This window comes from Dendropsophus ebraccatus, chromosome 11, assembly GCF_027789765.1.
Source record: "Dendropsophus ebraccatus isolate aDenEbr1 chromosome 11, aDenEbr1.pat, whole genome shotgun sequence".
Taxonomy (NCBI): Eukaryota; Metazoa; Chordata; class Amphibia; order Anura; family Hylidae; genus Dendropsophus; species Dendropsophus ebraccatus.
In genome coordinates, this window is record NC_091464.1 from 18,403,619 (window position 1) to 18,547,797 (window position 144,179).

Consider the following 144,179-nt stretch of genomic DNA (forward strand, 5'->3'; position numbering starts at 1 on the left):
TCAATCACTGTCGGCTGAACGTTCATGTGGCAGACCCTTATCTCTCCTGTCCTCCACATACATGTGAACATTTGGCATGCCCAAACATTTATGTGTTCTGTATGGGGAGGAGTAAACCACAAACAGACTGCTCTGCCGCTGGCTTATCCCTCCAAGAACAAAAGGGTCAGGCAGTGAAAATCAATCACTACTGACCTCTATTCCCATCGACATCATCTAAACGTGGAGAGTTGGGAGGCCCCACACACCTTAAAGAGGATGAACCATCAGGTACATCCCCTTAATATGACCCATGGATAGAATGGCGGCGTCCCGGGAAGCCGGTGCTGCGGTCCCTTTTTTGAACTGCGGCCCGGTTCCGGGTACAGCGCCATTCTATCTATTCTAATGGAGCCGCATTATAGAGGGGAGGGAATTCCCTCCCACTGGGGGCAGACCGGCCCACCTCCTGTGCTTCTGCCCCGTACCCGTGGATCCGGTACCCATGGATAGAACAGCGCCGTACACGGTAACCGGCCTGCGGCACCGGCTTCTCTGTGACGGTGCCAGTCTATCCATGGGTCATATTAAAGAGGATGTACATGATGCTTTTCTTTTTTATAGGACATGTAAGAGGCCAGAAGAAATGTCCAATGTTTCATAACGCTTGTAAAAACATTATAAAAATCGCTTAAAACTCACAGAAAACGTTAGTAATGGTAAAACCCTTCCAAAGAAGACAGAGTTAAACTTCAAAACAATCACGTAATTACCGACTTCAATAAACATCGGTAGAGACTCACTTAAAGCAATAAATGTGTACGTTGTCAGACATATACTGGATCAAACAGCAGAAACATAAAAGTGGAGCTCGCGTCTCTGACGTTCAGCTATAGCGTGTTGGCTCTCCTGACCTGTCACACAGATAAGGGCTTGCTATAATTAAGTCATCTATTTTTGCATGAACAGAAGCCTGCTGTTAGGAAGCATTTAAAGGGATTTAAAGGAACCTGTCATACTAGTGAAAATGCCCTCCCATCTGCAATCAGCATGGAATAGTGCAGGAGGAGCTGTGCAGATTCATTATGCGGATCCGTCATTTTTACAGAAGAAACGTCCATAATGTTCACAACGTATACGGAGGACCTCAAGGCTATGTTCATACACAGTATTTTTGCTCAGTATTTTGCAACCAAAACCAGTAGTGGATTGAAAACACAGAAAGGCTATGTTTACACACTGTTGAAATTGAGTAAATTACGGCCAGCCACTAAATGTGAAAGCATAGCCTTTCTGTGTTTTTGGTTGCAAAATACTGAGCAAAAATACTGCGTGTGAACATAGCCTAATTTAACTAACGTTTCAAAAGATTTTATTTAAGGGTTTTTCAGGTAACTAATTTAACTAACACCTTCCCATTTTTGCGACTCTGCATAAAATACAGATTACGGTTGCAATATAGACATATTTTTTGCGGATTGCAGATTGACAATTGTGGACATAATATACGGCCGTGAATGTGAATGAGGCCTAATGAGGTTAATGTACACAAACGCCGATCTGCTAGATTTATTTATTTATTGGGCCTATTACATAGCTTGATGAATGTTTAGCAAGGGCTGCACGGACATTGTTAGTGATGTCTGTGCAGCCCTTGCCCTAAACTGTTAATACATTACCTCTCTACAAGCCTGGCCGGGTCACAGAACGGCCGGTCTCTGGCCGGATCATCTCGGCCGGTACTTAAGTACCGGCCGGATGATCCTTTCGGCCGCAGAGCTCTGATGCGGCGCATTAGCACGCGCCCGCATCAGAGCTTCCCAAAGCGCACAGTGAAGCAAGCGGTCGGAGCCACTCGCTTCACTGTGTGAACTGACAGGTCAGTTGTTTGCGGCGGCGTACGGGATCCCGGCCGGAGCGTGTACGATGTGTGTACGCTCCGGCCGGGATCCCATAGAACAACAGGCATTGTTCCACCGCAGTAAAAGTACGGCTGTTGTTGCCATCGGCAACAACGGTGGTACTTTTACGTAGTGTGAACATAGCCTCAAAGCGGTATCAGAGCTGCTAGGCTGCTCAGCCAATTGATGTCCAGGGCACCAGGAAACAAGCAGCAGGCAGAAGAAGACCGGGAGTGTAGAGAGGTAATGTATTAACCGCTTATTCAATCATTAGCCATCGTCCGTGCATCACTATTACATGCAGCATTGTGTGGTGGGCGGCTGATGATTTTGGTGTCAGACCATTTGACACAATCAGCCGATGATCGCTGTCATCGGCTGATCATCGTCTCTATAACACGGACTGATAATCGGCCGATTCGGAGAGGAGGTGTGTGAGCCCTCCCATAGACCGCCTGTATGACACAGAGGCTGGCGGGATTCCACGCCGGAATTCCGCCAGTTTACGTGAACTTGCCCTTAGGGGGAGATTTATCAAACATGGTGTAAAGTAGAATTAGCTCAGTTGCCCCTAGCAACCAATCAGATTCCACCTTTCATTTTCCAAAGAGTCTGTGAGGAATGGAAGGTGGAATCTGATTGGTTGCTAGGGGCAACTGAGCCAGTTCTACTTTACACCATGTTTGATAAATCTCCCCCTTTAAATGTGTGAAATACTCTGTGAAATATATGAAGAGTTCCCACCCCTTGAAGTACCAGAACCCTAACAACACGGCATAATGGTACAGTTTGTTTTACTTCTAGATTATTTTCTGTGCTAAACTTCCCTTTACTGCATTGTGACCCACACCCATCCCCTTGGTCAGCGTTACCAGCCATTGCTCAATCTCCTGCAGACTTCTATATTCCTGTCAGCACATCCTACGATTTGGGTAGTACAGTATTCTAAAAATAAAAAGGAGGGTGTCAGGAGGCTTTTCTATAACTTACGCCTTAGATTTGCAAATCTAAGAACTCTAATGGCCAATGATGCAATGAAAAGTTTCTCTACAAAACACAGCAGTGCGGGTCTAATGTCACACTGGGTGGAGTAAAGAGCATGGGGCACTTAAGACTGGCTTACAAGTACTCAGGTCTTCATAAATGTCTATGAAGACCTGAGTAGTTGTATGCCAGTCTAAAAGGGGTGCTCCAGCGTGGTGGCACTTTTTTGGGGGGACCGAGAGGAGGTGGCTGAAATAAAAGACGTCCACTTACCTCCCCGGTTCCAGCGGCGGGTCCCGCATCGCGGCGCTCCGGTGCTTCCTGGTCCGGCCGCTTCCTGGTTTTTGACACCGCCCGAGACGCTAAGTCTCAGGGTAGCTCAGCCACTCAGTGATGGAGGCGGGATCCGTTTGAAGTCCGCTCGGATCACGCCTCCTTCACTGAGTGGCTGAGCGGCCCTGAGATGTAGCGTCTTGGGCGGCGTCAGACACCAGGAAGCGGCTGGGAACCGGGCACCGGAGCGCCGTGATGCGGGACCCGCCGCTGGAACCGGGGAGGTAAGTGGACGTCTTTTATTTCAGCCACCTCCTCTCGGTCCCCCCAAAAAAGTGTCCCCACGCTGGAGCACCCCTTTAAATCAGGCCCCGCCCCTGTTGCCCCGCCAAATTCACAAAGAGGTGCACTCCTGACCTGGGCCTGACAATCATGGTAAATCAGATGTGGGAGGAGTCCCTAACACCCCCCTCCCCCAAATCACCCCCTCTTTTGGAGACTAACAATTCATGCCATTACCTTTTCTGTCCCCGCCCCCCAGTTCTGAGCTGCTGCCTTCTGCTGAAGACAAAAAAAAAAACTGTGTATGAGCTGTTCACTCTGTCTCCCCTCCTCCCACCTCCCTTCCGAAAACTGCGTCTCTGGCCGGCTATCTCTGCACTGTGTTATGCCAGGAGGTCAAGTTACCTGTGACCTTACTGTGATTAATCTTCCTAATATCACAGACTGCAAAGATAGCTGGCCAGGGATGCTGTTTACATGAGCTGTCTCAGAAGTAAGGGGTGAGGAGGGGGAGATGGTGGTGTCACATAGCAGAAAGCAGCAGCTCAGAACTGGGGGATAAAAGACAGAATAGATAATAACAAGTACAGAAAGAATTGTTAATCTCCAGGACGGGGGAGGATTCAACATGTATTTTCAACATGTGTTTTACACCACTTCCTGCAGGACATAAAGCAGCTGATGAGTACTGGAAGACTTGAGACTTAAATAGAAGTAAATTACAAATCTATATAACTTTCAGAAACCAGTTGATTTGAAAGAAAAAGAATTTTGCTGGACAACCCCTTTAACTTTTCTACTAGATATTCAGAAACTTTCGGCTTTGGTCTGTCGTCCCATATCTAAGCAGGAAAAGTGTAACCGCCCTCTAAATAGAAAAAGGCCGCACTGTTATGTTGAGTTATAACTATCGTACTGATACATTGAGTCCTTGAGAAACCGAAATACTTGAGATATTTTAGGCAGCGCAAAACAATGGCTTTACTTCAGTGTGAAAGTAGAGATCATCAGCTTCCTGCTTCAGTAAAGGCCCCATAAGCTCCTTAAAGAATCGCTGAATTTCACTACAAGAACGGAAGCCTCACATGACACACACACACACACACGCTCCCCATCTGCTAACAGAATCGCTGCACGGACATCAGGCTTGGCAGCGTCTCGCTAAAACTACACAAACCCACCCAGATAGTTTGTTAAAAAAAGCAATTCTAGGTGGAGGCAGGGAAGGATTTTTCCATTGTCACCTCTACTTAGGCTATTGTTATCCAGTGTATCCAGAATAACTATAGCCTGCTCAAAGTTCTCAGTCTATTGTTGTTTGCCTTTATGGCACCCGGCACATATCTGGCACAGCCGCACCTTTTCTAGAAGTACATTGTGACAGCAGCTCCCTGTGTACCTTATAGAGCTAATATCAGACTCCCCTCTTCCCGGCTGTGCTGTCCTGCTCTGTGGTGAGTCTGTCCATAAGATGGCTGACATGAAGGAGCATGTGACCATGCCCCGACCCCCAGTGTCCACCATAGGCATATACAGACTCAGTGGTGACACTTGGGGGCGGGGCATGGTCACATGCTTCTCCATGTCGGCCATCTTATGGACAGAAACACCACAGAGCAGGACAGCACAGGCCATGTTCACATGCTCTAAGAGATCAGCCGTCTTGTGACCCGGCTGGTCTCTAAAAAGATCATCCCGGCTGGTACTGCAGTACCGGCCGGATGATCTTTTTGGCCCGCAGTGTTCTAAAGCGGGCACATGCCTGCGCGCCCGCATCAGAACTCTCCACTGCACGCTAGTGTGCACTGACATGGTTTTTATAGTGTGCACATGACGTGTCAGTTGTTTGCTGCGCCATGAGAGATCCCGGAACATATACTATGTGTATACACTCCGGCCGGGATTCCTAGGCAGCAATGGACGTATATTTCAATTGGTTTTGCAAAAATATACGGTGTGTGAACATAGCCTAATACTGTACACTGAGCAATTATACTATAAAGTGGCGAACCCCTTTCAGACATATAAACATTACATATGTTCCCAGAAGAAGACCCCCTACATTGGCTAGAATGGAGAGTAACAGCCATGCACGACGCGCTTCCCGTTCCGTGTGTTGTTCTTCTGCAGTGGCCGTACAAGGATCTGATCGTGTGTGTGTGTGTGTGCGATTCCGTCATACACAGAAACCAGGAAGCCGTGCTGGATCTGTCACACAATGGACAGCGAGATCCTTTGGTTTTCGCAATGGTGGCCGTTACTCTGACAGGCCCACGGCTGCATTGTGTTTTCAGTTCATGATAAAGCAATGTGAACCATTAAAGGGGTTATCCAGCGCTACAAAAACATGGCTACTTTACCCCCTCTCTTGTCTCCAGTTTGGGTGGGGTTTTGAAACTCAGTTCCATTGAAGTAAATGGAGCTTAATTGCAAACCGCACCTGAACTGGAGACAAGAGAGGGGGAAAAGTGGCCATGTTTTTGTAACGCTGGATAACCCCTTTAACTCCTGATAATCAATAGAGCTGCACTTCCTCTTGTTAATAAAGCAGAAATGACTAACATTTCTGTAAGGGACTAAAAGGGGGGTTCCCAACCAAATGACAAATTGCAAAACCCGTAAGTTTTCTGTGGGTTTATAGAGCTGGTGAGGATTCTGGTGCAGACTACTTTTCCAACCAGTGGAAATATAACTCCCAGCATCTTGTTATAGGTGTACAAGCCCTCCAGCTGTTACAAAACTACAATTCCCATCATGCCTGGGCAGCCAAAGCTAAAGCTTTGGCTGCCCAGGCATGATGGGAATTGTAGTATTATGCCAGCTGGGAAGCTAAGGGCTGGAGACCACTGTGCCGACAACCAGGGCCAAGCAGCCAATCACATTCCAGATTACTCATTGGGAAATTGAAGCAGCATCTTTATTGGTTGCTATGGACATAAGAAACGCATTCTTCCCGCCCTTAGCGACCAATCAGGTTCCCGCTTTCATTACTTAAAGTGACACTGTCACCCCCTTAGTGCATTCTGACATCTCTACACAGGTGTAAAGGGTAAATTTAGTGTTTTTCATATCTTATTTCATATCATACGTCATGGTGCTTGTTCAAGTAAAAAGTGTCCTTTTATCAACTGCAGATTGTATTAAGTGGGCGTGGCCTCGCGGCACTAGCGCCACATAACCCCGCCCACAACGGCACTGTTGGCCCCGCCCCCTTGACGCCCATTGGATGTCCAACGTAAAGGGGGTGGAGTCTAGACCTTTCGGCCAGCCTGTTCCAATGGCCGGCGAGGGGGCGGGGCCAATTGTGCCGTTGTGGGCGGGGTTATGTGGCGCTAGTGCCGCGAGGCCACGCCCACTTAATACAATCTGCAGATGATAAAAGGACACTTTTTACTTGAACAAGCACCATGACGTATGATATGAAATAAGGTATGAAAAACACTAAATTTACCCTTTACACCTGTGTAGAGATGTCAAAATGAACAAAGGGGGTGACAGTGTCACTTTAAGTAATGAAAGCGGGAATCTGATTGGTTTAAACTTCACCAAAAGTGAAAGCTGAAGGCTCCCTATAATGTTCTCCTTGGAGACTGGTATATACATTGGCCAGGTCACAGCTCAGAGCAGCAGGACAGGAGGGGCGTGGCTACAAGGGGCGGGCGTCTAGTACGTCATGTTGCCTATAGCGTGAGGCCGGGCTTGCTATTGGCCGCCTATATACACGTTGTAATCACAGGCCACCTCTATTGGCACGTCCAGCTGGCCGTGTGTGACAGGAAGCCGGGCTCCTTACATCACATAACGGTCCAGGCTGCTCCGCGCCTCCTATTGGCTGCCTCGATAGATGCTGGGAGTTGCGCGCTCCCGCAGGCTCCTCCCCCTCCCAGCCAGTAGGAGGCGGTGACGCGCACAGGCGAGGCGGGTTCCCGGCGTGAGGCGCCTGTAGCGGCTGTTGTGTGCCTGTGTGTCCGGTGACGAGTTGGCTCCGTGCTCGCACAAGGGGAGGAGGCCTTGCCGGGGGATCCGGCTGGAGGTGACGGCAGCAGCGACGTTGTGGAAGTAGCGGATCTGTCGGTAAGCGGCGGCCGGGTGTGTGGTGACGAGGGGGCCGGGCAGGGAGCGCAGGAGACGCCGGGGATGCGGCCCGCCCTCAGCGTTAGGCCCCGGCTGGGAATCTCCCTGTCCGGGCTGGGTGTGGAGGGCGGAAGGAGCGCGGCCTGTCACCGGGACTCCCTCCCCGAGCGGTGTGCGGCTCTCCCGGCCGCGTCCTCTTACCGCATCAGTGTGTATTGTGCCTGACGCGGTACCGGCTGCTGTCACCCCCCGGGAGCCGGTGCTGGGGCTCAGGAGTGTCCGTGTGCCGCCTGTGCTGTCCTCCCGGCCGGCTGTGCGGGGGGTGAGGCCGGTGAGGCGGTGGGTGTGGTGAGGAGGCCGGTGTCAACACAGCGGACGGTGACATTGTGCCATCTATATACTGTGTGTGCCCCATCTATATACTGTGTGTGCCCCATCTATATACTGTGTGTGCCCCGTCTATATACTGTGTGTGCCCCGTCTATATACTGTGTGTGCCCCGTCTATATACTGTGTGTGCCCCGTCTATGTACTGTGTGTGCCCCGTCTATGTACTGTGTGTGCCCCATCTATGTACTGTGTGTGCCCCATATCTATGTACTGTGTGTGCCCCATATCTATGTACTGTGTGTGCCCCATATCTATGTACTGTGTGTGCCCCATATCTATATACTGTGTGTGCCCCATCTATATACTGTGTGTGCCCCATATCTATGTACTGTGTGTGCCCCATATCTATGTACTGTGTGTGCCCCATATCTATGTACTGTGTGTGCCCCATATCTATGTACTGTGTGTGCCCCAGCTATGTACTGTGTGTGCCCCATATCTATATACTGTGTGTGCCCCATATCTATGTACTGTGTGTGCCCCGTCTATATACTGTGTGTGCCCCATCTATGTACTGTGTGTGCCCCATATCTATGTACTGTGTGTGCCCCATATCTATGTACTGTGTGTGCCCCATATCTATGTACTGTGTGTGCCCCATCTATGTACTGTGTGTGCCCCATATCTATGTACTGTGTGTGCCCCATATCTATGTACTGTGTGTGCCCCATATCTATGTACTGTGTGTGCCCCATATCTATGTACTGTGTGTGCCCCATATCTATGTACTGTGTGTGCCCCATATCTATGTACTGTGTGTGCCCCATATCTATGTACTGTGTGTGCCCCATATCTATGTACTGTGTGTGCCCCATATCTATGTACTGTGTGTGCCCCATATCTATGTACTGTGTGTGCCCCATATCTATGTACTGTGTGTGCCCCATATCTATGTACTGTGTGTGCCCCATCTATGTACTGTGTGTGCCCCATATCTATGTACTGTGTGTGCCCCATATCTATATACAGCTATATACTGTGTCCACCTCATCTGTATACTGCCTGTCCAATCTATATACTGTGACATTGTGGCTGCTGTGGGTGACCTGTAATTATATACAGGGTGTCTGAGCTATATACTGCGTGTCCACTTCATCTGTATACTGTGACACTGTGGCTGCTGTGGGTGACCTGTAACTATATACTGTGTGTCCACCTCATCTATATACCTGGTGTCCCATCTATATACCGTGTCCAGAGATCACTCTGCCCCATCTATATACTGTGTCCAGAGATCACACTGCCCCATCTATATACTGTGTGTGACCTGTAAATATATACTGTGTCTGAGCATCGCCCCATCTATATACTTTGTATCCACCTCATCTATATGCTGTGTCTGGGGATTGCCCTGCCATATCTATATACTGTGTGTCTAGGGATCGGCTTACCCGAGGAACCAGATGGAAGGCAACAGGTAGACGGTATATTGCTATATATGGTATATAGGGTGTATATGGTATACAGGTATATGGTATACTGCTATATACGGTATATAGGTATATGGTATACTGCTGTGTATGACAAGTAATCTGTGTGTTGTGGAGTACTCACCCTGATTGACCTCTTATACAGGGTAAGGAGAGTATTCACCCTGCTTATCTCCTATATACAGGGTAAGGAGAGTATTTACCCTGCCTATCTCCTATATACAGGGTAAGGAGAGTATTCACCCGGCCCATCTCCTATATACAGGGTAAGGAGAGTATTCACCCGGCCCATCTCCTATATACAGGGTAAGGAGAGTATTCACCCGGCCCATCTCCTATATACAGGGTAAGGAGAGTATTCACCCGGCCCATCTCCTATATACAGGGTAAGGAGAGTATTCACCCGGCCCATCTCCTATATACAGGGTAAGGAGAGTATTCACCCGGCCCATCTCCTATATACAGGGTAAGGAGAGTATTCACCCGGCCCATCTCCTATATACAGGGTAAGGAGAGTATTCACCCGGCCCATCTCCTATATACAGGGTAAGGAGAGTATTCACCCGGCCCATCTCCTATATACAGGGTAAGGAGAGTATTCACCCGGCCCATCTCCTATATACAGGGTAAGGAGGGCATTCACCCTGCCCATCTCCTATATACAGGGTAAGGAGAGTATTCACCCTGCCCATCTCCTATATACAGGGTAAGGAGGGCATTCACCCTGCCCATCTCCTATATACAGGGTAAGGAGAGCATTCACCCTGCCCATCTCCTATATACAGGGTAAGGAGGGCATTCACCCTGCCCATCTCCTATATACAGGGTAAGGAGGGCATTCACCCGGCCCGTCTCCTATATACAGGGCATGGTATGGACTGTCGGTGTGGCCTGGGGCCTATGGGGAGGACCAGTGTGATCTCTGAGCAGTTACACGGAGAATCTTACCATTTGATGATCCTAGCAGCTTTTTACCCAGTTTGGTTACGTTGTCGGTGGGTGATACACCTGATGGTGACCCTGCCTCCCAGCTCACAGCCGCCCAACATGGGGAATGGAAAGAGTTAGCGGTATATGCTAATAATGGTGTATGGTGATACCGCTGGGTGGCTGCTCCAGGCACAGGACGCGCTTCTCTGCAGATTAAAAACAGGAAGAGGGTGTTTTTTCTCATGGGTTACACAGGCAGCTATGTGTCTTCTGACTGGTTCATAGTCTGTCGCAGTGTTCACAACCTGTGGCTCTACAACTTTTGCAGAACTACAACTCCCAGCATACATTGACTCCATAGGCTATGAGGGCTTGTTAGGAGTTCTGTATGGCATAGTAAACCAGTCCTGTTGACTGACCTTTTTAGCAGTGCTGGTGTGCAGCCTATAAGTAAATTGATGTGGATTTGTCTGCTCAAAAGAAACTGCATCATGACCGCAGTCCCTCGTCGCCCCATACAAAGTTGCATGCAGTTGATAATGCGTTGCGTTTGGGTAGACTGGATTGTGGCAGAGGAATGACTCCCCCCTCAATGAACGCTTGATGGAAGTCCTAGTCACGGCTCCAGCTCCTACATCTGATGTAGGCCTCTTGCTAACACTCTCTGTAAATTCCCGATCCCTGGACCTTGGACTTTTCCAGCGCACACGAGAGCCGAGAGGGTTTTGTCGTATTTACTGGTATACCGCTCTGTGATCAATCCTCTATAAATGTAAAAAGTGCTGGAAGCTTTCCCCTGTTGGACAATGGCTTTTTCTGTAGCTTTGGATATTGGGGTTCAGCCTCAGTTTGCTTCTAACATAGAAAGCACAAATCCGTTATTGTACTTCGTCCGTATCCAACAAGGAGCCTGTGTGTTTTGGGACGTTGGAGACAATAGCGACTGTTTTGCTGTCCTGTCCCTTGGCATAATATACAGGGGAAAGGAATGACCTTTTGGGCCTAGTTTCTTAACCTGTTGCCCGTAGCTTAAACGTGACCGGTCAGTCCAGTTAAAGGGTATTCTATTTTAATTAAAGGGACAGTTTACATCCTGGTATGGGTGTAAAATATGACACCATATTTGTTTCGTTTGGTTGAGCACCGACTCTTTGTTTACTTCAATTTGGTGTCTCGCTCTTCTCATGACATTAATTTGTTTGTAGCACCGACCTATTCACAGCGCTGTAAAGGGGGTTACCTTTCCAGCAGCGTCTCCATAGAGAATAAATAGAACCGCTGGTCACATGCTGACTCACGGCTGTATTTAAAACAAAGGAATTGGGGGGGGGGGGCAAGGAGGTCTGACCCCCATGAGCTTACTTGTCCCCTATCCTGTGGAGAACCCCTTTAAGGAAACCATAGTACCCAGAGGAAACTTACTAAGGGTATGTGCACACTACGGAATACTGATGGAAGACACATTGCGGATTCCGCAGTTCGCACCTGCTTGCAGACTCTGGTGGCTGTGCGCTTCTCCGCTGCTACCATAGGCTTCATACTATGGTTTGCCAGATTCCACCGTCCGCCCAAAGAACGAGCAGGTTCAATTGTACAATATAGCTATCTGGCTTTTATTGTGGTTTCTGTAAAGTCCCTTTTACATAGGCCGACTATGAGGTAAATGAACGTTCCTATGAAGGCTAATTCCCAAAAATCATCCCATGTAAAAAGGATTGCTGATCAGCCAGTCGTGCAGCAAGCACAGCTTTTTCGGCAGCTTGGATCTCTTGTGCGGCCATTGGAAATAGTTATCTGCCGAATATCGCCCTGCCTCAACTGGTGATGTGAAGCTAATGATATTGATCACGATTGTTTGTGCGTCCTGGGCGCACACAGAACCCTTGTGGTGGCACAACACCTGGGAAAGAGCCCATTGTGAAAATTAGGAAAAAACAAAAATGGCTTCCCTGAAAGGGAATGTATCATCAGAAAATGACTTATTGTTTAAATGTATTATGTTAAAAAAAAAATTTGGTGACTTTTTTTCTAGTTTTCCATTTTTCTACCTTTCTACCTATGTTATAAAATTCTGAAACTTGCAGTTTTCACTCTCGCCACTGGGGCTGAAACTACAAGGACTGGGGCAGTGATATTCCATCATGCCTGACCCCTATCACCACCTTTTGGAGTCTCCGTCGAGCCTCATACACTTTATACTGACTGCTAAAATCGCTCTATTACAATTCTTATAACACTTATCCTTTGGTCTATGGGGCCGTGTGAGGTGTCGTTTTTTTGCGCCATGTTCTGTACTTTGTCAGTAGCTTGCTTGTGCATATGCGACTTTTTGATTACTTTTTATTACAATCTTTCTAGATTTGATGTGACCAAGAATCAGCAATTTTGCGCTTTATGCCAGATGAGGTCGGTAGTGATAGGGGGTCAGGCGGGATGGAAAATCACCACCCAACTCCTTTAATTGGGGAGAGCTCTCTGGCTGAGGCCTAACCCTCTTCTCCACATAGAGAACAAGAAAAGGCAATTGCTGTCTGCGTGCTGCGCCAGATATGAGGAAAATGTCTGTTTTTTAATATTAGTCTTCGCTTTTCCATTTTTCTATCTATACTATAAAACCCCCAAATCTTACAGTATTCATTCTGGCTTATTGGCCCAATAATAAGCTGAAACTTCCTGCTCTGCGGGGATCACTTTTCAGCAGTCTCCCTTTTATAGATAGGATTAAAGTGAAAGTTAACACCAGTATAGATAAGATTTGACCATTCAGTATAAGGGCTCTTGTACACAGCAAGCTAGTGCTGATCAGTGAGATTGGTGATCGTTTTCAGAACCTTTACAAGACTAAATCCATAATGCAGCGGGGTCACACGAATGATGGCTTTTAATTTCATCATAGCCAGCGACCTATTCTCATTTACATGGAAAGATGTGCAGCCTACTGGCCATGATTCTATGGGCTGCACAAAAGATACGATCAACGAACTGCGGCTCAGGTGCAAATCATCTTCTGAAATAGTTATAAGGCCGTGTTCATGCACAGTATGAGACCGACTGTTCTGTGACCCAGCCGCAGAGTTCTGATGCGGCCGCATCCGTGCACGCCCGCATCAGAGCCACACTGCGGCTACGGCTGCTCGCTCCCCAGTGTGCACTGACAGGGTTTTCTGCGGCCGCTATTCATGTCAGTTGTTTGCGGCGCCACTAGGGATCCCAGCCGGAATGTATATCGTGTTTACACTCCATAGATTCCATAGGCGGCAACGGCACGTATATTTTCGTATTAATCACGGCTGTTGCAGTCGGCAGCAACCGCCTTAGTTAAACGAAAATAGGTAATTATATACAGGGTGTCTGAGCTATATACTGCGTGTCCACTTCATCTGTATACTGTGACACTGTGGCTGCTGTGGGTGACCTGTAACTATATACTGTGTGTCCACCTCATCTATATACCTGGTGTCCCATCTATATACCGTGTCCAGAGATCACTCTGCCCCATCTATATACTGTGTCCAGAGATCACACTGCCCCATCTATATACTGTGTGTGACCTGTAAATATATACTGTGTCTGAGCATCGCCCCATCTATATACTTTGTATCCACCTCATCTATATGCTGTGTCTGGGGATTGCCCTGCCATATCTATATACTGTGTGTCTAGGGATCGGCTTACCCGAGGAACCAGATGGAAGGCAACAGGTAGACGGTATATTGCTATATATGGTATATAGGGTGTATATGGTATACTGCTATATACGGTATATAGGTATATGGTATACTGCTGTGTATGACAAGTAATCTGTGTGTTGTGGAGTATTCACCCTGATTGACCTCTTATACAGGGTAAGGAGAGTATTCACCCTGCTTATCTCCTATATACAGGGTAAGGAGAGTATTCACCCTGCCCATCTCCTATATACAGGGTAAGGAGAGTATTCACCCTGCTTATCTCCTATATACAGGGTAAGGAGAGTATTCACCCTGCCCATCTCCTATATACAGGGTAAGGATTCTATGATTCTATGGGCTGCACAAAAGATACGATCAACGAACTGCGGCTCAGGTGCAAATCATCTTCTGAAATAGTTATAAGGCCGTGTTCATGCACAGTATGAGACCGACTGTTCTGTGACCCAGCCGCAGAGTTCTGATGCGGCCGCATCCGTGCACGCCCGCATCAGAGCCACACTGCTGCTACGGCTGCTCGCTCCCCAGTGTGCACTGACAGGGTTTTCTGCGGCCGCTATTCATGTCAGTTGTTTGCGGCGCCACTAGGGATCCCAGCCGGAATGTATATCATGTGTATACACTCCGGCCGAGATTCCATAGGCGGCAATGGCACGTATATTTTCGTATTAATCACGGCTGTTGCAGTCGGCAGCAACCGCCTTAGTTAAACGAAAATATATCTTGTGTGAACATAGCTGTAAGGCCTTATGCACATGTTCAGTGTTTTTTTTTTTTTTGTTTTTTTTTTCTTGCCTGTTTGTTCTTTCCGCCATCAAAATCCGCAATCCGTCAAAAAAAAAAAAAATGCAGATTGTATGCACAATCCAAATTTTTCGAGGATCTGTTAAATTTGTACTGTATTAGTTTAAATAAGGTAGATCAGGTTCAAAAACTGTAACCAGTTTGTCCGTTGCACATCCACATTTTTTTGCAGATGTTGTGAATGCCAAAAGGTTACTGTCTGTAACCTCTGGATCTGCGCTAGGACATTTTTTTTTTTTCAGAATGTAGGCTCATAATGTACTGATGGTGTGAATGGTCCTATAGAAATCAATGGGTGATAACTCAACTACGTAATTGCAGACACAATTATGGAACATGTGAATAAGGCCTTAGGTGAAGGCTACACATAGTACCTTTTATGTATCCATCTTTGCTTCCAGAACATAGGAAATTGCTGTGAGCACTTGGGAACTCAAATTTGTCTCGCTGACTAAAAGATTTATCAGACAGATTTTTGAAGCCAAAGACAGGAATGGATTTGAAAAGAGGAGAAATCTCAATCTTTCCTTTGACCTGTTTCTAGTCTGTTCCTGGCTTTGGCTTCAAAAATCTGTCAGATAAATCTGTGTTAAAGGCACCCTTTGTCTGTTGGAGAAGTAGACCAAACATTGTCACTTAAGTTCAGTCTATTAACGTCAGTGAGCCTCATCCTGGTTATGCCATGGTATATGCCCAGTCACGTACCCATACGTACATGGCGTATTTTCTGTAATGTCATGAATTCTCCCTCTCTGGAGCTTCACAGAGAGATCATATGCCATTTAGGCAATAATCTAGATGTACTATGGAAGTGAGTACTCCAGGAAAATAAGCCAGGACTGGGAGAACTTCCTAAGCATCAGTGCTGGAATGGTGGGGATGTTTCCTTAAAGGGTCTGGTACATTTGTAGTACATTATTATAGGGACTACCATCTTGGCAAATCTGAACAGCATTTAGTGACATGCTTTACTGCAAGCCTCATGGACATGGACAATATCGAGACTCAAGGTCACTCCACAGGGAGGGGGAATCAGAAAGACTTTTGTCATCTGTCTACTGGTGTCCCCTTTTACTGTAAAGGCTGTGTTCACACTACGTAAGTACTGTAGTAATCACGGCCGTTGTAACAATGGCTGTGATTTCTATGGTACTTACGTAATGCTGCACCTGAGGAAATCCCGTCTGGAGTGTATACACATAGTATACACTCCGGCCGAGATCCATAGCAGCGCTGCAAGAGACTGACATGTCAGGTTTTTGCGGCCGCTATTCAATGAATAGCGGACGCAGAAAACCCTGTCAGTTCACACAATGGAGCGTGCAACTGCAGTACTGGCCAGGATGATCTTCTCGGACACTGGCCGTTCCGTGACCCGTCTAGGTCACGAAACGGCCGGTATCTTACTACGTGTGAACATAGCCTAACAGTGTACAGATCGCTTTCCAGCAGAAGAAGTAGTCTCAGCTTAATTTTAAGCCTAGTGGCCAAAAAGAAAACTGCTAGATGTCTAGATAATTTTTTTTTTTTTAATGCAAATAATTAAATGGATAGTTAGAGGATAAGAAGAAAAGTTAGTGAATATGTTTAGCGTAAAAACTTGATTCTAAGGATACCTGTCACAAAGTCTGGACCTGGTCAAGCGCGCAATCCATTTGTAGCAGGAAGTTTAGGTTTCATGGAGACAACCACACCAGGTCAGTTATGCGCACAACCTCAGTTGGATCAGGATGTGGGTGGCGTGCAGTTATAGACCCGGCGTGGTCGTCTGCATAGATACCCGAAGCTCAGCTAATGTGTTGCTTGCTGCTTTAAACAATAGGACATTTTCTGCTGACACATTACCTTTTGAGACTATGTTCACAGACCGTATTTTTGATGAAAAGGGAAGTTTTCAGGTAAAACTATGACCGTTCTTTTCATAATGCAATGATTTGTATTAAAGTCAATGCAAACAGTGGCCGTTGTTTCACACAATGTATTGCACAACATCCGTTGTTTGGCTGCGGCCGGCGAAATAATGTTCATTTATTTCCAACAGTTGTCCATAGACGTCAATACAATTTTTTTTATTTATTTAAAACAACGGCCTTTGTTTTGAGTGCCAAATAAAGCCTGTTGTTTATATGTAGTGGGGACATGGCCTGAATGTGACTTCACTCCTCAATGACTGTTCTGATCCATGTTGTAGCTGTCAGTTCAGTTTCCAGTTTCAATCATTTTCTTCGGAGAATTTTATTTTAAAATAAAAACGATGTTGGATGTTTAGAGCAGAGCTTCTTTAATTGTGAGTTGCCCCCTAGTGGCTGGTAAGGCACAGGGGAAACTAAGCTGCAGGCTCCTATATGCTCAAGCTTTTTAGACTGTTCTGTACAAGCTCTTCACAGTTGGAGAGATAGAAACCTTTAACACAGGCCTCATTCACACACAAGTTGTTTTTCTTTTGTTTTTTTTCTTTCCATAAGGGTACAAACACACACACCGTATACGCAGCAAATCTGCAGCAGATTTGATGCTGTGTTCAGTTATTTAAATCTAATCTGTTGCGTATTTGCTGCGTATCGCAGCAGTAAATACGCTGCGTATACGGTGTGTGTGTTTATACCCTAAATCAGGATCCTGGAAGCTTAAAGGAGAAGTCCGGCGAACATTTTTATTAAAGTGTTGTATTGGCCTCCAAAAGTTATACATATCCCGAATATACACTTATTAGGGAAATGCTTATAAAGTGCTTTTTTTTCCCTGCATTTACTACTGCATCAAGGCTTCACTCCCTGGATAACATGGTGATGTCACTTCCTGGATGACATGGTGATGTCACTTCCTGGATAACATGGGGATGTCACTTCCTGGATAACATGGTGATGTCACGCCCCGACTCCCAGAGCTGTGCGGGCTGTGGCTGCTGGAGAGGATGATGGCAGAGGGATGCTCAGTGTCCCTCCAGTGCCCTTTGTCCCTCAGTGTCCCCCTGCCATCATCCTCTCCCGCAGCCACAGCCCGCACAGCTCTTGGGTAGTGATATCACCATGTTATCCAGGAAGTGACATCACCATGTTATCCAGGAAGTGGCATCACCATGTTATCCAGGAAGTGGCATCACCATGTTATCCAGGTAGTGGCATCACCATGTTATCCAGGTAGTGGCATCACCATGTTATCCAGGTAGTGGCATCACCATGTTATCCAGGAAGTGGCATCACCATGTTATCCAGGAAGTGGCATCACCATGTTATCCAGGAAGTGGCATCACCATGTTATCCAGGAAGTGGCATCACCATGTTATCCAGGAAGTGGCATCACCATGTTATCCAGGAAGTGGCATCACCATGTTATCCAGGAAGTGGCATCACCATGTTATCCAGGAAGTGGCATCACCATGTTATCCAGGAAGTGGCATCACCATGTTATCCAGGAAGTGGCATCACCATGTTATCCAGGAAGTGGCATCACCATGTTATCCAGGAAGTGGCATCACCATGTTATCCAGGAAGGGAAGCCTTGATGCAGTAGTAAGTGCAGGGAAAAAGCTTTTTTTGGTAATAAGTGAAGAAACAGAAAGCTATACATATGAAGCCCACTTCTTTGGGAGCATCTGAGCCAAGGGCAGGATTCGTTCTGCACATTGGAAGGGCCGTCCCTGAGCCCTGACTCTTGAGATGCGGGATTACAGCCAACTCGAACACACCATTTGGATGTTTGGAAGTGCAGGGGTCTAGATCGTATGTTTAGCTTCCTGGGCATTTTTGGGGTGACTGGTACCAATCACAGTGAAGCCTTTTAAACTTCTGTGTATATTTCAGCTGACCTCAGAATTAGGGCAGAACTCTGCCGACACCTGAAGCAATTCCACAGCATCCAAAACTTCCAACAACTGCACTCGGAAGTTTAAAAGGCCTCACAGTGACCCCTCATGTAAAGTATACCTGTCATTTATGGAAAAGTTCTGACATGATTGGTTAAATGAACCCCGCACTGATCAGGAAAACAACGTCAATCGTTTGTGTGTGACCTGTAGACTAAGGGTACTATTGCACAGGCCCGATCATTATTATAAACAAGCAGTGATCTGCTAGATTCGGCGCTTGTTTACTGGGCCTATTACACAGACTGATCATTTAGCAAGGGCTGCACATTTATCTTTATCGATGTCCATGCAGCCCTTACCCAAACAGTTAATACATTACCTGTCCACGTTCCTGGGGTTCTCCCACACTCTGCGCCCCGGCACCGCGCTCTCTGGAGCTTCAGAGCGGCCTGTCAGCCAGGCCAGGAACATAGACAGGTAATGTATTAACTGTTTGGGCTTCTCCTTGTCTATTCCTCTGATTGGTATTAATTGATTGACGTGTGAAATGTTTTTGTAAATAGAATTTTAAGGCCCAATGTACTAGGTAATTTATCTCAGAGTTCTGTATTTAAATCCATCATTCCTTGACATTGTAAGGGTGTATCCCTTAGCAAAGCAAGTATGAATCATAGCTTCCTTTAGGTGTGTGTTGTGTAAGTACTGGCTGTGCTACCCTACATAACTCATTTCACTTCTGATGGACCTACAAATGTTTACAGAGGTTGTTTAATGAAGACCACCCCTGTGTACATGGCTTAGAAGGGGCACCCAGCTCACAACATGTAGTACCAGCACTATAAAAGCAGCTCTCCTTTTTATTATGTGAATGCGTATACATTTCAGCGGCAGCCGTGTAATACTAAATTGTTTTGCAGGCGATGGCTTCCCTCAGGACAATCAGCTGATCATTTCATTCATAGCTATACAACTTTGTAATATCACTTTTTATTAGAATTTTATTTATCTTTATTAAAGTTTGTATTGATTGGAGTGCTGCTGCCAGAGGCTGTGTCCGGAACTGCAAGGCTACAGAAGCCCTGACATAGATCTTGGCAACATTGATACTGCGCCTCCCCCGTGTCTATTCTAATACTTATTAGCATTAGAGGAAGCTGTGTGTGGCAGGGGCTCTGCAGCAAAGTTAGCCGGGGATGACCATTTCTGCACAAATCTACACAAGCTCTGAACGGTCTTTCTTTAGGTTTGCCCAGATCTACCATACCATGTGAGGGTACGTTCACACTGAGTAAATCAGGTGGAAGTTCCACTGCTGAATCCCGCCTGTGTGACACTGCTACTCTATGGGAGAGTGTGCACTCCTCTGCTGCCGCCGCTCTCCGCTTAAAGTGACACTGTCCTCCTTTTAGCATTATGACTTCTCTACACAGGTGTAATGGGTAAATTAAGCAGTTTTCTTACCTTATTTTATATCATATGTCATGGTGCTTGTTCCAGTAAAAAGTAATCAACTGCAGATTGTGCTAAGTGGGCGGGGCTTCACAGCAATATAGTTACATAGTTAATACGGTTGAAAAAAGACACAAAGTTCAACCAAGGAGGGGATGGATACAGGGAAGGGGGATATACAAGGAGGGGATGGATACAGGGAAGGGGGATATACAAGGAGGGGATGGATACAGGGAAGGGGGAGGGGTGATAGGTTCTATACATATGCATTTATATTATTTTGCTCTAAGAACTTGTCTAGCCCTGTTTTGAAGCCCTCTACTGTTTTTGCTGTGACCAGATCCTGTGGTAGACTGTTCCACAGATTCACTGTTCTCATGGTAAAGAAGACTTGTCGCCTCCGGAGATTGAACCTTTTTTTCTCCAGGTGGAGGCAGTGCCCTCTTGTCTCTCCAGGCGGAGGCAGCGCCCTCTTGTCTCTCCAGGCGGAGGCAGCGCCCTCTTGTCTCTCCAGGCGGAGGCAGTGCCCTCTTGTCCTTTGAGGGGGTTTTACCTGGAACATCTTTTCCCCATATTTCTTGTAGGGGCCATTTATATATTTAAATAAGTTAATCATATCTCCCCTTAAACGTCTCTTGTCCAGACTAAACAAATGTAATTCTTTTAATCTCTCCTCATAACTAAGATGCTCCATTCCCCTTATTAGTTTAGTTGCCCGTCTTTGTACCCTCTCCAGCTCTAGAACGTCCTTTTTATGAATCGGGTTCCAAAACTGGACGGCATACTCCAGATGGGGCCGCACCAAAGCTTTATAAAGCGGTAATATTATATCCCTGTCCCGTGAGTCCAGGCTTGTTATATACATGACAATATCCTGCTGGCCTTAGAAGCAGCTGACTGACCTTGTGTGCTGTTCTGTAGTCTATTATCTACAAGTACACCCAGATCCTTCTCCATCAGTGACTCTCCCAGAGTAACCCCCCCCAGGACATATGATGCATGCGGGTTATTAGTACCCAGGTGCATAACTTTACATTTATCTACATTGAACCTCATTTGCCAAGTGGCAATAGCACCACTTGGTCCTACCCACAGCCCCACCATTGGCCCGCCCCTCCATGATGTCATTGGCACATAGGTCCCGCCCCTTTGAAATGGTATGGGCCGGTCTAGAGGGGGGTGGGGCTCGACCTTTAGGCCAGCCCGTTCCAATGTTTGACAGGGGCGGGGCCTATGTGCTGTTGTCATTGAGGGGCCCACTTAGCACTATCTGCAGTTGATAAAAGATCACTTTTTTTTATTTGAACAAGCACCATAATGTATGATATAAAATAAGGTATGAAAACTGGTAAATTTACCCATTACACCGGTGTAGAGAAGTCAGAAAGCAAAAAGGGGGGGGGGGAAGAGTGTCACTTTAAAGAAGTGACATGTCACTACTTTGAGTGGAGAGCCGCAGCAGAGGAGGAACGCGCGCTCTTCCATAGACTGGGTATGGAACACTTAGGCGGGATTCCGTGGCGGATCTTTCCACCTGATTTACTCATTGTAAACATACTCTGACTTTGTAAATTATGCACATGCTATACAAAAGCTTTCATAGATCAGGCTGACAGTACATACACTGCAAATAATAAATCCTCTTTATTGTATTTAAATGGTACTGTAATGAGCTGCAGTACCATTCACAGCCACTAGAGTGTACATAGCAATTTCTGGTAAAAGGCAGGGCCTCTTGTCTGAACTCTGCCACTCCTATCAGCTGATCTGTGAGTGCCGTCAGATCTGGTACTGATGGCCTATCCTAAGGACTGTCATAGAAAAGCGCTTTAAAGAGATCTAGAGAAATAATCACCGGCATACTGGGGGTGTGGGAAAACAATAAAGAATATATACTTACTCATCCCTGTGCCCCGCATCTTGGCATTACTGCTGCTGACCCTTGCCAGCCTCCTCCAGCTCTCCCTGACACGTTAAAACTTGGTGATACTTCCAGCTATGCGGCTGAATGTCCTTTTCTATCGGCTTTCTGGTACGTCACAGCCCCAGAGATGGATTGCTGGCTCAGCCAGTCACTGACTGCAGTGTTGTCCCACCCCAGTCACTGACTGGCTGAGCTGGCAATCCATTAGCAGGGCTGGGGACACTGCAGCCCGCCCACTGCTTCCTACGGTCATGCTTACCTACAGTATGTATTATCAGGTATGCATAAGCCGCCGGTCTCTAATGGAGACTGGCTGCTGTAAGGGTCCCATTACATGGGCTGACTACAGCCTGATCATATTAGTAAACGAGTGTTGATCTGCTAGATAATCGGTCAGAAAGGGCTGCATGGACATCGGGACCGGGGAAGAGGTAAGGTATCAGGTGTTTGGAGAATCGTCGGCTGTTGGCCGTGCATTGTTATTACATGTAGCGATGCGTGGTCGGCGCCCGACAATTTTAGGTCCCAACATAAAACAACAATCAGCCGATGATCCTTGTCTCTATTGCATGGAATTGTCCTGTGTAGTAGGGCCCTTACTGCGAATAGGTGAAAGAGACCGCTCGCTGGAAAAAAGAGGTAGGGGGCTGCAGGGACATATTAGCAGGCTTGTGCAAGTTTATCTTTAAGAAAGTAGACGACTGCTTTTAGGGTAGTGCAGTGTTTAGTAGGGCTGGGCGGTATACCGCAAAAATACCGATAGTCACTGGCGTCGGTTAACCGACCTCAACTTAGCCAGGACGGTATCTGCAGTATTTTTTCTGCTGCTCCTCCACCTCTGACATGCCGGCGTCACTGCACACAGGGACGCTGGTATCAGAGCGGGAGGTGGAGGAGCAGCAGGGCTCAGGTGACAATGCCGCCCGTCCGAGCGCCCTCACTCGTCCAGTCCCAGGCCCCATCCTGCCGCACCTGTCCATCCATGCGCCCACCCGTCAAGTCTGGTCCCGTCCGGCGTCCCTGCACACACAGCACATTGACATTGCCCTCCCTGGCACCAGTCCTGTCCGAGCGCACCCCCCTTCCTCCGGCCGGCGAGCGCTGCACATGTCAATGTGCTGTGTGTGCAGGGACGCCGGACTTGACGGGTGGGCGCATGGATGGACGTGTGGGGAGGGGGTGAGGGCGCTCGGATGGGCGGGGGGCGCTTGGCTGCGGGGGGTGGGTGGGGCGGCATTGTCAACTTGGCCCTGCTGCTCCTCCACCTCCCGCTCTGATACCGGAGTCCCTGCACATGTTTTTGTGCTGTGTGCTGTGGGACTACAGGTACCAGCATGCACCTCCCTGTATAATACACTCCTATCCGCCTGCCATTCCTATGTGCCCCCTGTAAAGTTACACACCCCCTATTCACCCCTCCGTATAGTTATACACCCCTGTCCGCCTTCCCTGTATAGTCATACCCTCCTATCCGCGCCCCCCCCCCGTACAGTCATACAACCCTGTCCGCCCCCCCGTATAGTCATACGCCCCTATCTGCCCCCCACCCCCCCGTATAGTCATACACCCCTATATTCCCCCCCCCCCTCCTGTATAGTCATTCACCCCTATCTGCCCCCCCCCGTATAGTCATACACCCCTGTGCGCCCTCCCTGTATAGTCATACACCCCTATTCGCCCTCCCTGTATAGTCATACACCCCTATCCGCCCTCCCTGTATAGTCATACACCCCTATCCGCCCTCCCTGTATAGTCATACACCCCTATCCGCTCTCCCTGTATAGTCATACACCCCTATCCGCCCTCCCTGTATAGTCATACACCCCTATCCGCCCTCCCTGTATAGTCATACACCCCTATCCGCCCTCCCTGTATAGTCATACACCCCTATCCGCCCTCCCTGTATAGTCATACACCCCTATCCGCCCTCCCTGTATAGTCATACACCCCTATCCGCCCTCCCGTATATAGTCATACACCCCTATCCGCCCTCCCGTATATAGTCATACACCCCTATCCGCCCTCCCGTATATAGTCATACACCCCTATCCGCCCTCCCGTATATAGTCAATCACCCCTATCCGCCCTCCCGTATATAGTCATACACCCCTATCCGCCCCTATCCCTATGTGCTGCCTGTATAGTCCTGTAACCCGATCCCAACCTCCTGTGTAGTAATGCACCCCAATCCATCCCCCCCATATAGTCATACACACCTATCCCTCTGTGACCTGTGTATACCCTGTAGAGGCTGTATACCTGTATATACACATGTCCAGGTCTCTGCTGAGACCCCCTAATAATAACAAATAATAATAATGATAATAGACTAACCATGGGTTACTGCTCAGTGCTGACTTTTTTAAATCAAAATATCGCCAGTTTGGCAGGGCAAGTGGGTGTGGTTTGCAAAAAGGGGCGTGTCATAATTATAGTTCAATTATCGTTACCACGGCTACAAGTGCGATAAACCGCGATATTGATTTAGGCCAATATCGCCCAGCCCTAGTGTTTAGTAACCTAGACTATAAGCTGTCAGCAATGACAGGAAAACAGCAGAAAAAAGTAGTACACAGCCCTACAAATATAACTGCTAGACGAAATGGAAATAACCCTTATAAAAGCCATTCATTTGAATAGGGCTGAGCTTCAGTGCCATAATGTGCTATGGGCCCCTCTCTTTTTGCAGCAACATCTGCTAGGAATCCAGTGTTTAACCCCTTCAGGACTGCGGACGCAACTGTACGTCCATTGTGGTGCATTCTCGCTCATGGATGTACAGTTATGTTTGTGGATGAAAAGGGCACTGAAGCCATGCCGTGCCATCCGAGGCGGACCCCCGCTGTCAGTGATAGCCGGGCACCCACCACTACTGCCACACTCTGATAATTTAAAGCATTATAGTCCTATAACCACATAAAGTGAGAGACCCTGAAGTGTTATATCAGTTTTTCTGGTTTTAACTCCTTACGGTTTCAGGTGTACAGGTACGCCTTGATGATTGGGTGGGCTCTGCTTCTGAGACCACTTACTGGGTTGATGGGGAGGGGGCACTCTCTGTAGCCCATTAGCAATCTTGCAGTGTTGAAGCCTGTGAAGCTCGGCCACTGGTCTCTTAAGAAGTTCCCTTAATGTTTTCTTTGGAGGTGTTCCCAAGTAACTTTGCAAACCCAATATGGTACCCCCCAAAAAACAACCTAATAAATAGCAGACACCAAATCCCTAAGGTGGTTCTTTATTTCTGTAGCTTGTGAAGCAAAGAGCACACTAGGTGCCACATGTGAAATATCTATAAACTGTGTAGAGTTGTGGCCCTACATATAGAGATGAATGTTTGTGTTGGGTAGCCTGCTGTAAGGGTATGTGCACACTTCCACCATCCGCTCTAAGAATGAGCTGGTTCATTTTTTGGGCGGACGGCAGAATCTGGTAAACCATAGAATGAAGCCTATTGGACCACTGGTGGTGGTGCGAGCTGCGGGTGTTCCGTCGGGATTCCGTAGTGTGCACATGCCCAGATTACAATTGAAAACATGCAAAAAAAAAAACTTAAAAAAAAATGTTGCCTTCTCTTTAATTTTCAGAATCTATCGATGTAAGTATGGTACATCAAACCATCTATTGCAACAACCACCTTCACAACAATTAGAAAAAACTTTTTAAGGAGAAGCACTTAAAACATAACTTTTAATTAGTATACATCTAAAATAGTCACACCGTGTCGTGTATATACAAAATCATTCGAAAAAATATAAATCCAGTCTTAATGCTTACTAGAGTACGTTAAGATGTCAGTGGTGATTAGTACAGCGGTGTCAAAGTTACAAGTCCACCCTGAATCTACCAGTAGACAACACATGTACCACAATTCTTATAAGCAGGCAAAAAGACTATAGCACCTGAAATGACCAACTTCCCCGGATGCAACCCACTGTTAAGCAAATGTCGCCAATCGCACAGAATTGGGAGGCCAGGTAAGTGTAACGTCAGTCAAAATCACCAGATATTGTACCAAGTAACCACGCCCAAAGCGTTTCAAAGACCTATGTCAGTCTTCTCATCAGGGGCCAAACGGTCGCAAAAGTCTGGTACAGTAGAATTAGGAACAATCAGAGTGAACATATGTAGATAATAACATCAAAGAACATATGGCACTAGGGATGGTGCTTCCAGTGGGGACCAGGGGCAGCTTTTATATTCACTATCCCAGAAGACCGCAAAGACTTGCAGGTGATGTGTCCAGATACTTGCAGTGGCTGGTACTGGACACTGAGTGGGAAAATGAGGAGGGTAATAAGTACCACGAATAATCGGTTTGTGAACAAAGCCATGTATATGTAGTAGCATTAAATAGTCCAACAGTGTAAGTACAATTTGTGATACTTACTATACCCGCTATGTCAGTTCACTGTAGCGTGAGTTTAACCGACCGTGTCAAAGCTTACCTATAAGTAAAGTTATAGTGTATTAGCCCAGTCATAATGCTCAGTTCAGGGGAGATGACCCAGACATAAAAACTACTTAGTAGTCCTCCACCACGGGGAAAGCATCCCTGCATCCTGCAGTGGCAGAATGTCAGGAGCGCTAGTTGCGGCCCTGCTAAATAGCATGTGCGGGCCCGCGTTCGGGCGTGTGTGTGACGTCACCAGCAAGCTCCGGAGTGCGCCGAACAGATTTCCCCTCCCACGTTCCGCCCACTGTGGGAGTGGCCCACCCTGCATAGTAAACAGTGATTTGACAGCGTGATGTGCGCTACGGAGATGGTGATGGCAGGAAGACACTCGATACATTGTCACCATCGGCGCTGCAAATAAAAGTCAGGCTTCAGGAGAAGTTTTAGATACTGGTTTAGCGATGTGTCAAGATACTGTGGGATTAATATAGGGTATGTTTTAGCTTTATGAATTAACCCTATACTCTTCTATCAGGGCGCTTTATGTTGGGGGGCTTCCTAGACACACATAGTAATTTAGTTGTGAACCATAGGGCAGGGATCGATATAGGGAGGACAGTGTAGTCTGGTCATTAGATGAGTAGGGTTACAAGTCTAGGGAGAGGGAGGGTGGCCAAATATGGTAGAGACAGTCTACATTTAGGCCTATTTGACCCTAGAATGCCCAACACTAAGGCCCTAAGCCTAGGTGGGGTGGCCGTCCTAATAAGGACGGTCCCACTCAGGAACCTACCCTAATGTCCCCTGATGTACCCTACACTCAAGGACAAACTGGCTTATCTATCTCGGTTCCAGTCCACTAGGACTGTCCCTAACTACCTTGCCAAGCCAGTTAAGTCTATAAGGTCGAGTAGTTAGATGAAACAGGCAAAATTCATGGTTTCACTTAAACCCTTTGGATATTGTCTGCAGGGTATAAGTCCATCTGCTCTCTTTTTGCAAGAGAGCTCTGTCTAGGTCACCTCCCCTGGCTGAAGGTTTCAGGCAGTCTATAGCTGTAAATACAAGGGATCCCGAACATCCCCCATGTGACTCGTGGATGTGCCTGGCCAAAAGGGTATCTCGTTTATGTCTAATGTCTCCCAAATGTTCGAGTATTCGTCTACGCCACTCTCTGATGGTTTTGCCCACGCATTGTTTTCTACAGTTACATGTTGCCACATAGATAACAGCGTTACTGCTACAGTTAAGGAAGGTATTGATGGTGTATGCCTTACCCGTATTTATGCTCATGATCCGCTTTGTTTTAGCCACGTGATCGCATGCTTTGCAGTGCCCACAAGGATAACAGCCCCTACCCTGTAGGGAGTGGAGCCAAGTGCTAGGTTTAGGGAGGGGATTTAAATGGCTGTTCATAACCAGATCCCCTATACTTCTCCCTCTGCGGTAGGTTATGAGTGGGTACTCCCCAATAATGTCACTACAGTCTGGGTCCATTTTAAGGATATTCCAATGTCGGGAAAGTACGACCCTGACCTCTCGTGATGCCCTATCAAAGGTCCCAATGATCCTCAAGGTGCCCTGTTCTTCTGCTTTGGTTTTTGGTGTTAACAATTCTTCCCTCTGTCTGGATCGGGAAGACTGGTAGGCATTGCGAAGGGTATAGTCAGGGTAACCCCTGGCGAGGAACCGTGTTCTTAGGTCGTTTGCTTGTTTCTTAAAGTCATTGTCCTTCGAACAGTTCCTTCTGAGGCGGAGATATCGACCTTTTGGTATCCCTCTTTTGAGGGGAGTAGGGTGGCAACTCTCCCACCTCAGAAGGCTGTTCGTGGAGGTCTCTTTTCTGTATATTGTGATGTAAAGATAGCCTTGTGGTGTTTTGGAAATCCTGACATCTAAGAAAGTCAGTGAATGGTTATTAATCTCAAAGGTAAAGTGTAAGCCAATAGAATTAGTATTAATAGATGCCATGTATAGGGAAAAGTCATCTACAGTGCCAGACCAGAGGATGAAAATATCATCAATAAAGCACCATAAAGAATCAATAAAGAACCATATCCCCAAAATGCTCTCTTTCATCCGATGGCCTCCCACCAGCCCAGGAGTAGGTTAGCATAGGTAGGCGCACAAGGACTACCCATGGCCGTACCCCTGAGCTGGTGGTAGAAACGCCCATCGAACAGGAAGAAGTTTCTGGTAAGTATGTATTTCAGAAGTTCCAAAACAAAAGTATTATGTGCCGCATATGTGTGCCTCTTGTTGACAAGAAATAATCCACCGCTTTTATACCCCAATCGTGGGGTATGGATGAATATAGTGCCTCCACGTCTATACTCCCCAACTGCACTTCTGGTTCCACAATGAGGAATTCAAGTTTTTGTAGTAGGTCACTAGTGTCCCTTGTGTAGGAAGGTAGGCTTAGGACAAAATCCCTCAGGATCTTGTCTACATAGATCCCTATGTTTTGAGAGAGGCCCCCTATCCCTGCTACAATGGGTCTACCCTTAAGTGGGCTGGTCCCCTTGTGGACTTTGGGTAGGGCGTAGAATGTAGGAGTAACGGGGCATTTTGGGAGCAAAAACTCACTCGTTGTCATCAATTAGATTTGCCTTTTTCGCCCTACGTAGTATCGATCGCTGCCCTATGGTTCACAACTAAATTACTGTGTGTGTCTAGGAAGCCCCCCAACATAAAGCGCCCTGATAGAAGAGTATAGGGTTAATTCATAAAGCTAAAACATACCCTATATTAATCCCACAGTATCTTGACACATCGCTAAACCAGTATCTAAAACTTCTCCTGAAGCCTGACTTTTATTTGCAGCGCCGATGGTGACAATGTATCGGGTGTCTGCCTGCCATCACCATCTCCGTAGCGCACATCACGCTGTCAAATCACTCTGTTTACTATGCAGGGTGGGCCACTCCCACAGTGGGCGGAACGTGGGAGGGGAAATCTGTTTGGCGCGCTCCGGAGCTTGCTGGTGACGTCACACACACGCCCGAACGCGGGCCCGCACATGCTATTTAGCAGGGCCGCAACTAGCGCTCCTGACATTCTGCCACTGCAGGATGCAGGGATGCTTTCCCCGTGGTGGAGGACTACTAAGTAAGTACTGAACTGAGCATTATGACTGGGCTAATACACTATAACTTTACTTATAGGTAAGCTTTGACACGGTCGGTTAAACTCGCGCTACAGTGAACTGACATAGCGGGTATAGTAAGTATCACAAATTGTACTTACACTGTTGGACTATTTATTGCTACTACATATACATGGCTTTGTTCACAAACCGATTATTCGTGGTACTTATATTACCCTCCTCATTTTCCCACTCAGTGTCCAGTACCAGCCACTGCAAGTATCTGGACACATCACCTGCAAGTCTTTGCGGTCTTCTGGGATAGTGAATATAAAAGCTGCCCCTGGTCCCTACTGGAAGCACCATCCCTAGTGCCATATGTTCTTTGATGTTATTATCTACATATGTTCACTCTGATTGTTTCTAATTCTACTGTACCAGACTTTTGCGACCGTTTGGCCCCTGATGAGAAGACTGACATAGGTCTTTGAAACGCTTTGGGCGTGGTTACTTGGTACAATATCTGGTGATTTTGACTGACGTTACACTTACCTGGCCTCCCAATTCTGTGCAATTGGCGACATTTGCTTAACAGTGGGTTGCATCCGGGGAAGTTGGTCATTTCAGGTGCTATAGTCTTTTTGTCTGCTTATAAGAATTGTGGTACATGTGTTGTCTACTGGTAGATTCAGGGTGGACTTGTAACTTTGACACCGCTGTACTAATCACCACTGACATCTTAACGTACTCTAGTAAGCAGACTGACATTAAAAGACTGGATTTATATTTTTTCTAATTTTGTATATACACGACATGGTGTGAATATTTTATTGATGTATACTAATTAAAAGTTATATTTTAAGTGCATCCTTCTCCTTAAAAAGTTTTTTCTCTTTAATTTTGGCTGATTTAAATCCTGTGAAGCATCTAACGGGTAACAAAGCAGCTGCAGTTTTTATATTTTGATTATTTGAGGATTTCTTGAAAATCAGATTCACTTCAGAGATTATTGGTTCCCATTTAAAAGTTTTGGAAATTTTCATGAAAATAAAATAAAAAAATTCGACATGGAGAGAAAGGAACGGCTGCACATCCCATCTATGGCTGATACTAATGCCGCTAGGCCTATTTTAAAATTCAACACCAGGGTGTCTGTATATAATTTGATCAAACCATAATAGCCCCGTGTACCACATGCATGTCCCCTGGTTCGCACGGGTCCCTACGCTAAGGGTGGTATTACATGGGCCGAGCAGGGCCCAATAATACCTGTAAACGAGCGCCTATCTGCGAGATCATCGCTCGTTTACTGGGCCTATTACACGGCCCGATAATCGTTTACCCTTGCTAAACTGGCATACGTTACCCATCTACGTTCCAGGACTGCTCCTGACGTCCGCTTCTCCCCGGATCCCGCGCGCGCTCTAGCTTCACAGCTGACAGGCGGGACCGCCACGGCCTGTGATTGGCTGAGCGGCCTATCAGCTGACAGGCCTCTGTGAAGCTAGAGTGCGCACGGGACCCGGGGAGAAGAGGACGGCAGGAGCAGCCCTGGAACGTGGATGGGTAATGTATATCGTTAGTCGCCGCTCGTGCACTGCTATTACACGCAGCGGTGCCCGACAAAAATAGGTTCTAACCTATATCAACGATCAGCTGATCGTTGTCATCGGCTCATCGTTGCATTTATTACACGGAGCGATAATCGGCTGAATCGGGCCAATTCGGCCGATTATCGTTCCGTGTAATAGTACCCTAACTCCACACAGTGTCAGTCAGTGACCGCCAACCCCGCAAAGCGTTCACATGCAGAATTGCCCTGCAACCCCAATGTTACAGGACCAAACCCAAAATGCTCCACCAGAACCCGGCCAGCACCACCGGCGGGGGAGGCTGCCCCCAAACAACACAAGTATGAATAAGTTATTATGCTCACCACTGCTGCTCACACAGAATGGGGAAGACATAAGGTACTGACATGTGAGCACAGGCATATCCTGCTAATTGTGGTCATGTGGGTCTTATAAAGGAGTGTGAAAAAATTACTGCTAAATCCCCCAACCTCTAAAGTGAAAGGGCGTTTACCAAGTAATGGCACCTGGTAGTACCCTGCTGCTGTGCCTGTGCTGCAGTAACCAATCACAGCTCAGCTTTCATTTTACCGGGACTTACAAGTATTTGAAAGCTGAGCTTTGATTTTTTTTTTTTTCTTTTTAACTACTATACATGTGCTTCCGACTTTATAAATGTCAATGTCTGTCTTGCATGTAAGATATATATATATATATATATATATATATATATATATATATATATATATATCTACCTTTACTTACACGGCCATGCTCCCCAGTGTCGTCCTAGCTTCTCACCGCAGCCACCGTTGCCACATCTGACACGGTCTCTGAAGTGACAGGCAATGCCTGATGTTTAAACTTGATGAAAGACAGCCGATCAGTTCCTCGGCTGACTGAGCAGATAATCGCCCGTCTAATAGGGTTCTTACTATTGTAAGAACAATAGTTAAAAATAAAGTCTTAAGGCCCTATTACACGGAACGATTATCGTCCATATTCAGACAGTATCGCCCATTACAGACGATAATCGTCTTGTGTTAAAGAAGGCAACAATCAGCTGACATGAGCGATGTCGGCTGATCGTTGCAGTTTGTCTTTCAACATATTGGAAAGACAGACTCATATAGCAGCGATCTGCTGCCGTCGCTCCGTAGAATAGGGGCGGCGGCAGCAAACCTGGCTACTATATTCTATAGACTCGCCGTACGATCTAGCGATCACCTGGGCAGCTCCCTCGCTCGCTGCTGCGCAATAGCGGCGGCAGCGAGTGAGGAGCAAACCAGCGCTGACAACACTTGTTTGCTCCTCAAGTCGCTCTGTGTAATGGGGGGCTTTAAACTGAGGGATTTTTTCAGCCAAATGTCTGCCACAATATTAACACTAGAATGAGGTCAAAACAAGCTTTCCACTCTGCAAGTGCAAACAATAGAATCAAATAAGTAAATCTGTCCCACTGTATATAAGTGAGGACAAACTGTTTTAGAGATGTCAGTGCCCTTGAAATCTGAGAAATTGTTGCATCAGTCAGTCCTTTGTTCTGGGGATTGAGGGGGTCTGGGTGTCCATTTTTGAATAATAGAGGACTTTGATGAGTAGAATACTAAAATATTCATCAGCGTACAATTAAAGTAACATTTCAGGTATAAATCCCCCAATTACCAAGACATGAGACGGCTGTGACACCTGCTGATTACGCCAATAAGTGACACTAGGAAACCGCTATTGTTGGCTTGTCCATGATGCAGTTATGCCACAGTTGTCTGAAAAGACCGATGCAGCTGATTTTCTGCAGCAGATTTCATTTAAATAACTGAACACAGCATCAAATCTTCTGCAGATCCTGTAGGTGTGAACGCACCCTAAGGGTGCCTTCACACATACCGTATCGCTGCGTATTTAACGTTGCGTTTTTATCGCTGCGTTTTTTGTGCAAATTTTTAAATGCGAGTTTTGATTTTCACATGATTTTCATGTCAAAATCAAAACTCACATGTAAAAAACGTAGCGTTAAATACGCAGCGATACGGTACGTGTGAAGCTACCCTAAGGGTGCGTTCACACCTACATGATGCGCAGCAGATCCGCAGCAGATTTGATGCTGTGTTGTTATTTAAATAAAATCTGCTGCTGATCTGCAGCAGAAAATCAGCTGTGGATCCGGTAAGTGTGAACGTACAGTTAGGGTGCGTTCACACGTACAGGATCTGCAGCAGATTTGATGGCGCAGATTTAAAGTTGCAGATTCAATGCAAAGTAACTCTGTGCCATCAAATCTGCTGCAGATCCAGTACGTGTGAAGGCACCCTTAGGGTGCCTTCATACGTACCGTATCGCTGCGTATTTAACGCTGCGTATTTGGTGCGATTTTTACATGCAAGTTTTGATTTTACATGATTTCCCCCCCCCCCCCGACTTCTTATCTGTGCATTATCAGGCAAACACGTCTTCATTACAGAGAAGCCAGTGAAGACGGGTTCTGCTCTCTCCATTGTAAGCCTATGGAGGGGGGAGGGGCTGAGGGAGATGAGGGAGCAGGAAGAGGTGGCATGAAGGTCAGCTGTTTGTAGACTCTCTGGGCACCTAAATGCAGGATTCAGGTGTCAGAAAGGTCAGTGTTTATCTATGAACTTACTGAGAGAAGATTGCAGGGTGTTGTGCTTTGCAGAAATCCTCCGTGCTCAGTCACTCCTAACAGCCCCTCCCCTCTCCATAGCCACATAATGGAGACAGAAATCCTGCTTCATCTGATGTGAGGGGGGAGGCTGGGAGATTGCTTTTTCACTACAGAAGGAAACTCTTTTAGTACATAAAACCTATTACAGAGTTTCTTAAAATCGCTTGTACTGTTGATATTTAATGTTTTCAAAAAAATGGCCCTGAAATGACGGGTACGCTTTAAGGTCATGTTAAACACTGCTATAGACACCCTTGGGACCACCCTGAAAATGAATCAAACAATGCTGAATTTTCAAATAAATGGAGTCTTCCTGTGGTCACCAATGGATTTTCTCTTTGTGTTTTGCAGGTCTCTGACAGTATTGTTCCAAAAACACGAAGCAGAAACTGTTTTCATGCTCAGGATAGCAAGTAAGTATCATACACCACCAAGTATAGGTTATACAGTAAAGTCTCATTTATCAACCGAAAATACCATTCCTTTAATTGGGTTTTTAATATAATGAAAAGGTTTTTGTTTTTCTAATTTTCACACTGAGTACAAGAGTTGCCCCAATTGGTAGACATTGCCTGTTCTGTGTATCTTTTTAGGTGTACTGTGTGTGGGTAGATGGTATTTGTGCGGTGATACACCTTGTTGTGCTAATCCATTGGAACAAAAACTTACATGTACCAGGCTGACTGTGCCTTTGAAGGGCTAATCCACCCTTTGAAAAAATTAAAGGTCTAAATATTAAAAATTAACATGAAACCTTTAGTCTCCAATCCTGTGGCCACCCTGTGCAGAAGACCTGTTGGACACTGTCTCTGTTTACTAGTGACCAGCTTGTGATTGCTGTAGCCCATCCCAACTTAGCAATGGTTGCCATGATGCCAGTAGTACCATGGGCTCACACAGCCATTATACCATAGAGGAAGGAGGTGCATGCTGTCTTAGAGGTAATAACGATAAACAACCTTGTGAAAATCTTTGAAGAAAGTATCTATATTAACAATAAAATGTGTCCTACATGGACCTGATCTAAAAGACCGCTCTGCAAGGAAGAAGCTACTGCCATAAAAAGCCAGGTTAGGTTTCGCAATTGCACATGAGGCCTAGATCTTACTTTTTAGAGAAATGTGCTGTGGTCTGATAAAACATATATTAAAAGGGTTATCCAGCACTACAAAAATCGGAGCAGACAAAAAGTCACTCTATTAATGGTCACTGTAGGTGCTTGCTATAAAGCATATCACTAAATGTTACAAATAGCTCAGACAAAATGGCCGCCCCCACAATGTACAAAAAATGTAAAAAAAAGAGTCAGCAAAAAAAAAAAAAAAAAAAGATAAGAGGAACAAATATGTTGCGGTATCTGCTCTGATCAATAAAAAGGAAAAGCTAGCTGATACATTCCCGACTGACTATTTTACCACGCTTTTGGGAATTTGGGAAGACAACCTTTCTGTCCTGGAGTCCTAAAGCTTAGAGCATGTAAGGTAGTATGTGGATAGAGGCAAGTATTGTTTCCCTGAAGACACAGTAATGACTTGTTTTCCACCATTTGTAAGAAAATGTAGTGTAGGAGTGCAAAGGCATGAAAACAATGCTGTAGATGTTAGCAGTGACCGATTGTTCTCACAAACTTATCACAGTGTAACCGTTCTGTAGGGAAGCAGAAGGACCATGCTCAAGTGGAATCATGGTCCCCCCCCCCCCCAAATCAATAGCACACACAGCAGGGATAAGGAACAGATTACAGAGACACACAGAGGCTTCACTACTACGTCCAATGTTTGTCACCCCAGTCTTATTACTTATTACAGTTGCATAATCTCTGCCTAGCTGATTGTTCTAAGGGGGATGCAGGGGTGCTATAGACAAAAAGGGTAGCAGGGTCCCCTCTGCTGTGTAAGCGGTGTATGGGAGCCATCCTGGCAACTAGTACCCACCGACACTGGAGTTAAAGAGATACACTGGAGGGAAAAATGCTTCTATAACTGGTGTTAAAGTTATACAGATTGGTAAATGACTTCTATCTATCATAAATCCTTTAAGTACTAGAAGGCTTTAGATTTTTTTTTTTTTTTTTAAATAAAAGTAGTACTGAACCCTTAAAGGAGAAGTCCGGCCAAAATTAATTTTTGATATGTTGTTACTTATGAAAAGTTATACAAATTTCTAATGTACATTAATTATGGGAAATGCACATATACTGCTATTTCCCTTAATTTAGTAGATCAGGAAGTGTTAGAATTCTCTCTGAAGAAGTGACGTCACGACCCAGGGTGTAATTCCTATGGAGTGTCCAGCAGGGGGCGCTCTCTATATAGAAGTCTATGGGACTTTATTGTTTCAATGGGTTTCTATGTAATGTAATGTAATGTTATGTACAGTGTGCTTTATTGAATGAATACATCTATGGAATACTTTGGGGAGCAAGTGTCCTTGCTCCCCAAAGTATTGCATAAATGTATTAATTCAATACATTCGGATATCACAGTAAGCCCGCCGATCCGCCGCATTTCCGCCTAATTTCCGCCGATCCGCCGCATTTCCGCCACACGCAGATCCGCCGCATTCCTGCCGATCCGGACCATATACATTGAACTACAGCTCCCATCATCTGCTTATAGTATGAACAGGTGATGGGAGCTGTAGTTGGGTAATGGATATGACATGCCGCCGGGCGCAGGGGGGAGCCGCTCAGTACACAGGAGCGCTCCCCCCTCCTCCTCCTCCTTCCGGGATAACTTCCGCCTATACCAATGCTGACTCCCTGCCTGGCCGCCGCTCTCCGCTCACATATACCGGCTCCCGGCATCAGCGCGGACACCAGGATGCATCGGGAGCCGGTATGTATGGGGGGAGAGTGGAGAGCGGCGGCCAGGCAGGGACTCAGCATTGGTATAGGCGGAAGTTATCCCGGAAGGAGGAGGAGGAGGGGGGAGCGCTCCTGTGTACTGAGCGGCTCCCCCCTGCGCCCGGCGGCATGTCATATCCATTACCCAACTACAGCTCCCATCACCTGTTCATACTAGAAGCAGATGATGGGAGCTGTAGTTCAATGTATATGGTCCGGATCGGCGGGAATGCAGCGGATCGGCGTGCGGCGGATCGGCGGATCTGCGGGCTTACTGTGATATCCGAATGTATTGAATTAATACATTTATGCAATACTTTGGGGAGCAGGGACACTTGCTCCCCAAAGTATTCCATAGATGTATTCATTCAATAAAGCACACTGTACATAACATTGCATTACATTAGATAGAAACCCATAGAAACAATAAAGTCCCATAGACTTCTATATAGAGAGCGCCCCCTGCTGGACACTCCATAGGAATTACACCCTGGGTCGTGACGTCACTTCTTCAGAGAGAATTCTAACACTTCCTGATCTACTAAATTAAGGGAAATAGCCCTATATGTGCATTTCCCATAATTAATGTACATTAGAAATTTGTATAACTTTTCATAAGTAACAACATATCAAAAATTAATTTTGGCCGGACTTCTCCTTTAAGGTTTGGAGCCGCACTTTACATTGTCTGCACAGTCAAATCTAGTGCGCACAGGTATATATTATGCGTCAGAATAAACAAACCACCTGCAATCAAAGAGATACCAGAAAAAATGTGCCTAAAACTTAGCTTATTCTGGCTGTTTAAGAAACACCCATAAATAGTGTCCCCACACCAAAACGATTTACATTGGATAAAATCATACACATCCCGAATGTATTGATTCTTGGCAAAATAGTGTAAGAGTAGTGATTACACCCCAATGCCCTAGAATAAGTATCCGTGTAGATATGTATGGAGATTACCGTTACATATCTACACAGACACTTGGTGACAAAGCATTTAAAAAAAAAAGTACATGTTGAAATTACAATTACCCTTATGTTAAGCTGCCGCAATAGATGGTGAGAGGAGTGATGGTCCACACTGTTCTATCTGTAGGATGGTTATGATAACACTATTGGTTGGGGTCCCAGTGGTTGGACTCCCACTGATCTGCTTGTTAGCCCCTATCCTTAGGATAACTGACTTAGCTGGGAATATGCCTTTAGGGTGCCTTTACACACAACGTATCCTCAGCGGATACTTGCCCATGCATTTCATGCATTGTCATCCCACTGTATGTTAAACTCAGCGCCGTTAACCTCCGCGGCCCCGGCGCATACATTACCTGCTCCTGGTTGCTTTGGGGTCTCCCGGCGGCCAGCCAATCAGTGCATTGCCCCGCCACAGGAGCGCAAAGCAGGTAATGTATGCTTCGCGGCCACGGGGGTTAATGATGCTGAGTTTAACGTACAGCAGGATGACAATCCCGCTGCGAATATTTCAGCCTATTGAAATGCATGGGATAGTGTCTGCGAATTCGCAAAAAAACATTGGCTGTGGGAACCCTGTGTGTGAAGGCGACCTTAAGTATAGACACCAATGGAATGGTTAGGCAGTTTCATCACAAGTGAAGCAGGAATCCTCCGGCATGATGGGTAGAAAGAAACAGACAGAATAAACATAGGAGCAAAGATGTTTATTGCCAGCAATGTCATTCTCCTTATTTGTCAGAGAAGAAGGAGGGGGGGCGCCCAAGTATCTCAGAAGTTACAAGGAGACAGATTGCCATAAAAAGGCATAATGCTGCTGAGCAGGGACATGGAGGAATTACTTGGAACAACAGTGCTCCGAACTTGGCAGAGAGGAGCCGTGTCCTCTGAGAAATCCCTAAAAGCCATATATAATATATATATTCAGAGTGGGTTTTCTTTACGTGCCCATTATTTATCTTAGCTCTCGTTGTCTTAATATGATGATAAATCACATTCCCAGTAGCCGGTGCTGCCTTGAAACCGTACACTCCAATATATTTTTATTCATGATATTGTCATCACGTGCTTTGCTATTTAGCTTCCTATCTGTCCCGTTTTTATATCTTCCCAGTTTTCACCTGGGCCAATGAAATCATCAGGCCAGACAGATCACTACCATTCCAGAATAGCAGACAACACTTAGTCCATAAAAATTATAATTTAGTAATATGAACTGTGTCTGGATTTGGACTTGGGTTTAATCCTTCTTTTTTTTTTAACTTTTAATTTTTTTGTTTGTTTAACCTTACAGTTGGCATCAGTATTTGACAAACCAAAAACCATAATGCGCGAGTACAAGCTCGTGGTCCTTGGTTCAGGAGGAGTTGGGAAATCTGCACTGGTAAGTCCAAACTAGATGTAAAGTTATACAGGATACAGGCCCCTACATATGTAAGAAAAGTCAGTGCTTAGGCTTTATGTAGCCTTCCTGGCTGCCCCCTTAGGAAAGATAACTGAGGATAGAAGGATCAGGCAAGTTGGGTTTCACTTACCTGATCTTTTTAGTTCTCAGAGATAAGCTGACTCATGTGTATAGATACGTTAACACTTTTTAATCCTGAAATTTAAAGAAAACATGAATTCTAGGAATTGTTCGGCGAAGACCCTTTTTTTTTTTTTTTTTTTTTTTTTTTTTTTTTTTTTTTTTTTTTGGGAATGCCCACAGAGGGGGGTGAGTGAAAAAAATAAGATTTACTGTGCGGCCGCTTCCGGGTTCTGAGATGCAGCGTCACACGCCAGGGACCGGTGCAGTGCAGGTGGCAGACTGAGAGGTAAACCAATGGGGTTTTTTGGTTTTTGTTTTCCACCCACCCTTTCCCCCGGCAATCCTAAAGAGGGGTCCTAGCAGACAACCCGTTTAAAGGGAATCTGTCAGCACCTGGACTGGACCCAATGTACTTACTGACAGTGTAGTATAAGTGTGTGTCCCTTTGTGTGCATGTTTCCTGCTTAGAAAGGCTCTGTGCAGTAGATTTTTAACAAACACACTAACCAAGTGTCAACGAGGAGTAGTGGCATGGCCTGTGCCTCACTTCTTCCTGCTTCCCATATTTGTGCATATTTACCTATTAAGTCTGCCTGTTGCCGTCATGTAGTTGCACACACGTGCCGTTGCTGACAAGCGCTGCACGCCAACTTGCCAGTTAGTGTCTGCGACTACTATTCCCTTTAGGGGCGTACTTCTGGTTACGCCGTACACTAATGCGGCGTAGAGCGGAGCATGCACATTGAGGGCCTGAAGCCAACGGAACATTCAACGTACGCGCGCTGCTCTTCTGCACTACGGCGCATGCACAAATGGTGTTACCAGGAGCGCGCCTCGAGGGAATCGTCGGCACAGGCAACAGGGTGTGCATGCAACTACATGACGGCAGTGGGGTGGGGGAGGCAGGCTAATAGGTAAATATGCATGGATGCGGTGAGGTGTGCCGAAGTGCGGCACAGGCCATGCCACTACTCCTCTTGGACACTTGGTTAGAGTGTGTTTGTTAAAAATCTACGTAACTGAGGCTTTCTAAGCAGGGACCGTACACACAAGGGGACACACACCTATCCTACACTGTCATCACCTTGGGTCCTGTCTGGGTGCTGGCAGATTCTCTTTAAAGGGGTTATCCAGCGTGGGGGCACTTTTTGGGGGGGACTGGGGAGGAGGTGGCTGAAATAAAAAACGTCCACTTAACTTGCCGGTTCCAGCGGCGGGTCCTGCATCACGGCACTCCGGTGCCCGGTTCCCGGCCGCTTCCTGGTGTCTGACGCCGCCCGAGACACCACGTCTTAGGGCCCCTCAGCCACTCAGTAAAGGAGGCGGGATCCGTTTGAAGTCCGCTCGGATCCCGCCACGTTCACTGAGTGGCTGAGCGGCCCCGAGACGTAGGCATGGCCACTATGTGAGCTCGGCTAGTGACCAATAAAACAGGGTAACAGTTGTCTAGGTAATAAGGAAAGGTCTTCTCCCCTTTTTGTACAGTGAGCTGTGAATACGTAATCTGCCTGAAGTTTCCTAGGTCCACACGGCTGTTTTTACAGTAACAGCCCCATTATTTATTATGCTCTTAGTAAACACTCTGGTAAAGTAAAAGTAGGTACAGCTCAGCTACGTGAGGGGGAACATCAGTTCTGCGCTTTACCACAAGAGTGAACACATGAGGCCTCTGAGAACCATTATCGTCTTTTCTGCTTTTGTTTGGATAAGTTCATCAAACATTATGCGAGATCAAAGGTTATTCCCATAGAGCTTTCAGTTTGGTGCAACCTGTACAGATGGGCGGCTATGCTTCTGCTTGCTGCTCATGTGTAGGTGTGAGTCCTTACAGCTGAGTGTTATACTGCTTATACACTTTGCTGCCCGGCTGATCATTGATTATATGGTTTCTCTATCTACATCACCTGTGTTCCCTGTGCAATTCCCTTTGACTGTAATTTTAATGTCTATAAAATTATCTTGAAGGGAAGACTTTTAGGCCATCTGTGTCAAAGGCAAAACCACTTTTTTTCTGGTTTGCAAATTATATATTAGTATTTGTGTAGCTCAAAACCAGAAAAAATAATAAAAAAAGATTCCAAATGGCAGCAAATACGATTGAAAGGTTAAGACCACGGGCCGTATTACACAGCCCCATGAGCAGGGTAAGCAAGTACCGATCTTCTAGATGGGCACTTGCTGACAGAGCCTATTACATGGCTCAATGATTGAGGCCAGGGCAACACGGACAGTGTTTGTGATGTCTGTGCAGCCCTTGCATTGAAGGGGTACTCAAGGTTATATAGAAAATAAGATTATGCTTGCTTCTCTGGTGTGTATCCACCCTGCCTGTGTCAACATTTCCGAACTTGTCTCTGGCTGAGCGGGCCGTCACTGCAGAGGCTGGTTTGGAAGTGTTGGCCGGAGACCCAGAGACACCACAGGAGGACGTTACACCCCCCACAAGAGGTTTTCCACCTTAAGGGTAGCTTCACATGTACTGGATCCGCAGTGGATTTCACGCTGCAAGTTTGCAGTTGCAATTTTCATTTTGCTGCCAGTATGTGACCCGGCCCCTTTAACCCCCCGCAGCCTGGAGTATATATTACCTGCTTGGCGCCGTGCACTGATTGGCTAATGGGGACCGAGGGGAGCTGGGAGCCTCACACACAGCTCCGGGCCGGGGGCTGCGGGGGGTTAAAGGGGCCAGGTCACATACTGGCAGCGGTATGAAAATTCCGCTGCGGGTATGTAACCCATAGGTCTCCAAACTACCAGGATCCGCCGTGTGAAATCCACTGCGGATCCGGTACATGTGAAGCTACCCTTAAAGTGTCACTGTCGTTTGGGAAATCTTTTGATATGTCAAACTTCTGACCTATAAAGTGACACTTTAAAATAACTCATCAGACAAGTAAGAGATTGTTGGGGTCTCCTGCCCCCAAGCATTCTCCAGATCGGCCCCCAGCTCCTTTGTTTAAAGGGGTTATCCAGCGCTACAAAAACATGGCCACTTTTGCCCCACTCTTGTCTCCAGTTCAGGTGTGGTTTGCAATACAGCTCTATTTACTTCAGTGGAACTGAGTTACAAACTCCACCCAATCTGGAGACAAGAGGGGGGAAAAGTGGCCATGTTTTTGTAGCGCTGGATAACCCCTTAAAATACACCTGTGGGTACGGCAGATCCTGATCCATTGCTCTCTTCATTCTCTATGAAGCCGCTGTGGATAGTGTGTGCACCTAGCCGGAGATTGTTGCTGCTTCCCTGACAGATTGCTTATTTATTAAAAAGAAAACTCTTTAGGTGCAGGTACAAAACCTCCTCTTCCAGAATGTGGCTCTGGGCGATCAGCTGATCACTCTACAGTGAAAGCTGCATCCAGCCAGGCATTTGTAGAGAAGACATAGGGCTTGTGTATTAGACCAGTGATTTTCAACCAGTGTGCCGCGACACATGGTCGGGTGTGCCGCGGGGAAAGTTCCCCAAACTAAGGTGCCCCTGTGTTTTGTTCCCCGGCAATGTGCAGCGATCAGTAGCGGATTATAAAATGGGCGGTTGCGTGGTGCGCTGCGGCGGACCGTGATGCACGCATCCAATCAACGTGTGCGCTACGGCCCGCTGCAGCGCACCTCCGCATCTCCGCTGATTGGAGGAGCACGTCCGGGCCCTACGGGCGGCCAGTAGGTGAGGCGGACAGCAGCGGCGACCATCTCGGAGGAGGTGAGGAGGAAGGGGGGAGAGAAGCGTGGTGGGGAGAAGAACAGGCCCAGGTTTCACACTGAGTATAAATACATTTAGAATTTATATTAAAGGAGAAGTCCGGCCAAAATTAATTTTTGATATGTTGTTACTTATGAAAAGTTATACAATTTTCTAATGTACATTAATTATGGGAAATGCACATATAGGGCTATTTCCCTTAATTTAGTAGATCAGGAAGTGTTAGAATTCTCACAGATCCAGTGACGTCACGAGGAAAGGTGTAATTCCTATGGAGTGTCCAGCAGGGGGCGCTCTCTATATAGAAGTCTATGGGGTGTTATTGTTTCTATGGATTTCTAATGTAATTGTAGTGTGCAGTGCTTTATTGAATGAATACATCTATAGAATACTTTGGGGAGCAAGTGTCCCTGCTCCCCAAAGTATTGCATAAATGTATACATTCAATACATTAGGATATCACAGTAAGCCCGCCGATCCGCCGCACTCCCGCCGATCCGCCGCATATACACTGAACTACAGCTCCCATCATCTGCTTATAGTATGAGCAGGTGATGGGAGCTGTAGCTGGGTAATGGATATCACTTGCCTGCGATGCCACTGTTTATGCCGCCGGGCACAGGGGGGAGCCACTCGGTACACAGGAGCGCTCCCCTCTCCTCCTCCTCTTCCCGGGAACCTTCTCCCTATACCACTGCTGACTCCCCGCCTGGCCGCCGCTCTCCGCTCTCATATACCGGCTCCTGATGCATCAGTGCGGACACCAGGAAGCATCGGGAGCCGGTATATGAGAGCGGCGGCCAGGCGGGAGTCAGCAGTGGTATAGGGGGAAGGTTACCGAAAGGAGGAGGAGGAGGGGGGAGCGCTCCTGTGTACTGAATGGCTCCCCCTGCGCCCGCGGCATAAGCAGTGGCATCGCAGGCAAGTCATATCCATTACCCAGCTACAGCTCCCATCTATGCTCTACTATAAGCAGATGATGGGAGCTGTAGTTCAGTGTATATGCGGCGGATCGTCGGGAATGCGGCAGATCGGCAGGCTTACTGTGATTAATCCTAATGTATTGAATGAATACATTTATGCAATATTTTGGGGAGCAGGGACACTTGCTCCCCAAAGTATTCCATAGATGTATTCATTCAATAAAGCACTGCACACTACACTACATTACATAGAAATCCATAGAAACAATAGTCCCATAGACTTCTATATAGAGAGCGCCCCCTGCTGAACACTCCATAGGAATTACACCTTTCGTCGTGACGTCACTGGATCTGTGAGAATTCTAACACTTTCTGATCTACTAAATTAAGGGAAATAGCCCTATATGTGCATTTCCCATAATTAATGTAGAAAATTAGAAATTTGTATAACTTTTCATAAGTAACAACATATCAAAAATTAATTTTGACCGGACTTCTCCTTTAACTATATGTATAACATGTACTGTTTTAGTGTAGTTTTGTGCCATTTTGGTTGGTGGTGTGCCCCGGGATTTTTTAAGTATAAAAAGTGTGCCGCGGCTCAAAAAAGGTTGAAAATCACTGTATTAGACGACCCCTGTTAACAATCTGTAATGTCCTGTAAATGTCCTTCAGCCTTAATGTGTCCCTGTTATAACTTTCTAAATCAGCAGGGAATGTGATATAAATAAGGTGTGCAATGCTTTATAACAAAACTATACTTATCTGACATCCAGGTCCAGTCTCCTGAAGCTTTTTAGACTTGTGCTGGTTGGAAAAAAGTCTAAACATATCAAGTCCCGGCCAGTACAAAGTCACGTCTCAATGTGTCCGTCAGTCACATGACCGCCTTCTCTCTGAGCGCTCAGATGGCCTGGGATACACACGACTTCCTGTGTTTAACCCTTTGAGGACCAGGCCCAAAATGACCCAGTGGACCGCGAAAATTTTGATCTTAGTGTTTTTCGTTTTTCCCTCCTCCCCTTCTAAGAGCTCTAGCACTCTCAGTTTTCTATCTACAAGCCATGTAATGGGATGTTTGTTACAGGAATAGTTGTACTTTGTAATGGTGTCTTTCATTCTCCCATAACATGTATGACGGAATCCCAAATATATTATTTATGAAGATATAAATAGGTGAAATCGTAGAAAAAGAATGCAATATGGTAACGTTTGGGGGGTTCCTGTGTCTACGTAATGCACTATATGGTAACAGCGACAAGATACTATTATTCTATAGGTCAGCCCGAACACAACCATATGCAGGTTACACAGATTCTCTGTTATATTTGTTTTTTTTATCAAATCCTTTTTTTGGCAATTAATTATAAATAAAATGGGCCTATTGTGACACTTATAACAGTTTTATTTTTTCACCTACGGGGCTGTATGGGGCGTCATTTTTTCCGCCATGATATCTAGTTTTTATTAATACCATATTTGTGAAGATCGGACGTTTTGATCACTTTTTATTGATTTTTTAAAATATATAATGTAACATAAAATCGGTAATCCGCGCACTTTTTCCCCTATTTTCGTGTACACCGTTCGCAATGACGCTTGTTATATTTTAATAGATCGGACAATTACGCACGCTACGGTATATTATATGTTTATCTATTTATTTATTTTTATATGTTTTATTTATATAATAGCATAGGGGGGTTATTTCAACTTTTATTGGGGGAGGGGTTTTGGGGTAGTGTAATAGTGTTTTGAACTTTTTTTTTTACACATTTGAAGTCCCTTTGGGGGACATGTACATTCACTACTTGGATTTCTACACTGATGATTGCTATGCCATAGGCATAGCATTGATCAGTGTTATCGGCGCTCTGCTCATTTAGCCTGCCTGTGCAGGCTCAGTGTAGCAGATCGCCGATCGGACCGCACGGAGGCAGGTGAGAGACCTCCAGCAGTCCGTTTCAACGATCGGGACCCCAGCAGTCACACTGCAGGGGTCCCGATCGGTAAGTGACAGGGGTCTCCCCCTGTCACTTACACTTAATCGCGGTGTTTAAGGGGTTAATGACACACGGCAGCGCGATCGCTGCAGCGTGTCATTACCGGTGAGGTCCCGGCTGCTCACTGCAGCCGGCCCCCACCTCCTATGAAGCGCGCTCCGCTCCGGAGCGCGCTTCATAGCGGGAGAAACACCCAGGACGTAGAGTTACATCATGGGTCGTCTGGGGACAGACTTCCATGACGTAACCCTACGTCCAGGGTCGTCTAGGGGTTAATGGGGGGGGGGGGGGGTCTAAACTGAGGAAGTGTTGCGTTTTCCATGATGACTAAAACAAAATAATGAATGTAAATTGTGAACTTGCTTTATATCACATTTACTGTTGATTTAGGTTTTGAAAGTTATAACAGTGACACTTTAACATAACAATGAGAGGTATAAAGAGGTTTATATTGTAATGCCTGTACCCAGTATGCTGATTTATTGTTTACCCATGGTTTTTTTTTGTTTTTTTTGTCTTTTTGTAGACAGTGCAGTTTGTTCAAGGAATTTTTGTTGAAAAATATGACCCCACTATAGAAGATTCCTATAGAAAGGTAAGTGTCCTTTTGAATATCTTACGGCTTCAATAAGATATTTCTGAACATGCAGGTAATTGTTATGTTCAGGCTTATACTGATGCGTACGGTTACTATACACACTAAACACCCCAAAACTCCTTCACTCACTAGCACAGCTCTTGGGGGGGGTGTTATGTATACACCTTACTGCATAGTAACAAAAAACACATTAATTTTCTTTTTTTTTCCCCCCCTTAGCAAGTGGAAGTAGAAGGACAACAATGTATGCTTGAAATTCTCGATACAGCTGGAACTGTAAGTGACATAACAATTATAGTGCTATGCTATACGATGTGTCTGTTTTCTATGTATGTCAGTTCCGTTTAGTATATGTTCTTTACACGTGAATGGGATTTGGAAAGATATCCAGCAGTTTAGGAATGATAGCGACTGTAACACTTACATAACATAACTCAAATAAGAAATCATACAGGATGGTACAAATGTGCAAAGTAATGTGCTCTAACTTTTTTTTTTTTCTTCCTTTTTTGTAGGAACAGTTCACAGCTATGAGAGATTTGTATATGAAGAATGGTCAGGGATTTGCACTAGTATATTCTATCACAGCACAGTCCACGTTTAATGACTTGCAAGACCTGAGGGAGCAGATCCTGCGAGTTAAAGACACAGAAGATGTAAGTCTGTTTTGTGGACTTAACCCCTTAACGACATCGGGCGTAAACTTTCGCCCTCGCGCCCTGGTACTTGGCGCATCAGGGCGTAAATTTACGCCCGATGTTTCCCCGATCGCTGCGTGTTCGCACACAGCGATCGGGAAAGATGGCCTGCTATAAATCATAGCAGGCCATCTTAGCTTCTCGGCACGGGGGGTGGTTAACACCCCCCGTGCTTACGATCGCTGCTATAGGCTGATCAATTCAGATCAGCCAATAGCGGCGATCGGAACCTTTCCGGGTCATCGGTGACCCGATGACCTGGAAAAAAATGGCGGTCGGTGCTGTCCGAGGACGGCACCGACCGCCATTACTGTAAAAAGTAATGGTGGTCACCGTGCCACCGGCCCGATCGCCGTGAACGGCCGGCCGGCGGCACGGCGATCAGAGTCCCACAAAATAATAAATACCTGCCCTGGACCCCTCAGCTAGGTAGCCGAGGGGTCCAGAGCAGGTATTTGTACATTACTCACCTGTCCCGGGGTCCTGATCGGCGTCTTCCGGGTTCGCGGCGTCCTCCATCTTTCCGGCGCGTCTTCGGATCTTTCCGGCGGTCCCCGTCGTCTTCTCTCGGCTATTTTCGGCTCCAGCCTCGTCATTTTCCGGATTTTGCGCTCTGCTGCCCTCTAGCGGCTGATATGTGTAATACACGTATCAGCCACTATAGGGATGTTCAGAATGTAGAAAAAGTTTGTTTTTTTTTTCAAATTTTTTATTTTTCTATTTTCCGCACCCTATCGCCGCTGAGTGTTGATCAGCATCGCACGAAAGTGCGCTGCTAATCAGCAACTCCTCCTTTTTGGCGTAGGGTGGTTTTTTTCTATATTCTACTGCCACGGTCTGCTGATAAGTGCCGCACATAAGTGCGGCATTTATCAGCAACTCCTTTGTTGGCGTAGGTTTTTTTTTTACACTTACTGTAAAAAAAACACGTAAAAAACACTACATTACACCACACTACATTGAATAAAGTTTGACACTACACCACTACATACCCCATATACTAGTCCCCATATAAAGATGGCCCCCAGGGTGTTTTCGGCGTCAGAGGGATACGTTATTGCCTCCGACACCGAAACAGCCAGTGAGGATGAATGGGGGGGATCCTTCTTTCCTCCATTCATCCTCATCATCCAGTGACGTGTCTGGGGGTAGCGCAGCGTACGCTGCCCCCCAGACACGTCTTTTCCGCCAGTACCGTCCCAATAAGAGATCACGGTATGGAGTGAAATTCTCCAAACTCTGTGAGCGTACCTCAGGGTACACTTACAGATTTAGGGTACGTGCACACTGCGGAGTGGCAAAGGATAACCCTTCGTGCATTCCGCAGCTGGCACCCACCGGCGGACTGATGCGGGCGCATGTCTCTACCCGTGTCATAGACTCCATTCTATGCACGGGCGGATTCCGTCGTCCATCCAAAGAATGAATACTTTGGACGGAGAGCGGAATCCGCCCGTGCATAGAATGGAATGTAGGAAGGGACACCCGAATCCAGCCCCCAGATGCCCCCTCCCCCCCCATCCTCGGAACAAGTGGGAAGATCGTCCGGGAACTGATCTTCCCACTGCTGGATAAAGGTCACCACCTGTACGGGGATAACTTTTATACCAGCGCCCCCTCTTCTGGTCCCTCGCTGCCCGAGCTACTGTAGCTTGCGGCACGATCCAAAAATATCAGAAGCAGTAATAGAGCCCTAATATTTAGCAGCCATGGAGCGGACCCAGCGCTTCTGGATATGTGGGATCCCGTATCGCACCAGGACAACATTTTCGAGGTGATGTCCCCCACACAGGAGAACGGGAGACCCCAGAAGAAGTGCAGAGTGTGGAGTAACAGGGGGATCAGGAAGGACGCCATTTTCCAGTGTGACACCTGTCCTGATCACCCCGGCCTCTGCATACTGGATCGCCTCAAGGCGCACCACACGTCACTGGAGTTCTACATTATCGAAATTCTGTCCCTTATTCCTATTTCAGGGGTCACGTTGATCCGGGGATTATTCTGATCGCCATTATGGAGTCGGGAAGGAATTTTTTCTGTGATGAGGCTACTGTCGTCTGCCTCACGAGGGTTTTTTGCCTTCCTCTGGATCAACACAGGTTGAGTTTGATGGACACCTGTCATTTCCAACCTTATAAACTAATAATTGGCCTAAGACCCCCAAATAAATTAGAATGGTCCCTTTTCCCCAGCTAAATAGGTATGGCCGCCATTCCCATTAGAGGATGCCATGATGCAATTACAAAGCCTCTGTGCGGCCAGGACAGTAGAAACCCCCCACAAGTGACCCCATTCTGGAAACTACACCCCATAAGGAATCTAACAAGGGGGGCAGCGGGGATATGGCCCCCTGCAGACGGCCACATTTGGGACGTGAAAATGAAAAAAATGGTATTTTTTATTTTCTCGGCATATGTTCTACGTAAGTGACTGTCACCAGTGGGGTCCATATCCTCACTGCACCCCTTGTTAGATTCCTTATGGGGTGTAGTTTCCAGAATGGGGTCACTTGTGGGGGGTTTCTACTGACCTGGCAGCACAGGAGCTTTGTAATTGCGACATGGCCTCCATCCTCCATTCCAGCCTCTAAATGGCGCTCTGTCCCTTTGGTGGCTTGCCCTGTGCCCATATGGCACATTATGCCCACATGTGGGGTATTTTCGTACTCAGGGGACACTACCCTACACGTTTTGTGTTCATTTTCTTTTTTAACCCCTTGTGGAAATGGAAAAAATCAAGGCTAGACCAACATTTAGTGTAATTTTTGTAAAGTTTTTACTCTAAATCATTAATCTTGTCATGATTTTTTCATTTTCACAAGGGGCTAAAAGATAAAAAAAACCAATAAATGTGTAGAGCAATTTCCCCCGAGTCCGTAAATACCCCACATGTGGACATAAAGCACCATGCGGGTGCAGGGTAAGCCTCCAAAGGGAAGGAGCGCCATTTCGTTTTTGAAGGCTGGATTTGAATGGAATGGATTTCGAGGGGCCATGTTGCATTTAAAAGGTCTCTGTGTTGCCCAGACAGTTGAAACCCCCCACAAGTGACCCCATTATGGAAACTACACCCCTCAAGGAATGTAACAAGGGGTGTAGTGAGCATATGGACCCCACTGGTGACTGGCACAAATGTGGAACAATGTGGCGTGAAAATGAAATATTACATTTTTTACACTATAATGTTGGTTTAGCCTTGAATTTATCATTTTCACAAGGGGTTAAAAGAGAAAAAAACACACTATGTGTAGAGCAATTTCCCCCGAGTCCGTAAATACCCCACATGTGGACATAAAGCGCCATGTGGGCGCAGGGCAAGCCTCTCAATGGAAGGAGCGCCATTTGGATTTTGGAGGTTGGATTTGGCTAGAATGGATGATGAACGCCATGTCGCATTTACAGAGCCCTCGTGCTGCCAAAACACTGGAAACCCCCCACAAGTGACCCCATTCTGGAAACTGCACCCCTCAAGGAATCTAACAAGGGGTGCAGTGAGGATATGGACCCCTTGATGACGGGCACATTTGTGCCATGAAAGTGAAAAAATTAAATTTTTTACTTTTACGTCACATTGTTCCACATTTGTGCCCGTCACCAGTGGGGTCCATATGCTCACTGTGCCCCTTGTTAGATTCCTTGAGGGGTGAAGTTTCCAGAATGGGGTCCCTTGTGGGGGGTTTCCAGTGTCTTGGCAGCACGAGGGCTCTGTAAATGCGACATGGCCCTTGAAATCCTTTCCAGTGAAATTCAGCTTCCAAAAGCCAATTGGCGCTCCTTCCCTTTTGGAGGCTCGTCCTGCGCCCCCTTGGCACTTTATCGCCACATGTGGGGTATTTCCGTACTCGGGAGAAACTGCGCTACACATTTTGTGTCTTTTTTTTTCCTTTTATCCCTTTAAGAAAATGAAAAATTGAAGGCTAGAACAACATTTTAGTGTAAAAAATAAATTTTTCTTTTTTCACGCCATATTGTTCGGAAAATCTGTGAAGCACCTGTGGGGTCCAGATGCTCACCGCACCCCTTGTTACATTCCTTGAGGGGTGTAGTTTTCTAAATGGTGTCCCTTTAGGGGTGTTTTTTTAGGTTTTTGCACCCCAGAGCCTCTGCCAACCTGAAGTGGTACAGTCAGAAATGACCAAATATAACGGAGGCGTTGAAATTCACTAGGCGCTCTTTGTATCTGAGGCTTGTGGTTGCGTCAAATAGCGTAATAGGGTCACATATGGGGTATTTCTATAAACTGCAGAAACGGGACAATAATTATTGGGGTGCATTTCTCTGGTAATAGGTTTATAATTATGAAAAATATTGGATTACAATAAAATCTCTGCACAGAAAATTAAAATTTTCAAATTTCTTACACACTTAGCTTTTATTTCTGTGACTCCCCTAAAGGGTTAAAACACTTTCTGGATATGCTTTTGCAGAGTGTGGGGGGTGCAGTTTCTGAAATGGGGTGCTTTGTGGGGCTTTCTAACATACAGGCCCCTCAAATACACTTTAAACCTGAACAGGTCCCTAAAAATATCTGATTTTGAAATTTTACTGAAAATGTGAAAATTTGCTGCTAATGTTTTAAGCTTCCTATCGTCTAAAAAAAATGAAAGATCGTTTAATAAATGCCGCCAACATAAAGTAGACATGTTGCTAATGCTATTTAATATATAATTTATGTGGTATAACCACTTTCTGTATACGCAAAAAAGTTTCAAAGTTGGAAAAATGCAGTTTTTCAAATTTTTTCACATTATTTGGGTTTTTTTCATAAAGATTCGTTATGAGTATCGACTCCAATTTACCAGAAATGTAAAGTACAATATGTCACGAGAAAACAATCTCAGAATCAGCCGGATCGGTAAAAGCATCCCGAAGTTATTAATGAATAAAGTGACACAGGTCATATTCATAAAATTTGTCTCTGTCATTAAGGCCATTTCAAGCTCTGTCCTTAAGGGGTTAAAGTGTTGTTTTTTTTTTTTGTTTTTTTTTTTGTATTTGTAGAAATCAATAGTCCAGGCGATTTTAAGAAACTTTGTAATTGGGTTTATTAGCCGAAAAATGCATTTTTATCATGAAAAAGCAGTTTGAAGCTCTCTCCCCTGTCATGGTTGTCTATGGAGAGGGGAGGGGTGGAGGGAGATGAGGCACCAAAACAGGACAACAAAGTGTTAACTTACAGCTACATCACCGGGCTATCTCCTCTGAAGTCAGCTGACCTCTGAATACCGCTTTCATACAGATCCTACTGGCGACTTATTTCCCTCCTCCCCCCTCCCCTCTCCATAGGTTACACAGATTTCCTGATAATGAGCAGAGAGGAGGGAGGGTGGGGGGAGGGACCTGGGGAAAGTCTTTTTGAATGCAGATAATGGCATATTTGCCTAATAAACCCAATTACAAAGTTTCTTAAAATCATCTGTACTATTGATTTCTGCAAAAAATTTTTATAAAATGACTGACACTTTAATGAATTTGGAAACAATGTTTGCATTACACAGATTTAAAGTCCTCCGCGTGGACTCTGCGCCAAATCCTGCCTTCTATCAGTCATAATGTGCTATGTTTATTTGCTATGTTTCAGGTTCCAATGATACTGGTGGGCAATAAATGTGATTTGGAAGATGAACGGGTAGTTGGCAAAGAGCAGGGACAGAATCTAGCCAGACAGTGGAATAACTGTGCCTTTTTAGAATCTTCTGCAAAGTCTAAAATCAATGTAAATGAGGTGAGTAAGGCTTCTGAGACTGTGACCACGTATTGTGCTTCAGCTGTGTTACTCCCGGGAGTGGGATTATAGGGACACTGGGTATGTTGGGTTCTGACATGTCTAATAATTCCCATTGGAGATGAGGTGTCTGGCAGCAACTTATTCCCTTCATATTGAATTTAACAAGTTCTTGGAAGAGGGAAGCATTGATGTTTGTGTTGGTGTCAGAAGACTAGTATAGCCTGGCTTTATGGCCATGTGCATGCATTCCATTATGTTTAGCTAAACTCTGACTGTATTGGTCGTGATCATCGCATATGTTTCTAAATCCCGATAAAATGCTTAGGACTGAGAGTCGTCAAACAGTGTACACTGGCTGAAGTAACCAATCACAATTGCTGTGCGCCGTTCACACCAGTCTGTGTTCTGCACACTGATAAGTCTGATCTTGTGTCTATAGTAACCGCAATGTTACCTGGACATGTGGCTGGATCACACGGGAGGCTGTGGACTTTGATCATCTCCTATTTCCGCTATGAAATGGTGCTGCAGAATACAGAATATCTATACTGTGCTTACAGAGGACCGGCCACCACTGCTGACCTGTCTGTTACATACAACACCCATGAAATAACAATTTGTAAATGCCTAGTTTTATAGTGGTTATGCTTTTCCTCTGTACTTACTAGAAAATGACTCAATAGTCAACTGGGTGTTACCAGCTGGGGAGGTGTCCCTACACAGCCTGATACTATCCAATCAGAGGAGACTAGGGACACCCCCCCAGCTAGTAGTATAGTAAGAGGACGAGCACACCACACAGCTGTAAGAATTGTTTTAGGCTGGGTTCACACAACGTATATTTCAGTCAGTATTGTGGTCCTCATATTGCAACCAAAACCAGGAGTGGATTAAAAACACAGAAAGGATCTATTCACACAATGGTGAAATTGAGTGGATGGCCGCCATTTAATGGCAAATATTTGCTGTTATTTTAAAACAACTACTTTTATATGGCGGCCATCCACTCAATTTCACCATTGTGTGAACAGATCCTTTCTGTGTGTTTAATCCACTCCTGGTTTTGGTTGCAATATGAGGACCACAATACTGACTGAAATATACGTAGTGTGAACCCAGCCTTCTAGTGTTTTGTAATGTTTTTGCTTCAGTGGGAAAACTGACGTATGGCTGCACTCCACACTTACATAAACCAGCCTGAGATTTTCCATGGGTGGAAAGCTCTGATTTCTCTCATATGCGATTAGATGCAGTCAGGTGTGGATATAGGTTCACTTGTCTCATTCTCATAAAGTGGTGATTTATTTCTAGAATATGCCACCACTCTATGATTGATCATGAGGGTCTGGTGTCGCCCTGTTTCTCTTAAGTTTCCCTTGAAAAACCAAATGGCTGGAGGATGCAACGCTGCAACCTCTTAGTTCTTGGACCAGGTGGGGGCCCCAGAGGGCCTGTATTAGACTCATATTCTATCGTTTCACAAGATTGGGGAATCCTTTTTAAATGGATACTCCAGGCACATAGGGGGAGATTTATCAGACATGGTGTAAAGTAACCCTGGCTCAGTTGCCCCTAGCAACCAATCAGATCCCACCTTTCATTTTCCAAAGAGTCTGTGAGGAATAAAAAGTGGAATCTGATTGGTTGCTAGGGGCAACTGAGCCAGTCTCACTTTACACCATGTTTTGACAAATCTCCCCTATTATGTTTGGGCTTATTCATATTTGTAAATTATATATTTTTAAAAAAAAAAAATCTCGTCTTCCAGTACTTATCAGCTGCTGAATGTCCTGCAGGAAGGGGTGTCTTCACTCCAGAATGAAACGGTGCTCTCTGCTGCCACCTCGGTCCATGTCAGGAAATGTCCAGAGCAGGAGCAAATCCCCATAGAAAACCTCACCTGCTCTGGACAGTTCCTGACATAGACAGAGGTGGCAGCAGGGAGCACTGTCACATTGGTAATCATACACAATTTCTTGCAGGACATGCAACAGCAACAATGATAATTTGATAATGCAGCAGCAACAATGATAATTTGATAATGCAGCAGCAACAATGATAATTTGTTCAAAACATACCTATGTGACTGAAAGAGACTCTCCCTTAGGAGATATTACCATTGCTCTTTCCAGAAAATTTCATTAAGTTTATTTTAGTCGCCTGGCGTATGGATGGGATTAGTTAAGGAGGCTTTTTGTCCTACTACAGAGGGGGGAGGCTGTGGCTGCAGCCAGTTGTGAGGGGGTGGTACTGGTTGGGACAAGGCTGATCCCCTATGACACATACAGTCTTTTCTGTGCTGAATGGTCTGATTCTGTAGTCAGGGATTTTTTGATAACCATAATCTCCTCTGTTTCAGATCTTTTATGACTTGGTCAGACAGATAAATAGGAAAACACCAGTGGAAAAGAAGAAACCTAAAAAGAAATCATCATGTCTGCTGCTCTAGATATGTGGTCAGCAGCAGGTCTGAGCCAGGTGAGCTGTATCACACAGGTGTTACTGTAATGTGAGAGACTAATGGTGCGTTTACACCAAGCGATAATTCGCCCAATCGATCGTTTACTGATTTTGAAGCAACGATTTGGTTTTTATAACAATCAACGTTTAGACAAATCGTTAGAAAATTTGTTAGAAAAATTGTTATTGCGATCGTCTTTAACCTCTTAGGGACATATGACGTACCCGTAACGTCATATGTCCCCAAGAGGTGTTCAGAGCGGGGCCGCTTGTAGCACGGGACCGCGGGTATTAGCTACCAGATTACTAATACAGTAATCAGAAGCAGCTGTCAAAGATGACGGCTGCAACCGATTACCGGACACAGCACTTCCCTGGTGTCTAGTGGCGGAGATCGCTCCTCCGGGACGTTATCCCGGAGGAGTGATCTCCGTGACTGGTGCCGGCCGGGGTGTCCGCCAAAATGGCGCCGATCCCGACTCGGCACTCGGATGCTTTCGGCTGCAGCAGCCGAAAGCAACAGAGTGCCGATCTCATTGATCTTTGCTGTATAACTATACAGCAAAGATCTCAATGAGAGATCAACGCACTTATGCTAGAAGTCCCCCAGGGGAGAATAACCCTAACCCCAGCGGGGAAATAACCCTAAGCCCAGGGGGGAATAACCCTAACCCCAGGGGGGAATAACCCTAACCCCAGCGGGGAAATAATCCTAACCCCAGGGGGGAATAACCCTAACCCCAGGGGGGAATAACCCTAACCCCAGGGGGGAATAACCCTAACCCCAGGGGTGCTTCTAGTATAAGTGTAAAAAAAATCAAATCCAGAAAAAATTTAATAAAAAGTGATCAAAAAGTCGTATATGCGCAATCAAGGTACCGATAGAAAGAACACATCATGGCGCAAAAACTGACACCTCACACAGCCCCATAGACCAAAGGATAAAAGCGCTATAAGCCTGGGAATGGAGCGATTTTAAGGAACGTATATTTGTTAACAATGGTTTGAATTTTTTACAAGCCATCAGATAAAAGAAAAGTTACACAAAGTTATATATCGTTGTAATCGTAACAACTTGAGGTAGTCAGTTTTACCCCAGGGCGAATGGTGTAATAACAAATACCCCCCAAATAAAAGAAATGCGTTTTTTTTGTTCAATTTCACCACACATTGAATTTTTTGTCCTGGTTTCGCAGTATACTTTATGCATAAATTCAACCTGTTATTGCAAAGTACAAATAGTGATGCAAAAAATAAGGGCTCATGTGGGTCTCTAGGTGGAAAAATGCAAGTGCTATGGCCTTTTAAACACAAGGAGGAGAAAACTAAAACACAAAAACGAAAATTGGCTCCATCCTTAAGGGGTTAACCCTTTTGAGGATCAGGCCCAAAATGACCCAGTGGACCACGCAAATTTTCCTTTTTTTGCGTTTTCGTTTTTCCTCCTCCCTTTCTAAGAGCTCTAGCATTTGCCGCTTTCTCTCTACAGGGCCATTTGGACATATAAATGTATGTTATTGGTCGCACCTTTCCTGGTTAGAGAAATGTGCGGCTAAACACAATTATTTTGCCAGCTGTACAAAAGATGAAATTGGCAAACAAGCGTTTTCTGGCCCTTTTATTGGCTGAATGAGCTGTGTAAAAGGGCTTTAAAGGAGAAGTCCAGCCAGTCCCATTTTTTTTTTTTTTGCAAGTACTGGGGAGGATAAAAGAAATAACATGCTCTTACCTTGCTGCTCCAGCGCTGGTGGCCGCATACTGCAAATCCATTCTACCGGTGCCCAGCCGCTTTCAGGGCTGAGCAGTGACCCAGGTCATGACTTGTGAGGTCCGCTCAGCCAGTTAGCAGCCAAGGTGCAACCCCACTACGGCTACGCACTGGCTGAGCAGACCTGATAAGCCATGACCCAGGTCCCCGCTCAGACCAGGAAGCAGCTGATTGGCAGTATGCGGCCGCCAGTGCTGGAGCAGGTAGGTACAAGTATCTTTTATCCTCCCCAGTGCTTGCTAAAAATTGGGTCTAGCCAGACTTAAACCTTCTTTAAACCCACCTAGACTGGTGGCTGGAGGTTCCCCCTCCATTTGTAGCTAAGAAAATACCCAGCACATATAGCAAACCCATTCATAGGACCCTGTAACCGAGCTGATGTCCTGCTTGGCATCCTGTGGTAGATGTGTGTGCACCAGGCGTTTTTAGCCTATTTTGTTACATTTGCCTTTGATACTAAATACGCAGCTTACCCGTCTGTTTCTCCCCTCTCTCCATTACAGACTTTAGGAATGAAGAACTGTTGCCTGGTTGGAAAGTGCCAGCATTCCAAAATGTAAAAAAACAAAACAAAAAAAAGAATATCCAATCCTAACTTAACATATCTGAAGAGGCTCCTTCTGTTTTATATACTGTATTATGTGAAGACTTTAGATCTCCAATACTGTTTGCACAAGGTTCCCTGGCAATGATTTAGCTGTTTCTCTGAAAATAAAGACACAGTGGTGTCACCTCTTTGCAATAGCGGCGCTGACAGATGTGAAATAAACCTACTTGACTCGATTCTGAATGATTTTGAGAGCATGGATGCATTTCAGATGTTAAATATTGCTAGTTTAATGACTTTCATCTTGACTTCCCTTCCAGCTCTTCTCCCTAGTCATGCCTGTGTCAAGCACTAAAAATGTAGCCATTTATAGTTCTTCTTTATAAATATATATAGAGAGATATATATCCCCTTTACTGAACTCAATGGGGCTAATACCTTTTTGAGTCATGGTGACTTCATTTTATATTTAAAACTTCTGGGTTTATTATAACTTTCATCTTGCCATTCTCGTATAATTCAGAAACCATTTTGTGCATAATGCTTTTGGGGAGGGACGGTGGGGTCTTTTATAGGAAAAAACCGGGAGACTGATTTCTATGGATTTCAAAGCTGAAATATATAATATACTAAAACAACTCTAATATTGCTTCTTGTGTTTTACTGTCACAAATTAAATTACAGCTTTTATGAATGATTAAATTTTAGTACATTTTCATTTCCTCGATTGTGTGTTTTTGTTACAGCCTCCTGCCATGCTTTATACTGTGTAACACTTAAATATTTTCGCTGTAGTACCTCTTTTTCTTTCACATCAACTGGTTTCATAAAGTTATATATAGATTTGTCATTTACTTCTATTTAAAAATCTCCAGTCTTCCCATACTTTTCAGCTGCTGTATGTCCTGCAGGGAGTGTTGTATTCACAGTACTCTCTGCTGACACCTCTGGACAGTTCCTGACATGGTCAGAGGTGACAGCAGAGAGCCCTGTGTCAGAGTGGAAAGTGCACACCACTACCTGCAAGACATACAGCAGCTGATAAGTACTGGCAGACTTGACTTTTTAAATTTACAAATCTATATAACTTTCTAAAACCAGTTGATTTCAAAGAGATTTCTGCCAGAGTACCCCTTTTAATTGTAAGTCCTATATATACTGTACATCCAATTATTTGTAACAAGTTTTAGGGTCAAGGATGTGCGTATAGCAGTGCTGCTAGGTTCCAGTTGCCAAACATACCAGCGTTGTATACATACGCCGCTGCTGTGTGATCTCAGGGTGACAGAGGTGGGTCCCATCCGGCTTCTCTGATGCTGCTGTATGTTTAGGCCACCACCATCAGTCATTCTGGAGAAGGCAGGGGCGGCCTAAAGGACACCGCAGTGCCTGGAGAGCGGGGTGGGAGCGAACATTGTCAGATCCGCCTCTGGAGAGAAAATAGACATGGTAGCACATCCATATCCTCATCACTGATCACTCTGCTTCTCCGCACTATATACTACTAACATCAGGAGTTCTTTACATTATGATCATACACCACATCAAGGTTCCTGATACATGTTGGTGCCTAATAAAATAGCATAGCACATAGCACCCCTAAACCCCCCCCCCCCCCCCCCCGATCAGCGAGTTCTCGTTGGCTGCTTAACCGTCTGCTATTACACGAAATGATCATCATTCCAATCCGAATAATCTAACGTTTTTTCGAACTATAATCGTCCCGTGGAATAGGGCCCTTAGCGGGAAACCTCCATCAGGTAAGGGTATTTGTAAGCGCACTTCTGTGTACTTGTACTTGTACACAACCAGCTGGCTTCACACTGCTGAATAGATTGTCACTGTCAGATGTTCCTATGCACACATAGCCCTGTATAGAACATGTGTGACACTATGCTGCAGCTCAGGGATTTGCACAAATGATGGGGGGGATGGAGCAGTCCCTTTTGTAACAAAACAAGCAATAACTATGGGGAGGGTCTGGATGGAATTGTTATTAGTGGGGGAGCCCTCGCCTTCCCCTTCTCTCACTGGTCAGAGGCTGGAAGACCAATATCTCTGTGATCACAGGAAAGTGGTCAACATTAGAGATGAGCGAACCGGGTTTGGGTTCAAGTCGATCCGAACCCGAACGTTCGGTATTTGATTAGCGGGGGCTGCTGTACTTGGATAAAGCTCTAAGGTTGTCTGGAAAACATGGATACAGCCAATGACTATATCCATGTTTTCCACATAGTCTTAGGGCTTTATCCAACTTCAGCAGCCACCGCTAATCAAATGCGGAAAGTTCGGGTTCGGATGGACTCGAACCCGAACCCGGTTCGCTCATCTCTAGTCAACATGTAGGAACTTGGATGCAGCCCTAGGGTGATGTATCCATGTTTTCCAGGCAGCTGCATCTAACTTCTCCAGCAACCTGGAATCAAATGCTCAGAGTTTGGGATCAAGGAAATCTGAGCTTAAAGGGTTACTCCTGCACTGATTAAAAAAAAAAAAAAAAAAATCAATCAATCATAAACATAGTTTTTACATTTATTATCCCTCCTGAGTCTGTTTGAATTTCCCGCTGTTTGCAGGTCCCTGAAGCTCCAGTTTGTCTTCAATTTTTGTTTCTTCTTCCTGGTTTGCACTGTGATATCTGACTCTAAAACTATTAGATAGCTTACATCTTCAGCCAATCAGAGCTGAGCAACCTGAGTCATCTGACAAAGGGAGGATGGCTTAATAGGGCTTAGACCCGCCTCCCTCTTGATGTCATTGTCACAAAATGGCTGCCACAGAACAGCCTGGGGTCAACAGTCATTAGGTAAGAATGAGTTTACTTCACTTCCTGGGGGGGGGGGGGGGAGAGAGAGAGAGGTGATTGAAGCATATTACGAAGTTATATAACTTTGTAATGTGTTTCAATTACTGGGAAAAAGCTTTTCGCTGGAGTACCCCTTTTTTAAAGGGGTTGTCCAGCTAAATAAATTTTCTTTCAAATTAACTAGTGTCAGAAAGTTATATAGATTTGTAATTTACTTCTATTTAAATATCTCAAGTCTTCCCATACTTATCAGCTGCTGTATGTCCTGAAAGAAATGTTTTATTTACACTCACAGTGCTCTTTGCTGACATCTCTGGCCGAGACTGGAACTGTCATGAGTGGGAGAGGTTTTCTATGGGGATTTGCTCCTGCTCTGGATAGTTCCTGACATGGACAGAGGTGGCAGCAGAGAGCACGGTTTCTAAATGTAAAGAAAACAACACTTCCTGCAGGACATACAGCAGCTTATAAGAATGAAAAGACTTGATTTTTTAAATAGAAGTAAAGTACAAATCTATATAACTTTCTGACACCAGTTGATCTGAAAGAAAACATTGTTCAATGGATAATCCCTTTAAGTTTGTTTATCTCCAGTAGCAATCAAAAGTGTTATTGGTGGTATAGAAAGTATTCAATTACATTGCTGTGCCGTATCGGCAGCAATTATAGTGACAACTAGAGACGAGCAAATTTACAGTAATTGTGAATCGCTTTCCGATCTCTGCAATCTGCTCATCGGCCGGCTGCCTTTTACCTTACTGCCGCTCTTACCCAGGTGCCGGGAAAAGCTGGATCCAGTCCTGGGAAACGGAGCAGCAGTCAGAAGGCAGCCGGCTGATGAGCAGATTGCAGACCTAGTGAAGCACTCCACTTCATTATTACTGCAAATGTATTCCTCTCCAAGGATAACCATAGGGCCTCTATTGGCAACCTGATTAGAATCCTTAGAGTCTGCCTCACAGGCAGCAGTCACAGTATGAGAGGCACAAGGTCTGTCTCAGGAAGCAGTCACATTATTAGAGGTGCAGGGTCTGTCTCACAGGCAGCAGTCACATTAGAGGTGCAGGGTCTCACAGGATGCAGTCACATTATTAGAGGTGCAGGGTCTGTCTCAGGATGCAGTCACATTATTAGAGGTGCAGGGTCTGTCTCAGGATGCAGTCACATTATCAGAGGTGCAGGGTCTGTCTCACAGGCAGCAGTCACATTATTAGAGGTGCAGAGTCTGTCTCACAGGCAGCAGTCACATTATTAGAGGTGCAGAGTCTGTCTCACAGGCAGCAGTCACATTATTAGAGGTGCAGAGTCTGTCTCACAGGCAGCAGTCACATTATTAGAGGTGCATGGTCTCACAGGATGCAGTCACATTATTAGAGGTGCAGGGTCTCTCACAGGATGCAGTCACATTATTAGAGGTGCAGGCTCTCACAGGCAGCAGTCACATTTTTAGAGGCGCAGGGTCTGTCTCACAGGATGCAGTCACATTATTAGAGGTGCAGGGTCTGTCTCACAGGCAGCAGTCACATGATTAGAGGTGCAGGGTCTGTCTCACAGGGTGCAGTCACATTGTTAGAGGTGCAGGGTCTCACATGCAGCAGTCACATTATTAGAGGTGCAGGGTCTGTCTCACAGGATGTTGTCACATTATCAGAGGTGCAGGCTCTCACAGGCAGCAGTCACATTTTTAGAGATGCAGAGTCTGTCTCACAGGATGCAGTCACATTAGAGGTGCAGGGCCTGTCTCACAGGCTGCAGTCACATTTTTAGAGATGCAGAGTCTGTCTCACAGGCTGCAGTCACATTATTAGAGGTGCAGGGTCTGTTTCACAGAATGCAGTCACATTATTAGAGGTGCAGGGTCTGTCTCACAGGATGCAGTCACATTATTAGAGGTGCAGGGTCTCACAGGCAGCAGTCACATTATTAGAGGCACAAGGTCTGTCTCAGGATGCAGTCACATTAGAGGTGCAGGGTCTGTCTCACAGGCAGCAGTCACATTATTAGAGGTGCAGGGTCTGTCTCACAGGCAGCAGTCACATTATTAGAGGTGCAGGGTCTGTCTCAGGATGCAGTCACATTATTAGAGGTGCAGGGTCTGTCTCACAGGCAGCAGTCACATGATTAGAGGTGCAGGGTCTGTCTCACAGGATGCAGTCACATTATTAGAGGTGCAGAGTCTGTCTCACAGGCTGCAGTCACATTATTAGAGGTGCAGGGTCTGTCTCACAGGCAGCAGTCACATTATCAGAGGTGCAGAGTCTGTCTCAAAGGCTGCAGTCACATTATTAGAGGTGCAGGGTCTGTCTCACAGGCAGCAGTCACATTATCAGAGGTGCAGAGTCTGTCTCACAGGCTGCAGTCACATTATTAGAGGTGCAGGGTCTGTCTCACAGGCTGCAGTCACATTATTAGAGGTGCAGGGTCTGTCTCACAGGATGCAGTCACATTATTAGAGGTGCAGGGTCTGTCTGGGTGGGAGGACTGTGATGAAGAGCTGAGGGAAAGCAATGCATTCTGGGACTTGTAAGTAGTAGTAACTGCTCTAACAGAAAGTACAACCACGAAATACAGAACTAAGAACCCAAAACAAATGGATTGTTGGTGTCAGAACTGGGGCAGAGAGGTAAGCACTGTTCTATACTCCTGCAGCATGGTTATTGCTACCTGATGTCAGAGTACTGCTTTCTGACTGGTTAAAGCTGTTTGTTTTCATGCTTTTATGCACAAATTTTCTGCCATTTTGCAGTGAATTTTTTTTATTTTTGCCACAATATTCCCACTATTTTGCAGTCAATTTTTCTCCCGCTCCCCCCATTTTTTTGTAAAATCATCGCAAAAAAAATGTGCTATTTTACTGCACAATTCACATTAAAAGACTGGGAAATCATGGCAAAAATGTAAAACAAATATGTGTGAACACAGCTTAGAGACTAGTGTTATTTATGAACACAATAGTAAGGCAAGCCCCACTATAATTAGGAATGATGAAGCCTGGGTGCCACACGTACTTAAAGGGGTTATCCAGCGCTACAAAAACATGGCCACTTTCCCCCTTCTGTTGTCTCCAGTTTGGGTGGGGTTTTGAAACTCAGTTCCATTGAAGTAAATGGAGCTTAATTGCAAACTGCACCTGAACTGGAGACAACAGTAGGGGGAAAGTGGCCATGTTTTTGTAGCGCTGGATAACCCCTTTAAAAAGGTTATCTAGCACTACAAAAACATGGCAGCCTTCTTCCAGAGACAGCACCACTCTTGAGACAGTTTGGGGAATCTCCAGTTTTAGTGCCCCTCCTTATCTCCTCCACTTGCCGGCTACAGTACATGCTGTGGATTTTGTGGACACTGAGGCTGCATACTTAATAGCTACCACTAGATGGAGCCATAGTCACAATCTATATAAAGCATCCATTCTTCAATAGAATATTTTGAGAAAAATGTAATTATTATTCTGCTGCTTTATTTACATGGAGATGGCCACTGCTGCTCATAACACAACAAAACCCTATCACACTTGTATTTATGTTTGTGCCACGTGGGAAAACGTTGCAAAACAGCTTTTTTATTACAGCAAAAGGCTTTTTTGTCTAATAAAACCTATTACAGAGTTTCTTAAAATTGCTTGTACTATTGATTTCTGCAAATATATTATTAATGATAGTTACACTTTAAGGCTATGTTCACACTTTAAGTCTCTGTAAGAGACCGGCCATTCCTTGACCCAGCCGGTCTCTGAAAAGATCATCTCGGCCGGTACTGCATCAGAACTTCCCACAGCACGCTATGGAGCGTGCAGCCGGAGTCGCTCGCTCTACAGTGTGCACTGACAGTGATTCCCACGGAACCTACGTTGTGGGAATATAGCCTAAAGCTTAGACCAGTAACGCATCAACTGAGGATGGAACCACTTTCCTGTATTACATAAAAAAAAAAAGAGGCGGCAAGGAACGGGATAGATAGTAACTAAGGAGAGTTCATCACATTGTACGGGAGGGGGCTGCTGGCTGTGGCACAAGAAGGGCCCTGCTATCATTGCTTACTTGTAATTTCTACTTATACTGTGCCCCCTGCTGGACCCTTCAGGCATAGACCAGGTCATGACTTCACTTTTTTTTTTTTTTTAAAGAAATTGAAGCCTGCTTGATCTTCTAAATTGAGGGAAATAGCAGTATAAGTGCATTTCCCATAATTAGTGTATATTAGAAATTTGTCAGACTTTACTTATAAAATAACATATTAAAAAATACACTTTGGCCGGAGTTGTCCTTTAACCCTTAAGAGGACCGGACCAATTTAAATTTTTGTTTCCGCTTTTTCCTCCTTGTGCTTAAAAGGCCATAGCACTTGCATTTTTTCACCTAGAAACCCACATGAGCCCTTATTTTTTGCGCCACTAATTGTACTTTGCAATAACAGGCCGAATTTTTGCATAAAGTACACTGCGAAACCAGGAAAAAATTAAATGTGTGGTGAAATTAAAAAGAAAACACATTTTTTTTTTTTTTTTTACGCCGTTCGCCCTATGGTAAAACTGACTTGTTATATATGTTCCCCAAGTTGTTACGATTACAACGATATATAACATGTATAAATTTTATTTTATTTGATGCCTTTTAAAAAATTCAAACCATTTTTAAAAAAATATATGTTCCTTTAGGGTACAAACCCACACACCGTATACACAGCAGATACGCAACAAATACGCAGCAAATACGCAGCAGATTTGTTGGTACAGATTTGATGCTGTGTTCAGTTATTTAGATATAATCTGCTGCGTTTTTGCTGCGTATTTGCTGCGTGTTTGCTGCGTATTTGCTGCGTATCGCAGCAGTAAATACGCTGCTTATACGGTGTGTGGGTTTATACCCTAAAATCGCTCCATTCCCAGGCTTATAGCGCTTTTATCCTTTGGTCTATGGGGCTGTGTCAGGTGTCAGTTTTTGTGCCATGATCTTTACTTTCTATCGATACCTTGATTGCGCATATGCGACTTTTTGATTGTTTTTTATTACAATTTTTCTGCATTTGATGAGACCAAAAATGCACAATTTTGAACTTTGGAAGTGTTTTGCGCTGTTGCCGTTTACCATGCAGGATCAGGAATGTGATTAATTAATGGTTTGGCGATTACGCGCGGTGATACCAGATATGTTTATTTATTTTCATTTAGAAAAAGGGAAAAAGGGGTGATTCAAACTTTTATTAGGGGAGTTTTTTTTATTAATAATAAAACATTTTTTTTTTTTTAACACTTATACTAGAAGCCCCCCATGGGGTTAGGGTTATTCCCCCCTGGGGGACTTCTAGTATAGCCACACTGATCTCTCATAGAGATCTATGCAGTATAGTAATACTGCATAGATCCATGAGATAGGCATTCTATTGTTTTCGACTGTTGCAGCCGAAAACAATAGAATGCAGAGTCGGGATCAGCGCCATAACGACGCAGACCCTGGCCGGTATGAGATGCGGGGTACGCTCTTCCACGACCTCGTCGTGTGGGGGCGATCCCTCCCACTAGACACAAGGGAATGGCAAAAGCTGCTGATCTCGACAGCCCCATAGACTTGCATTATGCAGCCATCCAGGTCCCATAACACAGCTAAAGCTTCGGCTGTCCAGGCATGATAGGAGTTTCAGTTTTGCAACAGCTCTATACTTCTACATTATGGATATATATACACCAGCCAGACCACTGCTTTTAGAGAAGAGTGGTGGTCTGTAACCTAGACAACAAGCTGTCAACAATGGAAGGGAAAGAGTAGCATATCAGGAGGAGACAAGTTTGCTAAATGAACCTATTTGCAAAAAACTTGAGGAGCCCTATGAGATGATATTAGTTGAGATGGGAATGCCTAAGGACCATAGGCATACATTTACGCCCCCGCAGCCTGGGCCTTGGCACAGGAGGACGTAAATGTACGCCCGCTGAGGTCCTGGGCTATGAAGTGAGCTCAGGAGCTGAGCTCGCTCCATAGCGGGCTCCAGGTCCTCACCCACAATGGCGGGCCACTTTTAACCCCTTAAACGTCGGGATCGCGCAGTGACCGCGGCATTTAAGTGTTAGTGACAGGAGCATCTCCTGTCACTTACCGATCGGGACCCCCACAGACATGCTGGGTCCCGATCGGTAAGTGACAAGAGATGCTCCTGTCACTTACACTTAAACGCCACGGTCGCTGCGCATGGCCTGACTGCCGGAGGTCTCTTACTTTCCTCCGTGCAGTCAGGTCTTCACTCTGATAGAGTCCTTAAGGGGTTAAAGAAGAACTATCGGCAGGTTAGACGTATCTAACCTGCTGACTGTTTCCTAGTGTGCATAGGGTGCTGAGAATGAAGGTATGTCTCTCACCTTCATCCTCAGTGCTGTTCCCGTGCTGTTAGTTGTGCCCTATAAACTGTTAGGAGTACTGAAGGGACCTCCAGGCTGGCCCCCTCCATTGATAATCATTAGGGGGGCGAGCAGGATCGATTTAGTAGCCACGCCCCCAGTGCTCCTAATGGCTTACAAAGCACAACTAACAGCATGGGAACGGCACTGAGGATGAAGGTAAGACACATGCCTTCATCCTCAGCGCCCAGTGCCCACTAGAGAGCTGCCAGCAGGTTAGATTCGTCTAACCTGCAGATAGTTCCCCTTTAAAGTGACACGGTCACCCCCTATTTGCATTTTGACTGCTCTCCACAGGTGTAAAGGGTAAATTTTAAAGCTTTCATTACTTATTTTATATCACACCTCATGGTGCTTGTTCTGGTAAAAAGTTGTTTTTCTCACCTGTGGATTGGTATATGTGGGCTGGGCCTCGCGGCCTTTGTGCCACATCGCTCTGCCCCTAGCGCCACTTAGCCCTGCCCCCATCCATGACGTCATCGCCACATAGGGGCTTAGAGCTTTAGGCTGTCCCTTCCAAAGGCTGCTGAGGGGGTGGGGCCTATGCAGTGAAGAAAGTCATGGATGGGGGCGGGGCTAAGTGATGCTAGGGGCGGAGCGATGTCGCCCACATATACCAATCCACAGGTGAGAAAAACAACTTTTTACCAGAACAGGCACCATGAGGTGTGATATAAAATAAGTAATAAAAGCTGTAACATTTACCCTTTACACCTGTGGAGAGCAGTCAAAATGCAAATAGGGGGCGACAGTGTCACTTTAAAGTTTATATTCTGTAACCATAGTGACACATAGGTCTGCACAGGAGCTGTATATGCAAAGTTATAGGAAGTTTAGTTAAATCACTTTACTTCTATTTTAAACACATGGGACTATACAAACCCTATTAATACCTTATGTTTTTTTATGTCTGTGCGTCTTAGTAATGATGATGATGATAATGATTATATTTTGATGACTACACTCACTACATTAACCAAATGAGTCCTGCATTATCATGTCTATTATTTGCTTTACTAGCCCAAAATATCCCGCACTCCCTTTACCATAACAAGGGCAGATCCTATGAGACAAAGGCCCATAGTGTTCTACTACTAAATAACACTGCAGTCTGCTCACATGATCGGACTTGTTCTTAAAGGGTGTTTATTTGTTCAGAATTTGATGTAGTGCTGTGCCCTTTACCATATTACATCATTATACGTATTATGACATGATAGCATGTCATTAATAAATTGTAACCCTAAGAGGCGGAACGTTCAGTTATAGTTATATACCTAATGAGTTTGTCCTATAAAAACATCCCTGTCTGTATTCCAGCATAGAGAAGGGGTTACAAGCAAAGGAAGCATCACCTGGTCCGTCCACACATTACATGGTCAACACTGATGTCATTGGCCAGCATGTACTGCCATACTTCCACTGCTTCCTGGGAAATATACACCCAGATCCGTGACCATCAGTCATATAGACAGCAGAGGGATGACTATTAGAGATGAGCGCAACCCGAGCATGCAGCATTTGATTACCGGTGGCTGAAGAATTTGGATGCAGCCCTAACTGGTCATTCAAACATCCACAAAATACTGCCCATGTGGTACTTTTTAGGATCTTATATTGCTAAGAAGTTCACCAGCAATTTTTTCAAATATCACAAACAGTAACAGCAGCGACAATTGGGTACAGTAACAGGAACAACAGCCACGTACACTCAGGGGCGTAGCTAATGTCTCCTGGGCCCTGGTGCGAGAGGTCAACTTCGCCCCCCCCCCTTTCACGACCAAGTGATGCTACTGGTAGGTGTATGTGTGTGTATGTATATATATATATATATATATATATATATATACACACTCCAAGACAGATATTACCAATAACACCAGCATATAGGAAGTGAAAATATTATCACCATATATATTACCGCCATACTGTTATTGTATACTGAGACCAATATTGCCAATAATACAAGTATACAAGGGGCAAATATTAACGCCACACCACAACCACTACCATCACCACCACATTGTTACTGACCAAAACCAGTATACTGAGACCAATAAAACACAGTACCGGATAAAAAGTAACAAATATTACCACCACATACTGACTAACACCGCCACATACTGACTAACACCACCGCTGCTACTGAATAAGATCCACTGTACACAGATCACTATCACCTCATCCACTCATATAGAGGTGGAAGCAGCTCCACACAGGTTGTATACACTATATAAATTACAGCGCAGATATATCAGGTGACTCATAGGGGACGTCTTGTCTGATCGGAGTTCTTCCCTTTTCATCTTCTCCGTCTGTCCTGGGCCGTTATGAGAACTTCTCCGAGCCACGAATCCACAGAATCTGCCAGACAGACATATTAGTCTCCTCACACTGACACCATCCTCATCTCTATACATACTGCACATCTGTACTGTCCTCTTTACACCCTCATTTGGTGGGTAGCCCTGACACTATGTGACCCCCTTATAGTATATATAGATGGCCCCCACTGCATGTTGCACCCCCCTTCCCTTATAGATGGCACCCTCCCCTTATAGATGACCCCTCCCCTTATAGATGACCCCCTCTACCCCCATTATAGATGCCCCCCTCCCCTTATAGATGACCCCCTCTACCCCCATTATAGATGACCCCCTCCCCTTATAGATGGCCCCCTCTCCCCCCTTGAAGATGGCTTCTCTTCCCCCCATTATAGATGCCCCCCCTTCTCTTCCCCCCATTATAGATGCCCCCCCTTCTCTTCCCCCCATTATAGATGCCCCCCCCCCTTCTCTTCCCCCCATTATAGATGCCCCCCTTTCCTCTATGCTAAGCAGTATTTAAAAAAACAAACAAACACACAAACTCACCTGACAACCCGCTCCCCCGGCGATCCTCTTCTTCTTCAGGCGCTGTCCCCGGCTGATGCGCGGCTGCCGGGGGTGTCCCGTCCTATCCCCGGCAGCGCGCGCATCAGTGAGCTCCCTGTACGCCGGGGCTGTGACTTCTGACACAGGAAGCGTCTCTGACGTGCGCTTCCTGTGCCAGAAGTCAGGGCCCCAGGCAGCTCAATGCATCCGCGCATCAGCCGGGGGCCCGGACGAGCACGCTCTTGTGACCGCAAGCAAATCAATGCTTGCGGTCACAAGAGTAATTTAAGGGGGGAGCAGTGCAGTGGCAAGGGGGGGCCCTCGCGGGCCCCCCCTCGTAGCGGGCCGGGTCGCAGCGGCGACCGCTGCGACCCTCGTAGCTACGCCACTGCGTACACGGGGTACAGCAACAGGGAACAGGGATGGCTATCGGGTACAGCAACAGGCACAGAGGAAACTATCAGGTACAGTGACGGGTCAGGGAAACTATCAGGTACCGCAACAAGGGACAAGGGCAACAATTAGATACAACAGGGGTCAAGGACGACAATTAGGGAAATATTAAAACTCATGGGAGTTTTATTAGACATTTAGTAAAATTACTTCCTTTCTATTTCAAACACATAGGGGCAGATTTATCAAAGTTGCACCGGTGGCGTACACCACGGAGAAGGTGCAGATTCTTTTGTATATGCCCCCCATAACCTGCACTTGCCTAATGGGTGGAAACAGGCGGAAACCATGCATGTGCCTCTTAGTAAATGGCTCTCTTAGGCATTGCTCGTACCTAGCCAGAATTTTCCTCCACACTAAGGAGGGGCAACACCCTGAAACAGCTGTCTGTGGATGGATACCTGGTCTTGGTTTTTCCCTTGTCATTATATTGACTGATAGAGCCACTTAATATGGTGGTATGGTGGTTTTCCTACAGGAGCCACCCCTTGGCTGGGTCCTTCCTGGAGGGATATCTGGCTAGCCCTGTGTTTCGAGACTCTTAAATGAGGCTCCACGGGTTCTTCTTTTGCATATTCATGTTTCCCAGGGGGCAGTGCACCTAGGACTTCACTGCATTGAGCGCTTTAACAGGCAACCGGCAGTGTTATCGTTTGGCTGGTCTCCCGGAGATCAGCGATCTGTTTCTCTTATGGCTCTACTAGGCATTGCTCCCACCTAGCCAGAATCCTGCTCCACACTGATGAGGAGCAACACCCCGAAACAGCTGTATGTGGATGGTTACCTGGCCTTGGTTTATCCCTTGTCATTACATTGACTTATAGGGCCTCTTAATATGGTGGTTTCCCTACAAGAGTTACACCTTGGCTTGGTCCTTCCCGGAGGGATATCTGGCTAGTCCTGTGTTTCAAGACTCTTAAATGAGGCTCCACTGGCTCTTCTTTTGCATATTCTTAGTAAATCTGGCCGGGAAAATGGTTCCAGGCTTTATCTAAGACCATGCCAGCCTTGATAAATATCCCCCAGTGGACACATTATAGTGTGCACACTAAAATGAATGAGCGCAAAAAATAAATCTTATACTTTTCTAATATAGAGCTGAGGATTAATGTAAAGTGAATAAAAACTCTTCCATTTACAGACACATACGGTGCACACGTGTGTGCAAGCATAGGAGGTGTTATCATATCTCCTTACTAACTCTGATAACATTGCATCCCTCTAAAGACTTCACTGTACAGGTAACATATGACGGATGGAATGTCTGTATTACTATACAATCAACTTTTGATACTTATCACATAGCTTAATATTTAAAGGGATTTTCCAATTCAACCTTACTTGTACCTGTGGATAGGGGACAAGCATGAGTTCGAGGGGTCCAATCTCTTTGCCCCCAGGGATATCTCTATTGCTGACCCAGCTCCTTTGTTATGAATAGAACTGCGGGTCGGTGCATGACCCACAGCTCCATTCATTCTCTATGGAACTAACAGAGACAGATGAGTACAGCACATGGCTCTTTCCGGCAGCTCCATAGAGAATGAATGAAGTTACGGTCATGTGCTGACCCGCAGCTCCATTCATAACAAAGGACCCGAGCGCCAATCTAGAGATCCCCAGGGGGCAAGGAGGTCAGCCCCCCCCCCTGTAAACTTATACATGGGTGCCTTGGATTACGAGCATAATCTGTTCCGGGACCGCGCTTGGAATCCAAATCCACTCTTATACCAAAGCAAATTTTCCCATAAGAAATCATAGAAATGCAGACAATTGGTTCCAAACCCCCAAAATTATGATTTATTATTCTGAATAACATGTAGAACAGATGAAACAAACATTCAGAAACAGCAGAATATGTGATATTATAAGTTACTGTACAGTAATGGAGAGAATGGGAAACACAAGGGCTGACAGAGACTGCAGGGAGCAGGGAGGAATGAGCGGGACAGATGTGGGCACATACATGCAGCACTCTCTGTCCGGGGAGAGAGGGGTTACAGCTATGAAGAGATTACCTCCACATTTCTGTCCCCTGATGTAAGCCCCAGCCTGAAGTGGATCTGCTATGATTTGGAAGGTGAGGGAGACTTCCTGGGTCAGAGTACAGGGCTGTAGACCCCGCTATGCAGACCATGCCCCTCTTCCACTCGCGTTCCCACCCAGTACAGGGAGCTCTTAAACCAAAGCAATGCTCTTAAACCAAATCACAATTTTGAAAAACTGTCAGCTCTTAAACCAAAACGCTCTTAAACCAAGTTACTCTTAAACCAAGGTATTACTGTACTTGTCCCCTAGACAAGTATGGTTAAATTCCAAAACCCCTTTAAGTAACACATTACAACAATTACAACTACTGCAAATGTACTGTACAGTTAAATCCAGTGACTTAAAGGTGATGTCTGGTTGTAGTTCTTCACTTTTCCTTTTTTTTCTCCATTCAGTCCAAACCACCATGGCAACATCTTCCATCCACAATTCTGGTAAATTTGCTGTCCTAATATCTTAGGCTCCCGACCTCTATACAAGTGACACATCCATGGTGCATCAAGCAATAATAATACTTACCGCTGATGCCCCACACACAGTACTTTTAATCCAAATAAGAAGGTCTTCAGCTCCATAAAGAGTTCATCTTAAAAAAATCAAATTAAAACATGACATTGATGGGTAAGAACAACACAGCCACTCTTTACGGAGTATCTACTGCTAAGATGTTCGTGTGAACCCGGACTCTCTGCATTTGATTACCGGTGGTGGAAGAAGTTGGATGCAGCCCTGAGGCTGCCCGGGAAACATGGCCTATGGCTGTATCCATGTTTCCCATGATTTCTTAGGGCTCAATCCAATGTCTTCAGCCACAGGTGGTCAAATGCAGAGTCCGAACTCTCAGAGTCAGAGACGTAGCTCACGTCTGGCAGTTGGGCAGGCGAGGTAACCATAGAACACCCAACGAGTTCCATGCATGAGCCCATAAGCCACGTAGCCTGACTGCCTGGCACAAGCTGCTTCTCTCCACTTGAAACTGCAGAGAGGATGCGGTACCCCGTCATTGGACCGACCCTTTAATTCCCTTTAACTCTTACAAACAGAGATGAAACATCTTGTTTCTTGTCCTGACATGTACGTCTATAATTTTAGTGTGGCCTCTCCCAAAATGTTCTTCCAAGGCCCATTGACACATAATGATAACACGATGGATGATTCCACCTTTACATAAGATTAGACACACGACACGTGATTTCTTCTAATATTTATCATGTACGGAACACTGGTAGATGTCACTGCTGAACAATACCACACCAATGGGAATGAGCAATGTATCTATGGTGGTTTTTAGCCAATAAATGATATATATTTTATATATTTGATTGTTGAGTAATTGATAAAACTATTTGTGTTTTTATGAACAATGAGAAAAGTGGATGATGTAAACTTTTATTAAGGGAGACTTTTAGGGGGACATGTATCAAGGGAAAACTGCGTACTTTTTTGCGGAAAGGGGCGATTTGCGAATATTTTATTCGCAAAACGGCCATTTGCGAATAAAATATTCGGAAATCGCCCTTTCCACCGAGTACGCCAAGGGGGCGGGGAGGGTGTGTGGAGGGGGCGGACCGGAGGGGGCGGACTCAGAGTCCGCGCGATTTATTATTTTTCACACTAAAAGATACGCCGAAAACCTACTCCACCTTTCAGGTGGCATAGGTTTTCGGCTGTGCGCACCGACGCGCACGGGATTTATGTAGAGGCAGTCCCCCTTACTCTATATTTTTACAAACTTTTATTACTTTTACACTTTTTAAATGGAAATTTTTTTTTCCATTTAAAATTCCATCACTTTTGCTCAGTGTGAACAGGCCCTAAAGGCCGTATTACACAAGGCGATTATCGGCTAATCATTGTCTTTTAATGACTGCCACACTGAAGCCCCCCCGCAGCACATCCTACCCACAACCAGCAGTTGGGGGGGAATGTGGAGCAAGCGAGCGCTGACCTGACAGGTCGGCGCTCGCTTGCTGTGAAGTTCAGGTCATGTAATAGGGTTAGAGTTCTGACAGGTTGCTCATTGATCCATCTGCACTCACTCTGGGCTACTGCATGATCAACAAAATGCAGCAATCACTGAGCTCGGAGATCAGTGAAAAAAAAATCCAATAAAATGCTCAAGAGTCTCCATTGATTTATTGCCCCCTATAAATTTAAAAATGCAAAAAATGGTCCATGGAGCCTCAGTTGCCAGTCTCAAAACATGGGAATAGCCAGATCTCCCTTCAGGGAAGAAAATCTGTTGCCAAGGGGGCCTCCCAGTGTGGAAATACCAGGGTGGCCCCTTTTTGTGTTGTGAACATTACAACATGACAAGGGTTTACTAAAGCCAGGCATCCATCCACAGACAGCTGTTTCGGGGTAGTTGCCCCTCATCAGTGTGGAGCAGGATTTTGGCTAACAGGGGCAATAAAAAGTAGACCAACAAAACACAGCAATCACTGAGCTCAGGGAGATCATTAAAAAATCCAATGAAGTACTCACTCTGGGCTGCTGCATGATCAGCTTAGCATCTAGGGACCCTTCCCCGGTGACCAGAAAGAGAATTGTGTAAAGCAGACAACTCCTTTATTGTCAGGCTTATATACCTGACAATATATTTTTTACCTAAATTTTTCTAAACAAAATAAGGAACAAGGCCCAAAAGTAGGAACATTATTCATTTTTTCATGCCCCTACCCCCCGTGCGGCATTAAAAAAAAAAAAAAAAAAAGGACGCATATTGTATTACCCTGCAAAGACCACCATTACCCTATGATCTTTGCGGCATCACATATTTGTCAGAGTGAGCGGGCCAGGTGTGGAGGCGATGTCCCTGTGACAACATATGCCGCTGCTGCTGGTCCCCGCCTAACATGGTAATTAGCAGCTTTATAATAAAGCTCTTATCAGACAGAAAGTACACGTGAAAAGGCTCCGATTTGCCACTAGCCTGACTTGGATTCACAAGCCTTCCTATTCCCTCTCTGATCTATGACTGGAATAATCTTTGCTTCAGTGGGGAACAATGCATTATTCAACACGCTATGAAAACAGAACTAACTCCGCTTTGTCATCTGGTAATTGCCGGCCTCCTCCAGACATTGGCAATTATGTTTTTGGTGGAGGCCACACCAAGCCCATTGTTCATCTTCTCTACAGATGTTCAGCACTAAAGAAACAGACATAAGGATTTCTGGCGGAACGGGAATGAATGTGATTCTTTACATAAATAATAGTATATTGTTCTGCTATTCAGGAAGGGGAGCACAGCCGGTATCACATCTTCCTGGGCAGCAGCTCGGGGGCAGGTTACACCCCCCATACAGAGAGGAATGCCGATTATTTTCAATTACTGGAGGAATTACTGCTATGTGACTGTATGGCAGGAAGAGCGCTGGAAAATCCTATAGAGAGCAGAGAACATGTTTATTACAGTATAAGAATTTTATCTATCTATCTATCTATCTATCTATCTATCTATCTATCTATCTCCTATCTATCTATCTATCTATCTATCTATCTATCTATCTCCTATCTATCTATCTATCTATCTCCTATCTATCTATCTATCTATCTATCTATCTATCTATCTATCTATCATCTATCTATCTATCTCCTATCTATCTATCTATCTATCTATCTATCTATCTATCTATCTATCTATCTCCTATCTATCTATCTCCTATCTATCTATCTATCTATCTATCACCTATCTATCTATCTCCTATCTATCTATCTATCTATCTATCTATCTATCTATCTATCTATCTATTTCCTATCTATCTGTCTGTCTATCTATCTATCTATCTATCTATCTATCTATCTATCATCTATCTATCTATCTATCTATCTATCTCCTATCTATCTATCTATCTATCTCCTATCTATCTATCTCCTATCTATCTATCTATCTATCTATCTATCTATCTATCTATCTATCTATCTCCTATCTATCTATCTATCTATCTATCTCCTATCTATCTATCTATTATCTATCTATCTATCTATCTATCTATCTATCTATCTATCTATCTATTATCTATCTATCTATCTATCTATCTATCTATCTATCTATCTATGTATCCCCCCCCCGTGACAGTAGAGCACCGAGAGAAGGTGCATATCCTCCTGTGATGCGGTATGTCCCCACTCTCTCTCCTCTCCCGTACTGCAGCAGGAGAGAAGAGAGAGAGAGAGCGGGGACATATCGCATCACAGGGTGATATGCACCTCCTCTCATTGCGGTTCGGATGAGATTCGTGCTCTGATTGGTGATGTCACTGTTTTGTAGGAAAATTGAAGCCTGCCTGATCTACTAAATTGAGGGAAATAGCACTTCCCATAATTAGTGTATATTAGGAATTTGTCCAACCTTCTTTATGTAATAACATATTAAAAATACATTTTGCCTGAACTTCTCCTTTAAGACAGTGCTCAACATTGACGTCACTATGGTCATTCATCACTGCAGACTGAATTAATATTCATAAGGAAGAGCAATGGATGGGCAGATCAGTGCACCAAGAGTTGTAGTATCGTAACCAGTGCACCAAACTACCTAGTCAACATTAATAATACACAGGATTTCAGGAAACTGATCTGCACAGGAGGGGGGGGGGGGAGACTAAAAAAAAAAAAAAAAAGGAGTTTCTTTCCCCCTGCTCCCTGGTGCTGCCCCCCGCAAGGTGCTGCCCTAGGCACCGGACCACGGGTGCCTAGTGGTAATTACGGCCCTGCATAAGAGCACAGACAGGTGTCCATCACTTGCAAATGTGCAAGAAAGGCATCACAAGGCCCATCACCCCTGTTGTCCTCTACCTCCAGATGTAGAGCTACACACAGTCTACCGTTATACCGTCGCCGGCCACCATACTGTATGCTGTCCCTGCTGTGCTGTATAAGTGTGCTGTGGCGATCTCATAGAAAAATAAGACATCTCCCGAAAATAAAACCTAGTGTATCTTTAGGAACAAAAATTAATATAAGACACTGTCTTATTGTCGGGGAAGCACAATTATATATATGTACTGGTCACATGATTTACTAACAATATATGCCACGTGGTTTACCAAGAAAAATAGGATTGTAATGTATGTAAAGCTAATCATTGACTGGGGTGGCCCATCATCCGGAGAGGTAAAGTGCCCACTTGTCGTGTATTTTCTGCTTTTGTTTGTACGAGAGAAAAGGAAAACAAAGGCTGGTTAATTGAACGAACCAGTCGAGATCACAGCAAACAGCTCATAATCAGTTCCGTATTTACGTAGGGCCACTTGGCTCTTCTTTAATAGTTTATGGGCAATCAGCCCGGCTGTGCAGCTGAATTGCTATTATTATGTAGTATTAGACCCCAGCTGATTGCCTAAACCAGACTGGAGTGTGAAGGTTAGGCATCTGTAGGACAAACACGGCATAATTTACTCTCCTTGTTGGGATCATCAAGTATTCATTAGCATTCACATCTGAACGCATTAAGTCATGTCTGAAGCCACACTTAAATATAGTAAAAAAAAAAAAACACCCCTTTTTGGCCAGAACCTTACTACAAAGGCACAACGAGAAGTGTGATGTATTTTCGGTCTTTGTCACAGCTCAAGGGTTAACGTTGGAGAAATGGAAATGACATTGGCCTCGGAGAAGCGGCATTCTTGGAGAATAGATAATGAGTAGGTAGGACGCGGCACTGTGTAAATGTGATTGATGGTTAATGGAACAAAACCCACTCGATGGCAATGAAGGGGATGTGGGCACAAATGTTTCCGACGTCATTACTAATGTCTTTTAATATAGCATTTAAGTTATTTTCGGGAATTAGAGAGAACTACTTGATTCTTGCAAATTGTTACCTTTATTTCTTGGCATTACCGCTTTTTGTATTTTAATGTGAAGTCTTCAAGAAGGAACAGCTTGAGCTCTGCGCTTGGAGTAGCAAGTCGGATCGGCAGCATGTGATCTTTTGGCGTTGACAACTATCGCGCCATTGACAATAGTAGTCAGAAATCTGGGGAAATAATCAAAACCGGCTGCGCCAAAAGCTGGTTCAATGTCAGACAGTAATCGGGCTCACAGGACTGCATTCTCTAAGTGATTTGGAAACACCTGAAAGTGGATGTGCGGGTCGCTGAAAGGGGCGTGGCTTAAAGGGGTATTCTCATCTCCTAAACTTTTATTTTTTAATAGATAATACAAAAGCAAGCAATTTTGCTTTTCATTAGCAAAATTGCTAGCTTGACCTTAGCTTGATTCTCTTAAATAGTTTGCAGATGGTTGCCTATGTTACCAATCATGCTATCTACTTTGTGACTGATGGACAGGCTGTAATGTCATCCCAAAAAAACAGGAAGTGGGAACGGGAGGATTGGTGCTAAGCTGAATCCAGGGCAGGTGAGGAAACAGCTTTTAGGCTATGTTCACACTACGTAAGTTTCCGGCCGTAGCGCGCTTCGTGAATAAGCGGACGGAGATTTACGTAGTTTGCATACAATGGAAAGTATAGGATCTACGGCGGCACAGTTCACACTACGTAAGAACTTACGCCCGTAGCGTTACATGCGGTCCCGTACGGAGTGGTGATTTCTTCTTTTTTACACTTTGATTTGCTGATCCAAAAGGTTCTGTGGGGTGTCCGGGGCTAGCCGAAGATGTACAAGTAAAAGGCCGCTGTCAGATCGCTACGTACACCGCTCGGGAAGCGTACATAGATTACGGCAGTAAGTTCGCGGACCGTACGTAGCCGGCCGCAACTTGCGTAAATCCCGGCCGGAGTTTTACATGTATATGTCCGGCTGCGAAAAATATGCACTGGACATATACGTAGTGTGAACATAGCCTAATGCACCAATAATTAAACCACTTTTTGAGGTACGTCTTTGGCATAAAACTAAGGACCCGTTCACATTATGAGTCCCATACATTCAGAAAATGGACCAAACTGAATCATAGTTAGACTCATGTCAAGTCAGGCTTTGTGTCGGCTTCACCTTTCGATAGCTTACTGATGTACAGCCCAACAGAAGGGATGAAACATGGTGTAAATGTCACCTCAGGTGCACATTTCGGCTAGTCAGTCAAAAGATATCCCAGATATTCGAACAGCTTGAAACACTGTTAGAGCCATATTAGACATCCTGCAGCGTAAGTGAGTGCCAGAGCCTATTAGACGGCTTGATGTCCGTGCAGTCCTCGCTTCATAGCGGCATTCTAGAAAATATTAAAGAAGTTATGCTTACCTCTCCACACACTCCCCCAGGTCCTCCTGTTGTGTCTCTGGGTCCCCCACTGGCTGCCGACACTTCCAAAACCGTTTCTGCAGTGACAGCCCACTCACCCAATGACTGGCTGCGGTGCTGTCCCATCTTGGTCAGTGATTGGCTGAGTGGGCTGTCACTGGAGAGACAGGTTTGAAAGTGTTTGCGGTGGCTGCAGTCAGCGGGGGAACCCAAGACACGGCAGGAAAACAGTGGGGGGAGCGTGGAGAGGTAAGAAAGTCAAGTTAGTTCAAGATACTGAGTAGAGAGGAGACAACAAGGAGCATTTAAGATTCAAGTCCTCAGTTATACTTTAAGGTGGGCTTACAACTTCAATAATTGTCAGCCAAGTGGCTGTCCTCCCCATACACAAACACATGAATGTTCAGCATAGCCAAATGCTCCTGTAATCTCCATGGACAGAGGTAGGCCACAGCCAGACAGCTCTAGCTGCAGCGTATCTCTTCAAGAACAAAGAGGTTGGGTGGTGATCTTCCACCAGGCTCTACCCCTATCTCCACCGACATCATCTGTGAGTGGAGTCCCAAGAGAGCCCCATACACCTCATAATGACGCAGTGGGTCTGGCCGACATAAGTATAAAGCACATGGGGACCTTTACACTATGTGCACACAGATCTGTACTTTCAGGCAAATATAGTCTCAAATGTTCAGACATTGTAACTGAAATGTAGCTGGTGTAGAGCTCGGCACATGGGCAGCCACAGGTGCAAGGGTCCTATTAGACGAGCCGATATTAAGGAGCAAGCGATCGCCGACCTGTCAGATCAGAGCTCACTTGCTTCTCGATCCCCTCGTACTTGCACAGACATCGAGCGGTAGGGGCTTCTTGGATGATCTAAGGGGGCCCATATGACCTATTACACCAAATGATTACCGGCCGGAGCAGATGGTAATTGGCCAAGTAAGGCCGATAATCGCTTGGTGTAATAGGGCCCTAACTTATTAAGAGCCGTGCACCTCCTAATGAATTAGATGCAAATTACCAAACCAACCGTCCTCACTATCGTTGTGGTTTTAATTGCTCATGTTTAAATACAACAATCAGCCGACATTGTGCATGTCGGCTGATCATTGCCTTTTAACACAAGCGTTTATCGGCTAAAACGGATGGTTATTGGCCAAGTACGCCCCTAAAGGCCCTATTCCACGGAACGATTATCAGCCAATATCGGCTGTAATCGTCCGATAATCGTCCCGTGGAATAGAAGGCAACAATCACCTGACATCGTTGGCTGATCATTAAATTGTTTGTCTTTCAAACATGTTGAGAAACAAACGACTGTGATAGCAGCGATCTGCTGCCATCGTTCCGTGGAATAGGAGCGGCGCCAGCAGACCGCCACTATCCTCTATGGGCTGCCCGGACGATCTAGCGATCACCTGGGCAGCCCCCCGCAGCTCCCTGCGGCCCCTCCTGAGTGGCGGCAGCGAGCGGGGAACAAGGAGCAAATAGTGCTTGTTTGCCCCTCATAGTTGCCCCATGGAATAGGGGCTTAACTTACTAAGAGCCATACACCTCCTATTGAATTAGAAGCAATTTACTCCATCACAGATTAGTAAAACACTGGTGTGTAAATGTCTTTTTGGGGGATTTGGAGGGCTACAAACACCAAGCTCCAACCACTATAAAAGTAAAGTAAAAAAACAACCAAAAATTAAGGAAGTAAAAAGGGTGAACGTTAGAAAAAAAAAAAAATCTAACAACGATAAGTTTAACATATTATGTGAATACAGTGTATCCTGTAAAAACGCTGAATAGCTGAAATATGCCGTTCTAGGTCCCATCTCTTAATCACTTAATGGTGTGTAAATTCAACTTTGCAGTTCCCCTAGGCAATATAGGGCTTAACATAGATCAAGCAAAGGAGCAAACATTCTAATTAAATGCTAAGAAGAGGGTAATGGATGAATATACCAGAGTCTGAGATAATACAGAGATGATATTATAAAGACCAGGGGCTTATGAACATGACTGTAGGGATGGTATAATGCAGTGAGGCTATGGCAAACAGGTCCGCCTGGGAGAAAGCATTAAAGTGTCACTGTTATTTACATTTTATTGCAGAAATCAGTAGAACATGTGATTATAAGAAACTTTGTAATTGGGTTTATTAGACAAATTTGCCATTATCTGCATTCAAAAAGACTTTCTCCAGGCCCCCCCCCCTCCCTCCTCTCTTTTATCCACTGCTCATTATCAGGAAATCTTGACTTGTTTACATCAGTCGTGCCCTGTGTAACCTATGGAGAGGGGAGGAGGGAGATTAGTCACCAGCAGAGAGCAGAGAACAATGGATTACACAGCGGGACCTGTGTGAAAGCTGGTATTCAGAGGTCAGAGAGGTCAGTGCTGACTTCAGAGGAGATAGCCCGGTGATGTAGCTGTAAATTAACTCTTTGTTGTCCTGTTTTGGTGCCTCATCTCCCTCCACCCCTTCCCTCCCCATAGACAACAATGAAGACAGGGGAGAGAACTTCAAACTGCTTTTTCATGATAAAAATGCATTTTTCAGCTAATAAAGCCAATTACAACGTTTTTTAAAAATCGCCTGTACTATTGATTACTACAAAAAAACCCAGGACTCATGGCAGCTGCACAGAAGTGAAGAAGTTAAAGGGGTTATCCAGTGACAATCTTTCTTTCAAATAAGCTGGTGTCAGAAAGGTGTATGTATATATATATATATATATATATATATATATTCTATATATATAAAAAAAAAATTGTAATTTACTTCTATTTAAAAATCTCCAGTCTTCCAGTACTTATCAGCTGCTGTATGTCCTGCAAGAAGTGGTGCATTCTTTCCAGTCTGGCACGGTGCTCTCTGCTGCCACCTCTGTCCATGTCAGGAACTGTCCAGAGCAGTAACAAATCCCCACAGAAAACCTCTCCTGCTCTGGACAGTTCCTGACATGGGCAGAGGTGGCAGCAGAGAGCACTGTGTCAGACAGAAACAAAAACAGCAATGAGGGGTTAAATGGCCAGCCTTTGCAGTATGTTACAGCTGACACCCGCTGCTAATGGCTCAAGCTCGGTCCCTAATACATGCAGCACACGTACTACATGTATTGTATGGAAATAACTTCCACCTGTGCTAAGTATATACCTCACAGGGCAGCAGGGAAGTAAATGTAGCATCTGGCTGCAGTGTCTTGGAATGAAAGCTGCAAGAAAATACCTAAAAGGTTATGTTTACACAGTCTTTTTTGTTAAAATAACGGTCGCCATTTTTACTAAAATAACGGCCATAGAAAATCGTTGTGTGAACATGGCCAAAACATGTCAAAACACTATAGGGGACATTTTTCAAGACTGGCGTGCTTGTACACCAGTCTTAAATAAAGCCACGCCCCATTTTGCTGGCTGGATTTATTAAGGGTACTATTACACGGAACCATAATCGGCCGAATCGGCCCTATCCGGCCGATTATCGTTCCGTGTAATAAAGACAACGATCAGCCGATGATCGTTGTCATCGGCTGATTGTTGAAATAGGTTCTAAACTATAATTGTCGGGCGCCGACCGCACATCGCTACGTGTAATAGCGGTGCGCAGCTGGCGCTGACAATATGCAAAGAAGAATACATTACCTATCCAGGCTGCAGGGCTCCTCGTGTTCTGTGCTTCTCCCTGGGTCTGCGCGCTCCAGCTTCAGAGCGGCCTGTCTCAGCTGACAGGCCGCTCAGCCAATCACTGGCCGGGACCACGACGACCTGTCATTGGCTGAGCGGCCTGTCAGCTGAGACAGGCCGCTCTGAAGCTGGAGCGTGCAGACCCAGGGAGAAGCACAGAACAAGAGGAGCCCTGCAGCCGGGATAGGTAATGTATAAAGTTTAAACAAGGGCTGCAAGGATGTCAGTAACGATGTCCCTGCAGCCCTTGATAAACGATTATCGGGCTGTGTAATCGGCCCAGTAAACGAGCGCCGATCTAGCAGATCGGCACTCGTTTACATTTATTATCGGGCCTTCATCGGCTTGTGTAATAGTAACCCAAAGAGGCGCACGTCTCTTAGTAAAGCCGGACGGCCCTGTGCCCTACGCGGCCTCTGCGCTAGAAATCTACACCTGCTTCTAGCTTCCAGCAGGTGTAGATTTGCCTCCTCCCTGCCTCCACCCCACCCCCCGCCCATCAGGTTGGGGTACACCTGGGAGAAGGGCCGAATCTTCACCTTCTCCCTGGCATACACCAGGGGTGCAACAATAGCAAATGTCCCCCTATGTGTAAAACTGACCTAAAGGAGCTTTTGATAGAGATCTTCTTACATTGGGTACCATGGAACCACAATGCAATATCATCACAAACATAGACAACCAAAAGACTTCCAGCAGAGACTGGATAAATACAGAAGAGCTCGACTAGCCTCGGGCACTTTCCCGCTGCTGCTATTATTATTATAATTGGATTCCACCCTTGGCTTTCTCTTAGTTAGATTAATCAGATATGTCAATGTCTTGCCTTTTCGCTGTTATGTCTTTTCAAACTCTGAACAGCTATTTAAAGTTTAATTCCAATTTCACTGGCTGTAATACTTTTAAGTCAGCCATGTGGAAAAGGCTCGGAGCATAAACAGTTGCGGAAAAATGGATGAAAGATTCCCTGGTGCTTGTAGAATTTGTTCATATGACGAATGTTCAGTCATCCTTCCCCTGATCCCATTTGAGTTAATCCTTAAAGTAGTTTTGCCTCCACCGGCATGAAATGCATGCGTCTTCTACTGAAATGCAAAGAATTCACTTTTTGTTAGAACATTAGAATTTCTTCTCGTGAGTAAATGGGTTACAACCTAGTCAATTATTATTATTATTATCCATATAAGCCACTTGTAAATTATCCACACTAGCTAAAGTCTTTGTAGTAAAGACCTGTTTTTTCGGTTCAATGTATAATATTAAACCCAGTCCACCTAAAAGAAAGCATAAAATCGTGTTTCGCTTATTTGTTATCCAGGCGATTGAACCGTGTCATGTACAAGAAGCCAGGCTGGCAGTGAACATATTAGGCTTTGTTTGATTCTTCTTTTTGTACACATTAGAGCTATACATCAGGAGTGTTCCCCAAGGCATACCTCCAAAATGTCCATATGTAGTGTCCCAGTAGGGGTGCACCACTAAGACATGGGTCACCTGTTGAAAGGTAACTCTGTCAGGTGTCCCACTAGGGGATGTAAGATGCCTTGCCCCATCATCACCACTTGGTGTCTCACTCTCCCCTATCTGTTTGTCAAAGCACGGCTGAAGGAAAAGGATTAACTTTGTTCAATTCGCTGTTTACCGTTGTCCAATCACTAGTGTAGGTACCTCACACATAACCCACCAACTACACTTCTTCCCTCTCTTTTCTTCTACACTGTCCCCACCAATAGGAGATTAGACTGGATCACCCCTATAAAAGGTTAGTTAGTTCCTGGTGGGAGGTCTTGTCTTTAGTAGTGGAGTTAGAGTGATACAGAGACACAGAGAGAGACTTTCCAGATAAAGATGTACTGCTAAACCCAAAGGTGGGGTAACTGTCACCTGGGTCAACCTTGCCTACGCCTGGGATCCTTCGTAAAAGTCAGGACAATCAGAAAACTCAAGGGATTGGTCCTTAGTAGGACAAAGAGCCTAAGCTGAAGTATTCTACTGATAATTGCTCGACTTCCTTGGGTAATCTTGAGGGGTTAAGCTTCACCCAGTTGTTCAAGCCTGGTACTCATGCTACCGAACCTGACAGTCTTTGGGCTGGTTTGGCAAAAGGCAGTCTTCTACCTAGTTCTCTCTTCTGGCCATGAATATGAGGATTCTCTACAGTACACCGTAACAAGTTCCCCTAGAGAAAACACCAGAGCCCACTTGCTGTATACCATGTAAGCACCCCAGGCCATGGCACATAGGTCCCACTGTCAGACTGGGCCTAAAAAGCACCCCTGGTGCACATACAATGCTAGCCCACATAAAATATACTGCCCCTTTCAAATATCTGTAATCAAAAGCCAAAAAATAAAGAAAACCCAGTTGAAGGGTGTTCTTACCTTTATAATCTGAAATAGAAGGTGTAAGGAAAAGCTGCCAAGCCAAATTTTGCTTTAGTCCCACTCCACACCTGTCCCATATATCCGTGCCGCCAGTTTCCAGATGCCTATCACACAAGCATCACATTCATACCTTTAGCAATGCTGTGTGATCCAACATCTTTAGTAAGATTGTCTGTGCCAATCCTGCTCTCTGGTCAATGCTGTGTCCTCCAGAATGATTGACAGCTGTCTCATCTCCAGACATACAAAAATGCATCCAGGCCCCCTTTTTGAGTTCACAAGGACCACTTCCTCTGGCAGAGACTTCTACAGTCTCATTAATGATACAGTAAAGAATCCTATTTTGTACTGATGTACAAACGTTGTTGCCTCTAGGCTTGAAGGATCAGCCCTTGTTACAGATATATTTAGTCACTGACTGACTTTCCCTTACAGACGGGGGTATAATGCTTACCTCCATCCTGTCGGATCAGCGATCTTCTTATAGAATCTGATGATACTGATTAATGCGATGCAATGGCATAGCATTGATCAGAATATAGATATCGATAGATATAGAACTTCCCCAATAAAAGTTTAAATTACTTCTTTTCCTATTATACAAATAAAAAATTAAACAAATAAATAAACATTATATATATCGTAGCGGGTGAAATTGTCTGATCTATTAAAATACAACAATATTGTTCCCGCATGGTAAATGGTGTAAATAAAGGAAAAAAACACCAGGATTGCTCATTTTTTAAAAGGATTCTGGCTAGTGGGAGCAATGCCTAGTAAGTGCAAGTAAAAGGACGCTGGTTGACCTCAAACAGCTGTCTGTGGATGGATACCTTGCTTGGGTGGTTTCCTTAACTGGAGACTTTCCTTGGCTTGGTTGTTCCTTCCCAGAGGAAGGTCTGGCTAGTTCACTGACGTCGAGACATATGATGGTGTCTCTGAAGTGTTTTTTGCATATTTCATTTCCTAGGAGGTAATGTCTTAGAATACACTAATATCGAGACATGTGATGGTGTCTCTGCTGTGTTTTGGTTGATCTCCCTGAGGTCAACCAGCGTCCTTTTGCATGCACTTACTAGGCATTGCTCCCACTAGCCAGAATCCTACACCACACTTATGAGGGGAAAATACCCCAAAACAGCTGTCTGTGGATGGATACCTTGCTTGGGTGGTTTCCTTGACTGGAGACATTCCTTGCCTTGGTTTTTCCTTCCCAGATGAAGGTCTGGTTAGCTCAGTGTCTCTGCAGTGTTTTTTGCATATTTGATTTCCCAGAGGGCAATGTCCTAGAATACACTGACGTCGAGACATGTGATGGTTTCTCTGCGGTGTTTTGGTTGATCTCCCTGATGTCAACAAGCCTCATTTTCTATGTTGACTGTCTGTTCTGAATTACAAATGATAAAGTTTATAGTCCGCACTATAACCACACTAACACACTGATGCTTATGGTGGATCTCCTTTATTCAAAGATGGCAGCCAGTTTATATATCCTGTGGGCAGTGCTTTTCTACTAAGGCTCGTGTCAGTACTCCATTGGCTGAGGTACGAAAAGAGTTACTTGCATAGCACTAGGGTTTACTTACATATGCTTAAAGGACTGTCCTTTGGTCATGTAAGGGTTAATAAACATATTGAACAGAATAAGGCCCAATGCTGAACCCTGTGGTGCTCTACAAGTATCAGTGGCCCAATCGGAGTATGCACCATTATTAGCTAACGTCTGTTTACTCTTAATGATCACGCTCATTTTATGTACCAGCTTTCTATGTAGCACATTATCACATCTATGACTTTTCCATTATAGGTACTGTATATATCTAGAGATCCTCCTAATGTATACCACCAATTTATATACAAAACAAAGTGTGTACAGAGCCTTACGCTAACCCAGTTTTACTTAGAAGCTGTCACAGTGTTTGGAGTACTATTCACTACATATAACTTTGAACTATTGCCGAGACAGACAGTAAAAGCCTTAACATCTAAAAGCTCGTTGACCTGAATAAAATATGTATGATGTTTAGCTAGAGCCAGAGATGAGAATGTTCATGTAGTTTGTTTTTTCTCTCACAGTGTTCTTATTTTAGCTTAGTTCAAAGAGGGTTTATACATCTCATTCTTAGCATCTATATGCTGTATGCCGGGGTAGCTCTCGAGTTGTTGTAGGTGAGTGTTGGGTCACTTGGGCACTTGTCACAGTGGCCGCAAGTGATGTTGAAACCCAGTCCCGGACAAACAGGCACTGCACTTGAGGTAGAGGATAGCCCAAGTGTATGGTGTGGGTGTAGCTGCAACAAAAATAGGCCAGAGTCCACTAGCTTAACCAGGTTATCCTTCTTTACTGTAAAAAACCTCAGTGCAATACAATACAGTTACTTGGAGTGCAGGTGCAGGCAAGAGATAGTAAGGGGAAGAAATACAGAGAAGAGAGTAGGGATGCGTCTTGCGGGCCTTGTCCGGGTAGTTAGGTACTCTGCCGGGATACTGTGTAGAAGAAGAAGAAGTGAAGAACAAACGTTAGGATACATCAGCTTTTCCAGCTATTTGTCCTACTGAGGTCAGTACCTAACTGTGGTGGTTACTGCCCTTTGTTTAACAGGATCCCAGGCGTGTGCAAGGTTTTCCTCAGGGGATGCTATCCCTCCCTAAAGTTCTAGCAGTGCATGCTAGCAAGTAGGCCGCAGCAGGGAACAAATAGCTTGGTTGAGTGTCTGTTTCTCTTCCACCTCTACTGACAAAAGACTAGAAGGCCCTCCCACTAGGAACTAACCTCCCTTTTATAGGGGTAAACTAAGCTCTCTTGTGATTGGTGGGCTGTGGAAAGAGGAGAGTGAAGAAGTATGTTAGGTGTAACAATTGAGGGAAATAACCTGCACCTGTGACAGGGTAAAACAAAACATGTGACATAAGACAGGTAACCCATTCCACCTTCAACTGTGCTGTGCTGTATTGTTCACCTAGTGGGCAAAATACATACTGCCATCTCCTTCATCCCCTTTGTGCGATACCTGTCAGAGATACTGGGGACAACAGACATGTAAGTGAGCACGACACCCTGGTGCCGCGGACATCTGAAAAAAAAGAGGGGGGGGGGGGTTCTTTAAATAAATATAGACCCGACACCAGATTCTGAAATATATACAGACACCAGACCAGACTCCAGAACAACTACAGATCCCAGACCAAACCACCTAAATACAGACCACATGACCAGAATCCATAAACATATACAGTAAAAATTGCACACAGATCAGATATCAGACCAAACTCTCTAAAAAAAAACAACACAGACCCCCATACCTTATCGGACCCCAAATGCTTAGTTTTCTGGAGATGGCTCCAGAGCACCTGCATTGTTAGCAATGGCACAACCCCTCTCTTCTCTGTTTCTTCCTATAGGCTTGCTTGTTACAGTTATGCTGTGTGTGAAAAATCTTTTTAATGACAAAAATTTCTGATTATATCCCCCTAAAATGTTCTTTTACAGTAAACTCAATATTGCTTTACAAGAGCAGTTTTCCTATAGGGTATGTTCACACAGCGTAAAAACATGGTCGTAATTTTGAGGAAAAAATATAGCCATAATTTCAAAACTATAATGTGCCCTGTTGATGCCAACGAGAAATCGGCAATCAGTGTGCACATGGTAAGGAATAATGGAGGTAAAATACTGAACGTGCCTGAAATTTATTTATGGCCGTCTTTTAACCTCATAAACAAGGCCTCGAAAAACATTGCGTGAATATGCCCATAAGGTTGTAGAGGTCTCAAGTAGAGATGAGCGAAGCAAATCTGCAAAGCGAATTCTTGCTGATTCGTTAGGAAAATTCGCAAAAAAGATAAAACAAAATGGTGGCCCCACATGGTGCTTGTCTGGAGCATCACTGGGCGGGAGAAATGGATTAACCATAATCTCTAGTGCCTGTCCAATCAGCTGCAGGCCCCTCTATTATGTCAGCACCTCCCCCTCTATATAAGGAGGGGGGGCTGACATAATAACAGAGGTGGCCAGCGGTTGTGTGTGGAGGAGAGAGCAGGATGGCGGCAGGCAGTTACAGCAGAGCAGGGAGAGACTAACAGAGCGATATAGGGACAGAGAGGAGAGGATTGGCTGAAACTGGATAATTGACTGGCTGATTGACATTTTTTTTAAATTGTGATTTTCCGATTTTTGACACTTTTACAACAACATGCTTTAACAAATTCTCCCTTCTGTAATAGTCCCAGTATTGTATCTACTAGAGTTTTGCCTGTTTTAATGAGATTCGTTAAGATTCGATTTGCAAATATTAACAAATTTGACCCTAAATTCACAAAGCTCATGAAAAGAATTTTCATCTGCTTCGCTCATCTCTAGTCTCAAGTATACAGGAGCTTTGTAGTGAGTGAAACAGCTGCTTTTATATAATATGAAAGCTACGAGCTCCTCTCCTCACAGCCTAATTTCCAACTTGTGAAGCTTTTATTGTAATCGTTTAAGGTAAAGAGAAAGAGAAAATTCCCTTGAAGTCGCTGACTAAAGACCTTTATCGTCTCAATTACAGAGCAGTCACGTTCCTTGTAGTGTTACTCCATCCCTGTAATTATTACCGCCACCTCCTCAGACACCTCTATTATAACCAAAGGTATGGAAATGAATAGCAGAACATTCACATACATATCAGTTCCTCCCCGTCCATGTTCAATGAGTGCCAGATTCTCACAGCTTTTTTTGAAATTTTTTATAATTTCTATAATTAATCTCAGCTTATTTCCCCCGACAATTTGTGATAGTCTCCATTCCGCATGGGAATTCCAATGTACGGATATGAAGCCTCTCAAATTCGTTTATGAAAAGTAATAAGAACTTTATTAATAAAGTAGATCTACGCGCAGCAATTAAAATTCTTATAGTCATGTGGAAAATGATGAGCTCGGCTTCATAAATCAAGAATATTTATTTCGTTTGATGGCTCAAGGGGTCTGAATGATTTGTGGTAATTGTAATTAATCTACTTGGCTCAGAAATTCTTTCCTCGCCCATTGAAAATGTCGGTGGGAATTAAGATGAAACAAATGAAGGACGATCGTGGACGGTAGGACTGTGTTCACATGGTAAATGTTTTGGTATATTTTGGTGGTTTTGTTTTTAGTATAGTTTTTTTTTTTTTTCTATACACATAATGCCAGCACGCTTTATACAGGGTAAGGGCCCTATTACATGGAAAGATTATTGTGAGAAAAATTGTTTAACCATTCAAATTTAAAGTGACACTGTCCCCCCCTTTTAGCATTATAGCTTCTCTACACAGGTGTAAAGGGTAAATTTTGCAGTTTTCACCACCCTATTATCATAGGGTTGGTGAAAAAGCTTGTCCCAGTAAAAAGTGATCTGCGGATTGTGCTATCTGGGCGCATAGCTCCCGCCCCTCAATGACTATTGGAACAGGCCAGCCTAAAGGTCTAGGCTCCACCCCCTCTAGGTCAGCCCATACCTATGCACCGATGATATTGCGGGGGCGGGACCCATGGTGGAGTTGTGGGCGGGGCTAAGTGGTGCTTCACCTGTGAAGCCCCGCCCAGATAATACATACCACAGATGATAAAATATCAATTTTTACTAGAACAAGCAGCATGACGTATGACATAAAATAAGGTATGAAAACTGCTAAATTTACCCATTACATTCCATTGTGTGGAGAAGTCAGAATGCAAAAAGGGGGGGGGGACAGTGTCACTTTAAGCGATAATCTTTCTGTGTGTATGCAGGCAATGATCAAACAACTAACGGAGATTTGCTGGTGTGTTGCTGATTGCATCTTTTGAGCTGACAATATAATCATTGTTAACCATTTTCTAATCATTCGCTAATTTTTTGGTGCACACACCGTTTGTTTCTAATTGCGATCGTTGTTCCATGTATTATGGTGAATGATTTCAGGTCATTCGCAAAAGCGCTTGTTAGTAGTCATATATCGGAGAATACAAAAAAATCCCTAAGCATATGTTCACACATCGTCAAAATTACGCCAGTTTTTCTTGGACTACAGATTGTCCAATGTTTTTATTGGACTTAACAAGAAATAACGGCCATGTCAGGAGCCGGCCGGCACGCTTGGCTCCCAGCACTGCTGGAGTGAGCGTCCGGCCTCCTGGAAGCCCCGACGGCATCCTGGCCGTTTGCTAGGTGCTAGGGACGCGGTTTTTTTTGCCGTGGCCTCATCTCACCACTTCCTGCAGGACATACAGCAGCTGATAAGTATGAGAAGATTTCAGATTTTTAAACAAAGTAAATTCCAAATCTATATAACTTTCTGAAACCAATTGATTTGGTAGTACCTGGAGTATGGACCATGCATGTTCTCTAAATAAGGCCTAACTCTAGGAATTCTGGAAGATTGATAGAGAAGAGAGTCAGTATGATCACCAGAACACTAGATCTCCTTATGAACAATATTCCGGTTGTGACGCACAGCTATCTCATCACTGCCACTCACTGTGCCATAAAGTACTGCCAGAAAGGTCACCAGTACCAATCCCTGGAGGCCAGACTGAGCCGCATGAGGTTTGCAGCATGTAATTAGCATTACAGACTAAGTAACTTACATCATTAGGATTACAGGGTTTCTTTGTGACTTTGACTCTGACATGCTATAAAGTTCAAATATGCTGCTGTGTGCGGAACCCTCCTGCCCTCCTCATCAATGCCGCCTTGTGTGAAGACATGCGCTCTTGTAATGGTTCAACAGAAGTCACTTATTGATCCAATGAGTCCTAAATAAAAAGAAGGGCTGTAAAGCAACAGTCACGCAATGTTTAGTTCCATATTTGACATGCGATCTGTCATGACTACAGTCTACATAGGATTCTTCTCACAAAGCACCAAATTAAGGTTCGGACATTACAGTGTTCTGGCGGCTCTGGCCTCTTTTCTTGAAGTAAAATCAAAGATGTAAGATGATCCAGACTGGAACTTAAATGGTTAAAATGTCCTCTCTTAAAAGAGTTGTCCCACCATTAGAAGCTATGTGTGACCGCCTTCCATTCTGGCAGGAGACAAGACTCAATGGGGTCCTAAAGGAAGTGCACTCTGCAATCAGACACATATATCCTATTCTTTGGTTTGGGATAACTTATAACATCATGTATTAAGCTCTGGAAGCGGCTAGGGATCGGGGGACCAGAGCATTGTGATCCAGGTCTCAGCTTTGAACTGGGGATGTAAGTGGACGCCATTGCTTTCATCCACCCCCTCCCTGGTCCGTGGCCGTAGAGAAAAAAGGCCTCTTTTCCGGAGTAGCCCTTTAAATTAGGGCAGCATAAACTCAAGACAAAAATGCTGAACAGAACAATGTATTACATAAATCATTCTGTTCTGCTGTTCTCCTAATATGCATGAGAATGGGCTTCATGCCATACTACTAACTTCGCCATCTGGCTGCTGATTGACAGCTGCCTATACACAGTATATATACAATATAGGCAGACAACTGCTGTATTCTATGAATTATATATACACCCTCCCCCCCCCCCCAGCACACGCCCTCTTATAAACTATATAAATTAATTGTTCAATATCCAACAACCATTGGCTAAATGACCTTGATTAACTGTGGGGATAATCACCATTTTATGTGCATGCGCAGTAACCTTATGCCTAATGGGTAAGGTGGTGATCATACATTAATGGGCCAGTGGTCACTGCTGCTTGGGTTCCTCTTTATCTAATCTGCATACACAGTAATTTATATGGGTATACTCCGTCCGGAATATATACAGTGTGTATAGTGCCAGGTTTAAAAAAAAAAAAATGCTTGAGCCTCCAATTAACTTTAATGGGGTTTGTTACTTGAATCAAGCACTCGAGCATCGGAAAATACTTGACTCGAGCAAAGAATATTAGAGCATTTTACCGTATTTTCCGGCGTATAAGACAACTTTTTAACCCCAGGTATGAACGCTGCATACGGTGAGGGAGCTCAAAAACGGCCTCATCCCCACTGTATGTGGCAGCTGTTATTAAAAATCAAACGATTCCACTCACCTGTGTCCTGTTCCCGGCAGCCGCGCATCTCCTGTCATGTTTCTAGCGCAGGCATTGTGATGCTGAGCAGGGGTGATTCTAGCCTCTCTGCTGCCCGAGGCGAACTATAGAATGACGCCCCCCCCCCCCCCCCGTCAATCCGCCCACATTATAATCCACTACTGCCCCCCCCCCCCACTGCTGTCCCCAATAAACATAATGTTTGGTCCCTTTCTGCACAGAGGATGTCAGGAGAGGAGGGGGCTGACTTTATAGGAGAGGTCCCAGCAGCACAGAGGATGTCAGGAGAGGAGGGGGCTAATCCTATAGGAGAGGTCCCAGCAGCACAGAGGATGTCAGGAGATGAGGGTGCTAATCCTATAGGAGAGGTCCCAGCAGCACAGAGGATGTCAGGAGAGGAGGGTGCTAATCCTATAGGAGAAGTCCCAGCAGCACAGAGGATGTCAGGAGAGGAGGGTGCTGATCTTTTAGGAGAGGTCACAGCAGCACAGAGGATGTCAGGAGAGGAGGGTGCTGATCTTTTAGGAGATGGTCCCCCTCTTCCCCCCTTATAGATGGTCCCCCTCTTTCCCCCCTTATAGATGGTCCCCCTCTTCCCCCCCTTATAGATGGTCCCCCTCTCCCCCCCCCTTATAGATGGTCCCCCTCTCCCCCCTCCCTTATAGATGGTCCCCCTCTCCCACCTCCCTTATAGATGGTCCCCCTCTCCCCCCTCCCTTATAGATGGTCCCCCTCTTTCCCCTCCCTTATAGATGGTCCCCCTCTTCCCCCCCCTTATAGATGGTCCCCCTCTTCCCTCTCTCCCCCCCCTTATAGATGGTCCCCCTCCCCCCCCTTATAGATGGTCCCCCTCTTCCCTCTCTCCCCCCCTTATAGATGGTCCCCCTCTCCCCCCCCTTATAGATGGTCCCCCTCTTCCCCCCCCCTTATAGATGGTCCCCTCTCCCTTATAGATGGTCCCCCTCTCCCCCTCCCTTATAGATGGTCCCCTCTCCCTTATAGATGGTCCCCCTCCCCCCCTTATACATGGTCCCCCTCTCCCCCCTCCCTTATAGATGCCCCCTTATAGATGGTCCCCCTCTTTCCCCCTCCCTTATAGATGGTCCCCCTCTTCCCCCCCCTTATAGATGGTCCCCCTCTCCCCCCCCCCTTATAGACAGTCCCCCTCCCGCCCCTCCCTTATAGATGGTCCCCCCCTTACAGATGGTCCCCCTCTTTCCCCCCTCCCTTATAGATGGCCCCCCCTTATAGATCGTCCCCCTCTTCCCCCCCTACCTTATAGATGGTCCCCCTCTTTCCCCCCTCCCTTATAGATGGTCCCCCTCTCCCCCCTCCCTTATAGATGGTCCCCCTCTTTCCCCTCCCTTATAGATGGTCCCCCTCTTCCCCCCCCCTTATAGATGGTCCCCCTCTTCCCTCTCTCCCCCCCCCTTATAGATGGTCCCCCTCTCCCCCCCTATAGATGGTCCCCCTCTTCCCTCTCCCCCCCTTATAGATGGTCCCCCTCTTCCCCCCCCCTTATAGATGGTCCCCTCTCCCTTATAGATGGTCCCCCTCCCTTATAGATAGTCCCCCTCCCCCCTTATACATGGTCCCCCTCTCCCCCCTCCCTTATAGATGCCCCCTTATAGATGGTCCCCCTCTTTCCCCCTCCCTTATAGATGGTCCCCCTCTTCCCCCCCCTTATAGATGGTCCCCCTCTCCCCCCCCCATATAGACAGTCCCCCTCCCGCCCCTCCCTTATAGATGGTCCCCCTCTTTCCCCCCTCCCTTATAGATGGTCCCCCCCTTATAGATGGTCCCCCTCTTTCCCCCCTCCCTTATAGATGGTCCCCTTCCCCCCCCTATAGATGGTCCCCCTCTTCCCTCTCCCCCTCCCTTATAGATGGTCCCCCCTTATAGATGGCCCCCCTCTTCCCCCCCTACCTTATAGATCGTCCCCCTCTTTCCCCCCTCCCTTATAGATGGTCCCCTTCCCCCCCTACCTTATAGATGGCCCCCCTCTTCCCCCCCTACCTTATAGATGGTCCCCCTCTCCCTCCCCCCTTATAGATGGTAATGAGATGCTGTGAGCGGGGGAGACTGTATTCATAAGCGCCGCGCTGTAGTAACAGCACCGCGCGGCTGATTCATTACAGCGCGGCGCTTATGAATACAGTCTCCCCCGCTCACAGCATCTCATTACAGATGCTGTCCGGGCGCGGGGGGACTCCGGTAAATGCATTCCACGTCCGTGATCCGTCAGGATCACGGAACGTGGGAATGCAGCCTTAGTCCCCCGACTGATGTGCGGCTGCCGGAGGTGTCCCGTCCTGTCTCCGGCAGCGCGCGCATCAGAGAGATCCCCGTGCGCCGGAAGTCACAGGCACACGGGGAGCTCTCTGATGCGCGCGCTGCCGGGGACAGGACGGGACACCACATCAGCCGGGACCAGACCAGAGAGGCTCGACGGGGGAACGGATGGCAGGTGAGTTGTGTGCTGTTTTTTGTTTTTGTTTTATCTGCTGTGCAGGGGGGGGGGGGGGAGAGGGGGACCATCTATAAGGTAGGGGGGGAAGGGGACCAGCTATAAGGGAGGGGGGAAAGGGGACCATCTATAAGGTAGGGGGGGAAGAGGGGGGCCATCTATAAGGTAGGGGGGGAAGGGGACCATCTATAAGGGAGGGGGGAAAGAGGGGGACGATCTATAAGGTAGGGGGGGAAGAGGGGGGCCATCTATAAGGGGGGACCATCTATAAGGGAGGGGGAGAGGGAAGAGGGGGACCATCTATAGGGGGGGGAAGGGGACCATCTATAAGGGAGGGGGGAAAGAGGGGGACCATCTATAAGGGGGGGGACCATCTATAAGGGAGGGGGGAAAGAGGGGGACCATCTATAAGGGAGGGGCGGGAGGGGGACTGTCTATAAGGGGGGGGAGAGGGGGACCATCTATAAGGGGGGGGAAGAGGGGGACCATCTATAAGGGAGGGGGAAAGAGGGGGACCATCTATAAGGGGGCATCTATAAGGGAGGGGGGAGAGGGGGACCATGTATAAGGGGGGAGGGGGACCATCTATAAGGGAGGGGGAGAGTGGGACCATCTATAAGGGGGGGAAGAGGGGGACCATCTATAAGGGGGGGAGAGGGAAGAGGGGGACCATCTATAAGGGGGGGGAGAGGGGGACCATCTATAAGGGGGGGGAGAGAGGGAAGAGGGGGACCATCTATAAGGGGGGGGGGAAGAGGGGGACCATCTATAAGGGGGGGAGAGAGGGAAGAGGGGGACCATCTATAAGGGAGGGGAAAGAGGGGGACCATCTATAAGGGAGGGGGGAGAGGGGGACCATCTATAAGGGAGGGGGGAAAGAGGGGGACCATCTATAAGGTAGGGGGGGGAAGAGGGGGACGATCTATAAGGGGGGACCATCTATAAGGGAGGGGGAGAGGGAAGAGGGGGACCATCTATAGGGGGGGGAAGGGGACCATCTATAAGGGAGGGGGGAAAGAGGGGGACCATCTATAAGGGGGGGCATCTATAAGGGAGGGGGGAAAGAGGGGGACCATCTATAAGGGAGGGGCGGGAGGGGGACTGTCTATAAGGGGGGGGAAGAGGGGGACCATCTATAAGGGGGGGGAAGAGGGGGACCATCTATAAGGGAGGGGGAAAGAGGGGGACCATCTATAAGGGGGCATCTATAAGGGAGGGGGGAGAGGGGGACCATGTATAAGGGGGGGAGGGGGACCATCTATAAGGGAGGGGGAGAGGGGGACCATCTATAAGGGAGAGGGGACCATCTATAAGGGGGGGGGAGAGGGGGACCATCTATAAGGGGGGGGGGGAGAGGGGGACCATCTATAAGGGGGGGAGAGAGGGAAGAGGGGGACCATCTATAAGGGGGAGGGGAGGGGGACCATCTATAAGGGGGGGGAGAGAGGGAAGAGGGGGACCATCTATAAGGGGGGGGAAGAGGGGGACCATTTATAAGGGAGGGGAAAGAGGGGGACCATCTATAAGGGAGGGGGGAGAGGGGGACCATCTATAAGGGAGGGGGGAGAGGGGGACCATCTATAAGGGGGGGGGAGAGGGGCACCATCTATAAGGGGGGGAAGAGGGGGACCATCTATAAGGGGGGGAAGAGGGGGACCATCTATAAGGGGGGAAGAGGGGGACCATCTCCTAAAAGATCAGCACCCTCCTCTCCTGACATCCTCTGTGCTGCTGGGACCTCTCCTATAGGATTAGCCCCCTCCTCTCCTGACATCCTCTGTGCTGCTGGGACCTCTACTATAGGATTAGCCCCCTCCTCTCCTGACATCCTCTGTGCTGCTGGGACCTCTCCTATAAAGTCAGCCCCCTCCTCTCCTGACATCCTCTGTGCAGAAAGGGACCAAACATTATGTTTATTGGGGACAGCAGTGGGGGGGGGGGGCAGTAGTGGATTATAATGTGGGCGGATTGACGGGGGGGGGGGGGCGTCATTCTATAGTTCGCCTCGGGCAGCAGAGAGGATAGAATCACCCCTGCTGCCACTGAATGCCGCCCCCATGAAGACAGCTGGTGGCGCCGCCTGAGGCAGACGACTCAGGTCGCCTCATGATTGCGGCGCCCTTGATGCTGAGACACTGCCTGGGCTGGAAGTCCCCGAAGCCCTTGTCATTGAACTTTGGGGAACCCCAGCGCAGGCAGTGTGCATTACAATGCCTGCGCGGGGAACTCAGCGGGAGACGCACAGCTGCTGGGAATGGGTGACAGGTAAGTTGTTTGTTGTTGTGTTTTTTCTTTTTCAACTTCAGTTAACCCCTGTCTGACAGCAGCAGGGCTACAGCTAGTAAACCCTGCTGTGGTCAGGCAGGGGTTAACATTTTCCGGCATATAAGACGAACCCCTGAAAATCTTCTTCACACGTACCGTATCGCAGTGGATTTTTTGCAGCAGAACCGACTACATGAATGAACAAAGCATCAAATATGCACCATCAAATCTGCTGCAGAACCGCAGCAAATTTGCAGTAGATTTTACAGTGCGGATTTAATGCTGTGTTCATTCATGTAGTCAAATCTGCTGCGGATCCACTGCAGAAAATCCACTGCTATACGGTACGTGTGAAGCTACCCTTAGGGTGCGTTCACACGTACAGGATCTGCAGCAGATTTGTTGCTGTGTTCAGTGGTTTAGATGAAATCTGCTGCGGATCCGCAGCAGAAAATCCTCTGTGGATCCGGTACGTGTGAACATACCCTTAAAGTCAGGAGTCGTCTTATATGCCCAGTCGTCTTATAATAAAATAAAGAAAATAAGGTAGTACTTGCTCATCTATAATAAAGATTATGGGGGAAATTTATCAAACATGGTGTAAAGTGCAAATGTCTCAGTTGCCCCTAGTAACCAATCAGATTCCACCTTTCATTCCTCACAGACTCTTTGGAAAATGAAAGGTGGAATCTGATTGGTTGCTAGGGGCAACTGAGCCAGTTATCAGTTATGTATACATCCCCATCATTCACTTTTATGATAGATATGTCTAACAGATGACATTATTGCTTGGAAGCGTTGATGTGACCTGACGTGGAGATGTATAATTACAACAATTGTGGCGGCTTCTTCGGCTTCTCAGGCCGCACTCTGCTTTCTCCTGGGATATTATCTTATCCGTGACCCAAATGCTCACTCTAATTGCTCTACTAAGTGAAAAGGATGCATATGTTCAGTCCGCCATCTGTCCGGCTATTCTGAGAGATCAGACATACAGGAGATCTTTGGTGACAACAGCTGCAATCCTGTCAGCATTATCATGAAACACTGTAACATGATAATAGGTGATACTGTACATTGGGAATACCAGGCCGCCATTACAGCTAAAGTTGCATCTATTTTAAATAATCATGAGCTCATTACAATGAATGACTCTTACCTTACTCAGAAGAAGAATTGTAGAAAAAGCTCCACTCTGGAAGAAGTATTGGTTCTCACTGGTTTTAAGGAGTTTTTCTTAGAAATGTGTGATTTTTAACTTAAGATCCTATAAAACTTTGGGAGTGAACTCATTGGTGATATGAACACACACCGGGCTTCATAGTTCCACCATCCTTTAAGTTAAAACTAGTTTTAAGAATTTTTTTATTTTCTTAATTTTCTATATGCAAAAAAGAGTCTGTGGAGAATGGAGCCCCAATTAAAGGGAATCTGTCACTAGGCTTATTCCACTTTAAATGAGGGCAGCATAAATTAGTGATATAAATGCTGAACAGATCAGTCTATTACTTAAATAACGTTCTCCTAATATGCAGGAGAATAGGATTCTTGCCACACCCCTCCCCCCGCCGTCCAGCTGCTGATTGACAGGTGACTGCCTATAAACAGCATGGATAGATAACTGACAATCAGCAGCTGGTGGGCGAAGTTTTATGCTTTTCACGAATATCCAGGACTACTGGGCTCATGCACATAATGGAGAGGACTACTTATTGTCCATGTTATTCAGGAGGAGATCTCTGAATTAGCTGCACAGAACAATGTAAGTGATTAGTGACTAGTGCCACTAGTTTATGCTACCTTTAGATAGGACAGCATAAACCTGCTGACAGAGTCTTTTTAAGAGTCTTGGGGACAAGGCAGGGATGGACGCCTTTGCAGTCAATAGCCAACTCTATTTACGAGTCTAAGGGCCTGTTCACACTACGGAATCAAAATCCTGCCAGCTAGAGGAAAGAAGGTTTCACCACCACCACCACAGATGTGGATTCTTTACTGTAAGAGCAGTGAGACTATGGAACCACATGATGTTGTCATGGCTAATTAATTAAATAAGTTCAAGGGAGGCCTGGATGCTTTTCTTAAAAAATATAATATTACAAGTTATGGGCATTAGATTTATGGTGAAACGTTGATCCGGGGATTATTCTGATTGCCATTGGAGTCGGGAAGGAATTTTCTCCCTGTGATGGGGCAATTGTCATCTACCTCATAGGGGTTTTTGCCTTCCCCTGGATTAACACAGTAGGGTTTCCCTAGGTTGAACCTGATGGACTCTTGTCTTCTTTCAACCTTATTATGTTACTATCTACAACTAGTGTTGAGAGGACCTGTCAAACTGTTTGGATTCGGCAGCACTCTCCGAACTCGAACACTCGGCACTTCATTTCCCGCGGCTGCGGAAACTGGATGGCACCCTAGGGAGACCTGGAAAACATGGATAGGCTATAGGCAGTATCCATGTTTTCATCGCAGCTCTAGGGTAGCATCCAACTTCCGCAGCCATGGGGAATCAAATGCTGAGCTCTCTATTTCGGAGAATGTTGCCGGACCCATCCCATACTCTTGACATAGCTCTTCCTCTCCTTGTATATGTCATCAGCCTCATTGACAGCTCATTGATCAGAGAATGCAATTCCAGATCCGACCCATTGAACAGCTAACTAATTTCCTCCATACTTCTTGTACATTAAATTATTACATGCACAGAGTTCCCTTTCCTAGTGTGTGTGGTTCACCCAGAACATTTGCCCTATTGACTGCACTCATCTATTGTCATATTCCTGGAATAAGATGCGACATGGAGAGAAAGGAGCTGTCGCACATCACACCTATGGCTGATACTAATGCCACTCTGCTACATTTAAAAACCAACGCCAGGATGTTGGTATATAATTTGATCAAACCATATTGCCCCATGTACCACGTGCCGGGTGGCATTAGTGTCAGCCATAGGTGTGATGTGCAATAGCTCCTTTCTCTCCAGGTTGTACTTTACTTTTCTCCCTTTTCTGAGCAGTTGGCACTCCCCCTTGTAAGACCCAAATGACTGAAATTAGCAGGAGTCACCTGTGCACACATGTTAAGTACCTCCTATCTTTCCCACTCTACCTGCTGGAGCTATGGTGAGTACAAGATCATATTCACACTTGTGGTGTTTGGTGGCAGCTTTCTTCGTGGTGCTTGCTGGGTTTTGGGGGGGCCCTTTGGGTTTGGTCCTTTGACATTGGGGTTGCAGGGCCATTCTATGGCCTCCCTTCCCTGCTTGTGCACGCTTTGCGGGGTTGGTTAGTGTAGTGTTGGTTGGTTGCGGGGAGTTAGTGTAGGGACCCATGTGAACCAGGGGACCTGCACGTGGTACATGAGGTAATATGGTTTGATCAAATTATATACCAACATCCTGGCGTTGGATTTTAAATGTAGCCGAGTGGCATTAGTGTCAGCCATAGGTGTGACAGCTCCTTTCTCTCCAGGTTGTATTCCTGGAATTAGAGATGACGTGGCCAGTGGTTGAATGTCTTCTAGCACAAGATGTCTGACTTTTTTTCTCCATAGATATGGACATACCATGAGTATTCACTAATCTTCTTGGGAATGTGAAGAATAACAATGTAACGTGCAAGCGTTTTATTGCACCGCATACCTGCATAGTAATGCATGAGCTGTTTTTATGCAGCTCGATAGAAATGAAGAGTTGTGTGGGAGCTCCTGAGGGTACGAGGATCTGGGTGACACTGATGAGGTTTGACGTTCTCTCTTGGTAATTAGCAGCTTGGAGTAAATCTGTCTTTCTTTGGCATAATTACATATGAAATGTTTGAAATCTTAAAAAATGCGAATGACAGTAAAGACGTCAAAGCCGGCATATGGACAACCTGGAAATGTCGATGGGTAGGAGGCGTCTATGTAGAAGCAATCTGAACTTCTAAAACATGAACCTATTTATTTCAACATTAGTACTGCTAACAATGTTCCCTTCCATAGTATAGTGACCATAACTATCAATCAGCTTGGAAACGTGGTGACTGGAGATGAACACAACTGGAGCATGCTCGAGCCCGATAGTAAAGCATTTGGATAACGGTGGCTTAAGAAGTTGGATGCCGCCCTAGGGAGTCTGGGAATATATGGATAAAACCATAGGCCATAGACTGTATCCTTGTTTTCCAGGACTCCCTAGGGCAGCATTCAACTTTGTCAGCCAATAGGAATCAATTGCCAAATGATCGGGCTTGAGCATGCTCCACTTGTGTTCATCTCTAGTGGTGATAGACCCCCGGTGATGCCTCCATCTACCATCAACTTAGCTAATCCTTATTTCTTTCTCCAATATTTAAGATGGAAGAGCAAGCTCTGTGTAACTATATCTCAACTTCCAATTGGAACATCATGTTTTCCCTGGTAGTGGATAGTATCTGTGCGTGCTAGCCATTGGTGGAGCTATTTGAGGTCTTGATTGTCTATGACAAAATATATATTTATTTTAGACTTCATTTGTAAGAGTGGTGGTGTTGGGCAGGTGTGTCTAGTGGTGGTGTTACAGTATAGCCAGGTGTGTCTTGTGGTGGTGTTACAGTATGGGCAGGTGTTTCTAGTGGTGGTGTTACAGTATGGGCAGGTGTGTCTTGTGATGGTGTTACAGACAGTATGGGCAGGTGTCTAGTGGTGGTGTTACATTATGGGCAGGTGTGTCTAGTGTGGTGTTACAGTATGGACAGGTGTCTCTAGTGGTGGTGTTACAGTATGGACAGGTGTGTCTAGTGGTGGTGTTACAGTATGGGCAGGTGTGTCTTGTGGTGGTGTTACAGTATGGGCAGGTGTTTCTAGTGGTGGTGTTACAGTATGGGCAGGTTTGTCTAGTGGTGGTGTTACAGTATGGGTAGGTGTGTATAGTGGTGGTGGTGTTACAGTATTGGCAGGTGTGTATAGTGGTTGTGTTACAGTATAGGCAGGTGTGTCTAGTGGTGGTGGTGTTACAGTATAGGCAGGTGTGTCTAGTGGTGGTGGTGTTACAGTATCTGCACGTGTGTATAGTGGTGGTGTTACAGTATGGGCAGGTGTGTCTAGTGGTGGTGTTACAGTATGGGCAGGTGTGTCTAGTGGTGGTGTTACAGTATGGGTAGGTGTGTCTAGTGGTGGTGTTACAGTAGGGGTACATGTGTCTTGTGGTGGTGTTACAGTATGGGCAGGTGTGTCTAGTGGTGGTGTTACAGTTTGGGCAGGTATATCTAGTCAATACAGAACTTCCCTACCGTTTGTGAATGGTACAGTGCCAAGCCCATACTATGTGTATAACATCAGTAATCCAGTCATTGTGCCTCTGCATGAACGTAATGTCATCTTCATGAAGGACAATGCTCCAGCTCTTCAAGGTCACATTATTAGGGGACTGCTGCTGGAGACTGGGGCATCTCACATGGAGTGACCTGCTGCACCTTCTCCAAACCTGAATCCCAAAGAAAACCTATGGGACCAGCTGAGTCATCACGCAGAGGATTGCAACTCTGTAGACCAGAACCTCAAAGACCTGATGGCCGCCCTGCATAGACCAAAGCCCAAAGTACCCAGACCCAGGGTACCATTTATATTGTACAGATCCTGTTGTGGTTAGTTAAGGTGGAACGTCTGGTTGGCAGAAGGTAGGAGGCAAACAGTGCTGCAGGCTGTTTAAGGAAATAGTGAAATGTAACACATTGGTGTAAGTGTGGTCTTCATCCTTTAAGTGTTTGTTGGGCATGTTGTGATGCTTGTGGGTTGTGTGTGAATTTGTTATGCGTGTGAGCACTGGAAGTGGGATGGTTGCGGATGTTTGGTGTTAAAAATGGCAGGTTTTTAGTCAAAGGCATGAAGTGAGGAAATACATGGTCACAGTACTATCTGCCCTGATTCCATCATATTTTCTCAGCATAAGGAGAACATTCAATCTGTTCCATCCATGTGGTTCCCTTACAAGTATTATACACTATAGGCAGTCAGGCTTGTCAGCACTAAATAGGAGTTCACAGAAGCTGTATGAGCCCCATGAAACCCCGTATGAGAAATCTTAATTTGAGGAGGAAAAAATTCCTTGCGGATGATATTTCAAACTTGTGGGAAAGGCGGCCAAGTCAACAGCTGTAAGGAAGCTGCCATTTTCCATGTTCTTGTCGGCATTCCAGAGCTAGCAATGCAACTCCTGTAGTTTTGTGTTAAAGGGGTAGTGCGGCGGTAAAGAATTATTCACAGAATAACACACATTACAAAGTTATACAACTTTGTAATGTATGTTATGTCTGTGAATGGCCCCCTTCCCCGTGTCCCACCACCCCCACCCGTGTACCCGGAAGTGTGGTGCGCTATACATTACCTGTCACGTGACGACTCCCGTCTCCGATCTTCAGTCAGTGACGTCTTCTTCAGCCGGCCGGCGAACGGCTCCGACTGTTCCGAATGCCGGCCGCCCTCTGCAGCGTCATCCGATGCTCAGCCGCGATTGGCTGAGCATAACTGTCCATAGTCCATAGTCTTTGGACAGGCATGGCACTGTTTTTGGAACAAAACAGCCATATGATTATAGCCCTTGCAAACCCCTTTAAATAAGAGTATATGCTCATAGTACACAATGGGGGGAGATAAATAAACACCTGGTTATTTTTAGGGTCCTTTTACATATAACAATATTCGGCTGATCAGTGAGATTGTTGCTCGCTTGCAGTGTCGTTACATGACACAATTCATTGTGCAACTAAGCCACACAATCACTCCATTGTTTGGGCAGCCTTTTAGATATATTATTATCAGCTGCACATTTCTTGTTCCTTATACATAGAGATGTGTGGCTGATGATTTTTATGGCCGCACATAAGATCAGATTTTCTGACTAGCAGGCGTTCGCTTTCTTGTCGGCTGATCGCTGGCATGGGTCGATTATCGTAGAACTAAGTGTTCCTAGGATCGATTGCTAGAGATTATTGGCCAGGGCCTTTAGACAGTCTAAGAAAAAGTCTAAGGGCCCTTTTAGACTCAAAAATATGCAGCCATCTATTGCTTGCAGTGCATGATAAATCGCATGTCTGGGCTGCACAAACAATCGCCGTATGCTTAGAGCGGCCATTAACAAGCATTGTTATCGACCGCACTTCTGCGGGCAGGCAGTAAACGGGTAAAATGTAATTTGTTTAAAAACGTGTTTTTTTTTTAAACAATACTTTATTATCATCCCAGAGACATTCATTTTTAATACAATAAACTAGCATACTATGTAATATACAGCTGTATTTTATTTACAGTAGCAAATGTACTGTACTTTGAGGCTATGTTCACACACTATGTTCAACAGCTGTTTGTTTCATACTGCAATGAAATGCATTGAAGTCAATGCATCAAACATCGGCCATTGTTTGGGGCTCATAACAACGACTGTTGATCGATACGTTGGGTGAAAACAACGGCCGTTGTTTCATTGACTTGAATGCACTTCATAGCAGAAAACAACTGTTCTTTTCAAAAATAGTACAGAGTGTGAACATAGCCTAAAGGGAAACTATCAGAAGGTTAGAAGTATCTAATTGCTTATATCACCCTGTAGTGCATAGGGCGCTGAGGATGATGGTATGTTTCTTACCTTCATCCTCTGCACCGTTTCCATGTAGTTACCAATTTAATCCTTATGCTTATCCTATTAGGCATTTTGGTGTTTCAATGAACTGGGGGTGGTAGCCCCGTCTCCAATGTACTAGAAAAAAACCTTGTTATCCTAATAGAAGCCGATCATACACATTGGGGAGATTTATCAAACATGGTGTAAAGTGAAACTGGCTCAGTTGCCCCTAGCAACCAATCAGATTCCACCTTTCGTTTTCCAAAGAGTCTGTGAGGAATGAAAGATGGAATCTGATTGGTTGCTAGTTTTTTAATTTACACCATGTTTGATAAATCTCCCCCAATATCTTCAGAGAGAACAAAAGAATCAGGTGTTGCAGTTACCCATGCCTAATCCTTGTTTTCCTCTTTCCTCAGGGAAGACTTGGGAGACCTCCATCCATTACTATTCAGCATCCTCCTCTATATGCATATTTATATACTACGCCTTACTTAACCTGAATTACCCTCCATGTTATATTTATGGGCTTTAATCATAAAATGACTCTTAATTCAGCCCCATTTACATAGAGAAGTGTGTAAATGTGAAGTGCGGCTCTTTATCCGCCGATGACGGGCAGAGGTAATTGCTGTTCCATTCCTGTAGAAAAGCCGCCGCCTGGCTCTGAATAAGTAATCCTCCGAGAGATAATCCTATTTAGTGTCAGATGGAAGACTTTCTTCTAAAGTGCACAATGTCCTTTTTTCACAGTCAAAAGGCTGTCACCGAGAATTGTCTCTCGTCCTCCATCTCACTAGGGTGTTCTTCAGATGGATATGCTCCGTGGCGCCGAGCCTGAACTACAACCAGATATTCCTCCTTTTGCTTTTTTTGTCAGATAAAACATGTAGTGAACCCATCCTCTGTGCCTTCTGTATGTGGACCATAGGAATGTATGGGAGTTGTAATGGCAATTTATTGATTTATTATATGCTCATGTAGGATAATCTGCAGTCACTAAATGTACATCTAAGCCCGGAAACCTCCATTCACAAGAACAATTGAATATTTAAGGTGCCGTCTCATGAATAGACGCTGATGGATGAGGCCCGGCTTCTCTCGGCTCCGGAGAACAGCTGTTGTCGCCAGAGAAGGTGGCAGCCAGCCACACATGGGTGGCTTCTACAGGGGAAATCTAGTATTATACCCTAATAGGGCACAGGGCCAGTCCATTTAAAGGAGAAGTCCAACGAAATTCAAGCGAAATTTAAACAAAGCCATCCTCGTGCCCCGTAGCGCTGTTCGCGGGTCCAGCTGGCAGCCGCCATTGTCTTCTAACCGGTAATCAAATTCAGAGCGTGCATTATCAAAGTTCGCTCATCTCTACTGATATACAATGTTATGCTAGTGCTGGATTTGAGGAGGTGGTCCATCACATAAAGAACACCAAAGAGGAACTGTGATAAAATTGAAAGTCAGCAGTCTGATCCATTGTAGTGTACGTGGAAGAGACAGACCCCACAACAAATTTATAATGAGTACTTCTGGCACTCTAATTTGCATATATAAGGCCGATTGCATGGGCTGACTGGCTGTAGATGATGAGCGCTGATCTCAGTGGTTGACGCTTCTTTTGCCGAGGCTCCATCAATTGTGAGGCCAGGCCCAACGAATCATCACTGAATTGTTTATTTGTCCCTATAAAGTGAATGTACCAGCAGTACATTTGCTTTAAGTTGTTCGCATGGATAGATCGGCGCCGGTGCAGTGAAGCCAGTGCCGCAGTCCTTTTTTTGGCTCCATTGATTCTAATGGAGCCGTGTCATAAACGGGCAGGTCGGCCTGCCTCCAGTGCTTAAGACCCAGGCAGTCCCCAGGAATAGAATGGTGCCGTACGCGGGAACCGGGCTGCGGTTAAAAAAAAGGACCGCGCCACCAGCTTCCCCGTGCCGGCTTCGTAATGGGGGTGCCGCCTCTGCCACTGAATGTCATGTCTCAAGCCTCATTATAGAACAGGAGGTGGCCAGGGACCGGAGACCAGAGTAGCGTGACTTGGGACCCAGCGTTAGAACTGGGGAGAGAAGTGGATGCCATTGCTTTAATCTACCCCCTCCCCAGCCATAGTGAGAAAAGCTCTCTGGCCCGCAGAACCCCTTTAATCCCCCAACAAAACACCCACACACAATTGACAACTCATAGCAGTGGCCTACGTATAACCCAGGCAAACACAGGGAAAACATACAAACTTCTTGCAGCTTTTGCCCTTGGTGGGATTTGAACCCAAGGCTACAGCGCTAACCAATGAGCTACTGAGCTGCCCATCTTACAATGGGGTTGTTACTGATCTTTAAAGGGGTTATCCAGCATTAGAAAAACATGGCCACTTTCTTTCAGAGACAGCACCTCTCTTTCTCCAGTTTGGGTGGGGTTTTGCAACTCAGTTCCATTGAAGTGAACAGAATAAACTCCACCTGAACTGAAGACAAGAGCAGTGCTGTCTCTGGAAGAAAGTGGCCATGTTTTTCTAACGCTGGATAACCTTTTACTATAATTTTTTTTTTTTTTATTCATTGGTACATCAGGCACAAACATCAAGGGCTTTACCTTTACCTGGGAGGCTTAGAAGGCAACTAATATAATGAGGGCCAGAGCTGGACTGTCAGTTTGAGCCAATTTCCTTTTGCCCAAGGCATCAGGACGCCATTGTCGAGTTGAGCGGAATGTAAAGCAGAAATTAGAGGATTTATATTCAAAGACAAATTCAAAGGCACAAAAGGAAATAGAGATCATAGGAGACAAGATTTGTAAAAAGAACCACATATTTTATTGTCCACAATAGTAAAAAGAGCAGAAGACAGACTGAAATATTTGTTTTTACCACCGGAATGTGGTAAATTGTGAGCACAGGTCTGAAAATGCATTGATATGGCGAACCTAGGAGAAAAATGAGAAAAACTGAGAAGTGAGGATCAGATGTGCAGTGGATGTATATACTGGAGACCATGAGGCTGATCTATGTCGATGCTGCACTACCATTATGGCTAGCCATGAAAATCCTTATAAGACAACCTCAAGATTGTGTGGTATACACGGTTGTCACTAAAATTGCAGTCATTTCTCGATTTTACTGAGATTTATGGTCCTTCCTTTTAAGTTGAAGTCAGTTCCAAGATAAGTGGCAAAAAGGATAGTGTCATCTTAGTAGATTACGCCATGGTAATTCTTAAGATCTAGATCTAGATCTTAAGATCCAGGAAAACATGGATACAGCCATAGGCTATAGGCTGTAGCGATGTTTTCCTAAACTCCCTAGGGCTGCATCTAACTTCTTCAGCCACCGGTAATCCAATGTCCTGAACGATCGGACTAGAGCAGGCTTAAAGTCTGCTCATCTCTAGTCCAAATAATCAGAAAAGGACTTGTGCGTGGGATTCCCTAGGTGGCGTATAGTTTCTTCTTACTGTACCACCCAACGTGGAATGCCTCGCTCCTTACTCGGACTGATACAGATACCTTTTAAACCTTTATGATTTTGAGTACCTATTTCTTTACTGCCCTCCCTCATGCATTACAGACATTGTATAGGTTCAGACTTAGGGCATTTTCCCATTCCGGAATACACGCAAAGACTTCAAGAGGATTCCACCGCAGGGCCTCCGCTTTAAGTTCCGCCCGTCCCATAGACTCAATGATATTTGCTGGCGAATTCTGCTGTCCGCAGAAAGAATTGACATGTTATTTCTTTGGGTGGTCGGTGGAATTCACCAGCGAATATCATTGAGTCTATGGGATGGGAAGAACTTCAAGCGGAGGCCCTGCGGCGGAATCCGCTTGAAGTCTTTTCACATATTCTGTAATGGGAACATACCCTTACAGTATAAAGCATATTACCTTACTTAGTTAACACTCTTAAGAATTGGAATGTCCCTTTTGGGCATCTGGATGATGTCACAACTATCAGACCAGGATAAACTTTTAACCTGGGGCAAGGGCCAGGCATCTAAACAAGGACTCTCAGCAATGACAGCAATTCAGAAGCCTTACATTGGCAGCAGGGACGTTTCTAAGTAATGTAACATTTCAGTTTCACAGGTATAAGTTTAGCTATTTCGTTGGTGTCTATTTCAAGCCAAAAATGATATTGTCTGTATTTTTAGCTTGTAAGGTATTTACACCTTCATTCCAGTGTTAACTTCACAGAGAACCAATTAACAGCTGGATCACATGCTATCTGACATCGACAAGTCACATGCAAGAGATATAGCTTAACCATCACAATATCTCACAAGATTAAGGTGAACTTCATATATAGCCTGTGCCTACATATCAGAGCAATACTAAGAATCCAGACAAGTCATAGCAACTCACTCCTAAATTCTAAATGATAGATTTTTATACAATACAGTAATCTGTCCATCAATTATTATATAGATCGTCCTTATTTTCCAGAAGACAGTGGAGAAGATCCCTCATCTTTTAAGGAAACGATAAAAGATGTCCAGTGTGGCTAAAAGCGAACGTAGCACTAGGTACATCACTTTTTTTTTCCCATGAAGAGACCAGTACCGGCACAGGGATACCGAGGCGGTGGTTCAAAAAAAGGACCACTTCAATGTCATCCCTGTGCCGGTGCTAGTCTGTTTACGTTAAAAAAAAAACAACAACGGCGATGTACCTAGTGGTACATTTGCTTTAAGGCCCTATTACAAAGAGTGATTATCTGTCAAATCGGGCAGATATCATTCCTAGTAATAAAGACAATGATCAGCTGAGGAGTGATCAATCGTCTACTTGTCGGCTGATCATTGTCTTTTAACAAGTTTAGAAATTTCTCCATGTGACAGGTGATGCACGGCCGACGGCTCATTAAATTAGTACTCAGTGTGAATATATACGAAATAATAAAGAAGTTATTCTTACCTCTCCGTCCCTGACACTTCCAAAACCGTCTCCACAGTAACAGCCTGTTTAGCCAATCACGGACTGACATGGGGCTGTGCCACGGCCAATGATTGGAAGAGTAGGCTGTCACTTCAGAGATGGGTTAGAAATACAGATGAGCGAACCTGGAGCATGCTTGAGTTCATCCGAACCCGAACTTTTGGGTATTTGATTAGCGGTGGCTGCTGAAGGTGGATAAAGCCCTAAGGCTATGTGGAAAACATGGATATAGTCATTGGCTGTATCCATGTTTTCCAGACAACCTTAGAGCTTTATCCAACTTCAGCAGCCACCGCTAATCAAATGCCGAACGATCGGGTTCGGATGGACTCGAGCATGCTCAAGGTTCGCTCAGCTCCAGTTAGGAAGTGTCGAAGGCTGCTGCAGTCCCAGAGACAAAGCAGGAGGACATCGGGGGAGCAAGGAGAGGTAAGCATAGCTTCTTTATTATTTTATATATACTGATGCTGAGTACCCCTATAACGCAAGGGCTGCACAGACATTACTTACAATATATACAGCCCTTGCCTCATGATCGAGCTGTCTAACAGACTCTCTAAGCGAGCACTGATCTAGCAGATCAGCGCTCACTTACCCCACTCATTGCGTCCATAGTCAGTTATGATTTTGTGTCCATCTACAGTTTTTTAAGGTCCATAGTGTCCAAATTCAACAAAAATTTACAGCAGAGCCAGAGCAAGGCTGTAATATGGCAACTTAAAAAAAAGGTGGGATATACCACTGTATTTCTCCAATTTGGATCCTCAAAAAGCATTGCTTCTAGAAGAAAAACCTCCTATAACAGGGTTTCTTAACACTGGTCCTCAAGCCCCCCCCCCCCCCCCCCTATACAGCTGTCCCAACATCCAAGCTAGACTGTGCAGTATGAGTGGTCAACATTTTATAGCAGAATAGCAGAAGCAAGAAATTAATTCCCACACAAGACAACTAGCATACAGAACACCACACGTTCAGTTACGTCACACGTTTCACCACACGTAAGCTAACAGCTTAGTAACCAATACTCCAAACTCTCATAAATACAACATTCTACCCCAAACTAATGAAATCATAACTATGAAGAATAAAACTTTAAATAAAGGCAAATAGCAATTTTGCCTCGAGTCTTATGTCAAAGGTGGCTTGCTGCCCCTGACAAGTAGAGATTAGTGTGTATTTTACTTTAAAAAAAAGGCAGCTTTAAACATTGACGGTCAATGCAAATTGTTTAATGATAGTATGAAATATGGAAACTACAGAAATCTCAGGTGAAGGAAAGGTCCATAAGGAGTCCTTACGATGTAAACCTCTGATGGTAGGCTAAGGGTCCTTTTACATGGACAGACAACTCCCCACTATGAGCTCTGACTATGTACAATTCAGCTGGCACTGGATAGATCATTCATCTGTCTATTTACTTCCATTATTGTTGGCAGCAGATCTCCTGTATACATGGGAAGATACAGTATGCTATGGACAAATTATGCTTCTTAAAGGGAAACTACCAGCAGGTTGGACCAATCTTACCTGATATCTCCCTATTAAGTATGGGGTGCTGGGGATGATGGCACATTTCTTACTGTCTTCCACAGCATAGTTTCTGTGCAATATGTAGTTAAATCACTAGGCTAGTAAGGCAGTTTGGTGAACTGGTGGTGGTACAACCGACTGGCACTCTGCTGTTATTCATAGTTGTACTGCCCCCAGTTCCCCAAGCCGCCTTACTAGCCTAAGGACTATAAACTGCACGGAAACGGCGCTGAGGATGAGAGTTAGAAACGAGGATGATCCTCTGTGCCCCGTGCGCAATAGGGAGATATCAGCAGGTTAGAGTTGTCTAAAAGATGGGATTTATCTTGGTAGGCTTGGACAATATCCAATCAGTGTGAAAGGGCCTTAAAGGGGTACTCCAGGAAAAATAAACTAAAAGGTAGGAGATCGTGGGAGATCTGACCTCTGTACCACCGGCCGATCTCCATACCGGGCACCAACTTCTGTATTATGAATAGAGCCGCGGGTACAGCACGTGACTCATGGCTCTATTCATTCCAACGGAGCAACCGAAAGAGCCGAGTATGCCAGTAGATCACTGTACTCGGCTGTTTTTGTCAGGCTCAATAGGATTGAATAGAAATGCGGGTCACATGCCGTACCTGAAGCTCTTTTTATAATACAGAAGCCAGGGCCTTATACAGAAAATGGCAGGGACAGAGGTCAGACCACCCACGATCTCCTACTTTTCCCCTATACTGTGGATAGGGCAAAAGTTTATTTTTTCTGGAATACCTCTTAAAGTGGTACCCATTTTTATTTCCCTATTGTTTTTTTTTATTTTATTATTTTATTATTATTATTCCAACACTTTAGAAAAACTGGGTATAGGTCACAGTCAATGGCGTAGTTTACTCAGGCGGAAGCTAAAGAGAATTCTAAAAATAAATATAAATGAACTTGCCTGATACCTGATAGTCGCTATACCGATAATTTTTGTTTCACATTTATGATGTTTGATTATGACAAGATAAGATACAAACTGTCCAGGTGTGGAGAAATGACATAGCGCTACCCTGATGAAAAGGCGACATGGTAAAGAAGGTGATACCCTGTAATGAAATGAGCCGAAAGAGCCTATAGTGTCTATCCTGACCGGCCATTTTGGAAGCGGGACGTGACCCAATGTTTCAAAAACAATGACCGCAACGGAGAACGGGTGGCTCAAGATCCGGCAGTGGCAGGGGAGCGGGACAGGTAAGTATACATTAATGACATGTCCCCCACCACCCTGGCAGGATCTTTAAAGGTCAATTTATCCCAGACATCCCCTTTAAATAATTAGTATTAGTATAAGTTATGACTATGGAAGTCTTCACAACTTAATACGGTCCAGGATAGATTTATTTTCCAAGTTATAAAATATGATAATCAGTTTTAAATCATAAGTATACACATGAATTAGACGTCCATCAACATACATTAAATGAAACAACATTGTCCCATTGCATCACAAGTGCTTTTGTCGAATAGACTGAGTGCAACGATAATCAAATTGTATTCAGTGCGCATGCCTTGCCCCTGATTTACTAAGTGTCCATGCTTCTATTGTACAGTCAGATACAAGGTGTCGATACACTATGGTTGGTCTGGACTCCTTGCAGCTTTCACCTTAACGTATTTCTAAAGAAGCAAAGATGATACCAAGATATGAAAAGGCTTGAGGTAATTACTGGACAGACCAGTCCGGCCACAAGGTAAGTATTAGTAGTTTTAGCATTGACAAAACGTTGACCCTTTCTTCTTCCTTTCATCCATATTATATAAAAATAGACTTTCTAAAGCCGTATGATGCAAGAAGTGATTCCAGCAGTCAAATGTTCAAGGCTTTCTCATTTCGATGGCTCACATTGACAAGTCAGGGATTAGCGTAAATAACAGGCAATTGTCATTGTTCTATAATTGCACTAAATCAATTGCCGAGGCTCATAATTGGCCAAACCCTGACTCTTTTCTCCAATCCATGAAATTATGTGCAAGCCTATATTGGGCAGATTGTCAAAAATATTTTTGTAGTAGTCCAGAGTAGTAGAATATAATACAAAGAACAAAAAGACACTTGAATACCAAGAACCAGCTTGGTCTTCTAGTTATTCGCAGTAGCTGTTATACAAAACCTACACAAAATTTTTTTTAAAGATGGTACATGGAGATTTTTTTTTTTGTATTCAGCTTAGCCAAATACACTCCCGTAAACACAATGCAAATGCCCCTTATAAGTATAGATTATAAGGTTAACATATAAATGTCATGACCTCCATATTCCCGGTAAGCATTTCATCTTAGACCCAAACTACTGTGTTCATGTCAAACCCCGTGTACATCGAATCTCTTGGTTTCTGGTCTTTCTTGGCACTTATTGCAATGTTTTTCCCGTCACTTCTGCCTGGTTTTTCAACTTTACTTTTAAAGTCATTTGCCGATGGGAAATAAAACACGCTTTTTTGTTTGCTCGTCTTCTTGCCCCTCTTGTAAATTTGAGGTTTTTGATCTTCCAAATTTGGCCAACCGGGTTTCTCTTTAAGAAGTTTATCTCGGTCTGGCCGAACGCTTCTCAAAAACTTTTTGAAGAAATTAGCCGTCAGGGAAAACTTTTTGTAAATTTCATGCGATCTATTAACACCCAAAAGGCCTTCGCCGCTTTCTCCTTTTTTCTCCATCTCTGGTAGGTCTAACCAGTTTCCGACAAGATCTGCAAAAATGTTGTCACCTAAGACGAGGGGCTGACGGTTTCGGCTCTGGGACATAAGAGAAGATGTCCAGTCGTTGGCTTCATCAGATACAAAATCATCAGTACTCTGTTCAAGGTCAGAATGACTATGATTATTAAGGATATGGCCCCGAAAGTTGGAAGATGCAGACTGGAATTCATATATAGGCCACCTGTCCACTGGAAGCGATATGGGAAAAGAGGTTCTAGTCTCTGCCACTCTTTCTGACAATACCTGAGGACCTTGTTTCAAGCTTGGAATGGAGCTAGCCGTGCTTGCAGCCCATGACCCTCGGCTCCCAGCCAACGAGCTGTTGTCTAGACTTCTTCCACCTGCCCTTATAGTCTCAGCCTGTTTTCTGGACTCATGCCTGACCTCAGTAGCCTCTCGTACACTTTGGCAATATGGATTTGCTCTCGTAGCTTGGAACTGGTTCTGCTCCCCTGAAATTTCCAGCTGCTCAAGAGCCGTCTGAACCTGGAGTAGTTTCAGTTCCTGGAGTGCACCCATCATAGAGTTCATCTGCTCCTGTAAACCTTCTCCAACTTCTCTCATTGACAGCTGCAAGCAGTAAGAGAGATGCTCAAGTTAAGAACACATTTAAAAAAGTTTAACATATAAAACACAGTTTTCGCATTAAGCTATTTAACCTGTATACTCAATACAGTACAATGATATATTCGATATACTGCATACATATGCAGCATGTTTGATGAATTCTAAGCAGGAAAAAAAAACAAAAAAAAACAAGACTATCATAAAGACTAGTGTAGTTGCTGAATGGAGCAAGGCTTAGGAGGAGATATGGGTGACAGCTAGTTACTGTTGTACTTTTGAAGATGCTTTAATTTTTTTGCAATGATATAGAATCTCCCAATTTTGTTATAATAAAAACTTCAATACATATATAAAAAATCACTTGTCCTTGCAATATGGAGGATTGGATTGAATAATAAGAAGTTAGCATGTTCAGCTTGGAAACAACTTGGAAGATTACCCTAGAACCATTTATAAGTAAGGTCACGGCACACCCCCATCCCACCGATCCACTTTTTTTTTCTTGAATTTTTTATACAATCAATCATTTTGAAAAGGAGTTTTTGTAGCAATGCAAAATAAAAATTACGCAGGTATCATTTAGAGAGGATGAAATGGAACCTGACCATAGAACCTGTGGGAACACAAAGGGTCTCATGGCTGCATTTGTCTCAGGATAGTGGCGGGTCTTTTGTTGCGTTAAAGGTGGTAATTCATGGGATGATCTTTCAGCGATTAACGATAAACGATCTCAAACGACCGCTATGACAAACAATCTTAAATTGTTCACCCTATTACACAGGACGATGATCGTTACTTACGGTCGTTCTTGCGCTCCTTCTTTCCTGGCTGATAGACCAGGGAATGACAGAACAACGTGTTATGACACTGAATGATGCTCAAACGATTTGTGAACGATCAACAATGAAAATATATCCAATTCTACCAAACGATCAACGATTTCCCATTGGTCGTTTAATCGTTGCCTGCTATTACACGAAACGATTATCGTTTAAATCTGAACAATCTAACGATTTTTCAAATGAAAATTGTCCCGTGTAATACGTCTATAACGCCATGGCCGGTAAATTGGTAACCTGGCATTCCCAGCATGTCGAGTCAGGACAAGGAAATCAAGAGGAGTGGGGATTCCTCCAGATGTGGATCGGCAATCAGGGATGGGGAACCTTCGGCCCTCCAGCTGTTGCAAAACTACAATTCCCACCATGCCTGGACATCCCACCAGACAACATCTGGTGCCTGTCACAGGGCAGCTTTGCAGATTGCGAGCAGTTTCTCGTCACCGAAAGCTAAGGCAACTATAGATATGACCACCCCATGTTGGTCGTGTACAAGGTTATCCGATCTTACGGCAGAAGGAGCGACTGCACGCCAATGGGGAAAAACTGCTGGAAAAGATCTGCCCTCTATATGGCATTTGCTGCTGGCAGATACTCAAACACTCAAGTTATTTTTTATGTAGATACCTATTTTTTGAATCATGTTTCTCTATTTCTACCACGGAAATATTTTGTGTAATAGTATCATATAACTGCTTTGTAATGTCTAGTATTACTGCAGTATAACCCTCACACGCTTATTCCTTTCTTCCTGTCGCTCCTCTCTGCCCACTGGTGATTGGATATCAGATTTCCAACTTCGTATTGGAGGGGGTATGATGATCAATACACCATGACAGCTGCCTGTGGTTTACTATTGAAGCCTTTACAGCAAAGTCTTTGACTTCATGTGAATGTGTGATACATTGCCGGGTCCCTGCCCCCTGACATTCTTCATTCACACGCAAAGGCACAAACACTACTGAATGGATTAACCCTAATGCAGCAATAACCCAAATGAATCCGTGACCATGAAAAGAGAAGGAAAAAAATTACAATATGCTGACAGGTACCCTTTAATGTCCCAACCCCTTTAAATCCTTTTATTTCACTAGAAATTCGAAATAGTCAAAACTAAGTCAGCAGCCAATAAGCTTTTTCATGTGGCCAGCTATAGTCATCTATTCTATTTTTTCTTTGGTGTAAAAAAACAATTTCTCTGAATGGAAGTCTTAAAGTGATACCGTCAACCCCCCCCAACTCTCGCTTCATTTACAGTAATTGGTGGACAGTGTCATGTAGGTGGGGCTTAACAGCAGCTCCCTGCTGGGGAGAGGGCCCAACTGCCATAGAGCCCCGCCTATGTGACTCTGTCCACCAATTAAATTAAGCATGTTTACCACAGAAAGAAGATACAGATAAGTGTTATACAGGTATATATCATATGTGCAGCATCTAAGCTTGTGGAGGTGACAGTATCCCTTTAAACAGTTCTGAATTTTGTCTTTGAGCTTATTAATATTTTACCAATCTGGCTATATCTGGGGGGGCTTTTATTTACTGCCAAAAAGAAGAATCAGATCCCACCACTGGAGTGCAGAAAGAGACGTCTTTGTTTTTATTAAACATTTTCTTGGTTTCCCATTTGACTACATTTTTGCCATTATAGGTCCTCACATATGTGTAATATGGAAGTAAGAATAAGTACATAGGGGGAGATTTATGAAACATGGTGTAAAGTGAGACTGGCTCAGTTGCCCCTAGCAACCAATCAGATTCCACCTTTCATTCCTCACAGACTCTTTGGGAAATGAAAGGTGGAATCTGATTGGTTGTTAGGGGCAACTGAGCCAGTTTCACTTTACACCATGTTTCATAAATCTCCCCCATAGTGTTTCTGTGCTATCTAGCCTCAAACTGTGACCGTCCAATGGGTGTCACAAAATAAAAGCTGATCCTTTGGAACGGTTCACACTTTGCAGTCGTGATGCAGCTAAAATTGTACCGATATACAATCACCGCACTGAGAGGGATGGCAGCAACAACAATTTGTTAAAGGTAAGGTGTCACCTAAGTTTTCTCTTTACTGATTAGAGTCAGATACTACAACTTGCTCTTTTATTTTAATCTGTTTCTATTTTCTGACTTTCATTTTCTTTTTATTTCACTTTTTGTACATTGTTATGGGGGCTGCCATATTGCCTGGGCTGTTCTTAACAGCATTTAGTGACATTCTTTACAGCAAGACTCATGGACATAGACAACAATAGATAGAGTCTGCCCCCTTGAAATGAATGTGAAACATTACTGAGCACGCTCTGTGACCTGTGAAGAGGTCATTTCACAGGGAGTTGCTATTATCTCCTCTAACTACTGGTGTCACATGCTGCAATGCTGTACAGATCACTTTACTGCAGCCTCCTCTTATCACCACAGACACAACAGGAAGTCTCATTTTAGTTTTAGCCCCAGTGGTGAGAATGAAAACTGCAAGATATCGGGATTATTTTATAAAATAGATAGAAAAATGGAAAATTAGAAAAAGTAATTGAATTCTTTTAAAAAATATTATTTATACAATAAGTCATTTTCTGATGACACATTCCTTTTAATAGCAGTGCAATGTGGGTCATATAAATAATCTGAAATGGAAAAGGTCCATGTATTAAAATAGAAGTCTTGCAGCCTTCTTAGACTTGGTGTTATTAAGTTCTTTTCTCTATATCGAGACTATTTTCTTTGCTCAGTCAGGGATTTGCATATTTAGAACATATCAGTCAATGTAGCAGTCAGATTCTTACATATAAAATAAGACAGCATTCCCTGTGGAGATAAGCTGGTCTGCAAGTGTTGATCTGTCTATATACTATGACACTGAGGGATATGTAGGGACCAGCTTATCTCTCCAGGGAACAATTTGGTACATTTTGAGTGCATTTTAATGAGAGAGAGAGAGAGAGAGAGAGAGAGAGAGAGAGAGAGAAAATATATCACATCAAAGGCATGAGAACAGTAGAAAAGAAAATAGAGGAAGTGACAGGCGCCATTTCTAATCTGGTTTAGGTCTGGCTGCAAGGGTGACGCCAAATTTATTGTGGATTTTCTTGCCAAATGATGGTCCATAAGGATGTGCACGTAGTATGCGGTGACTTGAAGGGGTATTCCATCCAAGAGCTAAAAAATGAAATGCTCCCAAACCTAGTTGGTCTTACTCACTAAGTCCCAATGAGTATTTTGAGCTGTAACCGGTCCTTCTAGCTACTGCCAATCCCGAGTTAAGTGTTTTTCTAAAAGTGGGTCTTTAACCAAGATGGCGCTGGCCCGGAAACTAAATTTCCCAGCATACATTGCATCTCAGAGCCAACTGGCAAGTATCCACCTCATCTTGTAGTATCTGACCATTGCTGACTCAAGCTGCTTCTGCTTTACACTGTAAACAAAATATCTATCTATCTGTCTATCCATCTACATACATTAGAAAGAGAGAGATGAAACAACTGTGTTTCCTTTCCCTTATACTGCTCAAGAGGCTGTCACTGCTCTGTTGTTTCCCCGCCCTTTGACCAGGTGCTCACTGATTGGTATCATGTAAGTGGTGTGCGGGGTTACAGATGTGCGACCAATCATCAGTAGTCATCCACACATCTTCCAGGGTAAATGGGAAGGTGGGGATGACTATCGTGAAGTTAATAGGCCACACAAACGAGAATTGATGTTGCTGATCAGCGCCTGATTGAGACACTACATTGGGCCACGTAAAAGGGCCCAATAATATATATTTATTACCAAAGAAGGTTTATATCAGGTAGGATACATGGCAATAGCAGGATTTTTCAGGAATTCAATTTGGATGGCGCTTCCAAAGTGTAGGACATTGATGTTTGATTGGTGTAGGCCTGACTTCTGCCAACCAGTAGAATGAAGCAGATCTGCAGCAGATTTGACTAAATGAATGAACACAGCATCAAATCTGCACCATCAAATCAGATTTGACAGTGCGGATTTCATGCTGCAATACCCTCAACAGCTACCCTCAAGCTATTTTTCTCTTCTCTGAAACGTGTGTGTGTTCCAAGCTACTCACCCTCCCATCTACCTCCTCCCCGTCCCTTGACTTTCATTTTTACTTCTTACCTGATCCCTGATTTTGAGACTGGATGAGCTTAGCTAGAAGTAAGGGAGAGGAAAGACGTTTGATAAAAGGAGAAGAAAGCATTTTTGTCTGATAAGGTATACTACAAAATATCTTATACTTGCTTGTACTATTGATCGATGCAAAGTTTGTAGAAACAGCTGCACCTATTTAACTAGCAAGATTGAGTACATGGAACTATGTTGACTATTAATTTATCATAACTATAGGAATGTATGTTTCTTTAATAATATATAATGGAGGCTGCTGAGCGCAGATCACTTCTTCAGCTAGTAGTAGTATAATAAAAGCGAGCAGAACATTCCACCCACATTCCTTAGGGAGATGCTATATTAACTTTTAAAGTCTTGAGATGACTTGGTGGAGGTCAAACAGATCCTCATTCGCCTTCCACAATGCAATGTTCCTATTCACAGTCCCCGGCAAGGAAACAAGGCCAGCATGGCCGCCTCCGTCTATGGAATGTTTACTGTCTGCCTATAACAAGTAAAGCTGCAGACTGACACGACACACACAGACTTCACCCAATTACTGACACTAAACTACAGATAACATTCACTCAATGGGATGGAGGACATTAGTCCTCTGTAGGAGAGAATACACCAGATGGAAGTATAGTTTCTGCCATCTCTCCTCTGCATCCCTGATACTTCCTCCTGTCTAAATGACAGTAATGCTGACGCTTATTATCCTGTCTCCCCCGATTAGGACGCAACCCGTCAGCTTAACCCATTCCTGGCTAAAATGAGCATTGACTGTGAGGTAAAGATTCATGAAAGTGTAATAAAAAATTTTTTTCCATAGGAAGGTGACAATACAGAAGTGTCAAACATTGTTTTTTTACTTACAAAAAAAAAAAAAATATAGTATAATGTAAGGTCATTCTATTGTGATCTGACCTGCATAAACCCTCACAGCATGGTAAAAGCTGATATATATATATATATATATATATATATATATATATATATATGACCTATATGTATTAAGGGGATTACTCCAGCGAAAATCTTTTTCTTTCAAATCAACTGGTGTCAGAAAATTATATAGTTTTGTAATTTATTTCCATTTAAAAATTTCAAGTCTTCCCATACTTATCAGCTGCTGTATATCCTGCAGGAAGTTGTGTACTCTCTCCAGTCTGACACAGTGCTCTCTGCTGCCACCTCCATGCCAGGAACTGTCCAGAGCAGCAGCCAATCCCCATAAAAAACATCCCCTGCTCTGGACAGTTCCTGACATGGACAGAGGTGGCAGCAGAGAGCACTGTGTCAGACCACCACTTCCTGCAGGACATGCAGCAGCTGATAAGTACCGGAAGACAGGAGATTTTTAAATAGAAGTAAATTACAAATCTATATAACTTTCTGAAACCAGTTGATTTGAAAGAAAAAGATTTTTGCTGGATATTAAAACCATATACATAGACCTATAGCTATAAGACTGATGAGAATCTTTGTGACATGTCTAAGGTTTTTTTTTTTTCGGGTTCGGTTGGCGTTTCATACCCTGCAGCTGCAGAAGTTGCAATGCCGCCATAAAGAGTCCTGGAAAACATGGATACTTCCTGGTAACCCAAGGCAGCATCCAATTTCTGCAGCCGCAGGGAATCAATTGCAGAGCGTTCAGGTTCAATCCACTCATCACAAATTGTTACCTTCCAAGAGCCATAACTTTTTTTTCATTTTTTGTCATTTTGGGATTCATGTAACTTATTAATTAACTTTCACTAATTTTTATTTTTATTTTTTTTGGGAGGGGGCGGGGGCATAATGGAATTTTTGGCATTTTAAATTTACACCAAAACAAACCACAAATAACATCATACATGTATTCTTCTGGGCCACTATGATTACAGTGATAACAAATGTATTTGTGGGGTGTGGTCTTGTTTTTGTAGCAATATGTATACTATTTATGCATACCAATTTTTATAACTTTTCGACTATTTTTTTCCAGTTTTTTTTATAGCTTTCACCATGCTCTATAATTAACGTTAGAATTTTTTATGCCTTAACACCCATGTTCCCAGTTCGTTCCACATGAACAGCCCATTTTGTAAGACTAGGCTCTCTATACGTTACCTCTCCCCGTATTCCCACAACTCTAATAACGGTTCCCAGTACTCTCATATAGCAACGGGATGGACTCCTACATGATGGAGCAATGTTATTCTGCAGGATGGATGCATCACATGAGATCCATAGTAGAGACTAGAACATTCACAATAAAGCTAAAAATTCACATTTCTCTAAAAAAAAAAAAGGTGAAAGCCGAAGCAAGGAACAGGTTAACTAGGTTTGACAGCCTGTGATGAGTTGGACTTCAATGGCAGAAAGCCAAGCTCTAATACCCATTCATCAAAAGCTCAGCATGCGCTGCCACTTCATTAGCCCATTGCCTCCCTCCTGTCAAGGGGCTAAGTAGGGAGCTGAGCTGTGATTGGCCGCGGGAGGGACCTGTAACCATATGTCAACCGGTCGCAACCCGGGAGCCGCAGCCACTAATGATGCAGTCACTTTTTGGCTGGCACGCTCAGCAGGGAGTCGTGATCTCTGGTGAAGTGAATACGCAGCGCTAGCCAACAAGTTCTTGGTGCTATATATACTGCTACACATGGCAGAGGGTATTTATAACCAGGATCAGTCTTTATATGCTCTTTTACTACTTTTCAGTATTTTTCTATTTTTTTTTTTTTCATTGATTAAGTTTTCAGGCATATTTAGCAACTTTTTTTTAATGTTGGGAACAGCTGCAATAAAACATACAAAGGTGTGTACACATGGGGGGGAGAGGGTGCGATAGCGTAAAAATAACGGCCGCCATACCGCCAATATTGTCCATCATTTTTAAAATAAGGGACGTTATTTGCGCAGCGACGGCCGTCATTATGAAAGTTGGCTGTCATTTGTACAGTGTGAACCAAGCCTGTTTCTGTTATCTGCTTTATTCGTCCTAGTTTTACACTCCAATTTCATTTATTTCCTGTTGTTTATATAGTTGCAGGATATTCTGAGTACAGGGGTATATTTTCTTTCAAATAAACTGGTTACAGAAAGTTTTATAGAAAGTGGTTTCAGAAAGTAAGATAGATTTGCTATTTACTTTTATTTAAAAATGTCATGTTTTCCCATGCGTATCAGCTGCTGTATGTCCTGCAGGAAGTGGTGTATTGTTTTCAGTCTGACACAGTGCTCTCTGCTGCCACCTCTGTCCAAGACAAGAACTGTCCAGAGCAGCAGCAAATCCCCATAGAATACCTTTCCTGCTCTGGACAATTCCTGACATGGACAGAGGTGGCAGCAGAGAGCACTGTGTCAGACTGGAGAGAATACACCACTTCCTGCAGCACATACAGCAGCTGATAAGTATGGGAAACGTGACATTTTTAAATAAAAGTAAATTACAAATCTATCTTACTTTCTGAAACCAGATGAAAGAAAAAAGATTTTTGCCAGAGTACCCTTTTAAGCTTTTTTTCTCTTATAAAATGTATTCTCCTATCAGAAAATGTAGAAAGAAAACCAAACACCCTGAGGAAACCCACTGGATCACTTGTGTGGATTACCCAATAATACCAAATCTAACAAACGTTTGTGCATAGTTCTAAATACAATCCTCAAACCCAGGAAGTGTCTACTCCCAGAGCGAGGCGGGATATGTACAGCGTCACAGCGTGATAATGTTTATGGTCCAGGAATAGAAAGGTCGGCATTCCACTGCCCAGCTGCATGACAGATGGGGGCAGAATATTTGAAATGGCTTCTAGCGAGGAATTATGCCATACTAGAGAAGACTGAGAAGTACCCCTACTGGACATAAGAAACTAATCCTATGGAACAATGGCTTAGGGCAAGGATTCAAAAAAAAGGGTGAGGAGTAATGTTGAGCAGAGAAAATATCCAAGTTCATCAACTTCTCTAGAGAAGTTAGTAGGCACCCGCCCGCCTAGGTAGGGGTGCCCTGGGACTACTGGTGGCACTCTCCATATGGGCAGTAAAATGTTATTCAGCTTCCAGTGGGCCGCTAGGTAGGGGTTAATAATTTAGTAGGAAGGGGGCCCTGCCTCTTCTCTGCCTTTTCTCCCTCCCCGTCAGGCAGCAGTGGCCAATTATAGATGTTCCTGGGTCCCGTGGCCAATGGTGGCGTAGGACATGTTTTTGCAGAAAGATATTACCTGGTGTTCCCGCGTTTTTCCCTCAGTCCACTTCCTCTGCATAGCGAGTTGGTTGTGTTCCCCATGGCATCGGCTGATAAGCACTTGATGGCCGTGCTCCAGGCGCGTGCAGCCTCGGAAGGTGAGGGCTGGCTGGGCAGATTCATTGCCGGGCTGAGCTCCCCTCCGGTTAGCTTCCCTCAGCAGCGCAGCGAAGGTAGGCGATCGGCACGGCGTTCCCGAGCCCCTATCCGCCTTAGCCCCTCCCCCTTACTTCTGACGTCGGGTCCGGCGCGTGGCAGATCCAGGAGAGCTGATCGGCCTGCACGTGCTCCTCCTGCTTCAACTGCTCCCACTTCCCTTGCGGCGGCCAGCGGTCCCCCCGAAGCGGTGTTGTCCCGGCCTGTAGCTGCCTCTTCGCAGGTGACCCGCAGCTCCGCAGCTGATCCTGCCCCGCCTGTCTCCCTCCCGGTACGGAGCCCTCTGACGATCCCAGAGGCGGCACGTGACCTATCGGCGGCCGCCGGATTAGTGAGCCCCCTGCCCCTGATAGAGCCCTCAACAGCGGCCGCTCAGGCTTTTAGGTACCCGTGGCTTAGGATGGGGAGTCAGGCTAGTGTCTCCTCTGACGACTCCCCCATCCCTTCGGCCCAGCATGGGTTGGTAGCCCCCTCCCCCTCTTCTGTTATTCAGGCCGCACAGCCCCCCAGGCAGCCCCGTGTATTACCCCAAGCTGCGCAGGTGTCGGACGCCGCAGCAGGCTCTGGGGAGATGCTGCCATCGGCTATTACAGCCCAACTGCTTCCACTCTCCAGCACTGCCCCCACGCTTCCACCACCTGTTGATAGGGCGCAGGACACAGGTCGTGCAGCCTCCAGGCTTAGCTCGGTATCCCGCAGCTGCAGGCGCAGGTCCCGCTCTTCATCTGACTCCCAGGACTCGCGGCGCCATCACTGCCGCAGGTCGTCTGGTCACCACCGCAGCCGCTCCAGTCGTCGGTCCAGGGCTTCCGGTGGCCGCAGGCGTTCCAGGTTGTCCGGATGGCGCTCCCCGTCCACGTCGGGCGGTTTTTCCAGCGCCTCGGACGCATCTGGCCGGAGCCCCAGGGACCTCCGTGGAAGCAGGAGTTTGTCCCGTTATTCTAGGTCGAAAAAAGCAGCGGCAGGAGGAGTCACGCCGGCGGCTGTTCCAGCTCCTGTGCCTGCAGTGTCGTCTGCTTTGTCCGCCCCTGTTACGGTGTTTCCAAGTTCTTCTACTACGGGTGAGTTTAACTTTACTGGGGCATGGGGAGCGGGAGGGTCAGGGGAGGGGGAAGTTGTTTCTACTTTGAAATCAATCTTGGAAAAGTTGTCCCCACCCCCTTCTTCTGTCGTGGTTACTCCTGGGCCTCCTCCCCCTATGGCGGGTTTACACAAGGATGCGTTCTTTTGTGGGATTAGCCCTTTAGGATCGCACCTGAGTACGGATGTAAAAGAGAAGATTTGGTCCAATCAATATGTCGACATTTGGTCGCTCATTTCGGTGGACCAACACACGGTGGACAAAGAACAGCGTCCGTTCACGGGTTGCCAGGAACATGAATAACTGGTTACAGGCTTTTTCTGTACTAGGTTATGTTATGGGGCAGAAGCATCAGAAATGTTTGCCTACTTTGATAGTATTTACTCGGCATACAAAGCGCACGGGGGATCTGCCTGGTGGCAATACGATGAGGACTTCCGTCGGCGTTTGGCGCTTCAGCCGGAGATCGGCTGGGGGGTCAGGGCGACGGACGTGTGGTTGCGCCTCATGATGGCCCCAAGGGCTCAGCCCTTTCAGGGAACGGCCGCTGTCACCGGGGCAACGGGAACAGCGGCCGTACGCCGTCCGGGAGCATGCTGGCTATATAACGAGGGACACTGTAGATTCGCGGGTTTGTGTAAGTACCGACACGAGTGTTCGACTTGTGGCGGAGCTCACTACGCCACGCGTTGCCCTACTCCAAAAGGCAGGCTCCCTCCTCGATCGACCACTACCGAGATCAAGGACCACGGTGAGGGTAGCCGTAATGCGCCCGTGGCTAGATCAGTACCCCAATAGAACGGACGCAAAAATTTTGTTTGATGGTTTTATGTTTGGTTTTTTCATCCCCTTTTATTACTCTAGCTCCCCCCAGTTTTCCGAAAATTTGAAGTTGGCACGTGATCATCAGCAGGTACTACGGGAAAAAAAATCGAGAAGGAGGTTTCTTTGGGCCGCATGGCTGGCCCGTTTTGCTCTCTTCCTTTTAGGAACCTCAGGGTCTCCCCCTTGGGAGTCGTGCCCAAAAAAGGAATTAGGCAAATTCAGGCTCATTCATCACTTGTCGTTCCCAAAAGGATCATCAGTAAATGATGGGATTCCAGCGAGTGATGCTTCAGTTTCGTATGTATCTTTTGATAAAGCCGTGTTGTTACTCAGGAGGGCGGGGCGCGGTGCATTACTTGCAAAATCGGACATAGAGTCTGCTTTCCGCTTGCTGCCGGTGCACCCTGAGTGCCACCATTTGTTGGGCTGCCAGCTGGATGGCCAATTCTATTACGACATGTGCCTGCCCATGGGATGTTCCATTTCGTGTCACTTCTTTGAACTTTTCAGCTCCTTCCTGGAGTGGGTGGTGCGATATGAAACGGGTTTTAATTCAGTCATCCATTACTTAGATGATTTTTTTGTTCATTGGTCCGGGTCAGGATGATTCATGTCAATATTTGTTATTCATGTTTCAAGGTTTCATGCACCGCTTCGGGGTGCCGCTCTCCCCAGAAAAAACGGAGGGCCCTGCCACAAAGCTGACTTTTTTGGGGATCAAGATCGATTCCGTGGACATGGTCTTTCGTTTGCCTGCTGACAAGCTAAAAAAATTAAGGGACCTAATTGATGGTTTTTTGGCGGTAGAGAAGGCCACATTGAAACAGGTCCAGTCCTTGCTGGGTCTGCTGGTCTTTGCCTGCAGGGTCATGCCCATCGGGCGCATTTTTTCGCGCCGCCTGGCTATGGCGACTGCGGGTGTAAGGGTGCCTGGGCATCGTATACGGATTACACTCTCTTTGAAAGCTGACTTAAGAGTTTGGAGGGAGTTTCTCCGTATTTACAATGGCCGGACTTGTCTGATGGGTACTAGACTGATCAATGATGAAGTAGCCCTGTACACTGACGCGGCTGGCGTCTCAGGTTTTGGTGCCATCTTCGGTCACGAGTGGTGTGCGGACGTGTGGCCGGAGGCATGGAGGGATCGGGGATTTTGTAGGAACTTAACCCTGTTGGAGTTGTTCCCCATAGTGGTGGCTGTTGAACTTTGGGCCTCAGAACTCTCCAACAGACACATTTGTTTCTGGTCGGACAACGCCAGTGTGGTTTCTTGCATAAACGACCTCTCTTCCTCTTCTCCTCCTGTCATTAGTTTGCTTAGGCACCTGGTCTTACGTTGTTTGGAACATAATGTTTATTTTCGATCCCGGCACGTTCCAGGAGTTAAGAACAATGTTGCTGATGCTCTGTCTCGTTTTAATTGGCAGGAGTTCAGAACGCTGATGCCCGGGGCCAGAGAGGTGGGCAGACCTTTCCCGGAGCTGATATGGAACCTGGTGGATCTAGGATGATGTCGCTGATTTCCTCGTCTGTGTCGCCGAGTACATGGCGTCAACATGGTAAGGCGTGGGCAGAGTGGTGCGCACTGGTGGGAACGCGGGATGCTGCAGGAAGTCGAGAGCTCCGGCTGGAAATTACGGTGGAATTCTTGTTGAACATCAGAGACGCGGGTCTATCAGGGGTTGTTGCGCAGTGCAAGTTGGCTGGGGTAGCCTTTTATTTTAAGTTGTTAGGGTGGGAGGACGTTACGAAAGCTTTTTTCATACGGCAGGCCCTTAAAGGGTGGAAGAAAGAGGGGGCAGGCACAGATAAGCGCCGTCCGGTGTCGTACGGGCTGCTGTCTCGTCTGGTTGCGCATTGCCCAGCCGCGTGCAGGTCGCCTTACGAGGCGACACTTTTTGCAACGGCGTTTGCGCTGGCCTTTTTTGGCGCGCTTCGCATAGGCGAACTTCTTCCTCCTTCCAGAGTTCGGCCGGGTGGGCTTAGGGACTCCGATGTGTTTCTTGGGGGGGGGGGGGGTGTTTACGGCTCCGGATTGCCAGATCTAAAACGGACCAGGCCGGCCAGGGGGCTTGGCTCCCGCTATGGGCTGTAGATGGTCCGGTTTGCCCGGTTAAGCTTTCGGAAAAATATGTCGCGGTAAAAAGCGCGGGGGAGCGTTTTTTGGCCCACGAGGACGGTTCTCCTCTCACGATTTTTCAGTTAAGATCTATGTTCCGCAAGCTTTTGACAGCCCTGGGGCTTCCCCATCAGGAGTTTGGAATGCACTCTTTTAGAATTGGCGCGGCGACTGAGGCAGCCAGGGCGGGACTCTCCGAATCGGTGGTGAAGAGGATTGGTCGTTGGCGTTCGGCGTGCTATGCGCGTTATGTTCGCCCGGAATTGTTATTATGAGTTCCTAATTGTGTTTTCTTTTTCAGAGGTCGTTATGCCCGCAATATGGATTGTGGGCCATTCATACGTATTTTGTGCATGTCAGCGTGCAGAGGTTCGTCTTGGGGGCAGGAGCCTAGGCTTCTGGAATATCGCGGTCTCCTGGTCATGGATGCGGATGGGGTTCACTTGTCCGAAATTGGCACCGACATATTTCTGTCCGGCCTTCAGGACGGCATAGAGCAGGCCTTATATTTGCTCGGTGGTGGTCGGACCCCTGTCTAGGTATAGCAGGGCTCCTCTGTGGCTGGAAATATTATGCCTGGGTAGTGTTGTCGGATGTGTACGGCGGGAGTCTGCCGGTGGCACACCGTTTAACCCAGATGAAGAGTTCGGCACCGCAGTGCCCGTTGGTTTGAGTGAAAGTTATAAATAAAAGCTGTGGCCGACCATCACCCAGCAAAGTTATTCATATGTCTGTTTTTATTCCTAGCGGCGGTTTAAGCGGGGACAAGATTGGTATGGAGCCTATTAGTAGTCTGATAAACTTGGATATTTTCTCTGCTCAACTTTACTGATTTGAAGCCAAAGCCAGAAACAGACCATAAACAGAGATCAGGTCATAAAAGAAAGCTAGACTAGGTGAGTATATGTTGTTTTTATTATTTTCTGTCAGGGATGGGTCTGCAGTGGGATTAACTGGGGGAGGGGGGATACTACAGTGGGATTAACTGGGGGAGGGGGGATACTACAGTGGGATTAACTGGGGGAGGGGGGATACTACAGTGGGATTAACTGGGGGAGGGGGAATTACTACAGTGGGATTAACTGGGGAAGGGGGGATACTACAGTGGGATTAACTGGGGAAGGGGGGGATACTACCGTGGGATTAACTGGGGAGGGGGGATACTACAGTGGGATTAACTGGGGGAGGGGTATTACTACAGTGGAATTAACTGGGGGAGGGGGGATTACTACAGTGTGTCCTAGGGGGAGGGGGGGGGGGGGGTTACTACAGTGTGTCCTATAGGGAGGGGGGGGGTTACTACAGTGTGACCTATGGGGAGATGGGGGTTACTACAGTGTGTCTTATGGGGAGATGGGGGTTACTACAGTGTGTCCTATGGGGAGATGGGGGTTACTACAGTGTGACCTATGGGGAGATGGGGGTTACTACAGTGTGACCTATGGGGAGGGGGGGTTACTACAGTGTGACCTATGGGGAGATGGGGGTTACTACAGTGTGTCCTATGGGGAGATGGGGGGTTACTACAGTGTGTCCTATGGGGAGGGGGGTTACTACAGTGTGACCTATGGGGAGATGGGGATTACTACAGTGTGACCTATGGGGAGATGGGGGATTACTACAGTGTGTCCTATGGGGAGGGGGGGTTACTACAGTGTGTCCTATGGAGAGATGGGGGTTACTACAGTGTGTCCTATGGGGAGGGGGGTTACTACAGTGTGTCCTATGGGGAGATGGGGGTTACTACAGTGAGTCCTATGGGGAGATGGGGGTTACTACAGTGTGTCCTATGGGGAGATGGGGGATTACTATAGTGTGACCTATGGGGAGGGGGGTTACTACAGTGTGACCTATGGGGAGGGGGGTTACTACAGTGTGTCCTATGGGGAGATGGGGGATTACTACAGTGTGTCCTATGGGGAGATGGGGGGTTACAACAGTGTGACCTATGGGGAGATGGGGGTTACTACAGTGTGACCTATGGGGAGATGGGGGTTACTACAGTGTGTCCTATGGGGAGATGGGGGTTACTACAGTGTGTCCTATGGGGAGATGGGGGTTACTACAGTGTGTCCTATGGGGAGGGGGGTTACTACAGTGTGACCTATGGGGAGATGGGGGTTACTACAGTGTGTCCTATGGGGAGAGGGGTTACTACAGTGTGACCTATGGGGAGATGGGGGGTTACTACAGTGTGTCCTATGGGGGGATGGTGGTTACTACAGTGTGACCTATGGGGAGATGGGGGGTTACTACAGTGTGTCCTATGGGGAGATGGGGGTTACTACAGTGTGTCCTATGGGGGGATGGTGGTTACTACAGTGTGACCTATGGGGAGGGGGGGTTACTGCAGTGTGTCCTATGGGGAGATGGGGGATTACTACAGTGTGTCCTATGGGGAGGGGGGTTACTACAGTGTGACCTATGGGGAGGGGGGGTTACTGCAGTGTGTCCTATGGGGAGATGGGGATTACTACAGTGTGTCCTATGGGGAGGGGGGTTACTACAGTGTGTCCTATGGGGAGATGGGGATTACTACAGTGAGTCCTATGGGGAGATGGGGGTTACTACAGTGTGACCTATGGGGAGATGGGGGTTACTACAGTGTGTCCTATGGGGAGATGGGGGTTACTACAGTGTGTCCTATGGGGAGATGGGGGGTTACTACAGTGTGTAACAGGGGAAGGGGGATTACTACAGTGTGACCTATGGGGAGATGGGGGGTTACTATAGTGTGACCTATGGGGAGGGGGATTACTACAGTGTGACCTATGGGGAGGGGGATTACTACAGTGTGTCCTATGGGGAGATGGGGGGTTACTACAGTGTGACCTATGGGGAGATGGGGATTACTACAGTGTGTCCTATGGGGAGATGGGGGTTACTACAGTGAGTCCTATGGGGAGATGGGGGGTTACTACAGTGTGACCTATGGGGAGATGGGGGTTACTACAGTGTGTCCTATGGGGAGATGGGGGTTACTACAGTTGGACCCATGGCCATGGCCACCCGTGACTGTCCCTCTTTCTTCCGAGCAAAATTTGGGAGGTATGCCCTAGGGATCCCGGTCGGAGTGTATACTATGTGTATACACTCCGGCCGGGAGTCCCTCAGTAGGCAGCACTTACGTGAGTTCCGTGATACTCACGGAACCTATGTTGTGTGAACATAGCCTTATTATATTCTGGGCTGTTACAGTGCAGTAGCGTATACTACAGTGTTTCATAGTTGTGCTGATCAGAGGACTGGCTGGCTAGACATGATGGTGGTCCTTATCCAGTAGAGCTCGGCCCCAGATGTCCTGTGTGAGTGGGAAGAGTTATAAATAAAGCAGATGTGTACACCGGAAGCTGTGAGAGCGTCTGTAATAGGAAGGACGTGGGAAAGGCCAGCTAGAGATGACAGACGCCGACCATTGTTCTCACTCAAACACACCTGCAATACTGTGTACACAGAGTGAAAAGTAGAAATTCAGAAAACTATTAGCTCTAGGCCACATACTAACATCAGCCACACGTTAAGGGGATAGTTCACAAAAAAAAAAATCTTTCAAATCAACTTGTGCCAGAAAGTGACAGAGATTTGTAATTTACTTCTATTAAAAAAAAAATCTCAAGTCGTCCAATACTTATCATCTTCTGCATGTCCTGCAGGGAGTGGTGGTTTCTTTCCAGTCTGGAAGGCAGGAAAGGTTTTCTATGGGGATTTGCTACTGCTCTGGACATGGCCAGAGGTGGCAGCAGAGAGCACTGTGTCAGACAGGAAAGAAAACACCACTTCCTGTAGGACATACAGCAGATGATAAGTACTGGAAGACTTGAGATTTTTTAATAGAAGTAAATTACAAATCTCTGGCACTTGCTGGGACCAGTTCATTTGAAAGAAAAAAAAAACTACGCCCTGCCCATCCTGTACATAACTATGGGGATTGTTACTTTGCCGAAGCTCCTATTAACAGCATTCTGAGCTATGCTTTATAGCGGTAACATGATCCATAGGGACCTATAGGCTGGAGATGTCCATTGACTCTCTGCTCCTTTCATTGTTATCCTACCTGTGATGATAAAGAGGAGTCTGCTGAGAAGCTCTCTCTATAGAAGAGGACACTATTATAAGGCTTAGTGGCCATATTAAATGCAGTGCCATGCAAAAAAAAAAGGTATCCATATTTTTTCAATATAATATTATTATTTAAGCCTCATTTGGGATGTTCAGTTCCATAACGTGACACTATGTGTACAGACCCGACACAAAGTCCATACTGTACGTGTTCAGCTACACAAAGACAGGTTGGATGACTTTTATGAATATAATACTGATGAACAGAATCCAGTATTCGAGAATATAAGGAAATGTAATATAATCGTATGCTATGTATGCTGTGGCTGGGTGGGTAAGTGCCTAGTGGGCAAGTGTGAGAGACTGATCCCCACTGCCTGTCACCTTGTATGTATCACCTTTCAGTATCTGCTCTTCTGTTATGTTTGTTGCCCTGAGAAGGACGCAGCCCACGATTTCACAGTCAAAGGCGTTTACTGCCCTGAAAACTGACATGTAATAGCTATAAATGGAAGTAGGTCAATGGCAATACGGGCAGGGATTCACAAATGTAACATCCCGCAACATAATCCTCTGTATATATAGTGTCCACATATTCCATAGCACCTTACAATATCGGGAAATGAACAATTTACACAATAGGAATGAGCTGCTCGTGAGAGTCCTTGTACAACGGCCACCGCCATCTTTTATAGAAATTAAGGTGGTTGAGCCGGTTACCAGCCAGTCTGTGTATGTACAGATATCATTAAAAAAAATTACCTATTATGTAAATCAAGTTCTTGGGGGGATTTATGAAATTTAATTAGGGCCCCGTCCCCTTTTCCACGGCCGGATTCACTAAGAGGCGCACACCTTTTGGCGAATCCGGCCAGCCGGCGCCCGGCGTACCAAATCCACACCTGCTCCCAGTAGATTTGGATCATGATTTAGGCCACGTTCACACAACGTATATTTTGAATTAATAGCGGCCGTTGTTGTGATTTGCCGTGATTAATAAAAAATATGCATTGCATTGAAATCAATGTAATCCCGGCCGTAGTGTATAAACATAGGGGGACATGTATCAAGTGGCGAAATCAGTTTTTTGGCAGAAAGTGCCGATCTGCGAATAATTTTATTCGCAAATTGCCGTTTTGCGAATAAAATATTTGCAAATTGGCACTTTCTGCTGTGTACGCCAGGAGGGCAGGGAGGGGGCAGAACGGGGGGCGCAGACTTACTTCAGTCAGCTGGCGTAGGTTTCCTTGCGTGCACACCGGCACGCGCGGGATATATGTAGAGGCAGTCCGCCTCTACATAAATCTCGGTACCGGCAGAGCTGTGGGGACATTTTTAAGTCCGGCGCAGAAAACGCCAGACTTAATAAATGTCCCCCATAGTATACACTCTGGCTGGGATCCCTAGAGGCCGCATGACAAACTGACATGTCAGTTTTGTGCGGCCGCTATTCATTGAATAGCAGCTGCACAAAACTGTCAGTTCCAACAATGGAGCTCCGGCCGCACTTTCCATTATGTGCTATGGTGAATTGAGATGCGGGCGCAAACGAATGCACCCGCATCCCAATTCACCAGAAAAGAAGTTGATCTTAAACTTCACTGACACTGGCCCTTTTGTGAAACACCTAGGTCACAGAACTGATGGTGTCATACTGTGTGTGAACGTGGCCTTACACCTATAAACCGGGACAGTTCTTTTCCCTGGTCAAACATTTTGTGAAAGCCTATTGTGATGTGGCCACCACATGGCACTGCATTACTGGTCCCAGGATGCCAGGCACTGGCTGTACCTAATGCAGTGACCATTCAGTGTAGTAGGCAAGAATTCTGGGATTCCCAAGCTTCTTCATTGAAGGAATGAGAGTAGGGTTTCCCCAGGAACGGAACAAAACGTTCTCGGATTCCTCCACGGTAATAACGTTTCTAATTGTTGGAACAGGATTTGAATTGTACGTTATTTAATTTTGGATGAAAAAGCTTGAAAATAAAGGAAATCTATGAAATATATCCATGTCCTTAGAAACGCTCCCAACTGTTCTGTATATTAAAAGGGGTAAGTCGCCATTTTTTCCCCTTTCAATTCAACTTGTACTTATCAGCTGCTGTATGTCCTGCAGTAAGTGGTGTATTCTCTCCATTCTGACACAGTGATCTCTGCTGCCACCTCTGTCCATGTCAGGAACTGTTCTGAGCAGTAGCAAATCAGGATAGAAAAACCTCTGCTGCTCGAATATCACTTTCTGCAGGCCATACTGCAGCTGATAAGTACTGGAAGACTTTTAAAGATTTTTTATTAAAAAAAAAAAAAAATAAATAGAAGTAAATTACAAATTTCTGGCACTAGTTAATTTAAAAGAATTTTTTTTTTTTTTTTTGTGAACAACCCCTTTAAATATTTTTTGAGATTTTGTAAGGAGGTTAAATTCTATAAAAAGCTGAAGATTTTATTATTCAGTTTTGCCTGTATTTGGTCCAGAAGAAGAGGTGATGCTGGATTTGGCTCCGTGTCCCCCCTCCCCATTAGATAAGATATATTTATGCAAATAGTCAGAGGTGGGTAATTAAACCCTTCAGAGTCTATGCAAATCCAGTGCTGAGCCTCTGCGGGGCATGTCACAACGTGTTCATCAGCCTACTTCTATGGGACCAGAAGGGACGGAGCTGGGGTGTACGGAGGAGGGGGGTTAGCTACTGTACATTGCGTAGTCACAGCCTCAATCTGTTCCCATAGAAATGGTAATAAATACTATATACCGTGGGGATATTCTATGCAGTATTCACATATAAAGTGATGCACTAAACGTGACTCATTCACATCACCATAAAGACAAGTTATTAGTGCATCTCCAGCTATAAAACTCCACGCCACCTACATACATAAAGGGCCTGTTCACACCTATGTAGGAGGATCGATCACAGATTCAGGTATATTTGAACAGAATAACATCATTTTTTTCCAATTAAAACCAATGAGGACTATGATGGAAATCTGATGGACCCCATTACATGTCAATGGCGTCTATTGGGCACTATGGGTGATGGATCCAGCACACCATTATGATGGAAAAATTAGATGGATGATGCAGGTGTGAACACAGCCTAATACTGAAGCGGCCGCTTCTTTTTCTAGGGGTTGATACATTTACATATAGGAGCTGAGTTCAAACGATTATTAACCAAACCACCCAGAGGTGAAAGGGCCTGCGGATATGAAAGCAACAAAATGCCTAACCAGTATAAAGTTAAAACTCCTTACAGCATGGAAACGTCACTGAGGATGCAGGTGTGAAACTTACCTTCATCCTTGTGCACTATAGAGATATAGGTGCCAGAGATTTGTAATTTACTTCTATTAAAAATCTCAAGTCTTCCAGTACTTATCAGCTGCTGTATGTCTTGCAGGAAGTGGTTTATTCTTTCCAGTCTGACACGTTGCTCTCTGCTGCCACCTCTGTCCATGTCAGGGAACTGTCCAGAGCAGGAGCAAATCCCCATAGAAAACTTCTCCTGCTCTCCAGACTGGAAAGAATACACCACATCCTGCAGTGCATACAGCAGCTGATAAGTACTGGAAGACTTGAGTTTTTTTTAGGAGAAGTAAATTACAAATCTCAGGCACTTTCTGGCACCAATTGATTTGAAAGAAGAACATTTTTGGTGAACAACCCCTTTAACCAATTCACATTCCCTTCAAGCTCAGCCTGATGTAGGTTGCCTTTATTTATTGCATGTTATTTTCTAATAAACAAGGGGATCCCCGACTTGTCATTCATGGTTTACCCCCTTACATGTGCTGTCTAGGTCGTAAATTGCTGTAAAAATCAACTACTTGTTAACTGCAGTGACCTGAAAGAGGGAGGCGGCTCTATAAATCTGAGGCTTGTGGCATCCTGGCGTTCTGTGTCCCATAGAGTTTGGATGAGCAGAATGTAACTGGCAGGCGCTGTATGTAATCTCTGGCCTGGGGCGGCAGTATGTGCAGCAGAATATCGTTGCCATTGGCATTTTCACTGGCTCTTGAAGTTACTACTTAATATGAAACTGGGTTGGTTTGAAGTATCGTTGAAGTTGAAATCTATCTAGATCAGGGGTGTGGAACCTTGGCTCTCCAGCTGTTGCAAAACTACAACTCCCATCATGCCTGGACAGCCAAAGCGTTCAGTTGCAGTAAATTCTGCTGCAGTGGATAAGCACTAACACACTGGTGCCTGTCACACAAGAGAGAAAATCTATAGGATTGAAGTGAGTAATGAAGCAAGGAGAGTTACTGCAGAGGCCGGACCTGCATCACAAGAGAGGATGCATATACTATTGATTAGGACAGGAATTAAAGGGGTATTCCACTTAAACAGAACTTTTTACATGTTGCTCCCCATGGTGAGACTAACAATTCCTTCCATACTTGTTGTTATCTATTTAGTCTCCTTCCCCCAATTCTCAGCTGCTGACTTTGTCTCCCCCTCCTTCCCCCTTCTTACTGCTGATGTAAACAAGTCCCTGGGAGGCTTTTTCTGCAACACTGTAGCTTCTTTGTAATTCTGGGAGGGTTAATCTGAGGTCAAGCGGTTGATAAACTCAGTGTGATTAACCCTCCCAGCATTACAAAGAAGCTACAATGTTGCAGATACAGCGTGCCAGGGACATGTATACATCAGCTGTCTCAGAAGGGAGGGGGAGCCAGAGAGAAAGGCTCACACACAGATTTTTGTGCCTTCAGTAGAAAGCAGCAGTTGAGAACTGGGGGAAGGAAGCTGAATAGATAATAACAAGTATGGAAGGAATTGTTAGTCTCACCATGGGCAGCAACATATCAAAAGTTATGTCACACATAGTATTTCCGTCTTTTGGTCTTTGTCTTTTTTTCAAGCAAAACCAGGGTTGGGTTGAAAACACAGAAACTTTGCAAATCTTATACATACTTATAATTCTGCCCTGTCAGCCAAATCTGGGTCGGAAGAAGGCGGGGGGTAGGAGAAGAAGAGCTCTGCCCACTTTAAAGCTCTGTTCACACAACATACTATTTTTGAAAAGAACGTCCATGGTTTTCAATTAAAACAACGTCCGATCTTTTTATACTGCAATAAAACGCACTGAAGTCGATGCAGCTATGGTTGTTGTTTTCACTCAATGCATCGAATGACGGCCATTGTGCCATTGACTTCAATGCATTTCATTGCAGTGTGAAAAGAACGACTGTTGTTTTAATGGAAAACAACGCCCGTTCTTTTCAAAAATAGTACGTGGTGTGAACATAGCCTAATAGTTTCCCCATAGATAAGCTATGCTGTCCAGGTAGGATGGGAATTGTACTTATGCAACAGCTGGATGGCCGAAGGTTTCCCATCCCTGACTTAGGGCAATGCTGAGGGTCCCGGGAAGGGATCAGAATTTATTTTTGTCTTGAGGGAATTCTTAATAGTAAATGGACGGCTCCTTTAACCTACTGTAATAACTGTTGGGGGGTCATAAAACCCAGCCCTTCCAGCCATGCCCTGGCGTCTGGTATAGAATGCTCTGCTGCCGCAGTTGTTGTGTTCCATCACAAAAGCCCCGGAATGTTCCGTCTATGGGAGCTCAGCTTTGTCACTGGAACAGAGCAGCGTCATTCCGCCCAGGACAGGACAGGTGTATACTAGAAAGAAAGCCGCTCGACTTACAAGCCTCTTACTCTCCCTTTCCCACAAGCTTCGCTTTGTTGTCTGTTTGTATAGGTAACCGAGGTCCCATCTCTTTATACTTCTCTGGAGTCTATTATACTTCTGTATATATTGTATTGGCACATCCACTACTCTCCTGTCCTCTCTCACAGCTTTAAACAGCCATCTCTGACTAATAAAACAGCTTCACGCTATATATATGACTTTTATATGATATATATACATATTGGTGGCTGTTGTTTTATTGAGCGCTATAGAGAGTGCATGAAAGCAAGAACCTGAGACATGGAAAGCTGCTGGATTTTAGATATATTCCTTCCTATACCTAATGACTGACGTATCCACAGTGATCTGTCAGAAGTGTTAGAGAAGAAAGAACATTATATTGTGTGCAAGTAGAATATGCCCGATAATAGCATGGGAGGAAAAGGGGAAGGGGTTCCATGACCACTTAAAGTGTCACTGTCATATTTTATTTTATTTTTTTTATTCTTTTGCAGAAATCAATAGTCCAGGCGATTTTAAGAAACTTTGTAATTGGGTTTATTAGGCAAATATGCCATTATCTGCATTCAAAAATACATTCCCCAGGTTCCCCCCCCCCCTCTCATTCACTGCTCATTATCAGGAAATCTCAAATCTTTTACATCAGTTGAGCCCTGTGTAACCTATGGAGAGGGGAGGGGGGAGAATAGTCGCTAGTAGAGAGCAGAGAACAAAGGATTACATAGTGGGAGCTGTGCGAAAGCCGGTATTCAGAGATCAGAGAGGTCAGTGAAGACTTCAGTGGAGATAGCCCGGTGATGTAGCTGTAAATTAACTATTTGTTGTCCTGTTTTGGTGACACCCCTCCCTCCTCCATAAGAGAACCATGAAGACAGGGGGGAGAGCTTCAAACTGCTTTTTCATGATAATAATGCATTTTTCAGCTAATAAACCCAATTACAAAGTTTCTTAAAATCGCCTGTACTATCGATTTCTGCAAAAAAAATAAAAAATTTAAACAACAGTGACACTTTAACAATGGGCCCCACCTACTGTGTTATTTAGGCACTGTATATGGTGGTGGTATTATTAATATTACTATTATACAGTATTGTTATATGAGCACTATATGGCACTGTTATATAATGACTACAGTCTTTCACTACTCTTTAGGAAGTATTATGGCAGTGATATCCAGTATCCAGTGTTCATGGTGAGCCAGCTGTCCCAGATTAAACCTAGAAGCTAATTATAGAATAGAAACCATTGTTACACTATGTGATGTGTATATATATATATATATATATATATATATATATATATATATGTTACATTCTTTGTTTTAATTTCATATATTTACATTTATTAGCCCAAACATTATTCTCCATGAGTTAGAGCCATATTACACAAGACGATTATCGTTCGAAAAATCGTTAGATCGTTCGAATTTAAACAATAATCGCTTTATGTAATAGCAGACGACAATTAAACGACCGACAAGAATTTGTAGAATCATCGTTGACCATTCACAAATCGTTTGAACATCGTTGGGTGTAATAACACGTCGTAACAAGTCGATCATCCGTAATACGGTGAAAGATTTAAGATTGTTTGTCATAGAGATTGTTTATCGACGAAAAATCGTCCCGTGTAATACCAATAGATAATATACATAATCTGCATCTCTATAGACAACTTTTGTTCCTAACACTTGTTTAGGCGACATGGTCCCGGCCATTCAAGACACTGACTCCCCCTCCCCAGCTAAGAGCAAGATTTTCAAAAAGCTTCCAGCCTCCCCAGACATCTGCACTCTTTGTATATACATTCTTTACTATAAGGAATACTTGGTGGGGGGGATTATCAATGCTTATTATACCGGGAAACTGGTGGAAAACAAACCCACATTTTTGAGCAAGGATGGCATGTGGCACATTTAAAAAAAAAAAGAAAAAAGAAACATAAAAGTTGCACATGGGGTAAAATGTTCAAATTTTTTTTTTACGCCTGAATATTGCAATGTAAAAATACTAGTAAAAATATAAACATGAGAAACTGATGATAGGCTGTAACAAAGGAGCAAATTACTACTAAATTACTATAGTAGATAGATAGATATATAGATAGATAATAGATAGATATAACTGTTAAATTACTATATATATATATATATATATATATATATATATATATATATATATATACACACATATATATATATAGTTAATTTTACCTATTTATTAATATACACTCTATTGCCCTCTTTCTCTCCTTTTTCTTCTAAGTACAGTAGATTTCTTACCAGCTCCTGCTTCAGCCTTCTAAGATACTGGTCCATCTTCTTCATGAATGGGATCAGCTGTGAGAGTCCATTGGCCTGTTAGGAATGTCAGCAGTCAGCGCTCCAGCCCTGGGAGCACATTGTCAGATCCTTGGCTGAGTCTTCATGTAATATCTGTGATCCACAAGATCTATGGAAATGAACGTCCATTAAATTCCGGTAGACTTGGATGAGCAGTTTGGCGCTTGGCGTCTTCTTTTCGTGCACTTTGTTCCTCCTGTGAGAGTGTGATAGCTGAGACTAGTTGACAGTCTGCTCTCTAAGCAGGCAATCCTTTCCCAGAGCCCAGGGCAATGTGCAGGAATAGCTGCTTCTCCTTACAACCAATGGCAGCTCATCCCTCCTGATGAATAGACAAGCCCTGCTGATGAGTAACATGAAGCTCACAAGAGGGGGGTTGCTGGAGCACACTTCTGTGGGAAGGCAACAATACACATCTTATAGATGCTGGAGCGACATTACATGAAGCTTACAGACCGATTACATTACATCTAAGACGCCTTTTACTTACAAGTTTTCATAGTTTTCCAAAAGGTAAACTTCCTCTCAATGCTAGACTTATAGCAGGGATGGGGAACCTTCGGCCCTCCAAAACTACAATTCCTATCATGCCTGGAGTCTGGACAGCCACATAATGGGAATAGCCACATAATGGTTCGGATCCAGAACGCGAACATGAAAAAAAATTATCGCGATCGTTTTGTGTTCGTCGAACATTCACGACCAAATAATGAACGTATGGTAGAAGCATATGTATAGGTCTAGAGTTACGCACATGCGTACAGATTATCAGATGCAAAGAGTAAAATACGTAATAGCGGAACAATTACGCGGTGAGTAGCATTAGTGTATCTTTTACACTGGCAGTCACTGGCACAAAGCAGAAAGATTAATGAAAAATAAAAAAATATATGAATTAGCCCTAAAATGGAATGCTGGCTTCTTAAGTCACAACAGGGTTAAGAAATGAATCCTTATAGTGCTAAAACACTGGATTTTCTCACCCTCCCTACTCTGACAATTTTACAATGTTCTAAACCCTACTTGGTCAGCTCTCCCTCCCTACCCTGACTAACTACCACTGTGAATATTGCTGCCTAACTAAATTCAGATGCTGTCCCTGCTCGTGTCACTCTCCCTACTGAACGCCACAAGAATCAGGAAAGACTGAAAAAAATTTCCTCTGCCTCACATTTTTATAGCCTGTACGTAACGTACATAATGACGCTAATCGTACGGCCAATCACAGTAATGCCAGTAGTGAACATGGCTACTACCTGATGTGCCCTTCCTTCCCCACACGTTCATTGGCTCTTTCAAATTGGTGGGAGGAAACTTACGCAGTTGTGTACATTGCAACATAAACGTTCACGTAATCATCAAACAAGTTGTTTGTGATCGCTGAACATGAACAATTAGTGGCATTTTCATACGAACATTCACGAACATGTTCACTCATCACTAGATGGGAATTGTAGTTTTGCAACAGCTGGAGGGCAGGAGGGTCCCTATCCCTGATTTATAGCCTGGCCTGGTCAGAGAATCCAAAAGCAAGGTAAAGTATTAAGAAAAGGTTGCATTAGGTTATATGCCTCCGGAACTGTCCAGAGTAGGAAGGTGTCAGCAATGAGTACTATGTCTGATTGGAAAGATTACACCACTTCCTGCAGGACATACAGCAGCTGATAAGTGATTACCCCGGCAAAACAGGGCACTGCTCAAAACATGCAAAATAAGTGCAAGTCTGTAGAGCCACAATGGAAAACCCATTCAGCAGCAAACTTGGTGGGAAAGCATTTAATGTCATTTGTATTCTCTCCAAATTGTGATTTTTCACTTACCGTATTTTCCAGTGTATAAGACAACTGGGCGTATAAGACGACTTCAGACTTTCAAGAAAATTTTCAGGGGTTTGCCTTATACACTGGAAAATGCTAACCCCTGCCTGACTGCAGCAGGGTTTGCTAGCTGGAGCCCTGCTGCGGTCAGGCAGGGGTTAACTAAAGTTGAACAATAAAAACAAACAATCAATCAACTCACCTGTGACCCGTTCCCGGCAGCCACGCGTCCTCCGTTACGTTCCCGGTGCACGCAGTTTGATGCACACTGTCTGCGCTGGAGGTCCCTGAAGCTCTCCCAGGCATCCGAGCATTTCATCAGAGAAGCTCGGAGACATTCGGCTGCCGGGAGAGCTTCTGGAGAATGGCAGAGGTGCTGGAAGTCCCTGAAGCCTTTGCCATTGTCCCGAAGCTCTCCCAGCAGCCGCGCATCTCCGAACTTATCCGATAAGACGGGAGAGCTTTGGGAATCTCCAGCACAGACAGTGTGCATCACACTGCCTGCACTGGGAACGTAAAGGGGGACGCGTGGCTGCTGGGAACGGGTCACAGGTGAGTTGAATTGTTTGTTCTTTTACAGGGGTCGCCGCATACAGTGGGGATGCGGCCGTTTTTGAGCTCCCCCCCATATGCGGCGACCATGCCCAGCGTATAAGACAACCCAACGTATTTGGGGGTTAAAAAGTCGTCTTATACTCCGGAAAATACGGTACCTCTTCACCTTGTAAGACCCATAATGTTATTTAATTACCCACTGGCATAGTACTCGAGGGCTTATTTTTTTGTGGGACAAACTGCTGACACTGTTAGAAAAGCTGTTAGGGCAAGGAGACACATGTTACCTTCCATATATCTGTCTGTGCTTCCAGGATGTAGAAAATGCTCTTATTCACTGGATCAGAGTGCTGCAGTCCATTTCTTTTATCTAGATAGATATATAGAGATAAACAGATACAAACACAAGAGTGGTGCACCATGAAAAGTAATGAATGGCCCGGGTGCCGTCGGCAAGCAGCCCGATCCTGGCTCTTACTACAAACAAGTGAGGAGAAAGCCCCCGGAACTTCAGTAGATAAAGTGAATCAGAGGCTGCGTTCACACATCCCATAAAATTGTCAATTTTAGGAACCTTTCAAGTGAATGCAGCCATTCACACAATCCGTGCCGCAATCCCCACTGCCAAAAAATACGACATGTCCTAGTGCGGATCGTGGCATGGACCCCCCCCCCCCAGCAGCAGAGATGCGCTTCTGTCTTCGCATCTGACAACTACTCGCCTACTCCCCCATGCCGGCCAGCTTACATGTTCACCAGAAGTTTAGTGGACTATGCTGCCTTCTTCTCCTGGAGCCAGCACGAACCAGCATAGTCCACGCCACTTCCGGTGAGTGCGTGTAAGGCAGCTGGCACCGGGGGAGTGGGTGAGTAGTTGTCAGATGCGATGACAGGAGCGGATCGCGGCACAGATCATGTAAATAAGGCCAAACTGTTTGCTTTATTCCATGCAGTGATACAGCCAAATGCAACTAATATACAGCTAATATACAAGGGAGTACAAGGTGTCTTGGTATGAACATTTTTAAAAATGACCGGTGGGATGGTCGG

At 45.3% G+C, this 144,179-nt stretch overlaps 2 protein-coding genes across 4 annotated transcripts; one reads left to right on the top strand and one right to left on the bottom strand.

The window, feature by feature from the left end:
- The first annotated feature begins 7,287 nt into the window (after window positions 1–7,287).
- On the top strand, window positions 7,288–58,136 carry RAP1A (RAP1A, member of RAS oncogene family). Of its 2 annotated transcripts, none has more exons than XM_069946288.1 (9): window positions 7,288–7,493; window positions 33,998–34,059; window positions 38,761–38,850; window positions 46,147–46,215; window positions 46,438–46,494; window positions 46,734–46,874; window positions 52,497–52,640; window positions 55,003–55,121; window positions 57,375–58,136. In XM_069946288.1, exons 3-8 carry the CDS (start codon window positions 38,794–38,796, stop codon window positions 55,090–55,092), a joined length of 558 nt encoding a protein of 185 aa, XP_069802389.1. In that variant the 5' UTR covers window positions 7,288–7,493; window positions 33,998–34,059; window positions 38,761–38,793; the 3' UTR covers window positions 55,093–55,121; window positions 57,375–58,136. The 2 variants fall into 2 exon arrangements, with proteins under 2 accessions (XP_069802389.1, XP_069802390.1); XM_069946289.1 differs by lacking the exon at window positions 7,288–7,493 and adding an exon at window positions 29,697–29,719.
- A 55,172-nt stretch (window positions 58,137–113,308) lies between these two features.
- INKA2 (inka box actin regulator 2) lies at window positions 113,309–140,962 on the bottom strand. Of its 2 annotated transcripts, none has more exons than XM_069945442.1 (2): window positions 140,698–140,962; window positions 113,309–115,343 (listed from the first exon to the last, which is right to left on the bottom strand). In XM_069945442.1, the coding sequence occupies exons 1-2, from the start codon at window positions 140,740–140,742 to the stop codon at window positions 114,354–114,356; spliced, it is 1,035 nt and encodes a 344-aa protein (XP_069801543.1). In that variant the 5' UTR covers window positions 140,743–140,962; the 3' UTR covers window positions 113,309–114,353. The 2 variants fall into 2 exon arrangements, with proteins under 2 accessions (XP_069801543.1, XP_069801544.1); XM_069945443.1 differs by lacking the exon at window positions 140,698–140,962 and adding an exon at window positions 121,406–121,492.
- Between the last annotated feature and the right edge of the window lie 3,217 nt (window positions 140,963–144,179).

Coding starts and splice junctions, on each gene's coding strand:
- RAP1A (XM_069946288.1), top strand. CDS start 38,794: ATGCGCGAGTACAAGCTCGTGGTCCTTGGTTCAGGAGGAGTTGGGAAA. Junction 38,851..46,146: donor GAGTTGGGAAATCTGCACTG/GTAAGTCCAAAC, acceptor GTCTTTTTGTAG/ACAGTGCAGTTTGTTCAAGG. Junction 46,216..46,437: donor TAGAAGATTCCTATAGAAAG/GTAAGTGTCCTT, acceptor TCCCCCCCTTAG/CAAGTGGAAGTAGAAGGACA.
- INKA2 (XM_069945442.1), bottom strand. CDS start 140,742: ATGAAGAAGATGGACCAGTATCTTAGAAGGCTGAAGCAGGAGCTG. Junction 115,344..140,697: donor GAAGGCTGAAGCAGGAGCTG/GTAAGAAATCTA, acceptor TACTGCTTGCAG/CTGTCAATGAGAGAAGTTGG.